The sequence below is a fragment of the Nyctereutes procyonoides genome, unplaced genomic scaffold (assembly GCF_905146905.1).
Source record: "Nyctereutes procyonoides isolate TBG_1078 unplaced genomic scaffold, NYPRO_anot_genome, whole genome shotgun sequence".
NCBI lineage: Eukaryota > Metazoa > Chordata > Mammalia > Carnivora > Canidae > Nyctereutes > Nyctereutes procyonoides.
Genome location: NW_026575122.1, coordinates 20,033,940 through 20,178,118, shown reverse-complemented (window position 1 = coordinate 20,178,118; position 144,179 = coordinate 20,033,940). Strand labels below are relative to the sequence as shown.

The following is a 144,179-nucleotide window of genomic DNA, read 5'->3' as shown; positions in this document are numbered from 1 at the left end:
TCAGGGTCCAAACAGTGAAGTCTAGCCTAAAAATCCATTGGTGGCTGCTCACCCAATGAACCCTCACACTGTTCTGCAGAGGAAGGTGGGTTTAGAAGCTTGGGCAGAGCATGGGCATGGCACTTAAATCAGGGCCAGAGGCATCTCTGGGAGGCCTGTCAGAAATAAAAGGAGTCTATTTGCCCCTCAACCTAAGAACACTTGTTGTTGTACTAGAGCAGGAACCTCTCCTGTCTTGTGTCCCTGTCCACCTTCTCTAAGGCAGGAATAGGGGTCCCTTGGATGTGGCATTCTTCTCCCTCCTGAGCATCACCTCCACCCCTGCTCCTTCTACCTCTTTTTTGTTAATACAGGAAGAAAAAAGTTTGTAAGATGGTATATGGGTCAGAGTTCTCCAGAAAAACAGAACCATTAGGAAATGTGTGTGATGGTACATATTATATATAATATAAAGGAATATTATATACATATATAAGTATTATCTATATAGAGAAAATTATATATGACATATGTATATATGTATGTATATGATATAATGTAATATATATGTGTATATGTGTATGTATGATGTATGTAAGTGATATAATGTATAATATATATATAATATTCCTTATTTCAAGGAGTTGGTTTATATGATGTGGAGGAACTGGCAAATCCAAAGTTTGTAGGGCAGGCCAGCAGGCCAGCAAAAAAAGTCAGGATCTGAGACTGCAGTCTTAAAGCAGAATTTCTAATTTCTCAAAGAAACCTCAGTTTTACTCTTAAGGTCTTTCAACCGATTGCATAAAGCCTACCCAGATTATCAAAGATAATCTGCTTTAATGTCAGTTGATTCAATCACGTCTACAAAATGTCTTCATAGGAACACTTATATTAGTGATCGATTAAATAAGTGGGTACTGTAGCCTTGCCAACTTAACACCTAAAACTGATCATAATGGAAGGTCTCAGGGAGGAATATATATTTAATATATGTATATATAAAATATATATGTATAATTTTCAACTTATATAAGTTGCAAATTGAAAGAGTTAAGTTTATATGATCAAGGGAATATTTGATTATTGAAGAATTTGAAGTGGCATGACTGACTAAAAGGTTTAATTTGTGTCACCCACTTGGATCTTCTTACATTACAGGATTCTGGAATTCTTCAAAGCATCTTCATTTTCTTGGATATTGAATATATTCCTTAAACTTGACTTCAGACTACTCCTCAGTGAACTGTTTCTCAGATTTCAGTATGCCACAAGTATGACCTTGAAAAGATATTAAAATTATAAAGTACAGACTCCATTCCTAGACATTCTGGATCAAGAAATTTGCGAATCTTTATTTTTAAAAAAATCTACCTCAGGTGACTCATCCTTTGAGAAACACCATTCTAGAGTAAGATGCAGATATTCCCCTGAGACTCAACCCAGGGAACACTATCTCAGGTCCCAGCTCTGCTGAGAATCTCCCTGAGGAACTATGATGAGATCAACATAACCCCTCACTCTTCCAAGTGTATCTGGGATTCTGGGAAATGTGAGAAGGACAGGCTTGAAGTTGAGGTAAAAGCTAGATAGATACTCTACTACTTCTTCCAACAGCAATGTTGAGTTTGTTTAGGAGTAGGTGATAGTCTAGATAATGGTTCTTCTTCACTTGCTTCTTCACTTTTAGGCAATGTTTATGGAAAAACAAACTGAAGAATGACTATGGTTACCGTAGGGACATTCCAAACCATCCCTGAAGGTTACATTATGGCACTTGTTCATGCAAAGAATCTAGCAGACACTTGATCGCTATATCTAGGGGGCACAGGAAGCTTTTTGAGAGTATGAACTATGTCTTATTTACTCTTCTGACCCCAGTGCCCAACACAGTGCCAAGGCATAGAATATGAGCCCAAAAAATACCAAAGTCTTTATATGTAGACAAGCAAGACAAATGAAGGAGTATTTACTTTCTGCCAGTGTTAACATCTGGAAGGACACCTAATGCAATAGCACATTATCGATGGCAAGTAGTCATTACATCACACATCATGGCATAAATCAGTAGAAAGAAATTGGCTGGGCACCTTTTTGTTCTTCCTAGAACTACAATAATTTGGGATTAATTATTCCTGATTAATCCCACTATGTTGAACAGCTGTATTTACTCAAACTTTAAAATGTGAGGAGATTTGCCTTGGACAAAAGGTATAAATGTGCATTATTTTCAATTATGTTCATGAAGAATGTGGCCACAGACTTGTAACGCACCATTTACTTTACATGATGCCAGTGTTTCATATGTGAGTCAAAAATACAAAATTTTTTGTGGGAATCTTTATTTCTAACAAATAAAGGGTACAAGGGCTCTAGACATGTATCTTGGCAACATTTCTCCAAGTTGATATTTAAGGGAAGTGAATAACTCTACAGTTGTAAGGAATGGGATGCTTTTATATTTAGTGAAAGAATTGCCTAAGCAAGTTATACAATTTCCATTTTTAGCTAGGAAGGAAAAATCTAATAGAATATCTCTAAGTGCTTTGATAAAAAGGTGATAGGACACATTGAGAATGTTCCCTTGGTAACTAAAGGTCTCCCGGCACGCACAGCTGCTCAAGATAGCATGTGTTTAGGGAACAATGAAAATATTACTATTCTTAAGAAAAAAAAGTTTTGTTTTTTTTCAGATGCCAAGAAATAGTCAAATATTTTGGGCTAATTCCAGGTCCTTTTGGTCAGCCCTGTCTCACACTTTGTGGATGTTCCTTTAGCACAAACAAACAAACAAACAAACAAACAAAAAAACACAATGACAACCAAAACCTACCATGTGGACTAGGAGATACACCCCCCAGGAAGAAGAGAGAAGAGGGAGTGAACATACCAACAGTTCCTTGGTTAGGTGTGGAGGCAGCTGTTGAGCCTCAACTACATAAATAAAGGCAAATTTAAAGATCAAGAACACAGATACTCTGTATCATGTTTCCCCCAACTGCATTTGACATCTTCTATCTTCTTCAACATTATTTTATTGCTTTTTTTCTTAGAATGAGTGTAAAATTTTCTTGATCTTTACATGACTATTCTAGAGCAGGTCCTACTTTCTGTCTTTCAGATTAATGGAGGAAATAATTTTATTCTTTCCCCCATCTTCAAGCATAAAACTTGAGCCCTTCTACATTTCCAGGATTTCCAGGATTGAAAGAATTGTACCTCAAACACCAAAACAAAGTTAGACAAAGTTTACTTTCAATGATCTATAATTATTATATATACATATACACATTTTCTACATATTGACAATGTAGTACTGAGAAAATGTCTTAATAAGTTACCAACAATAATAAAATATGTTTTGAAATAGTAAATAGAAGGATGAATTTTCACAAATGGTGTGATGTTTTCTAGACACCTTAACAGGAAAGAGTATTGTATAAAAGCAGGAGCTTGTGCAATAGCAAGATCCAAGCCAGTCTTTCAGGGATATAATAGCAGTGAAATCCCATGCTTGGCCATGTTACTAAGGGCCTCAGGATGCCTGGAGGATACAGGATCCAACCATACAGTGAGGGAACTGGTGGCCACATACCTGATGTGATGATCTGAAGGATATTGCAAAACTGTCTCATCATTAAGTTGTCAAAATACCTGGAGCTCCACCTTCAGAGCCATGCAATAACTCCAGGAAGACCATGTTAATATGTAAGTATTTTACCTGAAAGAAGTGTTACCTTATAATATTAATCCTACATTTGACAAGTTTGTATTGTATGGTGGAGAAATGGCTCAGTGGGAAAGGAGATTTTGAAGATGAGTAAGAAGCTAATAATGGTCCTGAGTATGGGATCTACTTAAGTTGTGAGAGGAGTAGAGACTGGTGAGCCAAGGGTGTGAGGACCCCCAACCAGGGTAGGTAGAAGTTACAGAAGAAGGGCAAAGTCTCAGGGTCCTATTTACTCTCTGGATCTTTTGATGGTAACTTTTACCAAGTGAGGGTGGAAGATTTTTAGATTTTGGAAACTGGGAAGATATCTCACTGCTTGCTTGGGTGAGGTGGAAATGAAAGGTCCTCTTTAGGGAGCAGAGATGGTGTGCTTTAGGAGAAGGTCAGCTCTGTGGAAGGCATTTCAATTCCATCTGCTTATAAGCTCAAGAATAGTATTTCCCAAATACAATGTGAACAACGGTACAACCAGATGGATATTTTTATTTTAATAATTATATATGTTTGGTATCTATTAGAAAGATGTAAGTAGCTTACCAGATCTGTGGCTTCATGAATATTGCAATTTAGGAAGAAGCTAAAGTAAAAAGAAAGGGAGTTAATGTAATACACAGAAAAAACAATGCGTAGATTAAAAACCCATGAAGGCATATGAATGAATGAAGTGTGGGAAACACAGTTTTAGAAATTGTTTAAGAGTTATGGTATATTTCTGAGTTAATAAATGGGGGTTGGAAATGAGGCTGGATCTTCAAAAGATAGCATTCTGATTTTCACAGCATTTTTTTGGAAAGTGATCAGTAGGTAGGCAGCATTTAGGAGGCAGTATTGCAGGGTGGTTAGGTAGGGTGTGATCTTCGGAGTCAGGGTCTGAATTTGGACTTTACCAATTACTAGGTGTGTGACCTTGGATAAGACCCTGCATTTTTCTGACTGTCAGTTTACAGTCACCTGTGAAATGGAAACAATCTCTCTTTTCAATGATTATTATAAGGATTAAAAGAGATGGTGAATATAAAATGCTTTATATCCCTGAAAAAAGAGTAAGATCTCAAAAATAGTTATTTTAGTATTCTTCTTAGCCCTTTCTTGCTTGGGCTTTTTTTCAATCTTTAAAAAAAAATGCCTTTAACTGACTTTTATCACATCCCTATAGACATGACACTTACTACTACAAACTTTGGTTTCATATGTTCTCTCAGTGTAAAAGATCAAGGAAAAGTAGAGGTCACTTCCAAAGGAACTCCTGATTGCCACCCTGGGTAACTCAACCATGAGTGTTTGGGTTTTGGGCATTTTTAGCTGTTCTGATTCTATTCTTGAGGATCCCACATAATCCATCCCCTACTGCCAAAATTCCAGGAAGGCTTTGTGATGATCCTTTACCCATTTGATACTTTCATAACAGCGAATCAACCTTGTAACTATGTGACACATTCTTTAATTTGTGGGTCATCCACCTCTTTTGGAAAGACATTTGAAATGGAGTCTTATGTTTTTTTATCTAGATATAGTGTGCCGATTGCTGAGGCCACCTAATACCAGTAGAGGGTCAAAAGGAGACATTCCTGAAACAGTTCTTTCTAGTGCCAAATTGACCAGCCTTAGCTTTCTAGAGCTGAATCATAAGTCTCATTTGTCTAATGTACTAGGCTAACCTAACAGTAGCCTAAACCAGCTGATAACTAAAGCAAGGCTATTCTATGCTATTTTGAAACAGCCTTTTAAACTCCCTTTAGTGTTTTTATAATATACTTTCAGTAATGAAGACATATATCATCATCATCATTTAGCTCATCACCACTGTCATCCTGTCAAGCAGAATACTGTCTTTGTTAGGAGCATGGACTTTGCTGTGAAGCCCTGCTCTATTCTTCACTGTATGACCTGTAGCTAGTTTCTCAGTATCCCCAACTGTAAAGTGGGAAACATATGTAAAATGATTAGAAGAACATCTGTGTGTGGCCACCCCCCAGGAGTGGTATGGACTCCAAGGCAAAAATCTGATAGAAGTGTCAAGATTGATGATGCCACACACATGCCAAAGGGATGTGAAAAGGTTTATTGTAAGGAAGATTTTTTGGGGAAAAACATGGCAGGCTTCCCAGGCTGGTCCAAAAAGGTCTTGAGAAAGCAAGGAAAGGAGACTGGCTTAGGGTTCTTATTGTGGGTAGGAGGTGGGGTGGGCTGAGGGCCAGGGCTTTTGTGGTTTGAAGCTCCTACTGATGCCAAAGAAGAGAGCACTAGCTTTCTTATCATCTTGCCCAGATGGGGCATAAGGAGGGGTGAGACTTAAAAGCTGTCAGCCATAAAACATAAAAAAAAAATGCAGATTCTTTAATACAGTATGTAGCAGAACACATGGTCAGTAAGTGATGTCCATGACCGTATTTACCTTCCACCAGTCCCAGAAGCTCTCTAAAGCATGATAGTCTAGGAGTTTTGGCCTAATAATAAGACAAATCATGTAGACTTATTATATTGACTTACCATATAGATTTGCTCTGTATTAAAAAATTCTTTCCCTTAAATCTCACCTACACCACAGATTTTTGGGTCCTGGGTGCCATTTGTTGCCAATTATAGCATCACCCTGAATGTGTTCATGTTGCCCCCAAAAGATCAGATCAATGTATATATCTGAACACTTCATTAACAATAGCATAGACTTAAGAGTAGTCTCTGTGTCTCCCTATCTTTCTATATTTTTATGACTGTGTATGTGTATATATGTTTGATAGTGTGTCTGTGCACACATAATATGTGTGCACACATAATAATAATACACATAAAAATTGATTATACCATGTAATAATTTCATACATTGCTATCAGTGTCTTTAAGATGGTTAAAAATGTATTCAATCTCAGGAATATAGGAATACAAGGTGATCGGTGCGCTATTATTAGCTTTTGGTTTTAAGAATTTAACATCAGGGCAGCCCAGGTGGCTCAACAGTTTAGTGCTGCCTTCAGCCCAGGGCCTGATCCTGGAGACCCAGGATCGAGTCCCACGTTGGGCTCCCTGCATGGAGCCTGCTTCTCCCTCTGCCTCTCTCTCTCTCTCTCTCTCTCTCTCTCTCTCTCTCTCTCTGTGTGTGTCTCTCATGAATAAATAAATAAAATCTTTAAAAAAATAAGAATTTAACATCAAAATACCTGTGACAAGTCAAAAGGCAAGAAGAACTGTAATGTTATTTTTTGTGTGTCAATTATATTGCAGCACGATTTACATAAAACAATGCAATTCTTCAAAGTATACAATATGATAAATTTTAACAAATGTTCACAGTCACGTAATGACTCTAGCAATCATGATACTTCTATCACCCCCAAAAGTTCTCTTATGACACTTTGCAGTCAGTCTCCTACCTGGAATCCCTATGATCAACCACTGATCTGGTTTCTATCATAGTTTTACTTGTTCTAGAATTTCATACAAATGGAATCATACAGTACCCAGTCATTTGTGTCTGGTTTCTTATACTCATTTTCTATTGCTGCTATAACAAAGTACCACAAACAGTGGCTTAAAGCAACACACATTTATTATTTAATAGCTCTGTGGGTCTGAAGTCTAGGTATGGCACAGCCCAACTGACTATTCTGCTTAGAGTTTTAAGGTCAAATCATAAGGCCTCACTGTGGTCCTAACCAGAGGTTCTGGAGAACAATCCAGTTCCCAGCTTATTCAGATTGCTGCAGAATTGCATTCCTTGCAGCTGTAGCACTGAGGTCTTGTCTTTTTTGCTGGCTGTCAGCAGGGGGCCATCCTTAGCTCCTGGAGATCTTTCTCCAATCATGGCAGTACTCCCCTGTATCTTAGGACTAAAAGCAGCACATCAAATCCTTCTTACACTTGGAATCATATGAACTCCCCCTTCTGCTGCATCTCTATGACTCCTGCTGGAGAAAATTCTGTGCCTTTTTTAAAAAAGGTTTTTATTTAAGGGTGTCTGAGTGGTTCAGTCAGTTAAGTATCTGCCTTCAGCTCAAGTCATGGTCCCAGGATCTCAGGATCAAGCTCCACATCAGGCTCCTTGCTCAGTGGGGAGTTTACTTCTCCTTCCGTCCCTCACCCCACTTGTACTCTCTTTCTCTCTCTCTATCTCTTTTAAATAAATAAATAAATAAATAAATAAATAAATAAATAAATAAATAAATAAAAGAGACAAAGATAAAGAGAGAGAGAGCATAAGCAGGGAGAGCAAGCAGTCCAATGCAGGGCTTGATCCCTGGACCCTGGGACCATCACCTGAACCTAGGGCAGATGCTTAACCAACTGAGCCACCCAGGAACCCCAAACTCTGTACTTTTTAAGGAAATTGTGGTCATTATTTTTTTCAAGGATCTTTTCTGTTCCCATCCCTGATCTACCTTTATTTTTTTTTTAAAGCAATTACAAAGATGGTAGGCTGCTTGACCTTGCTCTTCCACTTACTTATACCCTATTCACTTTTTTCTAGTCTTTTTTCTCTGTGTGTTTTATTTATTGTGAGGTCTTCAAGTTCACTATTTTTTTTCTTCTGTAGTATATAATCTTCTGCTAATTTTATCCACTGTTTTTTCATCAGGCATTGTGTATTTTATCTCTAAAAGTTTCATTTGGGTTGTTAAGATGTTTTCCATTTCTCCCTTAATCATATTTATATTTTCCTCTATCTTCTTGAATGTGTATAGTATTTTAATAGATGGTTTAATGTTCTTTTCTGCTAATTCTATCATTAATATTTTTGGTATAATTTTGTATAATAATTTTGTATATAAATTATATTTAACCTAGCTTCATATTTATTTAAATTGGGGAAGTAAAACCGATCCTGGTTTTCCATTGTGTTTAGAAGCTGGATTCTTTAATGTTGATGGGACATATGCTGAAAAGAGTTATTTGTTTTATGTTCTCAGGGTACGGGCAAAAATCAGCCAAATAAGAAAATACTAAAACTTATCAGTGAGTTAATTCCAACTTGGTGAAAGCTGATGTTTGATATAATTGGGCAAAAGTTATGATTATATAATTAGAAAACAGATATTGACTATGTCATGAGAGTTCTAAATTTTTGTATTAAATACAGTAAAACATTTTTATATCACCATTTTCCCCTTTCATTTTACAGACCACCATGGCCACTAAATCTCTACAATGTTGATAGTATTTCCTATGTTTGTACTTCTGCATGCCTCAGAAATATGCCTATATTATTGGGAGAAGTTTTAATGTTAGCTGCTAGGTGTTCAGATCTTCATTTGCAAATGCCTAACATAGTTTCCTTAGTGAAATCCCACAGATAGAGTTTCCTGACTCTGGTTAGTATCTAGTAAATGCTTAACACCTCTGGGCATATCCCCAAATTAGTAAATGAAAAGGGAGTTATAAAAATCTTTCCCCCTTGCACTAAGTCCTATTATTCAACTATTTGACATGAGAATACCTGCTTATTGTTTGCTATATAATAACTTCTTTGGGGAAAAGAGTGTGTCTTATACATCATTATAAATACAGAGACCCTTCTGGGCACATAGTAGAAGGCATATGAATGATTGTTGAATTAAGTGAATTGACTTTTTATATTCAAAGATGACAAGAAGTACCCTGGTTAATTTGCCAAGATCTCTGAGAGTACAGACACCTGTTAATTACTGCATTTGTAGGTGAATATTAAGAAATTGAACGGCAGTAAAAATGACAAAGTACAAACTGAAGTGTTGAAAATTATAGCCAAAATGTTTTGGTCAGGAGCCGATCTGCAGTGGCCTATTAAAGTCTAGAGACAAAAAACTAAAAAGGCTGGGTTGCTAGTTTCAAAGTGAATTCTCAGAGGTAAATTCATACCTTAGAGACAAACTTGGTTATGGTAGCATGTATTTTCATTGTATCATTAATTAAGCCCAACTTAATTGATGTTATATTCCATAATTAAGAGTTTTTCTTATACACTTTCTGAATGTGTATTTCACAATTAAATTTTAAAGAGAAATAGGTAGTAAACATTTTGGCAAAGTCAAAACGTTTGGTGAACTTGGCTTGTCAGCAGCTGGTTGTTGCTGTGTACTTTGTGTCCTTTTAACCAAGCCTGCATTTGAAAGATAATAACAGATGTTCAGTTAATTATTTTTCCGTGTGTGTGTGTGTGTGTGTGTGTGTGTGTGTGTGTGTGGCTGCCTTCCAAAGACATCAAACATAAGCTTTGCTTATTGATGTCATGTTGTTTGCTTCCAATCTAATCAGATGGCAGTAATAAAATGGTTCCTATATGGGCATTTAGAAAATAGTTTACAGCAAAGAATTTCAATACAGTTTTCATCAGGAGCTGGCCCACACCTTGTATTGTGTGCTTTGAGAATCAGCAATGAAGCTATGAACCTATGTAAATTAGTTAACATTAATATGCTAGATAAGTTGGGTGTTTGGCCGATTGGTCTTTGACTTTTGAAAGCTTGGTTCCACTATGTACTCTAGTTTATAGGTGTAAATGAACAGAATGATTTCTGCATTTAATTTATCACAAATTGTTTATAATGTGTATGACTGAGTTTTTTACAGGAAATTTTATAGTTGATAAGGTTGTGTATTATACTTAAGGTATAGCTTTTTTTTTTTTTTAGATTTTATTTATTTATTCATGAGAGACACAGAGAGAGAGAGGGGGCGGGGGGGGGCGGGGCAGAGACACAGGCAGAGGGAGAAGCAGGCCCCATGCAGGGAACCCGATGTGGGACTCGATTCCAGGTCTCAAGGATTGCCCTGGGCCGAAGGCAGGCGCCAAACCGCTGAGCCACCCAGGGATCCCGGGTATATAGATCCTTTATCCCAGCAGATAAGTATCTTTATAAATACTAAGATTATCTATGCAAATTATTCAATGACATTCTTTTTGATGGCATTCACTTAATTAATGCCAGTGTAACATTTATATGTATATATTTTCCTTATTTCAAGTACTGGGTAAAGAAAAAGTCCTTGCCATCAAAATATTTAATTACTTTCTTACAGCTTCAATGAAAACTTAGTTTAAAACCAAAAAAGCAAGGGCACCTGGGTGGCTCAGTGGTTGAGCATCTGCCTTTGGCTCGCTCTCAGTCAAGTCCCACATCAGGCTCCCCATTGGGAGCCTGCTTCTCCCTCTGCCTGTGTCTCTGCCTCTCTCTCTGGGTCTCTCATGAATAAATAAATAAAATCTTAAAAAAAAAAAGCAGTTAAAACTAGTAGTCTATCAACAAACACTGAGGTGCTGCCATTAACAAGCTATGCAATACATCACTTAATTTTTTTAAATGAGAGAAAGAAAGATCAAAGGGAATGACTCTTTGTCCATAGTCACACAGCAGCTCCAACTGGAACTAAAACCAGATATCTTGATACCCAGCCTCTTTCTTGTTGATAGTCATAAATCTGTGAATTGTTCTTATAAGTAACTTTATTTATAAACCCAGATTCTACACTTTAATCAGTTGGAATAAAAATGTAACAAATACTTATTTCTCCTTTTCCAATATTAGAGAATTGCATTAGTAAAAAATCTGGCACATCCAAACATAGATAGTACCTATATAACAGATTTTCTTTTCTTTTTTTTTTTAACTAATTAATTTATTTATTCATGAGAGACACAGGAGAGAGAGGCAGAGACACAGGCAGAGGGAGAAGCAGGCTCCATACAGGGAGCCCAAGGTGGGACTCGATCCTGAGTCCTCAGGATCACACCCCAGGCTGAAGGCGGCGCTAAACCACTAAGCCACTAAGCCACTGGGGCTGCCCTATATAACAGATTTTCAAATTAGTATTCAAAGACAACTAACCAGCTAATAACTCAATGATGCACTTGAAAGAAAGAAGCAACAAGAAGAAAGAAACAAGAGGCTTCAGTGATTCACCCTTGAGCTTTACCCTCCAACAGAGGCAGGATCAAGGCTAAATGAATTGTGATGAGTATGATTATAGTTGAGCTACTGTTTGTCACTTTAAAGTGGGCACCATAAAAGGCTACAGACTTATTTCAATTGATACTGCCATTATTATTTTTTTAAAAGATTTTATTTATTTATTCATGAGAGACACAGGGACAGAGAGAGAGGCAGTGACACAGGCAGAGGGAGAAGCAGGTCCCTCCCCAGAAGGAGGGAGCCTGACTTGGGACTCCATCCCGGGTCTCCAGGATAAGGCCTTGGGCTGAAGGTGGCGCTAAACCACTGAGCTGCCCAGGCTGCCCCCATACTGCCATTTTTGATAAATTTTTGGCACTCCCACTTTGAAGCTCTTTCAAAACTACAAAAAAAAAAAAAAAAAAAGACAGAGAAGCAGAGTGAATATTATTATCCTGCTTTCACCACAAATATAATTACCCAGATTAATCATTTAGGTGTGTATATTTAATGTGTTTGGTTATTTTCCTTAATCATATCCATCCTAAAATTTTGCCACCATTGAGTACATTAGAAAAAATGAGCTTCTATTTGAAAAGTTTGGGCACAGTATAAGTAACCATCTTCTATAGAGAATGCCTCTCCACACACACTCCACTTTGGATATTGATGTTATAGTATCTTTTGAAGTCATATATTGAATACCAGTCAGCAAATATTTATTAACTATGCTACAAAAATAAAATGGCACAGCAAAAAAAATTTGCCCTTTTGGGTCAGATTAATCTACTTTACCACCTATTCTGTTACCTTGATAAATTATTTAACTTTTGGGGTACCTGGATGGTTCAGTTGATTAAATATCTGACTCGATTTCAGCTCAGGTCATGATCTCAGCATTGTGAGATCAAGCCCTCTGTTGGGCTACACACTCAGCAGGGAATCTGCCTGAATATTCTCTCCCTCTCCCTCTGCTCCTTACCCCTCTCAAATAGATAAATCACTGAAAAACATTAACTTTTGAATTTTAATATCTTAAATTATAAAATGGAGGTGATGATGCCCATTTTGCAAAGTTGTCATGAAGATTAATGAAGATTAATTACTCAAGAGCATCTATAGCTCAAAATGTATTATAGGAAAGTTGATTTAAGAAGGTTTATCATTTTAGCCTCAAAACAAACCTTCCTAGGCAAGTACTATTATCTCCATTTTACAGATAAATGAAACTGGGTGCCGGAGAGATTAAGTAACTTGTTCAAGTTTCACAGCCATCAATCAAACAAATGGGTTGCATTTAATCATTACTCCCCACCCTATCTGATGCAGGGTACGTTCACATGCATCACAGAAGTAAAAGACCCTGGTCTTCCTTATGATGCTCAGAATCTTTAAAACACCATTCCTGAAAATACAGAAACTGTATTTATGGCATAAACCAGACTGGTAATCTCATTATTCAAAGCCATATTATTATCTGATTGTCCCTTGATTTTTCCCTTTCCATTTGGACTATTTTTTTCTTTAGTTTTTGATGCTCTTTAGCATCTCTATGTGCTACAGTAGAGATGAAATTTAGTTTTGTTTCTTGTACAAAAAGCTGGGTATAAAAGGAGGAAGATTGCCTGGATGAAATGTACTTAGCTTTTTAAGCAAAAAGATTAAGTCATTGTTATCATGTTGCAATAGATATGACTTCATATTAAAGGAGTCAAGTTAATAAAACTGACTGGAGCAAGTTTCTCTTGCTACATCACTGCATAACTAAAGCCCCTTGAATAGTACACAACATAGACTTAGTGTTTATTGCTTGTATTCTTTTTTTAAAAACCACTTTATTGAGGTATAATTGGTGTTAAGAAACTGCATCCACTTGAAGTGTAATGTTTTGTAAGTTTTTGACAAATGTGTACAGCCGTAGAGCCATTTGCACAGTCAAGATTAATGAACATATCCATCACCATCAAGAGTTTTTTCTTTTTTTTTACTTAAGTTTTTTATTGTAATTCCAGTAGAGTTAACATACAGTGTTATATTAGTTTCAGATGTATAGGATAGTAATTCAACAATTCTACACACAACTCAGTGCTCATCATGGTGTAAGTATACTCTTAATCCCTATCACCATCAAGAAACTTTTAAAAAACAAATTCAATTAGCTGACATAGAGTACATCATTTGTTTCAGATGTAGTGTTCAATAATTCATAGGTTGCGTCTAACACCCAGTGCTCATCCTATCACGTGCCCTCCTTAGTGCTTGTCACCCAATTACCCCATCCTTCCATCTCCCTCCCCTCCAGCTATCCCCAGGTGTTTCCCAGAGTTAAGAGTCTCATGGTTTGTCTCCCTCTCTGATAACTTCCCATCCAGTTTTCCCCCCTCCCCTTATGGTCCTTTGCACTATTTCTTATATTCCACATATGTGTGAAACCATATGACAATTGTCTTTAAATCGATGTAGATGGAACTGGAGGATAATATGCTAAGTGAAATAAGTCAATCAGACAAAGACAATTATCAACAGTTTCTTCTTATGCCTCTTCCTCCCTCCTGGCCCCCCTGCACTGTCCCTTGCCACAAGCAAATACTGATTTTCTTTCTGTCGCTATAGATTAGTTTTCATCTTTTTGAGTTGTATACATATGGAATATGTTTATTGTATATATTCCTTTTGGGGGAGGATGGGGATATATTCATGTGATTGCATGTATTAATAGTGTATCCCTTTTTGTTGCAGAGTAGTATTCCAATGCTCAACTCTACGATGATTTTTTTATCCATTTCCCTTTTGGTGGACATTGTGGTCTTTTCAGTTTTGGGCTATTAAAAATAAGGCCGCTATGAACATTTCTGTACAACTGGTCAGAATGCTTTCATTTCAGAATGTCATCTCACTTTAGAATGGACATATGGTTTCATTCTCTTAGATAAATACTCAGAAGTAGCAGAAGTGAACCATATCGTATGTAGATGTTTCACTTTGTGTTACTTGTAGTTGTACAATTTTACATTCCCACAGAAGTGTATGAGAATTCTAGTTATTCCATATTCCCACCAATAGTTGACATGGCCAAGCTTCTTAGTTTTAGCCATTCTAACAGTTGTAAGACCAATGAGGAGCATCTTTTCATGTATTTATTGTAATTTGGATATCTTTTTTTGGTTAAATGTATCTGCCTTAAATCTGTTCAAAACTTTTGCCTAATTTTTAATTTGGTGGCTTATTTTCTTATCATTGAGTTTAACAGTTCTTTATATATTCTGAATGCAAGTCATTTATTAGCTATGCTACTCTAAATAATGACTCCACAAAGATGTCTATATCCTACCTTGAATGGCAAAAAACACTTTGCAGATCTGATTAAGGTTAAGAACCTTGAGATGAGGAGTTTACCTGGATTATCTGGGAAGATCCTACATGTAATCCTAGGAGTCCTCATCAGAGAGAGGCAAGAGAGTCAGTAGGACAGAAAGTAGGGCTGTGACCATTGCAGCAGAGATTGATGTGGTTCAGGAGAAAGATACTGACGGTCTCTAAAAGCTAGAGGAGGCATGGAACAAATTTTCCCTTGCACCCTCCAGAAGGAACCAGCTCTGTTGAGACCTTAACCTAAGCTCCATAGAAGACCCATTTTGGATTTCTGACCTCCAGAAATGTAAAAGAATAATTTGTGTTGTTTTAAACCAATAAGCTTTGACAATTTGTTATAGCAGCAACAGGAGCTAATGTATCAAATATCTGCTTTGCAAATATTTTTCCCAGTTTGTAACTTGACTTTTCTTTTTTTTATGTATAAATTTATTTTTTATTGGTGTTTAATTGTAACTTGCCTTTTCATTCTAATGGGATCTTTCAAAACTGAAGGAGTGTTTATTTTTTCCCACCTTTACTGAGAAATAATCAACAAATATCCACCATGTAAATTAAAAGTGTACAACATGATGATTTGATTTACATATATTATGAAATGATTACCATGATAGGTGTAGTTAACATCTACCATCTCATAGATACAGTAAAAAGAAAAGGAAAGATTTCTCCTTTTGGTGAGAATTCTCTCTTAACAACTTTCTCACAACACCATATACAGCAATGTCAGCTATAGTCATACTGTTGTACATGACATCCCAGTGCTTATTTATCTTGTAACTGGAAGTTTATGCCTTTGACCACCTTCCTCCAATTCCCCATCCCTCCACCCCCCCCCCAACTCTGGTAACCACAAATGTAATCTTTTTTTCTATGAGTTTGGTGTTTATGTTGTTGTTATTTTTCTTGCTTTAGATTCCATATGTAAGTGAGATCATACAGTATCTGTCTCTCTCTGACTTATTTTACTTAGCATAATGCCTTCAAGGTCTATCGATATTGTCACAGTGGTAAGATTTCCCTGTTTTATTATGGCTTAATATTTTATTGCATGTATATACACCACATTTTTATTCATTCATCCACTTATGGATACTTAGGCTGTTTCCATGTCTTGGCTGCTGTAAATAATGCTGCTATGAGTATGAGGGTGCAGATATCTTTTCAAGTCTTTGTTTCTTTTGGATAAAAATCCCAGAAATGGAATTGCTAGATCATATGGTAGTTATACTTTTAATTTTTTGAGGAACCTCCATACTGTTTTCCACAGTGGCTGAACCAATTCACAGTCCTACCAACAGTGTGCAAGAGATCCACTTCCTCCACATTCATACGAGCATTTGTTGTGTCTTGTCTTTTTCATGATGGTCCTTCTAACAGGCATGAGGTGATACCTTATCATGTTTTTTTTTTCCTTATCATGGTTTTGATTTACATTTTCCTGATGACTGGTGAGGTTGAGCAGCTGTTCATGTACCTGTTGGTCATTCGTGTATCTTCTTTGGAAAAATATCTACTTAGATCCTTTGCCCATTTTTAATTGAATTATTTGGATTTTTTTTTTTTTTTGCTATTGAGTTGTAGGAGTTCTTTATATATTTTGGATATTAAACCCTTATCAGATATATGGTTTACAAATATTTTCCCCTCCCATGGCTGTCTTTTCATTTGTTTGTTTCTTTTGCTGTGCAGAACCTTTTCAGTTTGATGTCTGAATTCTTTATTTTTATTTTTTTGCTGTGCTTTGGGTATGATTTCCAAAAATTCATTATTAAGACCCCTGTCAAGGAGTTTTTTTCTCTTGTTTTCTTTTAGAATTTTGATGGTTTCAGGTCTTATGTTTAAGTCTTTAATCAATTTTGAGTTAATTTGTGAATAGTGTAAGGTAGGGGTCTAGTTTCATTATTTTACATGTGAGTATCCAATGTTTCCAGTGCCATTTACTGAAAAGATTCTCTTTTCTCCAATCAATATTCTTGACTCCCTTATCAAATACTAGTTGACCATATATGGTTGAGTTTATATCTGGGGTCTCAATTCTGTTCTATTTATCTATTCATCAGTTTTTGTGTCCATACCATACTTTTAAAATTACTGTAGTTTTTTAGTGTAGCTTAAAATCAGGAAGTGTGGGGTCTCCCTCTTTGTTCTTTCTCAGGATTTCTTTGGCTCTTCAGGGTCTTTTGTGGTTCCATATAAATTTTGGGAGTATTTTTTTCTACTTCTGTAAAAAATGCCATTGGAATCTTGCACTAATTAATGAATTGCTTCTTTTAAGTGAACCCAATTTATCAATTTTTAGAATAGTGTTTTGGTATCTAAGAAATCTTTATCTAACCAAAGTCATGAACAATTTTTTTCTATATGTTTCTCTGAAGCTTCATAGTTTTATATTTGCCTATTACACTCAATTTTTTTTAATTTGAGTGTAGTTGACATACAATTTTACACTAGCTTCAGGTGTGTAACATAGTGATTCAACAAGTTTATGCATTATGCTATGCTCACCACAAGTGTAACTACCATCTGATGCCATACTATGCTATTACAATATCACTGATTATATTCCTTGGGCTGTACCTTTTATTCCTATGGTTTATTCATTCCATAACTGGCATCCTGTATCTCCTACTGCCCTTCACCTACTTTGCCCATACTCTCCATCCCACCCCAGGAACCATCAATTTGTTCTAATATTTATAGTTATGATTCTGCTTTTTGTTTGTTTATTCATTTGGATTTTTTCAGATTCCACATATGTATGAAGTCATACAGTATTTGTCTTTCTCAGTCTGACTAATTTTACTTGGCATAATACCCTCTAGATCCAGGCACGTTGTTACAAATGGCACATCATTTTTTATGGCTGCATAATATTATACATACCACATTTTCCTTATTCATTCAGCTATTATTGATGGACTTCGGTTGCTTTCGTAACTTGGTTATGGTAAATAATGCTTCAATGAACATAGGGGTACATGTAAAGTCCTAGTAGTTGAATTATTGGGTCATATAGTATTTCTATTTTTAATCTTTTTTGAGGAAACGCCATACTGCTTTCCACAGTGGCTAAGCCAATTTATAATCCCACCAACAATGTATGAGGGTTTCTTTTTCTCCACATCCTTACCAACGTGTGTTATTTCTTGTCAGGTCTGTTATACTTTTGAGCTTATATTTTATATGGTATGAAGTATGGATCAAAGTACATTTTTAGTATATAAGACTTGCATATCTTTTGTCAGATGTAAACCTAAGTATTTCATAATTTTGGATGCTATTGTAAATAGTATTTAAAAAATATTTCAATTGTGAATTGTTCATTGCTGTAGATAAAAATAGAATTGATTTATGATATTGATCTTCAATCTTGCAACCTTGGTAAACTCACTCACTAGTTCTATATAAACAAAGATGTCTTTTCCAAATGAGAGCAGACTGACTTCTCTTGCAATTTGGATGTTCTAAAATGGCCATATTGCACTGGCTAGAGCCTCCAATACATTCTTGAATAAAAATAGCAAGAACAGGTACCCTTGACTTGTTCCTGGTCCTAAAGCAAAAATGTTCAGTCTTTTACCATTAAGAATGATACTAGGGGGTGCCTGAGTGGCTCAGTCCATTAAGCATCCAATGCTTGATTTTGGGTCAGGTCATGATCTCAGGGTGGTGAGATCAAGCCCTGTGTCAGGCTTCACGTTGGGTGTGGAGCCTTCTTAAGATTTTATCTCTTTCCCTGCAACCTCTCCCTCTAGAAAAAAAAAAGAATGATATCAGCTGAAGTTTTTTCATAAATGTTCTTATCAGATTAAGAAAATGCATTTCCATTTCTCGTTTGCTGAGAGTTTTTTTTTTTCAGAGATAGAGGTTGGATTTGTCAAATGTTTATTATGTGTTTATAGAGATGATCATATTTTCTTCTTTCTCTTTAGTTTTTTAATGTGATCAATTAATTTGATTGATTTGTCTAATATTAAACCAACTTGTTTTATTGGGACAAACTTCATTTTGTCATGATGCATTATCCTTTTTATATATTATTGGATTCAGTTTAATAAAATTTTGTTAAGAATTCTTGCAGTTAGGTTCAGGAGAGACATAAGTTTATAATTTTCTTTTCTTGTAAGGTCTTTAGTTTTGATGTCAGGATAAAACTGGCCTTCTAGAAGGAGTTGGAAATTATTCTCTCTCCTTCAATTTCCTGGAAGAGCATGTGTAGAATGAGTATTATTTATCAGTGAGCCTTGGGATTTTCTTTAGTGGGGGGGAGTTAAATGCAAATTCAATTTATTAGTTATAGGTCTGTTTGGATTATTTATATTTTTTTAAAAAAAATCTGTGTTTTCTTAAATGAGCTTCGGTAGTTTGTATCTTTTAAGGAATTTGTCCACTCCTTGGACTTGTCAATTTATTGGTATAACTTTGTTCATAATATTCTCTTATTATCCTTTTAATAGCTGTAGAATCTGAAGTGATATTACTCTCATTCCTGATATTGGTAATTTGTGCTTCCTCTCCACCTGATATGCCTCGGTGTTCTTTTCTTCATGTTTCTTGTGCTTGGGTTTATTTAATTAGATCTGTGGGTTTATAGTTTTCAGTAAATTTGGGAAGTTTTCAGTCATTATTTATTCAAATACTTTTTCTGCCCTTCCTTTTTCAGGAACTCTGATTATACCTTTATTAAGTCATTTGAAGTTGTCCCATAGGTACTGTTGCTGTTGATTTTCTTGTTATTCTTTGTTCTGTTTTATTTTAGATAGTTCCTACTATTTCATTTTAGATAGTTTCTGCTACTATTATCTTCAAGTTCACTGTTCTTTTCTTCTGCAATGTCCAGCGATCCTGTTCAGTGCATTTTTCACTTAAGACATCATAGTGTTCACCACTAGAAGTTCAATTTTTAAAAAAATCTTGCCTCTAGTCCAATTTTTAAACATATGGAATACAGTTATAATAGCTATTTTAATTAATCCTAACATTTATGTCAGTTCTGGATTGGTTTTAACTGGTTAACTTTTCTCCTCATTGCGGGTCATATTTTCCACTTCTTTGCTAGTCTGGTAATTTTTGGTTGAATGCCAGGCAATGTGAGTTTAACCTTGTTGGGTGCTGGATATTTTAAAATTTTCTATAGATATAGTTCATATTTTTCTGGCATGTAGTCACATTAGTTGGAGATAGTTTGTTTTGTAGGGGAGAGGGTCTTGCTTTGAAGATTTGGCAGGCATGTCTAGAGCAGTGTTCAGTCCAGGAGTAATTTATTCCTCACCTCTTAGGTAAGCCGTTTCTGACCTATGAATTATGAAATTTTCCAGTCTGGCTGGTGGGAATAGAAACTTTCCCAGTCCCTTATGACCACTAGGCAATGTTGCCTCTAACCTCCTCAGGTGGTTCTTTTTCTAGCCTTGGATGATTTCGTCATATGTATTCGTGCAGTTTCTGGAGTTTTCTGTCTGTAGTATTCTCTCTTCTCTGGTTCTCTATGAATACTGACCATCTTGATCTATCTGAACTTTCAAATTCCACCTCCTCAACTCAAAGTCTTGGGGGCTCCACATGAGTTGGCCTTCCTGAACTTAAACCCAGAGTTTCTCTCAAATCAGTAAACTGGGGAAATTGCAGGGTCTACCTTTTCATTTCTCATGGTTTTATTTTAAAGATTTTTATTTATTTATTCATGAAAGATGAAAGACATAGAGAGAGAGAGAGAGAGGCAGAGACATAGGCAGAGGGAGAAGCAGGCTCCCCCCCAGGGAGGCTGATGTGGGACCCCAGGATCATGCCCTGAGCCGAAGGCAGATGCTCAACCACTGAGCCACTCAGGTGTCCCCATTTCCCATGTCTTAAGAATCATTTCCAGGGTTCTGAAAATCATTTTTTCATATATTTTGTCTATTTTTGGTTGTTATTTCTAAAGGGAGGTTAAATTTGGCCTCTGTTTCCCCATTTTGGCTGAGAATAGAAATCCATTTTATTGTGTTTTCCTACTGTGAAATAATAAAGTAAATATATACACTGCTGATGCATGCTGTTGTAAAACTGTATCTTTATTTTTTAAGATATTTATTTATTTATTTATTTTATTTATTTATTTATTTTAGAGACAGAGTGTGTGTAAGTAGGACAAGGGGCAGAAGGAAAGAATATCCAAGCAGACTCCTGCTGAACTTGCATCCCAATGGGGGGCTCCATCCATGAGCCATGAGATCAGGATCTGAGCCAAAACCAAGAGTTGGATGCTCAACTGACTGAGCCACCCAAGTGCTCCTTTGTCTGTACCTTAAAACACAAACTGGTATAGTGTTACAGCAGGACTGCAGGTTGCCTCACTAAAGTATATATATTTGCTTTACTATTCTACAACAACAAAGGTGTTTACCTAAAATGGATATGTAAACCCCTGCAGTTATGCCTTATTCACTCCTGAATACTCAAGTATCCATCACATAGCACATAGTAGCTTTTTAATAAATAGCTTTAAAATGAATCATGAGCAAAGTAAAATGCAAAAGATATTGGAGGGACATTAGGTTTAGCTGTTGCCTGACGGACTTGTGGATTCTCTCTCTATGTGTGTATGCTTGGTTTTCAGTCTTCTTTTTATAGCCAGGCTTTCTCCATGGATCAGAGACAACATTTCCAAGCAACTACCTTTTCACATTTTTTTCAGCAATTTGACCCTAGAGATAAGACTCCCTTATTCTCTAGTTCCAAATGGAAAAATTCTAAGGGCTCAAATCAGTCCAGATTGGATCATATGCCCACCTATGAGCACAGGGAGAGAAGGCTACCATGTGATTTTTTAACAAAGCATTTTTCCATTAAAATATATGTAATTTATAAAAATCATGGAAATATTAGACAGTTGATAAAAGAATATAAGTATTTTGCCATCCAAGAGAGCCAGTATTAAACTTTGTGAATAACTTCAGGAATAGCATGTTGTTTAGTGTGTTATTGTAGTTTCTATTCATGAATACTTGGTTTCATTCTTTCTGTGAAAAGTTAGATGGAATTGGAAACCAATTAGACCATATTATTTGCCTGTAAGTGTGATAAGTCTATATTCTACTTAAGCACTGGGAAATAAAAGAAGGATTCTACTTTTTGTCTGTATTGAGAAATACTGCCCCTTTAAGAAATTCAGAAACTATTTTGTTCCCATTGCCAGGCTTGACAACTGTATTAAGAAACACCTGTGTACCTTCAGGGTAGTCTATTTTGAACACTTGTATAAATTAAAATATGTCTTTAGGGTTCCCAAGTTCTGTGTCAAAAGTTACATTAAAGGGGAACATCTTGGAAAATCACCTCTGGTAGTTCTCAGATGGCATAGGCCCTGCAATACAGATTTTAAAAATAAACTATTTCATTTGTATGAACCATTCACCAAAGTTTATTGAATATGTACTTTGGGCATAACACTATACCTGCTGCTTTAGGGAACATAAAGGAAGTAGACACGATTCCTATCCTTAAAAAGCCAAATACCCATCTAGTTAGGGAGGCAGGTAAAATGCATTTATCAGCTTTATCATGAGTGTAGTCTTGGGGGCAGACACCAGGATTTTGAAGCCACAAATCCCAGTTTGACAAACATTCAGTTCAACAGACTTGTCTTTTTACTGCCGATCCCCATGTTATTCACTGCACCTGTCACTGAGGGTTAAAATACGAAGCTGCAGCTAGAACATAAAGTGCCTTTAGACAGAGGAGATGGAAATCTCATCCAAATCCCTCTGAGTGGGGCTTTACAAAAATGTGTCCGTTTTAGACTGAACAATTAGAAAAGAGTGCTGCTTGGTTAGACTAGTTTTAAAAATGTGCCCTTTCTCTTATAGCCGTGGGCTGAGCAGAGAGAGACTGAAATTTGGATTCCATTTGCACCCCAGTGGCACAATCTATAGAAGGAAACTGCAGTTTATTCTCCTTCTTTGCTCCTTACATTTTTAAATAATAAGCTGTCCTACTTCTTTGACATAGGTAAATAAGGGATGCTCTCATAGATGTGAAGCTCTGCTGCCTCAAGTTGTTGCTCTGATTTCTTATTAACTTCTTAGATTTTCTTCAGATTCCTCAGGCCTGGTGCTATGCTCAGTATTTCAATAGATAGATGTATCTCTGTTTCTTTCCATGTATTGTTCGATATGATGGTAGAAGATCTGAAGGCCTTGTCATAAGAAGCCCTGGGCAGCTGGAGTAGTTTTTGCCAATACATGCATTTTAGTGCCATGATTTATGGGCAAAGACACGAGGGTCTGAGTACCTTTGAGCAAATACATGATCCTCCAGTGACCCCTCTGGCAATACATCTGAGGTTCTGCAATATAGCTCTGGGCAACAAATTGAGCCTCTGCTGTGCTCAGCTTTTAAAAATACCTGCACTACAGTGCATGACAACTGGGTTCTGCTAAAGTTCTTTTGATGACTCCCAACTGGGCCTGATTGACATTCAAGGTAGACTGTCCTCAGGAGTGCTTTGGGGAGACCACTGTTGTTTGCAAAACTTTCTTTTGAGTCAGGGTTATCTCAAGGATATAACCAGGGAGGGTGTTCCCATAATTGACTCCAAATAAATGGAAGCTTTATGCTAAGAACCTTCAGCCTTTTTACAAACCTTATTATAGATTACTTGGGATTTGTTGGGACTACCAATTTTACTAAAGTCTGTATCTGGAAAATAAATATTGTTTTGTAGTGTTAGCATCCTTGGTTAAAGCATAATTGGATTTCTAGCCTTCCTTCAGGGCTGGTATCCAACAGCTATTTGGAAAGCATGAGATTTCCCCCTCTTTCTTCTGTACTTGTTTACTTAATCTTCACTAAATAAATAATAATCTTACCAAATGAGTAGGATAACTTAGAGTCCTAGGAAGAGAATTAGGTTGTTTGTTGTCATGGTATTTGTGGGAGGTATTTGTGGGGCAGCAGGAAATGGAGGTAACCTGAAATCTATTGCTGAATGGAGAATGCACTACAAGGAATATTGTGCAGTGGTGAGAAATAGTGACTTAAATGTACATATAGCACAATATTTCTTTCTCTTTTTTTCATATAGCACAATATTTCATGGAAAAAGTAAGAAGCAGAGGTATAGATAGCCCAACAACATTTACATAAATTTAAAAATATGTGTAGATAAGACAACAATACCATAATGTAAAAATACATACAAACAAAAAGGTAAAACACTACATATGTTACAATGCATGGGTGTAATGGTGGGAGAGGAAGGGAAATGGGGTACACATATGAGAGGATAAATACTATGAGTGGGATTTTGCATAGACCAGAGGTTAGCTGGATCTTCTGTTCCTAAGGGTCAACCACAGCGCCATAATGAGATTCCTACTTTTCTCCTCTGGAGAGTTTCAGAAAACATGTTGGGGTTCTGGGGATCTATATTTAACAAGCTTTCTCATTAAGTCTTCTGATCAGAAAAGTCTGAGAGATCTTCCTTCAAAGTCTAGAACAATTATTGGAATTCTTGATGAAAGCCTTTTATGAAAGGTGAAAATGCTGTGGTGGATGGGAGCACAGAAAAAGTAAGATCTGGTTGCTGCCCTCAGTGAGCTAAGACCAACACGCACCCAAACGACACAAAAATATATAGAATGCGTAAGTAGAAAGAAGTTCATACTAACTGTAAGGGCAGTTTGGAGAAGGGAAATAGATACTGATGTGCTCTAGAACCTGTGGGGAAAGCCTCCTTCAAGGGCGGGGAGGTCTAATGGTCTTGATAGGATGGATTATATGAAGAGCTAGAAGGGTGAAATGTTGGCATTCCAGGAAGGAGAATGCTGAGCCAAGTTTCAGAAGTGAGAATTGACACCGTGTGGATAGTACGGACTGAGGCGTTCAATGTGAAGGGTGCATTTTAGACTGACATGAGAAATGCAATTGAATAGAAAGGCAGAGGAAGATTTTGAAGGATTTTGAAACTCAGGGGAGATTTAGACTGAGCTCAGATGAACAAAAGTAGAGATCATATAGAAGAAAGATATGCAAGGAAGGAGTTTGAGGAAGCCTGGCCTGAGATCAGTGGAAAGCCCAACGGAAGAGGTTCTAAGAAGGCAGCTCAACTCATTGGAATAGCTGAAGTGTTATGAGGGAGGAGGACTAAAAGGTCTCTATCAAGGCCAAGAGCATGAAGGTCACTGGGGGCCTTGGTAAGAGCATTTGTGGTGAGGCAGTGAAGACAAGCCAGGGTAGAGGTTAATGAGGCTTTGTGCTCAGCAGGACTCTGGGGAAATCTTCCAGTGCAGAACCACTATCCAAATGGGACACTTTCTTTGAAGCATCCACTGGTTTGAAAGTCCATCCTCAAGAAATGAATTGAGGCAGAGCTTCAGGGATGGGGCAGAAGAGAGCACAGAGGACAGGTGATGACAGCAGCATGGCTACTGAGCCTTGTGGCCACCAAGGAGGTAGGAGCAGAGGCTGGGCCACTAGGGAGGAACATGTCTTCAATAGGTCTTGTGGCAGAGACTACTAGTTATGCTGTTAAAAATCCATCCCATCCTTACTTCCTGGACATACAACCAAACTACATGTCTCGGCCTCTTTGAGTTCGTTGTGGTTATGTGACAAAGCTCTTGTTAATGTGAATGGGAGCCCTCTGGGCCACTTTTGCACCATTTACTTAGAAGAAAACTCCTGGCCCAGGATATCCACTTTAATGCCCCTCATACTTCCTGAAAGGGCAATGATTAGATTAAGTTTAGAAGCCAGATATCAAAGACGACAGAGCCAGTGTCAGCCCGGGCCTCTGAATAATTGGGTGGAACAAAGATGCCCATGTGCTCTAATAGTTCACCTTGAAACTGATACATAGAAGAGAAATAAACTTCTTTGTTCTTTAAGACACATTGTGGAATCTCTTGTTATAGCCTGTTATCCTAACAAAAATTGGTACCTTGAGTATGGTGAATGTTGTGCCACTAAAACAAAACAAAACAAAACAAAAACAAAACTCAACTAAAAATATGTTGCATTGGCTTAGCAGTAAGGTTGCAAGTGATGAGATCATAGATATTGTAGTCTAGAAAGTTGGTGACCTCTTTCATACCACAGTAAAACATCTAGTAGAATTTTCCTGCAGTAGCATGGAAGGCAGTGTGCCCCCAGAGTTAAAAAGCTCTAGGGGCAGAGAATTTTTTTTTAATTTATGAATTTTATTTAAATCCAATTCGCTAACATACAGTGTAACACCCAGGGCTCATATCATCATGTGACCTCCTTAATGCGTGTCACTCAGCTACCCCATCCCGCCTCCCACCTTCCCTTCTGCAACCCTTTGTTTGTCTCCCAGAGTTAGGAGTATCTCATGGTTTGTCTTCCCCCCTTCCCTTATGGTCCCTTTTACTATTTCTTATATTCCACATATGAGTGAAACCATATGATAATTGTCTTTCTCTGATTGACTTACTTCACTCAGCATAATAACCTCCAGTTCTACCCACGTTGATATAAATGGAGGGTATTTGTCCTTTCTAATGGCTGAGTAATATTCCATTGTATATACAGACCACATCTACTTTATCCCTTCATCTGTCGAAGGACATCTCAGTTCCTTCCAGTTTGGCTATTGTGGACATTGCTGCTGTAAACATTGGGGTGCAGGTGTCCCAGCATTTCAGTGCATCTGTATCTTTGGGGTAAATCCCCAGCAGTGCAATTGCTGGGTCATAGGGCGAATCTATTTTTCACTCTTTGAGGAACCACCACACAGTTTTCCAGAGAGGCTGCACCAGTTCACGTTCCCACCAACAGTGCCGGAGGGTTCCCCTTTCTCCACATCCTCGCCAACATTTGTTGTTTCCTGTCTTGTTAATTTTCACCATTCTCACTGGTGTGAGGTGGTATCTCATTCTGGTTTTGATTTGTATTTCCCTGTTGGCAAGCGATGTGAAGCATTTTCTCATGTGCTTGTTGGCCATGTATAGGTCTTCTTTGGAGAAATGTCTGTTCATGTCTTCTGCCCATTTCTTAATGGGATTGCTTGTTTTTTTCAGTGTTGAGTTTGAAAAGTTCTTTAGAGATCTTGGACACTAGCCCTTTATCTGATATGTCATTTGCAAATATCAGAAGAGGAATTTCTATTGGCTGCTTCTCAGAGGTGGATTTAGCCTATGAAGTTTCAGTGTCCCTTACTGGCATGTGCCCCTTGCAAGGACTTGGAAACAATGTGTTCCCATAGGCAAATGTTTTTGTAAATGTTTCAAAATGAAGATATTTTATCTGTCATCAGTTAAAACCATTTTCTCTTTCTATTCCAACTTCCCCTATATCACGTGTCCCGTGTCTTTAGGTGATGATGGAGTATCTGCCTTTTAGGATCTGGGAAAGGAAAGTTGAATTGGTGATACCTTCGTTTTGGGTGGAGTGAGACATATTTCTATGGTTTGTTGTTACTTTCATGTATGGGCAGGTTATGACCAGTTATCCCAGTGTAAGAATGTCTCCCGGAAATTTTGTTACTGTCTGGTGGGTCCTTTCACTGAGAATCATGACAGAAGACTTGGCAATACTTTCTGAATAAATTCCTCCAAAGACACTCAACATTATTTGCATTAGATATTGGAGAAGAAGCAATGTATGAAATGTGTAAAACCAGAAGCTAATCTGTGAAAAATTCTTTCAATCATAGCTATGTTTTGTATGGAAAATTTAGTACACTTAAAATATGTGCATTAATCTGTATATACATTTTCTGTATTTTAAAGTTTAAATATTTTAACCAGGAGATTTGATTCTTATCAATGCTGAGACAAAACCGAAGTTCCCTTCTATTAGGGATACACTTACCAATATAATTTATACAACTTAAAATGGACCTGACGGTATTTTTTTCACTTGGAATCTATTATGTTGGCCATGAAAATATGCTATTCAGATCATCTGCTGCAGAAATCATAACTGACTAACAGTCCCAATTGCTGTTCCACTGAATCTATTGCTGCATTCACCAACCAATGGATGAGCATGGCAGGAGTACTCAGGGCTACTAAGGCAGCCCATTCTGGAAAAGCAGGACTCTTCCAATTGGTCACCATGGCTTGAAGACTCCTATCAGCCTGGAAACCCCTTCACTGGAAGTGCACTGCAGCCTGACACCCCTTCCCTTCTCTTCCACCCCTTCAGCTACTTTTCTTTCCTTCTTCCTCCCTTTCCTTCCCTTCTTATCTTCCCCTCCCTCCCCCACCACCTCCTTCCTACCCTCTTTCCTTCCATAAATGTCAGCCCTGCAACAGGAATTGAAGGCTCTCCTTGCCTTCTCTTCCTCCCTCTCCCAATAAATCTCGTGTATATCTAGTCTTATTTTAGCATCTGCTTCTCCAGGAACCTGAACTATGGAAACTGATCGTGAAACTGTTCCAAAGAATAGACAGTCAGATGGAGATCTGGGACTGGTTTACTTACTGCCCCAGCAGGCAAAGAAGACGTTCTGAATGAGAGATGGGGTATTCTGGCCCAAGGTGGCAGCTTGTTGTTAAAGATTTTAGTGGTGATGACCTGAGAAAAGGTCCCAGGGGAGGGAAACAAACTTGCAACAGTTCAGACAGGCATGGAATCCAATGGAACATAGCATACAACCAAGAAGCCCTGTCATGCTGAAAGAGGTGTGAGAGTGGCCCATGGCCAAAAGACCCACCAGTCTCTGCATACCATCACCCAGAACCAGCCAGCCTCAAGAATACTGGAATAATGTGGTTAAAGTACAACTTCAATGCCAGTTCTGAGACAGTATGCTGGAAGGATTAGGTACCATGCTCCAGGATGTAACACATACATTTAATCAGAGAGCAATGCTGTGTCTCCACTAGGAAGAAAACATGGTCCTAGGAATCATAGGGTGGAAGTATAATCACCCCCACTTACCACTATTCCCAATGACCCACTTAAGATTATGTCTTCTCATCCCCACAACTCTGTGTTCTGCAAGGTTAGAGGTCCCAAAAGGGCCTGCTTTTGGTGTCCCATGCTTGTAGGAGACACAGCAAGTATCCTATTGAACAACAAACTAGCTTGACTACTCTCAGTGCACTTTGGATTCCTTGTGATTAGGAATTGGAGGTGATAAGTCAACACCATGGCAGGGGTAATTGACCATGGTCAAGAGGAAGAAGGCTGCTCTCACATAGTGGAACATGAAGGAACCCATGTGGGCTTCAGGTATTATGCCTCCTGCTATAATACCTTACTCTTTTGTGAGGGTAACTGTGATCAGATACAGGCAGCAACCCCAGTCTGGAAATGTATGATGGCCAAGAACTCAGACACCTCAGGAATGCAGGTTTGGATGCCACCATCAGGTAAGCCACAAATGTCTGCTGAGGTGATAGTGGGGAGTGAGGAGAACTGGGAAGGAAGAGTAGAGGAGGTTTAGGGACGAGCCTAGGTATAGCCCTGTGTCCCACTGCATTGATGGAGGCTAAAGTTCATCTCACAAATCTATTACTTCTGCATCTACCCCAGGAAGAGAGGTCCATGGAAACCAAGGAGGAGTCCCTTTCTGAACCTGCATGGAGAAGTAGATGTGTGGCACAAAGGTGGCTGTGGCAGCCATGAGAATTTTGCTACAAGAAGCTGCAAGAGCCCAGCTCCTGTCCCTCTGGACTCAGCACTGTATTTGTGCTGAGGCTACACTTACTGCAGGTCATCATACCTGGGACAGAATGAAGTGGGCCCCAAAGCTGGCCCATTCTAGTGAGATGAGAGACTCTTGCAGTTGGTGACTTGGCTTAAGGACCCCCCTTAGCCTGGCTGAACACCCTCAGAATTGTGCTGGAGTCTGAGAATCTTTTGATCTTCCTTCCTTCTCTTCTTCTAAATCTACTTCACAATCGAAGGCCTTCCTCACCTTCTCCTGCCCTCCCTGAAAAAATCTCTTCCATGTCTACCTGGCATCAATTTTTCAATGGACCTAAACTACACACAGTGAAATAAAATTTATCAGAATTCCTGTATTTGTAAACAATACTACAAGCTGACTGTGAAGTGTGTATTTTATGCATCCCTCTGTAGTTTTCCTAACACATCTTGTCCTGTGACAGATGGGGAAGCTACAGATAAAAACTGCCATAACTATAGTCACATGGGGGACACCTGGGTGGCTCAGCAGTTTAGCACCACCTTTAGCGCAGGGTAGGATCTTGGAGACCCGGGGACGAATCCCACATCGGGCTCCCTGCATGGAGCCTGCTTCTCTCTCTGCGTGTGTCTCTGCCTCTCTCTCTCTCCTCTCTGTGTTTCTCATGAATAAATAAATAATAAAAAAAAAAAGACTATAGTCACATGGGCTGAAGGTGCAAGTGTTGCAATGACAAAACACCTTCCCATATTCTTAGTAGCTCAATATATATACATATATTGTAAAGGTAATTTGACTGTGAAATTTTAGATAACTTTTAAAAAGATTTTTTAATTTATTTATGAGAGACACATAAAGGCAAAGACACAGAGGGAGAAGCAGGCTCCCTGAGGGGAGCCTGATATGGGACTCAAACCCAGGATCCTGGGATCATGGCCTGCGCCAAAGGCAGATACTCAACCACTGAGTCACCCAGGCGTCCCTTAGATCAATTTTTAAATGCTCTTATTTATGCCTTAATTTCTGATTTTTACACTTTTCAGAATTATTGATCATACCAAAATGTGAATTTTTTTAAAAGATTTTATTTATTTTAGAGGGGGAGAGACAGCACAGGGAGGAGCAGAGGGGGAGGGAGAAAGAGTCTTCAGCAGACTCCGTGCTGAGCACAGAACCTAATATGAGGTTCAATCCCATGCCCCGAGATCATGACTTGAGCCAAAACCAAGAGTTGGACACAACCAACTGAGCCACCCAGGTGCCCTGCAAATTTTATTTTGATGAAAACTGTGACGAGAATCTTTCATTATGCTGATATGGTAAGGAATAATTTCATTCATTATTGATTGAGATAATTGTTTGTTTTGTTTTGTTTTCAAAATCAAGATCCCAGTAGTATTTACAGACAATCAAGTAGAACATACAGTGGACGAAAGGGGTGCTATCTCAGCAAATATTGAAAAATTTTAGAAGTGGTAAAACTTTTATGAGGTCCTGGCTTACTATGAGACTACAAGTTTCATATTTTGTTTTGTTTGCAAACTTTTTTCAATGAGATGAATGTATTTATATCAGACATATTTTCTGACTGAATGTTATACTGAGAACTGCCTCAAAAGTCATTTGGCTCCCATAGAACAAAAGAAAGCAAGTTTACCTGAATTACACATAAATCAAATAAAGATGCACTGGACAGATGAGTAGACCAGGAAAAATGTCTAGTTTGATTTTAAAGTAAAAAGGGTAATCATGGTTATTTAATTTTAAGTGAAAGAAGTTTGCCTTTCAGAAATCACAATGTAATGTGCTGCACTTTAAGCAATCAAAATTTCACGAACAATATGCTGAACCTGATTCTTTTTTCCCTACAGATACAGGGAAATATGTCAAAATAAAGAATTCAGTGTGACTTATTTATCTAAAATAATTTATGAAAGATTAATAAAATAATGCAAAAATATGCATACAGTGAAACAGCAAATTCAGTAAATTAACTGGACAGTAGATGCTATTCTGTTCTTGTCCATGCTACACCAAATGTAACAAGTACTAATCAAATGGTAATTACTGTGTGACACAGGAAATCCTAAGAGCTATTTTTAAAAATTTTTTTCCAACCAAAAATTCTCTTTCATCTTTCTGTTATTTTATTCAGCAAAATGAAGTTCTGGATGGTTATAATCTGTCATCGAATAGCAGCTGTGGTCAATCTTAAGACAATGCTCCTGTGTGATTGTGAGGACAAAAAGGTGCAAGCATGACTGAAAATATTAGTAAGTTTGCACATGTGCTGTATGAGGGCCACTCCTTTTAAATCATCCAAATTTTGTAAAGTTATGTGTCTTTCCAGTTTGCCCATTGATGGGCTGTTTTAAATATATAGACTGTTGTGGGCTGCATTGTGGACCTCCAAAATTCATGTGTTGAAGTCCTAACCCCCAGTACTTCAAAATGGGACTGTATTTGGAGATTGGGCCTTAAAAGAGGCAATGGAGTTAAAATGAGGCTCTTAGGATGGGCCTTAATCCATACAAGAAGATATTTGCACATAAAAAGGAGGGTATGTACAGGTGAGAGATCCTGGGAGGACACAGAGAGAAGGCAGTCATCTGCAACCCAAGGAGAGACGCCTCAGGAGAAACCAACCTGCTAACATCTTAATGTGGACACCAGAACTGTGAGAAAATAAATTTCTGTTGGGTAAGCTACTGGTCTGTGGTATTTCATGATGGCAGCCCCGGCAAACTGACACATTGTCTAACTTGGGTTTTTCTTTAAAGAAACTAAGTGTATTCGGATGGCCCACCCTGCATAAGTATGTTCAATCTTGTGTTTTAAGGATGACCTGTGTTTTCAAAGATTTGAAAGGAGAACCCAAATCCAAATCCATTTTCATTACTGAAAAATGTTTATTCAGAAAACCAATACAGCAAATTATGCCATTTTAACTGTAATTTTTAAAAAGGATTTTATTTATTTTATTCATGAGACACACAGAGAGAGGCAGAGACAGAGGCAGAGGGAGAAGCAGGCTCCCTGCGGGGAGCCCGATATGGGACTTGATCCCAGGACCCCGGGGTCACTCCCTGAGCCAAGGGCAGACACTCAACCGCCAAGCCAGTCAGGCATTCCTTAACTGCAATTTGTCCAGATGTTTGGAACATTTACGATGCCCACTCTGAACGTATGTAAAGTGTATTTTCTTTTGTCATCTTTAACGTTAAATATTCAACAACAGAAGTAAAACTCAATTAAAATTACTAGAATGTGAACGTAATAATGATGATTAATGAAATAAATAGGAATTATTTTAACATAAAGCAAACTGTAACAAAAAAGAATCTTGCAGGTCCTACCAAAAACCATAAATCATTAAGAAAAATAGATCCATTTCAAACAGAAATAATGAATAGTTTCAATTGTTCAGTAGCGTTATGAATGGAGAGAGTGGTGCGTTCAAAGACATAGGAAAAATATAAATTCCTTGCTGATTTGACAAAATTTTGATATCATCCAAGATAAAAATTCATAATGTATTGCTAAGCAAATACATCAGTCTTCCATGACAAACTATTCATGGAGTGTTACTAGTTCAAAGACCATTTAAAATTAGTCCTACAGGGATTCCTGGGTGGCGCAGCGGTTTGGCGCCTGCCTTTGGCCCAGGGCGCGATCCTGGAGACCCGGGATGGAATCCCACGTCAGGCTCCCGGTGCATGGAGCCTGCTTCTCCCTCTGCCTGTGTCTCTGCCTCTCTCTCTCTCTGTATGACTATCGTAAATAAATTAAAAAAAAATTTTTTTTCAATAAAATTAGTCCTACACTAGAAAATCTGAAGAGTCTTGAAATCTTATAAAAGAAACTGGGTTGAGGTTTTCCTAAATTAGATAACAATCCTAAAAATGTGAAACAGCATCAATAATGAAAAAAATCTACATACATTTGTAAATTAAAAATAGACTACTAAATCATGGTTCCAAAATCACATTTTAAAATACTGAGAAATTGGCGTACGTGGGTGGCTTCTTTTGTTAAGCGTCTGACTCTTGATTTCAGCTCAGGTCATGATCTCAGGGTCATGAGATCAAGTCCATCAGGCTCTGAGCTGGGTGTGGAACCTGCTTAGGATTCTCTGGCTCTGTCTCTCCCTCCAGGCATATCTTCTCTCTCTCAAAAAAATTAGAAACAGTGACAAATGAATGAAACTTGAACATATCAAGACTTGTGGAATGAGTTATAAATGGCACTTTGAGGGAATGTTGTAGAAAAGAATAGGGATTGAAAATTAATGTGTTAAATATCCAACCAAAGTTAGAAAAACAAACAAACACAGTGTAATCCTGTGGGAAAGAAAGAATAAGATAAGAGCAAAACTTAACAAATTAGAAAGCCAATTACAAAAGAGAAAAGCAATGAGACCAAAGCTGGTTCTTGAAAATACTTAACAAAAAGGCAATCTCTTTCTCAGAAGGTTCATCAAGGAAGAGAGAGGGAGTGCAAGTGATCAATCCTAGAATTGAAAAGCGAGGTATACTCTCTATTGTATCCATGGTTATAATATAGAGAGAACTATGGACAAGCTTACATCAATATAAAGTTGAAAATAAAGACAGGATGCACAAATTCTTAGAAAAATATATCCCAAAACTGACTCAAAAGAAATATGTATCTATTGTGTATATGTAATAGGCAAATTTTACCAGCCTTTATGAGATGAATAATTTGTCTCACACAAACTTACACAGAAATGTAAAAAGAGGAAAAACTCAGGAATGCATTTTCTGAGCCATCTTAGCTTTAATTCTAAAACTAGAAAAGAATGGTACAGAAAAGAAAATTTAGACCAATCTGATTTAGGAATATAATGTAAAGATTTTTTTTAAAGATTTTATTTACTTATTCATGAAAGAGAGAGAGAGGCAGACACACAGGCAGAGGGAGAAGCAGGCTCCATGGAGGGAGCCCGATGTGGGACTCCATACCGGGGCTCCAGGATCACGCCCTGGGTGGAAGGCAGGTGCTAAACCACTGAGCCACCCAGGGATCCCTATAATGTAAAGATTTAAATAAAATATTAGCAAACTGAATCTAGCATGTACAGAAAAACAAAATATACCATAACTAAGTTGTGTTTATCCCAAGAATGTAAGAGTGGTTTGATATTAGAAAATCCATATATGTCAGTTACTACATAAATATATTAAAGGAGAAAAACCACAGAATCATTGCAACAGATGTAGAATTAGAATCACATAAATATATCAATAAGTTTTGATAAAAGAAATCCCTATAAATTAGAAACAGAAGAGAATTCTCATCTGGATAAAGGATAACTACCAAACACCTATTTATTTAAACTATCATTTTAGATAGAGACATTGAAAATATTCCTTTTCAAATCAGGAACAATGTCAAAAGTTCTGCTGCTGTTGAACATTGTGTGAGATGCCCTTTGCCAGTGCAGTAAGTCTGGGGAACAAGATAAAAGTTACAAGGGATGGGGAAGAAGGGAGAAAAAACAGCCATTTCCTACAGATGATATACAAAGATTACTGCAATTTGTTAGGGTGGTTGACCAAAATATCAATACAACAAAAATCAGTTGCTTTTATATGTATCAGCTACAAAGAGCAAATAAACTCTAAAATTTTCATTTGCAATAGCAACAACAACCAAAAGGTACTTAGGCACAAATTTCACCAAAAAAATGTACAAGACCCTTATGCATAAACTGTAAAATGCTATTGAAAGACATTAAAGAACTAGATAAATAAGATCCCATATTCATGAATAGGAACACTTGATACTCTAAATATGTTAATAGTCCCCAAGCTGATCTACAGTTGTAGTGCAGCACAATTACAATCCCTACATTGCTTTTGGTGGAATCTGATGAAATTATTCTAAAATATGTGTGTGCTGGAAATTACCAATACTCCTGGTGAAGAGAAATAAGGTGAATGTACTTGCTCGTCAGCTATTAAAATAGTTTAAAACTCAGTAATTAAGACAATATTGTCTTGGTGCAAGAATAGACAAGTTGGCAAGTGGAATAGGATAGAGGGCTCAGAAGGAAGACACATTGTATGGCAGAGGCTATACTGCAGCTCTGTGGGGGAAAGATTAAGACCCTCAGTAAATAAGTCAGCATAACTGAGTATCTTCTACTGGATTTGTCTGCTATGCCTGCCCTAACAAAATGCCACAAACTAGGTGGCTTAAGCAACAGAGGTTTCTCTTCGTCACAGTTCTGAAAGTTCAAGATCAAGGTGTTGGCAGAATGGGTTTCTGATGAGACCACCTTCCTTGCCTTGCAGATGGTGACTTCTCCTTGGGATCTCACGTGGCCTTTCCTCTGTGTATGCACACTTTCCTGTGTCCCTTTCTCTTCTAAAAGGACATTTATCCTACTGGAGTAGGGCCCCACCTTATGACTTCATTTAACCTTAATTACCCCCTTCAAGGCTCTAAGTATAGTCACATTGGGGGATTAGGGCTTTCACATATGAATTTGAAGGAGACACGAGTTGTACAGAATGCCCACTATATACCATTATAATGAAAAATCTATTCCAGATTGATCAAGGTTGTAAATGCAAAGGACAAAACTTTAAAACTTACAAGAAGTGAACATAAGACATGGAGCAACAGTTTTCAAACATTGGACATCAGAAGCCCAGGACAGCAATCGCTGAGAGAATGGAAATAAAAAATAGAAAGATTGCTACAAAGAGAGGAAAGACCCACATAAAGACATGTCTAGAAATTTGCAGATTTCCCCTTGAATCTTCCGCTGATTATTGATTAGCTCATGCATGTACTGAGAGCCAGGGAAAGAACCACCAAAAAGGAGCAGTTGGAATAATCCCCAGAGATCACACAAGTCTAATGCAGCCAAGGTGGAAAAACCTCATAGTACACAGAGAAACAGAGTACTCCGAAAGGTATTGCTTCAGGAATGGGGCCAAATTAGCCCTAAACTAAAGGCTGCTCTGGTCCCACCTAAACAAGCTTTGAAAAGCCCAAACTGGGACGCCTGGGAGCTCAGCGGTTTAGTGCCTGCCTTCAGCCCAGGGCGTGACAGGTGCAGTTGAGAGGCAGTGAGATGGTAGTACAAGAAAGGAGCAGCATGTTAAAAGACAGCAGCAGAGGTGCCTGGGTGGCTCAGCCGAGTGTATTTGACTCGGTTTCAGCTGGGGTCATGCTCTCAGGGATGTGAGATGGAGCTCAGAGAGGAGGGACAGAGAGAGTCTACTTGGTAGTCTCCCTCTGCCCTTCTCTCCTCAGCCTCTCCCCCAACCCCTCCTCCTGCTTGCCTTCTCTCTCTCTCTCTCTCTCTCTCTCTCAAATAAATCTTTTTTTTTTTTTTTTTAAGATTTGGCAGTAGAATTCGTGGAAGAGGCAATTGAGAGGACTCAAAGTGTAGGGAAGAGGGAAAGGAGCGATATGTTCCCTGGTAGACTAGAAAGTGGCCACTGGTACCATTAAGTATGGAAATAAGGAAGTTAAAAAGAGAATAGGTTTTAAGGTGATATGACTTCATGCTCTGACATGTTAATCTTGAGGTAAAATTGTATAAGACCATTGGAACTGACAAGAAAAAAGTAATTTGAAATTTTCAAGAACAGTGTCAGTGGGTTTTTGGAGACACCCAGTTTTAGGAGGAAAGACCAAATGATGATGAAAAGGAGGCATTGAATCTAGACTACTTATCTGAAATAGTTGCTGGGACAAAAAGCAGTTTTAGCAAGTGATTGGGGACGTGTGCTCTGGAGGTGGAATGCTTGGGTTGGCTTCTTTCATATTGTATATCTTAGGCAAATTACTTGACCTCACATGGGGCTAACCATAGCATTTACCATGTAAAGTTTCATAAGGATTAAGGAGGATGCTACAACTCAAGTATTTATCAGGGAGCAGGTATACGGTTGGCACTCACTAATAAACATTAGTTGTTATTATTACTCATCAAGTTACATTTCTATATATTATATTATAAAATATAAATGTAGTAACCTTGGGCCTCTGAGAATTCAATTAATATGCACAGTCTACTCCTGAGTATGTATGCTAATGGTAATATAGCATGAATATACAAATTCATCACTAGTAAGTGTTTATTGAAACCACGATGCCTACACATGTGCCAGGGGTAAGGAGATGAATGAGATATTATCTTTTCCTTAACTGCTGATTTTGGCAAACAACATTTTAAAAGATACACAGCAATGCAGGTCAGTATATGCTGTGTTCTAAATATGTGATCCAGACCAAAGTGGTTCTAGAGTCTGAAGATTAAGGGAATCACTGAGAACAGAAATGAGTAGGAATGGACAAATTCTCTGAGGGCGCAGATATTGGAGAAAGAACAGAAATCCCAGATAAATGCACTGAGTCAGAAAGAGGAACGAGATTAGCTAGTGTGTAAAAAATGAGAATGGCTGGAGTTGGAAAAGGAGAATGGTTAACAGTGTCAAAGAGACAAGTCTAGCAACACCTGGCCCGGAGGGGGCGCAGTCAGGGTCACAGCGTGGTGTGCCAGGACCCAATTCCCTCAAAAACAAAAGCATAACACAAGAAGTTTATAGGTTTAGCAACTTTTCTGAAGGTGTTAAAATATTAAACTTTCAAGAGCAGTTTTCTAACGAAAAGTGGGACGTATGGAGATTATATTTTTGTATTTATTCTGCCATATAATTGGAAAGTTTTCAGTTTTTAAGATCATAAGCCTGTATTTCTTTTATTTTTTTTAAGACTTTATTTATTTATTCATGAGAGACACAGAGAGAGGGGCAGAGACACAGGCAGAGGGTGAAGCAGGCTCCATGCAGGGACCCCAATGTGGGACTCCATCCCGGGACTCCAGGATCACTCCCTGGGCGGAAGGCAGGCTCTAAACCGCTGAGCCACCCAGGGATCCATGTATTTCTTTTATAATTAAAAATATTTATAATTTTTAACAATCTGTGCCAAGGTCACAATTTTAAACAATCTGTCCCTAAGGAATAGAAAAAAAAAAAAAAAAAGAAGCATCTCTCACTTGTCACTCTATTTGTTTATACTTTGGAATTTCTTATTGTGCATAAACTTTTTCATTTTAAAGAATTTAAGTCTTCCAAAATATCACAAGGAGGAAAAACAAATATTTGGTGTAGTATTCTATAGTGTTCAAAGTTTAGTACTGAGCACCAGGACACAAAGTCCCCGCCCTTGGAGAGTAAAGGGATAGGACATAATGCAAAATAACTTCTAAGTCCTAAGTCCCAATCTATGTTTTGGGGATAAAGAATAGTCCAGTTTGATGGGAATATAAGATCTGGTTGAGGAGCAGTGAGAGAAGGGCTTAGCCGTCATGCTCAGTGCACAATCGGGGGCCCTAGGACCCTTTCAATAACCATAGTCCTAGAAGAAGACGTTCTTTTTTTTTTAATTTTTATTTATTTTATGATAGTCACAGAGAGAGAGAGAGAGAGGCAGAGACACAGGCAGAGGGAGAAGCAGGCTCCATGCACCGGGAGCCCGACGTGGGATTCGATCCGGGGTCTCCAGGATCGCGCCCTGGGCCAAAGGCAGGCGCCAAACCGCTGCGCCACCCAGGGATCCCAAGAAGACGTTCTTTATAAAAAGTTAGTGTTGTAATGAGGTGCCCCATCTGCTGTGTGGCCCAGAACACTCCCTTGGAAGACATTGCTTCATCATAACGAATGATTTAAAAGATCCTCCAAGTTATGAAATTTTTTTTAATTTTTATTTATTTATGATAGTCACACACACAGAGAGAGAGAGAGGCAGAGACACAGGCAGAGGGAGAAGCAGGCTCCATGCACCGGGAGCCTGACGTGGGATTCGATCCCGGGTCTCCAGGATCGCACCCTGGGCCAAAGGCAGGCGCCAAACCGCTGCGCCACCCAGGGATCCCCAAGTTATGAAAATTTAAGTCACAGTGTGATGGTTTGAGTGTAAAATGCACATGTTTTGGGCGCCTGGGTGCCTCAGTGGTTGAGTGTCTGCCTTCAGCTCAGCTTGTGATCCCAGAATCCTGGGATCAAATCCCACATCAGGCTCCCTGGGGAGCCTGCTTCTCTCTCTCTCTCTCTCTCTCTCTCTCTCTCTCTCTCTTTTTCTCTCTCTCCCTCTGCCTATGTCTCTGCCTCTCTCTGTGTCTCTCACGAATAAGTAGATACAATCTTAAAAAAATAAAATGCACATGTTTTGGTTGTTTAACACCATCTGTCTTTCCTTTTTATGTGCAACAGGGAGGTCCCTTGTTGGGATGTGCTGATGTGGTGCCATGGTAAGGAAAGATGCCACAGCAGACTGAACAAGGCTTCTCCGGGAAGACCTTTCCAGTCTGACAGGAGGCAGAGGCTGAGTTCTCCGCTATGGCCCACCTGGCCCTGTGCAGAGCATTAGGGCGAACCGGCTGGCATGTGAATGTGATCTAAAAGACATGTGGCAGGGATCCTTGGGTGGCTCAACAGTTTGGTGCCTGCCTTCAGCCCAGGGTGTGATCCTGGAGTCCTGGGATCGAGTCCCACATTGGGCTCCCAGAATGGAGCCTGCTTTTCCCCGTGCCTGTGTCTCTGCCTCTGTGTGTGTGTGTCTTTCATGAATAAATAAAATCTTTAAAATAAAATAAAAATAAAAGACACGTGGCCTCAGAGCTCAGGCAGGAGACACAACTGGGTGATGGGAAGAAAAGAGTTGAATCAATAGGCATATTGTAGCAACCATGAACAAGTTTCCTGACATGGAAATGTGCAGTACCCCCCTGTGACCTCATGTGGCGGAGACCCAAGCCATGGTCTTAGTAGACTGGTTACACTTCCCAATTTTCTGCTTTCTGGCTTTTTGCAGCAGGTTCCAACTCCTTTGAACTGAGTGAGACCCTAGTGTTTCTGCCCCAGGAGGGTGGTTGGGGAACACCTTGGGAAATACATGAACTTCCTCTCACCAAGGGCAGATGGGTGCTCAAGCAATAAATTGAATCAATAAAAGTGAGGCAGTTGTGTCTATACTCCAAGACAGTAAAAGGATCATTCCAAATACACTATTTGACATGGATTTCTGCAAAATGAGTCATTTCCCTCATGGTCTTTCTTAAAATTTCTTAAATGTATTCCCATAACACTGCAGTTAAGCCTAATGTTTCTGGGAATATAAGAAGCAAAGCATGCAGCCTATCTACGAGAAAAAATGGACCCACAGGGTAATGGTGAGAGCTTTGAGAACAGGAATTCTGCATGTGCTAGTCTGGTTCTTTATGCCTCTTCTTACATACTAGCATGCTGCCTACCTGAAGCCACCGCACAGGACATCTGCAAGATCTACTAGGATGACCGCTCCATGAAACCAAGAAGAGCTCTGTGCTGCTTATTGACCTGCAAGAGGGCCCAGTAGATGCTCAGGAAATAATCTGTGAACTAGTAAGCCGACAGGCATGAAAATATCCAAACACTACAATTTAGGGTTGAAGATTGATGAGGGTTAATTTTTGTCCATTGAAAACATTAGTAAGAAGGGAGACATTTTCTGGGAGAGGTTTGGAGAGGGGAAGGAACACATTAACACAAACACACAGGGGAGAAAGCTTGTGTGGTGGAGGGCTTCAGCCTAAGTTCCTTTAAGCCACACTGAGCCAAAGAACACATGCTTTCTGAACAGTGTCCCTACTTCAAGGAAATAGCTTCAGGGAAGGGGAAGTAAGTCTTGATTTTTCTGGGCCTGATGCCAGATATTCTAGCGCATTCAAGATGACAGACAAAGGCGACAACACCTTAAGATCTATTCCAAATTGTGTATTTCCTTCCCTCTGCGGGTGAGCCAGCATTGAGTAATATGTGTCCGGGAAGTAATAGAGGATGTGTGGGGAAAGAAGTTCCTTTTTCTATAATTTAAGGAGCCCCACTGTCAGGGAGGCTTGAGGTCTAAGGTGGACTGCAATGTCCAGACTAAGGGAGAAGAACTGAGAAGATGAGAAGACATATCTTATCCAAGACTTCTTGTGGCTGAGCATGTACTCATAATAGTGGATTTCCCCAAAGAGTAGCTGAAAGGGTCTGGAGAACCTTTACTTCTCAGGAAAGAAGAATATTTTATCCTTGATAAAAATTTAGTTATGCTGTCTGAAAACACCATTGCTGCAGTTTTTCAGGGACTTTTTGTACAATATATTTTTCTTTACGCTAATACTGAGAATGACCTAGCAAATCAACTGTATCTTGCTGCTTTTGGTGTGGGAAGAGTTTTTGAGAGGTAGAATCTTGCAAAGGCACGGGATCCCTCTGGCCTGAAAAGTTTATACCTCATTCAGACCTAATGGGAAGGCTTCTTTCTGCAAAATTAGGAACGTCAAAGCATAAGGGTTTGAAAGACTGGAACAATAGCTGGCTTCAGAAAGCTTGAGCAGGGAAAACAAACACATTTAGGGCTTAGGCAGGCCTGGATTCTCACTACTGTGAAAGGAGAGGTAAACTTAGCAGGCAGTAACATTTTATAATTTATACACATTTTCTGGTTAGGGAAAGCACCGCTTAAATGTGTGAAGGCAATTTTGCCAAAAGAATAAGCTGGTGGTGAGATTGTTCTGCACCATTAGCATTATTGACATTTAAAAAAACCTATGTAGAATAAAGTCAATTGAATTCTATCATGTATTTGTCATACTTTTCTGTTTTGATTCAGTGTACTTTTTCTATTAATAAATATCTCACCATAAACAGTGTATACTGGTCGCTTAACAACAGAGACTTAAATAGAACCTACTCACTGAGTCTTCTATTCGAATTGAAATGAACACCTGGGAAGTTAATTCATTTACAAATATGTAGTGAGCACCTATTATGTGGCAGATCCCAAGCTAGGTGTTTTGAACACATGGCTAAGTGAGACCCAGGCACTTGCCCTTAAGCAGCTCAAAATCTAGTGAGGAGGTGCACATATAAAGATAATTCATGGGGTGTCTGGGGTGGCTCAATTAGTTAAGCCACCTACTCTTGATTTCAGCTCAGCTCACCATCTCAAGGTCATGGGATGGAGCTTCACACTCAGCGTGAGTCTGCCTGGGATTCTTCTCTCCCTGTCCCTCTGCCCCTCCCCCCACTCACCTGTGCTGTCTCTCTCTCAAAATAAATAAATAAAATATTTAAATAAAAAGAATTTAAAGATAATTCACAAAAATAGATAACACAGAGCTCTTACCAAGCGCCAGCCAGCACTATACACAATTCTTACACAATCTTCCAATCTAGGGCCCATTAATCTATTTTATAGATGAAGTGAAGACCATAAGTTTCTTGCCCAAATTCACCTACATCTATGGGTCCAGAGCCCTGGACACACTCTCCTTATATATGACATATGCAATGATGGCCATCGATGCTTTATTATAAAAATACACAAGTAGGGCTTTTGACTGGGTTGGAAATAACAATGAGGGAAATCTTCTTAGAGGAAGTCATGCCAGAATTGAGCCTGGAAAGATGAGGGTGTGTTCAGTTGATGTTTGAGACTGAGGCAGGCTTGAGCCAATCATGGACAGCCCTGTGTGCCTTTCCATGGAGCTTGGTCTTTTCCTGTATTCAGCAAGATGCTACTGAAAGGTTTTAAATGGGAAACAGCATGGCCAGATTTGAATTTTAGACAAATGTCTCTGATGGTTTTTCAGGGCAGGGGGTTTCAAATGTTATCAGTATTACCCTAAGGGGTTTTAAGACAGATTTCTGGGTCCCACTCCCCATAGGCTTGGTATAAGGCCTGAGGATTTGCATTCCTAGCAGCTTCCAGGTGATCTTCTGTGGCTGCAGGGACCACATTTTGAGAATCACTATTGTGAACAATGTTCTGGAAGGAGGCTAGGCTGGAGATTACTTCAGAGGCTATATCACCAATTTAGGAAAGAGAAAAGGAACATTTAATGTAAAATCTAGAACTAAAATATATACTCCGTGAGAGCAGGGATTTTTTTTCTGTTTTGTTTAATTTTGTAACCTAGATTAGTGCCTAACGTGATAGTGCTCAATAAACACTCACTGAGTAAACAAATGAGTAATAGATTCAAGAAATATTCAGGAAAGAAAACCAACACTATCTGATGATATGGGAGATGAGATAGAAAACACAAGACTTATGTCCAGGTTTCTAGTTTGGAAGACTGTGAGTGATGCCATCGACAGTGGCATATACTCCAGAGTAAAGGGTGCATTTCGGGTGAGGATGATCAGTTTGAGATATGTTGCACTTAAAGGATGTGTGAGATTTCCAGGAGAATATAATCATTAGATGATTGGATGTGAGAATTAGAAAATCTGAGAGCAAGAGCTCTGGGCCAGAGATCCCAGGTTGGAAACCCTCTGGTACATGGACAGGCAGAGTCAGAGCCATGAGATTTCTGCATAAAATTGCTCTAGGTGGGTAGGTAGGGTGAGAAGGGCAATGAGCTAAAAATGAAACACCAAATATTATGGGACAGGCAAAGAAGGAGCACAAGGAAGGAAGAAAAAGGAAAGGGTCAGAGAGATAAAAGAGAATGAGTGAGGAGGGCAGTGCTTCGGGAGCCAAGGGATTTTATTTATTTGCTTTGCTTTTTATTATATAAAATTTAAAACACAAAGAGTAGAAAGAATAGTATAATAGTTTCCCCTAGAGCCATCAGCAATGGTCAACTCATGGCTAGTATTATTTTACTTTTTTGTCCCAATCTTACCTTACTTGGATCTCTACCCACTGCCTTCTGCCTACTAAATTGTATTATTTTTGAAACAAAGTAAGTGTCATATTGATTCATTAGCAAATATTTCAGTAGACATCTCTAAAAGATAAGAGCTCTTTTGAAAAAATATCATAACAATATCATTATCTCAACAAAAAAGTTAACAATTCCATAATATCATTAAATGTTTAGTTAATACTAAACCAAATTTATAGGAACTCAAGTCATCATGAAAAGGTAACTTGCCTCAGCCCAATCTTTGTCTTCTTGAAGCTTATAGTAAAGAAGTGTTCATCTTTATTATAGCATTCTCCCCTCTTTGGTCCATCACCATCACTAACTCCTAGTTCAAGCTATAGTTTTCTCTTGTGATGACTGTAGCAGCTACCTACCTGGCCTGATTTCACTTTTGATTCTTCTGTTGTTCCCACTTTTCTACAGAGAAGCTGGGAAATTGTAATCCCAATCCTGTCTCTTTCTTGCTTAAAACTATTCAATGACTTCCTGTCTCACTTTGAATAAAATCCGAAGTCCTTATGAGGGGCTACAAGTGATGTATAACTTCTACAGCTTCTTTCTTGTTGTCCACATCTCAGCTCAAAGTTCTCCAAACAGGTAGGCCCTCTCAGCTACCCTATCTAAAATAGAACCCTGCCCACTCTCTGAAGTCACTGTCACAGTATCCTGTTCTATGTCCTTGCAGCTTAAATAATCATATCTTAACTTACCCAGTCTTCCCCTATTCATTGTCTGTCTCCCCAGTTAAAATATGTGTGAACCAGAAATAAAAGCTACTGGTCGCCAGAGTAATCCTGGTGCTTTTAACTGTACTGCCACATAGCAGGCACTCAATAATTAATACTGTCTTTTAATCAAGTAATTAATGTATTAATATTGAATTAATATTGTTCTTTCACTTTTGCCAGGACTCTCTATAATAATCTTCCCATCTTTTACCTATTATTTTCTCTCCTTTGGTTTTACATGAGGCATTTTAATTTAGCAGTTATAGCTTTGGGTGTCAATACAACTGTAAAAACTTTGAAATGGATAAAATCTGAGTTTGAACTTCTTAAACACAAAATGCAAACTTTAGGGGACATTATTCAGGCAAAGTATTGTATTCATGGGTTAACTGGAAAAAATAAAACAAATACCACCTTGTCTCAGGTGGAAAAGGGCAACACTAGGCTTTCTTTAGAAGGATGAGCTAACTGGGTGTATGCAGAGTAGAAGATACAGAGTGAAAGAATCCTCCAGGAAACTAGAAAAAGAGCATTCTTCTATGGAAGGGAATGACCTTTTTGATGCACAGCTGTGCAAGTGAATTGCAGTCCGTTGGCTGCTCCACTATGTTAATGCCTGAGACTTTCTAATTTGGAGGTGGAATATTAGCAAGGCAATTTGGCCACAGATCTATGGCTAAATGTTGCAATACACTTTATAATTAATAAAGATCATATTTTGAGTTCCATCTGTCTGACTTCTGGGTTTGGTTCTGGTTTGTCTCCACATTCAGGACAGGAAGCAGGTGTTATTTATTGACCATCCACCAAAAAAATCCTGGACAGAGCTCAAATGCGGTTGGTTTAGTTGGATAGCCAAGCCTTCTAGATTGATCACTATTGATCAGTGTTTTTATTTTCAAATAAGGACCTTTATCACTACTCCTACAGTTGGATAACATTAGCTACGGTAAATCCTACCAAGCAAGATTTTGAAAAGAAAAATCTTTTAAGGAAACAAAAAGCCCTTACTATCTTTATTATATAATGGACTTTAAAGGTGACAAAACAACACTAAAAATTCCTGTCCTAAAGGGTAATATCCAAAGAAATAAAAACTGAAAGGAAAGTTTAATGCAAAATTTCAAAGGCTTCTTCTTTTCCATTTATCACAATAATAGAAAAGGAAACTTCGAAGATACATTTTGCAACTGTATTTCACGTGTGACTTTGTTTCTGGTGCTCATTTCTAAATAGTCTAAATTCTATTTTAGAGGCAAGACCCCTAGTGTGGGGTCATCTTCACAAGCCCTTGAGATTGATTTTCTTCTCGTTTTTTTGGCTCAGTTCCTGAAATCATTCTTCTCATTTCCTTCCTTCAAATCAAAGGGAAGGCATTCTTTGTTCCTATCAGTGTTGTGTTTTTAAGTACCTGTTTGTGTTCCAAAGAAAAGCAAAAAAGACCTACCTAGGGAGTCTCCTCCTTAAGAATGACAAACTATTGATTCCTCCTCATAACCAGCAGGAGAAAATGTTCCACTTTACTCTTTTCCCAGGAATAAATTTTGGACGAGGTAATTATTTTAAAGGATTTTTTTTATACCTCAGTGAAGTTATACTTTAACTTAGAAAAGCTGCTCTGTCTTAGGCAGGGCCTGATACAATTGCTTCAAATACAGAGAGGCTGTTTCTGCACGTATTTCTGCACAACTTCCCAGAATGGACTATTTTTTACACAAAACCTCTTCAGGTTCCTGAATAGACATTTAGAATATTTTCATGACATCCCTGACTTACTACCAAAGAACAAATTGTACATTGTCTGAGGAAATGTCAAGACACAATATAAATGCACATGCTTAACACTTTTATGAAATAAAGACAGGGTGATTGTTAGCATACCAGCAACTTCAAAAGATTGCCTGCCCAAGTGTTCACAGGTCTTAGTCATTCTAGTTGGAAATAAATGATAAATATAATAAGGCAAAATAAAAAATTTTCTGGGACTCTTGGCCACCTATCCAATACTCAGTGGTATGTTGGTAAATGACAACTGGCTTTATTTATTTATTTATTTATTTATTTATTTATTTATTTATTTATTTATTTCGTTAGTTAGTTAGTTATTTTAAAGGCCTTAATTGATGGTGTTTGCCAATTTTTGTGGTGTAAAGACTCCCACTATGACCAATTTCAGGCTACCGAGGTGTTTAACAACTAGGTTGTAAAAAACTTGAAAATTTAACCATCGGCTCTCAGAAGCCACTACAAACCATTTGGAGCCCATGTTTGCATTCATCCTTTCCTTCTTCATCACTAGCAGAAATATTATCTATTGTGGCAATTTTTTAGAATTAAAAACAAAAAATGATATTTCCCAGCCATCTTTGCAAATACAGGAGGCCATAGGATAGTATTTACTAACGGAGTGGGCTGATATCATTTGGTGGAATGGCCTACCCCAGCCGGTGGTGGTAGTGTGTGCTCCTTACAGGGCCTTTGAACTCAGTTTACCCCTTCTGTACTTGTCCTTTTCACTTTCCAGTCTGGAATGCAGACACAATGACGAGAGCTGCAGCAGCCATTTAATAATAAACAATGGGAGAGGACAAGGAAATCACAGTGATCTTGGCCCTAACATTTTTCAGTTGCCTCACCTCCCCTGGAATTTCTATTTCTGATCTTCTTTTTTACAAGAGATAAAGTCAATTTCTTTATTGCTTAAGCCACTGCCATTCTGCTTTTGTGTTAAAGGAAGCCAAGGCTAGTCTTTCAACTTGGGCAAACTTCCAGTGGATGTAGGCTTAGTGAAGAGAAATTGCAGAAAGCAAATTTCCAGAAGCAAAACTATTTAAGAGTTTTTCTTCTGAAATTGGGTAGTTGTTAAAACTTAAAAACTGACCAGTCCACTAAATATTTTGTCAGTGTGAGTGTGAGTCTACCTCAAACACTTGACTTTGGAAGCAGAAATTGTGCCCAGCACACAGTAGGCACTATGAATATTCAGTGAAAAGAAAACTGACTACCTTTATTGACCTGACTACCGTATACCAGATACCATGTTAAGCACTTTAGATGCATCAGCATACATGCTGTGGGACCTTGGGCAAGTCACTTCACATGTTGGTGCTTCATTTTCTTCATCCATAAAATGGAGATAACATAATAACTATATCATCAGGTTGTTTTGAAGGATAAAGGAGTTAATGACATATAGGGAAGGTGCTCAAAACAATGCCTGGAAAATTGTAAACACTGACTAAGTATTGGCTATTACCATTATCAGTATTGTTCCCCACAAACCCTATGCAGTAGGCCCTGATTCCACCAGCAGATGAGGATAGTGGCATCTATCTCATAGGGAGGTCCTCAGACTACAAAGACGATGCTTCTCAGATGTTCACATTGTGCCAGGTAAATGCCCAGTAAACTCTAGCTATTATGAGTTTGATGTAGAAGCACTCAAATGCGGCCCTTTCCAGATTTGCGTTTAAATATTGTGTCAGGGAAGAGAAAAAAAAACTAGCTTTTTGTGGGAGAAAAGGCTAGTCATTATTCATCCATCTCTACAATGTACTCATGGGGCCTCCTGATATGTAGTTAATCGGTCAAAGGATGAGTATTATGTGATGTGCAACACACAGCAACCAAGTGAACAGGGCACAGCACAAGGAAGGGAGCAGAGAATGCCTAGGGATAAAGCTTTCATATGGAGAAGAGATTGCTCTGGAGTAGGAGGCCCAGAATTGGACCTGATTCTGCCATTTACCAGGTTTTTGACCTTGTGCACATTACTGAACTTTTTTTTAAAATAAATTTATTTTTTATTGGTGTTCAATTTACCAACATACAGAATAACACCCAGTGCTCATCCCCTCAAGTGCCCCCTCAGTGCCCGTCACCCATTCGCCCCCATCCCCCACCCTCCTCCCCTTCCACCACCCCTAGTTCGTTTCCCAGAGTTAGAGTCTTTATGTTCTGTCTCCCTTTCTGACATTTCCCACACATTTCTTCTCCCTTCCCTTATATTTACTTTCACTATTTTTTATATTCCCCAAATGAATGAGAACATATAATGTTTGTCCTTCTCCAATCGACTTACTTCACTCAGCATAATACCCTCCAGTTCCATCCACGTTGAAGCAAATGGTGGGTATTTGTCGTTTCTAATGGCTGAGTAATATTCCATTGTATACATAAACCACATCTTCTTTATCCATTCATCTTTCGATGGACACCGGGGCTCCTTCCACAGTTTGGCTATTGTGGACATTGCTGCTAGAAACATCGGGGTGCAGGTGTCCCGGTGTTTCATTGCATCTGTATCTTTGGGGTAAATCCCCAGCAGTGCAATTGCTGGGTCGTAGGGCAGGTCTATTTTTAACTCTTTGAGGAACCTCCACACAGTTTTCCAGAGTGGCTGCACCAGTTCACATTCCCACCAACAGTGTAAGAGGGTTCCCTTTTCTCCGCATCCTCTCCAACATTTGTGGTTTCCTGCCTTGTTAATTTTCCCCATTCTCACTGGTGTGAGGTGGTATCTCATTGTGGTTTTGATTTGTATTTCCCTGATGGCAAGTGATGCAGAGCATTTTCTCATGTGCATGTTGGCCATGTCTATGTCTTCCTCTGTGAGATTTCTCTTCATGTCTTTTGCCCATTTCATGATTGGATTGTTTATTTCTTTGGTGTTGAGTTTAATAAGTTCTTTATAGATCTTGGAAACTAGCCCTTTATCTGATAGGTCATTTGCAAATATCTTCTCCCATTCTGTAGGTTGTCTTTTAGTTTTGTTGACTGTATCCTTTGCTGTGCAAAAGCTTCTTATCTTGATGAAGTCCCAATAGTTCATTTTTGCTTTTGTTTCTTTTGCCTTCGTGGATGTATCTTGCAAGAAGTTACTGTGGCTGAGTTCAAAAAGGGTGTTGCCTGTGTTCTCCTCTAGGATTTTGATGGAATCTTGTCTCACATTTAGATCTTTCATCCATTTTGAGTTTATCTTTGTGTATGGTGAAAGAGAGTGGTCTAGTTTCATTCTTCTGCATGTGGATGTCCAATTTTCCCAGCACCATTTATTGAAGAGACTGTCTTTCTTCCAGTGGATCGTCTTTCCTCCTTTATCGAATATTAGTTGACCATAAAGTTCAGGGTCCACTTCTGGGTTCTCTATTCTGTTCCATTGATCTATGTGTCTGTTTTTGTGCCAGTACCACACTGTCTTGATGACCACAGCTTTGTAGTACAACCTGAAATCTGGCATTGTGATGCCCCCAGATATGGTTTTCTTTTTTAAAATTCCCCTGGCTATTCGGGGTCTTTTCTGATTCCACACAAATCTTAAAATAATTTGTTCTAACTCTCTGAAGAAAGTCCATGGTATTTTGATAGGGATTGCATTAAACGTGTAAGTTGCCCTGGGTAACATTGACATTTTCACAATATTAATTCTGCCAATCCATGAGCATGGAATATTTTTCCATCTCTTTGTGTCTTCCTCAATTTCTTTCAGAAGTGTTCTATAGTTTTTAGGGTATAGATCCTTTACCTCTTTGGTTAGGTTTATTCCTAGGTATCTTATGCTTTTGGGTGCAATTGTAAATGGGATTGACTCCTTAATTTCTCTTTCTTCAGTCTCATTGTTAGTGTATAGAAATGCCACTGATTTCTGGGCATTGATTTTGTATCCTGCCACGCTACCAAATTGCTGTATGAGTTCTAGCAATCTTGGGGTGGAGGCTTTTGGGTTTTCTATGTAGAGTATCATGTCATCGGCGAAGAGGGAGAGTTTGACTTCTTCTTTGCCAATTTGAATGCCTTTAATGTCTTTTTGTTGTCTGATTGCTGAGGCTAGGACTTCCAGTACTATGTTGAATAGCAGTGGTGAGAGTGGACATCCCTGTCTTGTTCCTGATCTTAGGGGAAAGGCTCCCAGTGCTTCCCCATTGAGAATGATATTTGCTGTGGGCTTTTCGTAGATGGCTTTTAAGATGTTGAGGAATGTTCCCTCTATCCCTACACTCTGAAGAGTTTTGATCAGGAATGGATGCTGTATTTTGTCAAATGCTTTCTCTGCATCTAATGAGAGGATCATATGGTTCTTGGTTTTTCTCTTGCTGATATGATGAATCACAGTGATTGTTTTACGAGTGTTGAACCATCCTTGTGTCCCGGGGATAAATCCTACTTGGTCATGGTGAATAATTTTCTTAATGTGTTGTTGGATCCTATTGGCTAGTATCTTGTTGAGAATTTTTGCATCCATGTTCATCAGGGATATTGGTCTGTAATTCTCCTTTTTGGTGGGGTCTTTGTCTGGTTTTGGAATTAAGGTGATGCTGGCCTCATAGAACGAATTTGGAAGTACTCCATCTCTTTCTATCTTTCAGAGCAGCTTTAGTAGAATAGGTATGGTTTCTTCTTTAAATGTTTGATAGAATTCCCCTGAGAAGCCATCTGGCCCTGGACTTTTGTGTCTTGGGAGGTTTTTGATGACTGCTTCAATTTCCTCCCTGGTTATTGGCCTGTTCAGGTTTTCTATTTCTTCCTGTTCCAGTTTTGGTAGTTTGTGGCTTTCCAGTAATGCGTCCATTTCTTCTAGATTGCCTAATTTATTGGCGTATAGCTGTTCATAATATGTTTTTAAAATTGTTTGTATTTCCTTGGTGTTGGTAGTGATCTCTCCTTTCTCATTCATGATTTTTTATTGAGTCTTCTCTCTCTTCTTTTTAATAAGGCTGGCTAATGGTTTATCTATCTTATTAATTCTTTCAAAGAACCAACTCCTGGTTCTGTTGATCTGTTCCACAGTTCTTCTGGTCTCGATTTCGTTGAGTTCTGCTTGAATCTTTAATTAACTCTCTTCTTCTGCTGGGTGTAGGATCTATCTGCTGTTTTTTCTCTAGCTCCTTTATGTGTAAGGTTAGCTTTTGTATTTGAGTTCTTTCCAGTTTTTGGATGGATGCTTGTATTGCGATGTATTTCCCCCTCAGGACTGCTTTTGCTGCATCCCAAAGATTTTGAACAGTTGTATCTTCATTCTCATTAGTTTCCATGAATCTTTTTAATTCTTCCTTAATTTCCTGGTTGACCCTTTCATCTTTTAGCAGGATGGTCCTTAACCTCCACGTGTTTGAGGTCCTTCCAAACTTCTTGTTGTGATTTAGTTCTAATTTCAAGGCATTATGGTCTGAGAATATGCAGGGGACGATCCCAATCTTTTGGTATCGGTTCAGACCCGATTTGTGACCCAGTATGTGGTCTATTCTGGAGAAAGTTCCATGTGCACTTGAGAAGAATGTGTATTCAGTTGCGTTTGGATGTAAAGTTCTGTAGATATCTGTGAAATCCATCTGGTCCAGTGTATCATTTAAAGCTCTCGTTTCTTTGGAGATGTTGTGCTTAGAAGACCTATCGAGTATAGAAAGAGCTAGATTGAAGTCACCGAGTATAAGTGTATTATTATCTAAGTATTTCTTCACTTTGGTTATTAATTGATTTTATATTTGGCAGCTCCCACATTCGGGGCATGTATATTGAGGATTGTTAAGTCCTCTTGTTGGATAGATCCTTTAAGTATGATATAGTGTCCCTCTTCATCTCTCACTACTAGTCTTCAGGGTAAATTTTAGTTTATCTGATATAAGGATGGCTACCCCTGCTTTCTTTTGAGGACCATTTGAATGGTAAATGGTTCTCCAACCTTTTATTTTCAGGTTGTAGGTGTCCTTCTGTCTAAAATGAGTCTCTTGTAGACAGCAAATAGATGGGTCCTGCTTTTTTATCCAGTCTGAAACCCTGCGCCTTTTGATGGGGTCATTAAGCCCGTTCACGTTCAGAGTTACTATTGAGAGATATGAGTTTAGTGTCATCATGATATCTATTCAGTCCTTGTTTTTGTGGATTGTTCCACTGAACTTCTTCTTAAAGGGGAATTTTAAGAGTCCCCCTTAAAATTTCTTGCAGAGCTGGTTTGGAGGTCACATATTCTTTCAGTTCCTGCCTGTCTTGGAAGCTCTTTATCTCTCCTTCCATTTTGAATGAGAGCCTTGCTGGATAAAGTATTCTTGGTTGCATGTTCTTCTCATTTAGGACCCTGAATATATCCTGCCAGCCCTTTCTGGCCTGCCAGGTCTCTGTGGAGAGGTCTGCTGTTACCCTAATATTCCTCCCCATAAAAGTCAGGGATTTCTTGTCTCTTGCTGCTTTAAGGATCTTCTCTTTATCTTTGGAATTTGCAAGCTTCACTATTAAATGTCGAGGTGTTGAACGGTTTTTATTGATTTTAGGGGGGGATCTCTCTATTTCCTGGATCTGAATGCCTGTTTCCCTTCCCAGATTAGGAAAGTTTTCAGCTAGGATTTGTTCAAATACATATTCTGGCCCTCTGGCCCTTTCGGCACCCTCGGGAACCCCAATTAAATGTAGGTTTTTCTTCCTCAGGCTGTCGTTTATTTCCCTTAATCTGTCTTCATGGTCTTTTAATTGTTTGTCTCTTTTTTCCTCAGTTTCCCTCTTTGCCATCAACTTGTCTTCTATGTCACTCACTCGTTCTTCCACCTCGTTAACCCTCGTCGTTAGGACTTCTAGTTTGGATTGCATCTCATTCAATTGATTTTTCATTTCTGCCTGATTGGATCTAAATTCTGCAGTCATGAAGTCTCTTGAGTCCTTTATGCTTTTTTCTAGAGCCACCAGTAGCTGTATAATAGTGCTTCAGAATTGGCTTTCTGACATTGAATTGTAATCCAGATTTTGTAACTCTGTGGGAGAGAGGACTGTTTCTGATTCTTTCTTTTGAGGTGAGGTTTTCCTTCTAGTCATTTTGCTCAGTGCAGAGTGGCCAAAAACAAGTTGTATTGGGAAAAGGAGAAAAAGAGAGATAGAAAGAAGGAAAGAAAATAGAAAAAGAAAAAAGGAAGAAAAAAAGAAAAAAAGAGAAGAAAAAGAGAAAGAAAAAGAAAGAAAGGAAAAAAAAAGGTGGGGGAAGCAATCAGAAATCGGAAAACAAAAAAAAAACAAACAAACAAAAAACACGGGGGAGTATCTTCTGTTTCTGTATACTTTAAGTCCCTGACTTCCCTTGGAACTTGTCCGTCTAGCTGGTCTTCTGGTGGAGGGGCCTGTTGTGCTGATTTTCAGGTGTTAGCACTTGGGGGAGCTGCTCTGCCCCTGCCTGGTGCAGGGCTCAGCGGGGGTTGTTTACCCCGTGAGGTCCCAGGAGGAACAACCCCAGTGGCTGAGGCAGCTCTGCAGCCTGGATTCAGCCCCGCAGTAACTCCGGAGCTCTCCGTCTGCAGGGCCTGGATGCTCCAGGGCGGGGCCGCTGATCTGCTCAGCTCCGGGCAGGAGCGTCCTCGCTGTCCTGGGCCCTCCCGGCCTCTGCCTGTCCCGGGGGAGGCCGGATCCTGGGCTGTGTCCCGGCGCCCTGTGCTCCGGGCCTGCGCTGTGGGATTCGCGCTGCCCGCCGCCGCAGCCCCCTCCGCTGGAGCCGCCCGCCCGAGCCCCTCTCGAGCTGCTCCGGCCCCGCCGTGCGCGCTGCAGCCCTTAGGGAGCTCGGCGCACTCTCCCGGGGCGCAGGTGTCTGTTAGTGTCCCAGGGAGCCCGAGGGCATCCCCGCCCTCCTGGGTCCTGCTCCAACTCCCTGCGAGCCCCTTTCGCCGCCCGGGAAGGTTGGTGCAGCTCCTGCTTCTCCGGGACGGGGCTCTCCTGTCCTGGGGACACTCGCCCCGGCCTCAGCCCGGCTCCTCGCGGGGCCCCTCCCCCTCGGAGGCCTTTTGTTTCTTTATTTCTTTTTCCCCGTCTTCCTACCTTGATAGAAGCGCGAACTCTTCTCACTGTAGCGTTCCAGCTGGTCTCTCTTTAAATCTCAGGCCGAATTCGTAGATTTTCAGGATAATTTGAAGGTTATCTGGGTAATTTGGTGGGGACAGGTGATTTGGGGACCCTACTCTTCCGTCATCTTGCCCCTCCCTGATATTACTGAACTCTTGACTTCACTTCCCTCATTTGTAAAAATGAAGATTTTGAGCTCAACCAACCCATCCCTCCCAGCTTTCAGAAGGATCTTTGTTTGTTTAATGGCTAGGAGATGATGTTAGCTCTTAAGGAACAGGTAGAAATTTGAAAACTAGAGATGCTGGGATCACATAGAACTATGGAGAAAAATAATCATATTTAAGTGCTTTGGAGGAATACCACTGCAAATTTGCTGGTGTTTGTGCAGGAGAATGAAGGAAACCAGGCAGGGTACTTCAAGGGACCTTGAGTACCAGGCCTCAGAGTTGGAAGTCGATTGGGAGGCACTGCTGACCCACTAAACTGTTTGGTCAGTGGAATGACGTGGACAAACAACTCCTTTTGGGAGATAATTCAGCAATTTGAATGATGTAAGGGTCACTGGAGGCATGGAGGAGAGTTGGACACCATAGATATCTAAGCATCGGATCAAAGTACCTGGGGGCAATGGGAAAGGAGGGACGTGAGAGAGTTTGAAGAAAGATGTGAACATCTTAGGAAAGGAATGAACCTGTGGAAACCACTCCCCATATGATTTAACTGGCAGGGAGTTGATGTGCCAAGTCAGCAGTTTGGGGGGGGCGCACAAACTTGGGTCCAAACATTTATTAGGTGAATTTAGGAACAACAATTTGAACAACACTCAAAAAATTAGGAAGTCAGTCTTTTTACTAACAGTCAATTTTTTTTAAAGATTTTATTTATTTATTCATGAGAGACACAGAATAAGAGGCAAAGACACAGGCAGAGGGAGAAGCAGGCTCCCTGCAGGGAGCCAGATGCAGGACTCGATCCCAGGACCCCGGGATCACACCCCGAGCCAGAGGCAGGGGCGCAACCACTGAGCCACCCAGGTGCCCCAATAATGGTTCAATTAATCGAGGTCAGGTAAGCAGAAAATGCTGTCGCTATATTATCTTTTAGGACTTCAGTAGCATTGATATTCAATGTGAGGTTTTGGGGAATAACAGCATTGAAGTTCTGTGTTGCAGGCAAGTGGAGGAAGAAATAGTCTTCACAGGCCTGTGTCTAGATGCCATATACTGTACTGTCTGATGCCACCTGGAAATGGGGTCACCGTGAACAATTCTGCTAAGCAAAGATTATAGAATGCTCCACAAACTTCAGGAACTGTGGGAATTCCTACAAAATTTTGTCATGATGATAATTACTGTAAAATGTTCACACAAAACCTGTTGTGCACAGACTGTTATGAAACTCAGAGAAGGGGTAATAATTTTTTGCAAATTCCTCACATTTATAATTAGACATTAGAAGTTTAAATAAATTGAAATAAAAAGTAAGTGAGAAATTCAGATTTGAGAGTGAAGGGATTCATGAGAAAGAACCATTACTGCAAAGTATGCTCTATTTTAAGAAAAACACCAATTGGAATTTTCACAGCAGTTCAGTTAGATATTTAATTCCTTCAGCAAATATTTGAGTGTCTCCTGTTATAGGTCTGTGTAAACTTTGGGCATGCAGTGGGGAAACACTTGACAAGGTTCCCATCCTCATATTACTTAGAAGGCAGGTAGGGTCTTCCCACTGATATTCAAAACAGCGTGCCTAAACACATTCCTAACTATAAGCAGCCAAAAGTTTTCTGGAGGAAAAGGTGTGATGAGAGAATAGAAGAATTTCAACATAAAAAATTCATAATTTGCACTTTTTCCTCAACAATAGTTATCATTGGAACATTCCTTTTTAGTGTGGAATACCAACCACACCAGTGATCCTTGGCCAGCTCATTCCAGGGGAATTGATTCATTTAAATTCACTTAAGGGGTTGCTACACAAACCCTACATGACATTTATTTTTCTATTGAGTAGAACTATCTCTTAACATAAATTTGGGGGGGGGTGTTCATATTTTGCACATTTAGTATTTGCAGCCAATTTTAAGGGCTCACCTTATTGATAAGTGATTAGTAGTTGTGTTTTGGTTTTGTTTTCATTTTTTAAGCAGGCTAGCTCAATAAGAGAATTAGTTTGCCTTTGGTGACTTGATACCTCTTTTTCTCTGAGGAGACTGTCCTCTTCCCTGCCTTACCCACCTACTTTCTCTGGCCACACCACTAGATATTGGCATCACCCCAAACTGCCCCAGCTCCATAATTTCAAGCATCCCATTCCCAGACTGTTCCTATTATTTGGGAGTGAGTCTCAACTCTGGCAATTCTTGGACTCCATTAGGACCTTCAATCCATTGATCTTATCACCTTTCCTTTGTCTTCTGCTCCTTTATATCCTCACCTCCCTCGCTCCCACAGCCCACCCCAGCCTCTCCCCTGCCCACATTCTCTGCTCTCTGACCCTCTTTCCCTCCATCACACTTACCTGCAAAACCCTAGTGCTGTCCCCTCAGGCTGACAAGGCTGGAGAAAAGTCCACAGCCCTGCTGAGTGTTCTTGCTTTGCATTCATGACCATTAACCTCAAATCGGCACTTACTGGCACTGCCTGGCAATCCTACCGTATTTGCGTAGTTCATTTGCTCTGAAACTCTCCTAGAAGATAACTCTTTCATATCTGCTTCTCTTTTCCAACCTCCATAATCTCTCCCACCCTAACCATTCTCAGGAAGTAGGGCTCTTCACTAAGATAGAGAAGTAGTAGAAGAGAAGTTCCCTGTGTTCCCACCTGGGCAGCTACCAGCACAGGTGCACCTGGTCCACACACTGTCTTCCCTCCTGTGTCTAGCTTCTCCCTGCATCACTGCACTGGCCTCCTGGCTCATCCGCGATTGGATGAAGTAGACTCAGGTTCAGGGACTTTGCACTTGTTCTTCACTCTGCTTGGGAGTTTGGTGACCCTCCTCCTAGATCAGTGGCATGCTCCCTGTCTTCCTTCAAGACTTCTTTGTTAGGGAGCTTTGCCCTACCTCTATAGACATAGGACCCACCCCTGCTCCCAATCCCTCCTACCTTGCTTCTTCCTTCCCATGTACCACCCACCACCTAGAATATTTGTGTATTTATTCATTATTTATCTTCTTTGATGAGAGCAGGGATTTTTTATCTGTGTAGTTTGTAACTATATGCCTTGTAATTAGAACAGTGCCTCACACATTTGTTTGTTCGTTCATTCATTCAGCAGGTGTTTAATAAGCTCCTTCTGGGTGCCAGATACTGTTCTAGGCTCTGAGAGAATAGCAATGAACTGAACAGACCAAAAGTCCTGTTCTTTCAGCTAAGTAGTTAGGTAGTGATAGGGAAAGAGGATTACAAAACATGTGTGTTTGGGAGGGGTAGGTAAAAGTTTAGATAGAGCGGCCAGGCTGGGTCTCATTGAGAGGGGAACAGTTGGATGAAGACCTGAGAGAGGTGAGGGAAGGCCCACAGCCATGTGGGAAGAGCTTTCCAGAGAGGAGACAGCTACTGTGGAGGGCCTGAGATGGGATTGGACTCAGGTTGCTCCAGGACTTGTGAGGAGGCCAGGTTGACTTGAGGAAGTAAGCAAGGGAGAGAGTAGGAGATCAGGTAGGAGTTGGGAGCACAGATCAGGGAGGGCTTTGTACACATGGTGAGAACTCTTACTTGAATGAAATGGGGAGCCAAGGGAAGGTTTTTCTGATAGTGATATCAATACACAAGCCATATTCAAGCTTTGACAGTTGTCCAAATAATGTCCTTTTTTGAGAAAAGTATCCAATTTTGTATTGCCATTTAAAGAAATAACTTGCACAAAGGGTAAAATCAAATTGCATAGCATATGCAGTGTTAATAATTGTCATTTGTGGCGACCAGAACTGCACTAAGCAAGGTCATGTGTAGGTTAAAACGTAATAATTTTATAATTTTTATAAAATAAAAAGTGAGTTTTATTGTCATTGCATAGCTTCTCCCATAATCCTGGGTCCAATTAAGGATCACACACTGCATTTAGTTGCTGTATCTTTTTAAAACAGCTTTATTGAAACAAAATTCACGCGCCGTCTAATCTACCCATTTAAAGTGCACGATTCAATGGCTTTTAATATATCCACAGAGTTGTGTAACTACCATCACAGACTAATTTTGTAACATTTTTTACACGCCCCCCCCCCCCGCAAGAAACACGATAACCTTTAGCTATCGCTCTTCCTCGATCTCCCTATCCTCCCAAACATAGGCAACCACCATTCTACTTCCTGTCTCTACAGATGGGCCAATTCTGGGTATTTCAATATGAATCAAATATGTGGGCTTTGTATCTGGCCTCTTTTATGTGATACAATATTTTCCAGGTTCATTCATGCAGCATGTGTCAGTATCTCATTCTTGTTAATGACTGAATAATGTTCCATTGTGTATACAGCACATTCTATATATCAGGGAAGGGTTTTGAGCAGAGGAGTGACCTGATCTGAGTGGCATTTCACAAGGCTCAGGCCAGCTGTTGTTTCAAGGAGCAGAGAATGATGAACTGTGTCAAATGCTGCTTTTAGGGAAAATAAGATGAGGCCCAAGACTTGACCAGTAAGTGCTCAAATAGCTTAACAAAGAGATGAACTGAAATATTCCGATCTATAATTTACAAAGTGTTGTATGTCTTATGGGGCTTGTTGCATTTCTTTTGAATAATTAAACATGGAATGCAGAAATAGATTAAGAAATATGAATTTAAAATAGAATGTGGACATGTGAAGGTGCATGAACAATTGGAGAGTACCATTAACTTACTTCGGTCTTTGATATTTTCTTTATATTGGTGGTAATGGTTCTTTGAGTTCGTGAGAAATCTATTCCTCAGAGTAATTATTCCTCTCTAAACATAACTCAACATTATGGTAATTATCCAAGATTTCATGCCAGCTTCCAGAGAGCTAGCCAAGGGAAAAATTAATTCTTACAAAAGATGTGTTCGGTGTCTGTGCAGATCAGGTTAGATGAGAGCCAGTCTGTTTTTATTTTAGGGGGTTGGTGTCATATAAAAGATCATAGAAATTGGATCAAAAGTTGAGTTCCACTGTGGCATGTGCCATCACTTAGAACAACTACGTTACCCACTCAAGTCATCACATACTGAACCGGCCCAAAACACAAAACATTGATACGGGTGTAAGCACATGCAGTAGCACTAGGCTATCCAATCTGGGTACGTGCAACTTCTGGGGCATGCAGAAGTGAGGGGCAGTGGAAACCAGACCTGAGAAGAAGAGGTCTGAAAGAGAAGGGTCAAAACTGCGCTCCGCGGGCGCGCTGGTAGCGTTCGGAGGGCGCGGTAGACGGGCGGGGGGGGGGGGGGTCAGAAAATAAAAAAAGACTAAACATCGAACTTCACGTGAGGATAACGCACCGAGTCCGCTCCGCCGGGACGCCAGGAAGCAGGGGAAAGAAGGCTGGTTTTTTCTCCTTGGAGTAAACGGGGCGTGGGGCCGGGGGCGGGCTGGGGGAGGCGGGAGCAGGGAGGTGGCCGGCCCCGCGGCCCCGCGGCCCCGCGCTCGCGCTAAGCGGCCGGGAATTTGGAGAGGATCCCTGGTCGCGCGGCGGCGGCGGCGGCGGCGGCGGCGGCGGCGGCGCGCGGGTGCGCGTGTGAGCAGGCGAGCGAGCGAGCGAGCGTGCGGGCGGGCGGGCGAGTGCGCCGGCTGTTGGCAGCCGCGGAGTGGAGGCTGGGCGGCTCCGACTCCCTGACGCCAGCGCGACCAGATCAATCCAGGCTCCGGGAGCGAGCGAGCGGGCGGGCGGGCGGGCGGGCGGGCGGAGGAAGCAGAGGCCGAGCGGCCGAGCCCGGGCCGAGGCGCGGGGACGCACCCTGCGAGCGCAGCGCCCCGCCGGCCGGACCGGGGCCGCGGGACCCCGCTCGTCCGGCCCCTCGTGCGCCCGCGCGGACGGGCGCGCCGCCAACCCGGTAAAACGAAACAGACCCGAACCCAACTTTCTCCTTGGCCGCGTCCCCGCCCTCCTTCGGCGCCCAGCGCTTTCCAGCGCCGCCGCCGCCGCCTCCCGTGGGGTGGGCGCGGGCCCGCGGGCTGCCGCGGCTACGCGGGGCCGGTGACGCGGGCCGCGGCGGGCAGGGGGCTCTTCCCCGCGTGGGGCGGGCCGGCCCCCCCCATGATGGCGCCTCCCGGCCGCCCCGAGGAGCGGACCTGCCACCGCCTCCTGCCGTGGCGCCCAGCCGGCCAGGCGGGGCTCGGCGCCGTTCTCCTCGCGTCTTTGTTGGCTCTGCGGTGGGGGAGCCGCGCTCCTCCGCCCGAGCCGCTCCCCGGCGCCGGCCGCCGCGGGACCTCCCCTCCCGCCCTCTCCCCTGCGCCGGCTCCCGGATCTCTCTCCCTTTCCGCAGCCGGGCCGAGGCCCGTGCGCGCCGCCCGCGGCCCCATTGTGTCCCGCCGGCCCGGGCGACCCTTGCGGGAGCTGGGGGGACGGCCCGGGGGACGGCCCGGGGGACGGCCCGGGGGACGGCCGCGGGGCGCTGCGCTCTGCGCGGTGGGCGCGCGGCCGAGCGGGGCCGGCTGCAGGGGCCCCCGGTGCCCCGCGCGCCGCCGCATCCCGCACGGGGGCCTTTCCCTGCCCCAGCGCGCCTCTTGGGGGTCGAGGTCAAGGAAAGTTCGCACCGAAATTCCCTCTAATTTATTCAAAGGCTTGGCGGCGGCGCGTATTTTTTTTTTTTTTTTTCCTCTTCCGCCTACACCCCGCGCGCCTCCAAGTGTCGTCTCATTCCTTTCCCTTTACCGGATTCGATTGCCTCACGGCGTGTGTATTTGTGAGTTCGCTGCTGAACAACTGTTCATTTACTCCGCTCGCCGCCTTTGTTGGCGTTTCTCGGGCTGGTTGCTGGAGGAAGGTGGGGGGAGTGGGTGTGAGCGAGACCGACGTGGGCTTGTTTTTCTAGTTGCTTTACACGCACGAAGGCTTAAAGGGAGAACGTTTCCTTGATGCACTTTAGGAAGGGAGGAGGAACAAGCGCCTGCCGGATCCCACGACTACGGTAGCTGCGGCTTTTGTTTATTTTGAGGCTCGTACGATTCTTCCCTCCACTGTGCAAGATAGCCCGCGAGCCGCTTCCCTTCTGAAAATCGAGGCACGTCTCAGAACCATCTTCTTGAGAAAGCATCGTTTTCGTGAGTGCTGTGGCAACCGGCCTTCCCTCCCCCTCCTCCCTTCCTGTTCTCTTCTTTTCCATTGTATCCGAAGTTTCAAGGCATGTGGAATGATACAGAAGTTGCATGATGTCACTCTGTCATCCTGTTGCTGCAACTCTGAGCACCTAAATCACAGAATGCCTTCGTTTCGGAGCATTTCTTGCTCCCCTTGCCCGTGGTGATAACATGCTTACGTTCAGTAACACGATAAGAAAACTGTTCTCGGCCCGTATTGACTTTTCATGTTGCTTATAGTTACCACTTTACGTTTTATTGGAAGTATGTGAGCTGTATTGGAAACACTGTTTCAAAAAAAAAAAAAATAGTGACAGGACCCATGTTCAGGGACCCAGCATTTTCAAGTAGTATAAATATTTTGCATCAGTGTTCTTCTGATGTAGGTGCCAGGCCTACCTATGCTGAAATGATTAAGGTGATTGTCGTACTCCCTCTCTCTTTCCCATTTGCAGTTACTTGATATTTCTCTGCAGGTGGTGTACATTTGTGTGATACTGCAATTCTTAGGAAACTGTAACCAGGGTCGTGAGAGATGATTTTCTAGAAGTGGGTGATGCCAGAGCCTCTGGAGGATCCAGGCAAGATCGGGTTTCTTCTGAGTGTAGGGATTTGTCCTTGATTTAGTTTTGACCCCTCCAACCATAGGTATGTAACCAAATACATTTTTCCTTTTTGCAGTATCCGTTGGTTTTATACCCTTGAAGAGTGGATGACCTTTGCATTTTAGAGAAATGACCATTTTATAGGTATTTGAAAATGTTAACCTCTTATATTCTTGGAATTTAAGTAAATTTTTCCCTACGAAATTCATTGAAGCATATGTCAGTCTCATTCCCCCCCCCCCACCCCCATACATTTGTTAGTTAAAAACTAAATTTCAGTTTGCGATTCTGATTTATAGTAATTCTGGGTTAAAGATAAAATTTAATGACTTGGTTAGATAAGAAAAAGAAGAAACCGGGGTGTAATTAGATGACTATGTTTAAGCTGTAGTCACCTACATAATCAAGGCCAAGTTGTGTGTGTATAAAAGATCTCATTTGTGTAGTCTTACAAGGCTAATGGAGGCATCATTGAGGCTTTATAAATAATGTAAGTTGTGTATAATGTAGAGTCTCCAGAGACAGCAGAGAAAGCATCATTACCAGCCTTTTCAACCTGCTTGAGATCTTAAATTGATTTACAGCACTGAACTGGTGCAAAATGATACATCAGGATGACATGGGGTCAGCCTGTAAAAGTCTATGATGTCAGCCTATTAGTTCAGTCATCATAATTAAACCATATTACAGGGGCAGCTAAGCAGGAGTCTGGCGTTATACTTCAGATATGGGTGGTACATGGATTTTGTTTATAGTGGAAAGGCTGAGCTGACCAGGAACCCAAGTGTTTCTGAAAGAGGGAAAGGCTTACAGAACTCTGAATTTCTGAAGAAATTTACAATAAATGTAAGGATGTTCAATCTGCATTGTCTAAGTAGCTTTCCGTTTGGCAGTGGAGAAACAGATGCATTGGGGGTTCTGATAAGAACTTTTGCAGCTCTTATACTGAACCAGGCTTCATATGAGCTTGAATTTAACGTGGCCTTAGGGACCTTCTAAAATATCAGAGGACCACATGCTTCTTATCTCTGGTCCTGTCATTAGCACTGAGTTGCACTGTATTGATGTATCAGTTGGCATGTTTTTTCTTAACTAGCCACAGTTACCAGGTCTCCACTGAAAGCAAAGATATTTGAATTGAACATGGGAACAATTTAGGAAAAGAAGACTCTTGTTTTTTGTTGAAATTTCTGGCAATCTTTATTCAGTTTATGGGTCATCTGGGGAGGTACTATCCAATAAAACAGCTATAGCTACATATCAGTATTTAAATGTTAGTAAAATTAAAATTTATTTTCTCAGTAGAACTAGCCACATGTGGCTTGGGGCTATCATATTGGACAATGTATGTGGAACATTTCCGTTATCACAGAAGGGTCTGCTGGACAGGGCTGCTCTAGGACTTTTACTTCTTTTCCTTTTTACTCTTTCAGCTACTTCTCTGCTTACTACTACTAATGAGCTTGTGGGGTCAGGAAAAGGAGATGTATCATTAATTTTTCCACCTACTAGTTGCTCTTGTTAAAATAAAAAACAATTTGGAGGGGATCCCTGGGTGGCTCAGCGGTTTAGCGCCTGCCTTTGGCCCAGGGCGCGATCCTGGAGTCCTGGGATCGAGTCCCACGTCGGGCTCCCGGCATGGAGTCTACTTCTCCCTCCTCCTGTGTCTCTGCCTCTTTCTCTCTATGTCTATCATAAATAAATAAATGAATCTTTAAAAAAAGAAAGTTTGGAAATGGTAATTGAAGTACGGGATGAAATGAGGTTGATTTTTCTCTGGATCATATTTATCATAATGGTTAGGTACACAAAAGTCGATACCATGCTCATACCTTTTTTAAGCCCCAAAACTTACCTAAGTACTGTTATCACATTTTACAGGCAAAGAAATTTGAGTTCAGAATGATTCAGTGTCTTGCCTCAGGCCATATAACTAGTGAGTGATTATGATTTATAATCAGCTGGGATATGACAGACAATTTGACTCTAGAACCTCACTTTTAACTATGTATGTATATATATATTTTTAAATGTATATTTATATGTATATTCTGTCTAGAATATTCCAATATTCATTGTTCTGGACTTTACCATTCCAGTATAGACGTTTTTTAGGTTTTTAGACAAATCTGCCCTCTGTTGTGCTTTTCTAGGCTGTCTTCTTGTGTTGTCTTATTTTGCGTGCTTAAGAAAAAACATAATGTTTACATTATACAGTATCTAAGCAGAACATAATTAGAAGAATAAATCTGACAAAAAAGTAATGCATTTCAAAGCTGAATTATATTCATCTCTGCTTTTCTGAATAATTCTGCCACTTTCCCTTGTGTGTTTCTTGTGATATTACAAGCTGATGGTAGTGAAAAGTTCTAGTAGTACAGTTTATCTCATCAAAATTAGTCTTCTCTTAGCTGCTGAACACTGTACTTTGAGATGAAAACAGTTCATGGCAAATCATGGAAATTTTTTTCCACATTTAATCTCTACTTTTGTGAGGTCTTGCAGTTATTCTTTTTTTTTTTTTTTTGGTCAGGCTGTTTAAGAATCTGATGAAACCATGGATCCAATATCTGGTCATTCCCATCCTCCAATCCAAAGATGTTTATATTCCCTGGTGAGCTTGTATACACAAGTACCCAAGTTGCATGATATTTCAGGTGAAGGACATCCATGGGGCAGCCTTGCCAAGTGCATTCATAAACATTGAGAGTGTAATTTCCTTTGTAGAGAATAGAGATATTTAGTGTTAAAAGCTGCTTTGAAGATTTCCTAATCCCGTTAGTTCATATCAAGTTGAGCAATCTGAGGCCCAGAGAAGATTGCTGACTGGCCTAGAGTCACCCACCTAACTAACTAGAAGAGAGAAAGCCAGAACCTGGATCACTCTTATTGTTGTTGAGTTCTCATTTGTTTAACCTTTCCTGTTATACTCACTCTGTTCCTAAAGCTTTGGTCTGAGCATATCCAGCGTAATTTGGGGAGGGGAGGAAAGAATTTTTGGCATGGTATTGACTTCTGTGTACCTAACCATTTAGGTGAATAGGAATCAAGTCTGACCACCTCCAAGAGATGTTTTTTACAGATTAAAATTGACTTTTTTTTTTCATTTTATAGGTGGAAAAGAAAATTTCTGTGTCTCATGTAATCAGTGGGACCTTTCTAGAAAATGGGAGATCCAAGATTGTACAAAGATCAAATTAAATCAGGCAGTTCTGCTATATGAATTTTCTCTCTTGACTCTCAAAAAGAAATCCCATTCTTAACCAAAAGCTAAAGTTTGGGGTATTTAACGAAGGAGCCAGTAGATACTAGGGAGAGAATTGGAAAGGTCTGAGGAGAAGGATAATTTACATACAGAGGGTAGAGGAATTTGATGTTAAATCATAAGATGAGACTGATGAAGTGTCCTCTGTAATGGTACTTTTAAGTGTGGTTTTACTGTTCTTTTTTCTTTCTCTCTTTCTCCCTTTCTCTAGCAGATTACTGGTTTATTATAAAGGATTCAACTCAGGAATAGCCAGATGGAAGAAGTGCACAGGGCAAGATACAGAGGAAGGGACAAAGAGCTTCCATGTCCTCTCCAGGCATGCCACTCTCCCAGCACTTTGTTGTGTTCAACAACTGGGGAGCTCTGGTTTTACTTTTTGTACTGAGATTAGCAGGGGATGCTTTGATAACAAATAGGGGCATCACCTTTTTCCTCCAAACTTAAACCTCTTGGCTCTTTATATTCCTTTTCTGCTATTACCTGGTAGTGCAGATAGTGGTGATTTGTCACCTGAAATATTTTTTACACTCCGGAGGAACTTCTTTAAAAAAAAAAAAAAAGGCAAAGCGAAGTAGCATGAATGTAGCTTAAAATCTAAATTAAAATTCTCATTTTGGTATGCATTATTAAGGTGGAGTCAATTTTAGAGATGTACAACAAGTCCTATCAGTTGAAAAAGTAACATTTACAGCTAACTGCTGGCTGATTAGCAGAAATGAACAGGTTCTGTAGAACATTCGTTTATGTAAGAGAGGCTATTTTTTAGACAGAAAATGTCAAGACTTTCATAAATAGTTCAACTCCAGTGATCACATCAGAGTTCTAGGAAGGTGCTGGGAACTGCAGTATTTGAGCAATTTTACATCTTTACAGTTTTTGTTAGAAGCTCAAATCAGAACTCCTGTCAAGACTCCCTCTTGAAAATAAAGCACCCAACTTTTGAAGGTTTGAGGGAGTCCTTACCTGGCCATTTCCCCTGAATGCCTGCTCAGTTCTAGTATTCAGATCAGGAGCTTTGTTCCCTTGTTAAGATCCCAGGTCCATGGTGTGGTGGATTGGTTTCTTAACTAATTTTCTTTAGACAATAATCCTGAATTTAAAGAAAGAACACATATGTACAGCAGTTAATTCTGTATCTATATGCTGTCGAGCTCAGAATATAAATAAGTATTTCTATGTCATATTTACAAAAAGGAGGATAGAGGGGTCTAGCTATTGATTCAAAAATATATTTATATACATAATTTTTAAATGCTTTATTTGTAGTTTCTCCTTAATTTTAGGGTAGCTGTACTGTATTTTTTTCCTATAATCTCAGATAGTTAGGGTATAGTTACTTAAACTGTTCAATCATTTTCCTTTCCTTGTCTATCTTTTGTGGTTTCTTTGTGGTGTACTTACGCAAAGTGGAAGTATTTCAGACCTTTAAGGTTTTTTTCTTTTGGTTTCAAACACCACAAGCAAAAAAAAGGGGGGGGGAACTAATTATCTTTTAAGTATTATAATTAGGAATTAAGTAGTTTAGTTAGCTAAATGCATGATATTTGCTTAGATTGAAAGAAAACATCTTTTTTGATGGAAGGAGGGGTATTACATATACCATTAATTTGATAATTTTGATGCAGTATTATAGTGAGTATACACTTCATTTATTCCCTTGAATATTAGTTCTGAGTGGCTCAATAATTAGAAGACACACAAAAATGAAAAATTGAATAAAACAACATTGTAAGAGTTGTTACAAGATAATGTAGGAGGAAGTTGTACAAACAACTCACACGAGGCCATTGTGGTATAGAAGGACATGTAGATTGGCATAGGTAGGAGGGAGAAACATCCTAGGTAGCGCAGTGATACGGGAGACCAGGGAGGCTAAGCATGAGTGTTGAGGATCTCTACAGCAGGACTGTCCCAGCAGAACTTTCTGCAGTGATGGAGATGTTTGCTATCTACACTGTCCAGTATAATAGCTGCTAGCCATAGTGGCACTTAAAATGTGGCCAGTGCAACTGAAGGGAGTTGCATTTTTTAATTTTTATTATGTTATGTTTAAACATAACAAACTGTTTATCCTGTGGCTATCCTGTTGGACAGCACAGATCTAGTGGCTAGTGAGCAGCCCTGCCTCACCCGATGGGGCTCAGTATGCTGAGGTGGAAGACACATTCAGAAAGGTTAAGTTGGGGTGAGAATTTGAGTACAGGGCCAGAATAAGAAAGCATTGGGAAGTCACTGAAGGGGAACGTGCAGTGAGGATTGGAGAAGGTAGGGCCTGGATGCCAGGAGAATAATAGGAAAGCTATTTAGTTACCTATGTGGTATGAGATGGGTTTTGTGAGCAAAAAACAGTTGGTGATTATTTGACTATAGAGTAATGGGAGAGAGGTATCAGAGAGTATTCTTGTTTCCAATCAGAGTGACTAGAAAATTAATGTTAAGTCTTTTTTTTAACTGAGCCTCCCAGGTGCCCTAATAAAGTCTTCATAAGAATAAGGAAGAACTGGTTGTGGAAGGAATAGAGATTGAATGTCAAATTAAGGTGGGATATCTAAGTACAAACATCCTGTCTCCCAGTTGGAGATCTATAACCAAAGCTTCGGGAAGGGCTTAGAGCTTCACTTCACATGTAGATTCTTAGGTGTCCTCTCCTGGAAATGATGGTTAAACCACTAAGAATGGATACATATTCTGAGGACACCATGGAAAAGAAAGAGCTGGTGGGTTGAGTCTTAAGTCCACAATTGGGAATTAGTAGAAGGAAGAGGCATGTTTGAAGTGGTTGGAAGAAGAAACTGGAAGAAAGATGTGGGGTCAGAGGAGCAGCGAACCCAAAAAGTCTAGAGAAGAGAGATTCCAGAAGGAGGTATAGAGTGGGAAAATGTCGTATGGTTTATGGCAAAGGAGAAAAGGTCAGGGAAATGAAGTGAATGGAGGTATGAAGAGATGCAGAACATATTAACAAGTGAGAAGTAGATTCTCAAAAGCCCTTGCATGCGTGACTTATATTTCAGAATAGATGCCATTGTGTTGATTCCGAAGTTGAAGCAAAGAAGTTAATGGACAGAGAGCAATTAAAGATGATGGAATTAGTGATCTGAAGCACAGGTGACAAAATATTAACCACGGTAAGGAGGGAGAGTTGTCTGAGAAAGAAGCAGAACGGAGTCTAAGTTAGAAGAAGGGAGATGGTGGAGTGTGTGCCAGCTTGCCCTGACTTTCCTAGTGGTGTGGGAAGCGAGCCCCTTCACCGGTATGGTGAGGTAGACGACTTAGCAAATGGTACTGGAAGAATAATGCAGAAGTTTCGAAAGAACCGTTGGAGGTAGTGTGCCAGGGAATCTGGAAAATTCAAAGTCTAAGCAGCAAGGGCAAAGTGTGGTGGGAAGTTTGATGTGGCTGTGGACTAGGTTATTGTTACTTTCTGGGGTAACTTGATGGCCTGATAGTTAAATAGGAGAGAAATGTTGGCAAAAGGATTCTGGCCTAGCCATAGAAATCAGTTAAGAGACGAGGCTCTAGAGTCAGATTGGCTGGATTTCAGTTTAAGCCTGAAGACTTACTTGCTTTTTATAGCTTTGGGGGAAGCTATCATTCGCTTTGGTACCTCGCTTGTCCTCATCTGAAAAATAGAGATATAATAGTATCAGCCTCAGGATTGATAGGAAGATGAAATGAGTTATACTTTCATATTTCATCTAATCTAAGATGCTAATTATTTCATTGCACTATTTCATGTACTACTTGAGGGGGAAAAAAACCTGTCAATTAGATATGACTTAGCCATCAACTGTATAGTTCCTGGTTTCAGAGGTGATAAAAAGGGAGAGAGGGGAGGTGCATTTATGTCAGTATAGGATTTGGTGTATTATAAGCATTCAGAAAATGTTAGCTGTTTTTTTTTTTTTTAAGGTTTTATTTATTTAATCGAGAGAGAGAGACAGAGACAGAAGCAGAGACACAGGCAGAGGGAGAAGCAGGCTCCATGCAGGGAGCCTGACGTGGGACTTGATCCCGGGTCTCCAGGATCACGCCCTGGGCTGTAGGCAGCGCTAAACCACTGAGCCACCCGGGCTGCCCAACGTTAGCTGTTTGTAAAAATTAATGTGACTTTAGAATCTAGAATGTTAATGAGAGCCGTATTGAATCCAATCTAGATTAAGGGTCACAGGTTATAAGGAGTCTAATGGACTTAAATGAATTGAGAAGAGTTAAGCAATGGGAATCCTGGTAATGAAATTTGAAATATCAAGTTTGGGAATTTGTAGATGGAGCATTTCCCTGATAATTGTAGATAAAGGTTTTTGAGAAAAATATAGTAATTGAACTAAGAAAAGAATGCTGCTTAATGATTTAAAGAAGTTACTTAAATTGCCCAGAGCTTTTAAAGATAAGTATTCAAATTTATCTGTGGTTTTTTTTTTTTTTATAGCATTCATTAGTGTTACTTTTTTTTTTTTTTCCTAGTGGAGTAATACACTGTGCTCAGTGTAGAACGATTCTGGCATGGATTCTTATCATCGTGTCAGAAGGAAAGAGGGAGATTGATTCATGCCATTTTATCAAGAGACAGGAGAGGGTAATTAATAGCCAGCTATAGAGCCCTTTTAAATGTGGAAGGCAGAAACAATAAAGGAAAATTTTATAGATTTGACAGCAACTTTGTGGCCAAATACACACAAACAACCAAACATGGACTCACAACTTTTTTTAGGTGACATATTTGCAGCAAGTTTCTGTTCTATTTAAGAAACTTCTAAAAATCAATAGAAAAACACCACCCCTAAAAAATGAAATTGGTAAAGGACATGAACAAATAATTTAAAACATACATGAAATGCTAATAACTACTATTAAAAAAAGGTTCTCCTGTGTCCTGGTCAGATTCTTCACTGGAGTAAGGATGATATCTCTTTTACTTTATTGAGTTATTCTTTGTGTGCCAGGAAGTATCGGCCTGGGAAAACTGTTTTTTTTTTTTCACTGAAGCCCAAATTTCCCAGCTGCCAAAGCAAAATTACTAGGAGGTACACCATATATGTGAGCCAGAGTTATAAGAGACAGGCCTTCTCCCTCTTATTCCTTAATAATACACTGCTCCTTTCCATATATGATTTTGGGGTCAGAGTCTTGGCATAATGTGAGGTGTTCCCAGCCCATTAGGGGTTATCAGTTATATGCAGTTTTTTAATCAACTGACATGATCGATGCACCTTGGAGACACCAGTGCTTTGTAGAACACATTTCAGGGCCTCTTTCTCTCCTACCTGAGTTGCAGCATTAGGTTCTATTTATAGTGGCATTTTCTTATTCACAGGAGACATGTAGTGGTCTTGGAATATGGTTTTGATTGTTGAAATGAATTAGTTTATAAGGTGGTATCAAAATGAGAAAAGTCCTCTCATGTAGTAGAAGTTCTTATAAAATGAAAAGAATTTAAAGAGTTAGGCATTGGCATTTAATTTCCCAGATTTTCTCTGAAGTGTAACAATGATCATAAGTGTATATAAAAGGCTTTTGATATGTTGCCTGTAAGGAAAACATCTGCTGCTTGTGGGTGAGATCCATTCCTGACTGAAGTATACTTAGTCTTACCTCAGCATTAATTGAGTTCTTACCTAGCTGTTAGAGTAGAATTATTCATCAGCATTTTCTGCCTCACCATCTCCTTTCTTTTAGATTTTTTTTTTTAAAGCAATCTCTGTACCTAGTGTAGGGCTTGAACTCATGATCTCAAGATCAAGAGTTGCATGTTCTACCAAATGAGCCATCCAGGTACCCCTTAGATGATCTATGAATATTTTAAAGTTGGGAGAGGGGAGGGAAACACCTTTAAATCTCATTTACAAGCTTATGACTTGGGCCCATACCCACCTCCTCCGTTTTCTTTTTCTCTTCTCTTCTCTTCTCTTCTCTTCTCTTCTCTTCTCTTCTCTCTCTTCTCTTTCTTTTCTTTCTCTCTTTTTTTCCCTCCGTTTTCTAAGTGAAAGACTGAGTAGGAACCCTGAACTGATATGCCTTGGTCAGTCTCAGACTCTTTATTTTTTTTTTTTTAATCTTTTTTTTTTTTTTTTTTTATTTATGATAGTCACAGAGAGAGAGAGAGAGGCAGAGACACAGGCAGAGGGAGAAGAGCAGGCTCCATGCACCGGGAGCCCGACGTGGGACTCGATCCCGGGTCTCCAGGATCGCGCCCTGGGCCAAAGGCAGGCGCCAAACCGCTGCGCCACCCAGGGATCCCCTCAGACTCTTTAAAAGCTGAACCGGAGAGGTTGGATGAACGCCTGAAAATGGGTCTTAATTTTATCAGACACTGTAGCTTTTCATGAAAGGGAATAAAATGCAGTGCATGTTGCGTTAGCACTTAGTCTCTGTTGGAACCCAGGATAGCAGATTGTATATGGCTTGCCATCTCATCTGTTATAGCTTCCTGTTTTGCTTTTTGCCCATTGCAGGCTTTACAGTCTGGCATGATTAATAACACCCTCTTTATTTTCCTTGTGTTGGTGTTTGTGTGCTCAGGATTTCCATTTAGTTTGTTCAAGCTTGGGGGAATGTTTGATTGGTTTTAAATGTTTTTCCTGTTAACTGTGAACAAAATTAACTTGATTAACATTCAGATGATTGGCACACAAACTGTATTTATAGCATTTATTTGCATTTAAACATTGAAGAGTTTTGTCAAATTGTGCAGGCTGTGATGTTGATTTGTATTCCAGGAAAGGCTCCTTTAAGAAGGTGCATCCTCACTCTGGGGTCCTGCCTTTTGTTAAGCCCACATCAATCGATTCAGCAAGTAATTTGTATGCTCCTGCTCCTGTTGTGTGTCTGCTAGGTGTAGGGGCAGGGATAGAGAAATGTATGTCAGTTTCTGCCTGGAAGAAACAGTCTCAGTAAGAAGAGACTACAATAATAAGAAAGTTAAGTAACAAGCCATCATTATTAATGTTACATATTCTTAGTTTGAAGATATTTCTCCTATAATTGGGATAGCCTTTCAAAATCAAGGAATTGAGAAAGAAAGCTAATGCAATTGGTAGAGCTCTTGCTTCCTGACCTTCAGGAGTTTTTAAGCGTCCATATTAACACTTCATAGGTAGGTCCTATACCATTGATAAAGTTGGAATCAGTGGTTATAAATGTTAGACTTATACTAAAACTCTTGTAACTTTGAGGAACAGAACAAACTAGCTTGTCTAGTCTAGCTTTTGTTTTAATAGCTTTTATTATGACCGAATTACTTGGGGGGTACACAGGCAGTGTCTTATGATCTGTGTGGTAGCACGATTATTCTCACCTTGTCTGCACATCAGAATCACTTGAACAACCAACACAGAAATCCATGGATCTGCCTCTGGGGGATTCTACTCAAGGGTTATGGTGGAGTGCTCTTATAAAAGTATTATAGGTAAGTTTAATGTACATCAGCATTAAGAACTTTTGGCTTAGCACACAATAGGTACTTGATGAGTGAATTTTTTTCATTTTGATTAAAGTTCATTGTGGGTATGAACTGTGTCTTTTATACCTAGAGGCACTTGGCCCTGTGTGATACCTGTTGTAGGTGCTCAAGCCATACCAGTTAATTCTGAGGATTGATTGTTTTGTTCCTGCTTTTTTTTTTTTTTGAAAGAATTATTTATATTAGCACGTGTGTGCGCAAGAGGGAGAACAGGCAGAGACAGAGGGAGGGAGGGAGAGAATCTCAAGCAGACTCCCTGATGAGCGTGGAGCTGATGTGGAGCTCAATCCCAGGACTCTGAGATCACAATTTGGGTTAAAATCAAAATCTAAAACCAGTCGAGCCACCTGGACTTCCCTGTTCTTGCTTTTTTTTGTTCAAGGAGAAAAAGAGATAGGAAGAAAGGATATGTATGTTTGACATCTTTCTCTTTTCCATTCTTGAAGAGATCAGCAGTGAATTCCTTATGTCTTAGTGTCTAGAAGTGGAGCTATATAAAGGTACTGAAGCCTGAGGCACTTAGATTACAAGGAGAAAAGGAGAGAAAAAGTGTAGAGGAGTAGAGCCATGGTTCATCTGCCAGTGTCTGGAGAAATTTTGAGTTGTCACAAGTTGGGGAGGCAGGGTGAGAGTGATTGTACCAGCATCTAGTAGGTAGAAGGCAGGGATGCATGCTGCTTGACATCCCATGATGCTAAGATTGAGAAATCTCACAAGAGCCTGAAAAGGGGGATTAGAAGGAGGATTAGAACTGAAGTGGTAGTGCCACCAGCCAATGTTTCTGCCATACCAGTACACAGTTTGCTTTGTCTTCCTCTCTGCTCTTCATTCCCTCACCCAAATTCTCCAGAGTTCAGAGTATTATTTTTTGCCACTAGGTATAGATAGCATTGTGACTGTCAGCTGTGTGTTAGCCATTAAAATAAATATTTTAATATTTTTCCTATGGTTAAATTTTCTCCATCCCTACATTTGCATGAGTAGAAAAGTATTACCTTAAAAAAAAAAAAATGAGCCAGTAGTTTCGTTTTGATTCGTTTTATGTTTTCAGTGAAGAAACCTAAGAATAATTATTTGGAATGTAAAGTAAATGTATTTCTTAAAAGGAGCTTAATTTTAATGTCCCACACTTATAAGAAAAGATAATTACGAATTGAACAAACACATGGTCTGTTGATGTAAAGCCATGGTGCATTTCCTTATGTCTTGTTGAGTTAACAGCTTATGACCTCTGATCCCCTATTTTAGGCTCTATATTAAAATGAACTTAATTTTGTCATTGCTGCCCTGATAAAACTCTTGGTTTCCCGTGTTCTAGGAAAGTGGGAAGTTATCAAGAAGGAAAGAACAACAAAAGCAAAAATAAGTTGGCAAAGGAAGGAATTGGGGGGACTAAAACAAAACTTCAAGTAAATCCTTGCTTAGTAGTTCTGTTTTATGCATGAGACACAGGAGGAGGTTATGTAGGAGGAGCAGCAGCATGGTAGAGTGGTTTCCTTGGCAAGCTCCTTAACCTCTGTTTCATCATCTCTAAAATAATCCTTTTTTTTTTTTTTAATTTATTTGAGAGAGAGAGAGAGCACTAGAGAGAGAGGAAGACAGCAAGCATGAGAAAGGATGGAGAGGGAGAAGCAGACTCCCCACTAAGCAGGGAGCCCAATGAGGGGCTCCAGCCTGAGACCCCACGATCATGACCTGAGCTGAAGGCAGATGCTAAACCAGCTAAGCCACCCACGTACCCCTAAAGTAGTCCTAATAGGATTCTTTTAAGGATTAGGAGAGTTAATAGGTATAAAGTGTCAGAATGGTGCTTGGTGCTTCATTGTGAGTGGTGGTGGTGGTGGTAGTGATAGGAGGATGATTTTTTATTCTTTTTGAATTCTAGAGCTGTGTTGAAAATTAATGGAGACCATGGATGCACTCATATGATGTCACCCACTGAACCATGTGCATCATAACTCCTTCCCTTTGAAGTTGGTAGTGATGGTGATGAGAGTTTGAGGAGTATTCAAATTGGTGTGTTTCTGATGTTCTATTAAGGCTGTTTATTGCCTATAGTAGGAATTTCAAGATGAGAGATTTACATGATAAGATATGTTTGCCTTTATACATTTTTATAATATAATAAAACCATTCTGGTTAACTGCATCATCCACTTAGAGATTTTTCCACAGCAATATTTGAATCTTGAATAGGCATTTCGCTAGAATTTGCTGTGTTCTCAGGGTATATAGCATAAACAATATTAGTATATAATATTAGTGTAAACAAAATGTGATAAGGAATTAAAATCTTTATTTTTTTATTTTTGTTTATTTATTCATGAGAGACACACAGAGAGAGAGGCAGAGACATAGAGAAGCAGGCTCAGTGCAGGATGCCTGATGTGGGACTTGATCCTGGGTCCAGGATCACACCTTGGGCCGAAGGCAGACGGCCAACCGCTGAGCCACCCAGGCGTCCCAGGAATTGAAATCTTTAATAGCATAATATACTCCAAAAATAATGGTTAATTTAAAAAATTCATTGTGGTATAATTGATGTACACTATTATTAGCTTCAGGTATACAACATACTGATTCGACATTTGTATGTATACCTTATGAAATGGTCACCACAATAAGTCTAGTTACCATCTGTCGCCTTACAAAGTTAATACAATATTGACTGTATCTGTCATGCTGTGTATTACATCCTCATGATTTATTTGTTTTATAAGTGGAAGTTTGTACTTCTTAATGCCTTCCACTTATTTTGCCCTTTCCCCCAACCTTCATCCCTTTTGGCAACTACCAGTCTATTCTCTTTGTGAGTCTGGGTTTTGTTTTGTTTCTTAGATTCAACACGTAAGTGACATCTTGTGGTATTTGTCTTTCTCCATCGGGCTTAATTCACTTAGGATAATACCCTCAAGTTCTATCCACGTTGTCACAAATGGCAAGGTTTCGTTCTTTTCTTATTTCTGTGTGTGTATGTGTGTACCACATCTTCCATATCCATTCATCCATAGTTGGACACAGGTTGCAGTGTACATAGGGGTGCATATATCTTTTTGAATTAGTATTTTCATTTTCTTCAGGTAGATAATCCTTAGTAGAATTGCTGGATCACATGATATTTTTATTTTTAATTTTTTAAGGAACCTCTCTACTCTTTTCCACAGTGGCTACACCAATTTGCATTCCCACCAACAGGGGTTCCTTTTTCTCCATATCCTCACCAACATTTGTTATTTCTTGTCTTTTTGACAATTTTTTGATAAAAGCCATTCTAACTGGTGTTAGGTGTCTCTTTGTGGTTTGATTTTCATTTCCCTGATGCGTAGTGATGTCGAGCATGTTTTCATGTGCCTGTTGGCCATCTGTATGTCTGGCACAGAAGGTCTGGACTTATGGTACAGTTCTCATCTAATTCTGTAGGTTATGCTTGCCTTTATCCAAAGCATTTTTCCTCTAACCCAGTGGGAGATGTTGCATTTGCTTGTTTTAACTCTTAACTGGTGGGAGCTGGTCCTATTCTGGAAGAGGGCTGCTATTGTTTTGTTAGGTTCTTTTTCTCTTAGGTTGCCAAGCAAACCTATGTAAGTCCAGTCAAGTTTTTGGCAGATTGAAAACAGGCTGTTACTGATTGTCATGCAGAAGAGAGTGAAATATGGCTAATGTCAATGTTTGTTTCAATGGTTGTGTAAACTTCGATTTTTAGAAATTATTTCAATCTTTCAAGTAACAGATTTATACACTGGAAAAGTGACAGGACCAAATTGTTTTTGAAGATATTTTAGTGAACTTTTTTTTAGTAAGAAATTCATGCATTAAAAAGTTTGAAGGATATTTGAATTGTTAGTGGAAAGGGGACTAAGGGACTACAGTAGGAAGAAAAACAATTTTTTGTTATAAGATGTGTTCTGTAAAATTGAACTTTTTGATCATGTGGCTGAATTGCTTAATAAAAAAGTGCATTCCCATCCATATCCTATTCACCTGGAATTTAAGTCATATATTCCAACTCTGTATACAGGAATACATTTCTCTTAAAAATCCCAGCACAGTGATACTTTCACTCTGTGCAGAAACACTTTCAATTATTTTCTTCCTTATAAAAAGATAAATCTTGCCACCTCTTGGTCATAATACTGTCTTACAGAGCAATGTAGAATAAATGTTATCCTTCTTGATTTTTCTTTATTTTTATTTTTGGAGTTTTAAATTGAAAACAGTAATTGGTTATAAGTAAAAATGTTCTGCACTCACCTCTTTCCAACTTACTCCTAGAGGGAACTGCTTACTTGGTTTCCTACATTTCCTTCTAGGCCTTTAAAAATGCACCTATATTATACCTGTGCATCTGTGCATTTTTTGTTTCTGTTTGTATTTTTGAAATGGAACCATACTGTATATATTGTTCTACAGGGTTTTTTTGTAACTGAACAGTTAACAGTATCATTTTCTTTCCCTGTTAGACATGAAAGTCTGTTTTTTCTTTTTTAACAGTTACATCAAAAAAAAAAAAGTTACATCATTGTCAGATGTACCATAATTTATTTAATCATTCCATTATTGTTAAACATCTGGGTTATTTAGAACATGAATATGTTTGTGTATATTCATCTGAGGATGTCACTTCCCTTGCAGCTGTCTCAAGGCGTGGCTGTTCTCTCTCATAGCCCTCATATCATGCTGCCTGGAAGTGAGGGTCCAGTTCATTGCCACCACCACACCATTCTTCCACCATCCTCCATAGAAACACCCAGCTTTGACTATCATGTCAGATTATACCTCTCACTTTCCTTCCTTGTTAGTGATTTATCACCCCAGTCCCCATCATTCACCCTCATTCCTAAGAAATTTTAACTTCCAATCGTTATCCCCCTCTACTGTTTCTGTGATAATTCTCAGACTGCTTCTCCAGTGACTTGTGACCCCACCTCAGACACTCAGCCTCACAGTTCCATAATATAGGATTTTGCATGTCTAAAAATGAAACTGATTTCTCCAACTTTATGGTTAATTATCTTCTTTATTTCCTTCAGTAATAAAGTATATTTGTTCATGGCCATACCTTCAGAATATATCCAAGATCTGATTGTTCTGGCACACTGATCCAAACCTTTGACCCTCTCAAACCATAATTGCCCTAGCTTCCTAATTGGTCTACCTAGTTCTTTCTCCTGCCCCTACCACTATATCACCACTCCAGCTACTTCCTACTTCCATTCCTTAGCGGGCCAACCCGTGATTATCCTGCCAGACTCTGCTCACATCTCCCCAGTGGTTCCCAACTCAGTTTATTTTTTTAATTAATTAATTTTATTTTATTTTTTCTTAAGATTTTATTTATTTATTCATGAGAGAAACAGAGAGAGAGACAGAGACAGGCAGAGGGAGAAGCAGGCTCCATGCAGGGAGCCCGACCTGGGACTGGATCCTGGGTCTCCAGGATCATGCCCTGGGCTGAAGGTGGCGCTAAACTGCTGAGCCACCTGGGCTGCCCCCAGCTCAATTTAGAGTGAGGGTTGTGATGTCCCTGGGGGTTGGCTCCCTGTGTGTCCGCTTGTTACTTGTCCCACCTCAGTTCTCACTCCCTGCACTGTGTCTTGTGGTTTTTGCACTTGGTTTTCCCACTGCTCCCGGTGTGCTGCTCCACTTACCCCACACAGCACAGCCCATCCATCACCTTCCTAGGCTCTATTCCAATGTCACCTTCTTAGTGAGGCCTTCTCTGACCACTGTAATGTAGGCCTCATGAAGGCATAGACTTAAAAATATGCTTTTTGTCTTTTTGTTAAGTGCCGTGTCCCTAGTGCCTCTCCCTTCCCCCCTCTTTCTCTTTCTTTTCTTTTTTCTTTTCTTTTCTTTCTTTTCTTTTCTCCTTTCCTTTTCTTTCTTTCTTTCTTTCTTTCTTTCTTTCTTTCTTTCTTTCTTTCTTTCTTTCTTTCTTATAAAGTTAGAACTTTACAGAACAGGCGAAACTAGGATGGAAACTTTGTTTTTTTGTGTGTACAAAGTATTAAAATTAAGTTCCTTATTTGTGAAACTGTTGTGTTAATAAAATGTTTTATATTCTCTGGCATGTTGTTAATTTCAAATCAGTTTTATATGTTTATATTTAAGCCTCGTAACAACCCAGCAGGATTGGTGGTGGAATTAAACTTTTGTGGAAAAGCAAATTGGAGCTCAGAGAGGTGTTTTGTTCAGAGTACAAGCTTCTAAGTGGAAGCAACTATTTCAACATACCTCTTTTTCACTCTCAAGTGAAGGGCTCTTGTTTTCTCATTTAGAAACATCTTATGATGACAGAAAAATTGTAGGGGTTTTATTTGAAAATGTGGGACATGTGCCCTGATTTCTTATTTTGGACTTATCCTGCCTTTTGTTTCTATTTTGAAAGTACATGGAATAAATAGTTAACTTTAAAATTCCTGACAATGACAGATCAACAAGTTTTATTTCTCTCACCTGTGGAGGAAGTGGCCTCCACCCAGTTTTACTGAATTAGGAGGGAAGTGATTTTTTCAAGTGATAAAAAGGAATAAAATTCCATGTTCTTCCCAGAGGAGGAGTTCAACAATTGGGAGAATGGCGTGAGACCATATGTTGGTTTGTAAAAGGATATAACTTGTAAAGATGTTTCCTTTGATGCCTGTGATGAATATGGATGTGTTTCCCTTCTAGAGGGTCCTGATTAAATTATTCAATTAAAACCTGAGCAGAAGGATCTAAATATAGGGAGAGGGTTCAAGCTGTCCTGCCTTGTGTATGTCAGCTCACCCCTACAGATGTGTTTGTTGTCATAAACAGCACCTGTGAGATCAGTGGGGAAGGAGAAATATGTTCCAAAAAATGAAATACAGCAGGACTTTTTTTTTTAGTAGAGCAGTTTTTTTCCTCCTCTAGCCTACTCCATTTTCATCTGTGAATTTGGCATTTGAATTACTTTTTTAAAAATTTGATTAATGGACTGTAGCACCTGTTCTGTGTAGTTATCTGTTTTAAATGTAGATCTACCACTTAGATAGTCTTAAGAAAGTTACTTGACCTCTAATTCTCAGGTTTATTAGTAAAATTGAGGTAATGATACAGGCCATGAAGGATTGCTATAGGAGTCAGTGAGATAATGTTTGTAAAAACTAATATAGAGCTTACATAAGGTAATAATACAATTAGAATAATTTTGTTTGGGATACATGGATGGCTCAGCGGTTGAGGGGGTCTGCCTTTGGCTCAGGGTGTGATCCCGGGATTTGGGATTGAGCCCCACCCACTTTGGGCTCCTCTCAGGAAGCCTGCTTCTCCCTCTGCCTGTGTCTCTGCCTCTCTCTCTCTCTGCATCTCATGAATGAATAAATAAAATCTTAAAAAAAAGAATAATTTTTTTCATTTCATTTGTTAGTGATGAATCATAACTGACCACTTGTGGGAATTTACCACTTTTAGCATTCTTTGCAATCTGTGAAATTGCTGTTCTACTTTAACAGTGACTCAGAGTATTTTTCTTTTTTCTAAGAGATAACTGTGGTAGAGTTTTTCTTGATGTCTCTGGTCATCAATCTCCTGTGTTTAAGGAGTGAGCACTTGGAGGTCAAATGATTGTCCAGTGTTTGAGTTGAGGTGAATACAGATGAAATTTATCAGAGTGAGGTAATTAGGGCCTGCATATCTTGAAGGCTACCCTGAGCTGAACAACAGTCTTCCATTGCAAGCATGAATTTGAGAGCAGCGATTCAATGGGATTAAAGAATGCCATACTACTTTTATGGAAAGTTGCAAGGAGATGTACAAATAAGCCAAATTTCTTTATTGAAGTTGAGGACAGTGAGAAAACTTCTAAGTGCCTTCAATCTATTCAACAAGTAATCATCTAATGAAATGAAACAGAGCCGACACTTGCTATCCTCCAGGGAGTCTCTGTGACTAAGAAAAGTTGAGCAGTTCTATAAGCCTCCTAGGTTTGTCAGGATGGAAGAAATTGTGTATGCAGAACAGAACCAGAGAGCATTCTTGTCTTCAGGAATTTCCTGACACAGTGGAGAGGTACTGAAGAGTATACCTGGCACACCTAAATATGTAAACTAGAGTCCTGTACTCTTTAGAGTCTTGTGTCATTGTGACATCCATAAGTTCCTCGCTTCATTTTCATCAAAGGGACGCTACTTTTGACATGATCTGGCCGAAATGGCACAGCTTGCAATGAACTTAAACGCGGTAAGTGGTGAGCTGCTATTCAAAGTCTACGTATTACTCCTTTCCTTTGATTCCAGTTTCCACTCAGTTAACCCTGTTGAGAGAGCACCTCGCAGCTCTTGCTAGCATGTCTCCTAAGTCACATCCAAGAGCCTGGGAAACTGGCTGTTAGCCCACGTGTTAAGGTAGTAGTACCTGCATCATTGCCTTGCTACTAAAAATAAGCTTTCAAGAGTTTATCTTCCCTCCCAACTTCACTCCCTCCCCCTATTGCCCCAGATCTGGAAAATTAATCTCTGAAAAAAACGGCAAATTATTCTATGTCATTAGTTACACGTTTAGAAAGTTGGGAAGTATTTGGAAAGAACAATAACAAGGCATAATAATAAGAGACCTCAGTAAGGTGAAATTTGACTTCTGGGTGTTTGTAATGGCAGGAGTCTGCTGCTGCTTTGATCTAAGACCAGTAGAATTCTTCTGTGATCTCCAGTGGATTTTCATAGCACTTTCTTGCGTAGGAATTTGTTTAAATACATTTTCTTTTTCTGAGGACTCAGTCGAGGTAGAGTTCCTTTTAGCTAAGCTTCCCAGCAGCAAAGTAGGTAGTTTAAAAAGTGCTTTCAGGTCTGTAAAAGTTGGAGAGATTTTATTCATCCTCATTTTTTTAATCATTTTCTTCTACAATTCTCCCCCCTTATTCAGAGTATTTTAACTTTGGGGTATTTGAGACCAAAATAGTTGGGAAAATCTGTCTCTGTTTTGATATTCGTTGTAATGGCATTATACTTGTATAGCAGATTTAAACTTTATTTTTTCCTAAGAGTGGATAAAGATGTATTATTTTCTTTAAGGAGCTGTATAATAAATAATCTCGTGTGCTTTTGTTTGGAACTATTTATTTTTTTTAAATGATTTTATTTATTTGAGAGAGCGCAGGAGCATGAGCAGCAGGGAGCAGCAGAGGGAGAGAAGCAGATTTCTTACTGAGCAGGGAGCTCGGCTTGGCTCAAAAGGCTTGATCCCAGGACCTCAAGATCATGGCCTGAGCTGAGCCCAAGGCAGAAGCTTAACCAACTGAGTCACCCAGGTGTCATGTTAAGGACTGTTTAGAGTTGATACTGCTTATGGTTGTATTTTACTTGTTCCAGAGTACTGTCTCCACCTGTGTTCATTACTATTTTTCACAGGTATTGTTCATTGGATGGTTTTTCCACATCAAAATGTGAGTGTATGTGCTGCTTCTACTTCAGCACTCCTAAGACAGTATGTGGATTGTCTCCTGTTCCTCTTTTAAGTAATATGTAATTTAGTTCTATCAAAAGTTTGAGAAGATACCTACTCTTCAGGACTTTTGAGTCCATAGCCTAATTTTACTTAGGTCTAATGAATCTGGTTATAATCCCCACCCCCCACCCCCACCTTCTCCTGCCATTTTGTGAATTCTCCATCTTACTCTTAACCAACAAAGCTCATTGTAATTCTTGGCTTTATGATGGATTGCTCTTTATGTTTTAAAATATTTACTGGCATTGAATCTCTGGAATGTTTTTCTTTGCAGCCTTCATCTTTTTAAGCATTTTTAACCCTAATATGTAGTGTCTACTCATCTGTGATTCTGTCGTTTCTGTGTCATGAATTTTTAGGTTATCGTTGTTTTATTCTTCTTGAGAATCATGATCTGTTTTGGCAATTCTCCCTTTGGTAAAAGTATACAGTTGACTTGGGTACGCAAATGAAAACAAGTAGGCTAAAAAGATGAAGTAATGAAAAGTTACGTTACAGATCCCCTAGTATGTTCACTTTTTGGCCCTTTTTGATGTTTTAATTTAGACGAGCATCTCAGAGGAAGCAAGAGTTCTTATCAAGCCTTGAATCCTATTTAAAATTGAAAGTTAGGATAGATGATACATACCTTTCCATAGTACTAACATTGCCACCAATTATTTATACAACACATCTCTGAGGTATTTTACATCTCCATGGCATTTTAGTTTGGTATATGTTGAAACATTTTAGATAAAAAACTATCACACTACAGAAATCATACAGTTGGCTTAGGATTTCTCTGAATCCCCAGTGTAGCTCTGTCTTTGGGAGTTCAAGTCTTTTCCCGCTTATTCACAAGATTATCTGTTTAAGAAAAAAACTAGTGGTTTAAGTCAGGAAATATGCAGTTTATTTCCTCATTGGAAATGCTTGCTTCCTAAAAAATGGTTCAAACATTTTTATAGATAGACTAATTTTTGTAAAGTCTTTTTTTCTGAAATAACTTATCCAACTGTTAAACAGTTCCAAAGTGAAGTTAATCAATACCTTGTGCTTTTAGTTCCTCGATTCTTTTGATCTTTGTGCCATGCTGTTTTACCATTAGAGTTAAGACAGAGTAATGAGCCAAAGAACAAGAAATGGGAAGAGAAAACGTGAGTTGCTTGCTTCATTGACAATAGACCATTTATCTTCTGTCAGTTACTTTTTTTTAAGGTACTAGGAGTCTTTGATTTTTTTTTTTTTTTTTTTTGCCAGTCACGTTTTGGAGCCTATGTTTTATCCTTATTTTATTGAATTGTTTAATTATTCCGTCAATATTTAGTGGAGTCCTTTATTTTGTCTACTGCATTGAATTCCATGCCAGTACAAGAATTATAAACCATACTAGTCTGAAGCTACGGAGGGCATTTAATTTGGTCCTGACCTGTCTCCTGTCTCTCTCATCCGTTTATAAAGGTACTTGGTTTGCACCACTTGGCAGCTATCATCTCTCTGCCCTTTTTTAAAAAATGTATTTTCAGATACAAATTAGAATAATTCTTTTAAAACTTGTATGGGAATCTGAGATCTGAACGATATTGAACACCAGATAGTGTATTTTGTTTTTATTCACACAGTTGGATAATTATTGGTTTCTTTACTAGATGAGGCCAGGATGAAGAAAATGTCCATTGTTGTACAATTGGCTAATTAGGTTTCCTTTAAATGTAAAGCAAGTTACATAGTAGTTTAAGGTATTTTAAAATTTTTTGCTTTTTTCCTTTTAACATTAAGGAATGACACGTAGGTTGAAAAATTAAATAGCCAAGTCAAAAGGAGTATTATAAGAGTATTTTTCTTGTTTGACCTCCGACAGTGCTAATAGAAACCCTTCCCATAGGAAGGACTCCATAGGGAAACACTCCCTATATAGAGCCTGTTTTAAACTGTATTTTTATTTCTACGTCAGATCATATTATACATCCAACCTGATGTTAGAAATAGAGGTTGTATGTGGCTTGACCTCATGAAGTTGATTTTTGGTTTCTGCAATTTGCAATATTTGCATCTAGAAGCTATTTTAAAATTTGAAAGTTAAAGTTTTTCTTTAAATGTTTGAAAAGTTTAGAAAAGTAGGAGAGAGAAATTATCACCTTCCAAACTCAGCCACTGTTAATATTTTGGTATATTTACATAACTGTTTATGCTGTATATACCATTTTATGTTGTGCTTAAGGTTTTTTTCTAAGTTGTTACATACCTCTTATGGACATAATTTTTTAAGGGCTACATGAGTGGATTGTACCACAGCTTACTGAACTGTTTTCCAGTTATTGGATATTATTACTCTTTTCCCCCTAAAATAGATAATGCTTTGATGAAAATATTTATGTAAGACCTTTTTATCTTTCTAGTTCAGAATCTTTCCTTTGAATAAGCTTGTAAAAGTAAAGTTGTTGGAACAAAAGATAGTATTTTTAAGGCTTCTGGTGAATTCTTTACTAGATGTATGCCGTGTGTGTGTGTGTGTGTGTGGTGTGTGTGTGTGTGTCAGTGTCCGCGTGAAATGTTTGTATTTGGAGAAGAGGGAAGGAAATCTCTGTTTGCTGACTCATGTTTTTATTTTGCACTTTAAACTGATAAGGCCACTTAGCTTTTGACATAAACTAAAGCAGGAAGTACAAAAAGCGGCAGAAAAAAATGAGTTGTCTTGCCAAGGCCATGCTATCATGGACTCATTTGAGTTCCTGATGGGGAGGTTAGTGGCTTGTTTGACCTGTATACAAAAAAAAAAAAAAGCTTAATTCAAGTAGGCAGAAATTAGTCATCGGTCCGCATTTTGTTTCATTTATGCACATTTATACATAAAGGTTTGTGATCTTGCCACTTTAATTTGTGTGGGTGGCATCAGGACGTGCACCCTCCAGCTGGCTCCTGCAGTGTTTAGAGGCAGTAGTCTGTTTTTTGTTCTCTGTTTGGAGAAGCCTTCCTGTATTGAGATCACCTTGGCTGTCTTTCTTGAACGTAGAGCTAATCGCAGCAGTGATCTGACACAAAACCTTCCACTTGTCTGCAGGATAAGATGCGTCATAGTCCCTTCACAGTCTTGCTCTGCCCTTCTTAGTAGCCTTGTGTCATCGCCAGCCACCTTGAACTCCAGCATTTCTACTTTGTGTCTGTGAGAGCTAGCAAATTAAACAAGCAGTTAAAAAATTGACGCTCTAGAGCCAAATAGCATGGATTCAAACCCTGAGTCTGGCATGCGGATGTGTGTGTAAACTTTAGACAGGTTATTTAACTTTTCCATATTTCACTTTCCTTACCTGTAAAATGGGGGAAATGATACTGTTTACTCAATTTGTTGTGAAGGCTAAACTAGTTAGGAGATATAAAGTGCTAGGAACAGTATCTGTTGTGGAGTGATAGTTCAAAATGTTAGCTCCGTTTCATAAAATTCTGCTCAGCTTTTAAGACGTGTCTGATATTTCCTTTTTGGGAAAACTTCCTGAAATCCCTGGAAGTAATTGTTCTCCTCTTCTTTTATATATTGTTTATACTTGTTTTAGAGCTTTTATCATGCAGTGCTATAGTTAGTTCACGGTGGGCAAATGCACGGCACCTGGGCCTCCCCTTCTATTCCTGCACGCGTGGTCTACCTTGGTACAGCCACACACTCCTTGCAATGAGGCCCTGGAGATGGACTAACACTTCTCAGCCCCATCCCTTATCATTAGCAAGCAGGGACACCAGCTTACCCCTGTGAGTGTTAGTTGTTTACTCACTGGCTCTTCTCCTAGCCTGTGAGCCCCTTCAGGATGTAGACATTTTTACCCCTGGCCTCTGTGTCTAGACAGTGCCAAACACTTAGCAGGCACTCAGTATAGCTTTGTTGAATGATTGTCAATTTGAATAGTAGAAACAAGGGTCTGAAATGGTGGTTCTTAATCTCATGCCCGCCTCAACATACATGCCTTGTATAACCCATCACTAACAGAGTTTGAAATAGCCCCAGGTGACTTTTTCTATAAACCTACTCCCTTCTATTTGAAAATCATTGGCTAAAATATAAAAAAGCAGTTATTGGAATAGAAGGGGCCATTTAGAATAAGAAGAAATATATTCCCTTTGTAATTTGTTACTAGAGGACTAGAAAGAAGTCGTCCTGTTCTTTTGCAAAGCTAACCTAAAAGTAAATGATTATTTTAGTAGGTACACTCTCACCAGTTGTGACTTTTGATAGTGGCATGGTTTTGTTTTCTCTTTCCCTTTCTGTTGAAAGAAAATAATGCCAGCTTCAAAAGGACTAGTACATTTGGGTACGTTCTTTACTTTAAGAAAAGAGACAATGAGGGATCCCTGGGTGGCGCAGCGGTTTAGCACCTGCCTTTGGCCCAGGGCGCGATCCTGGAGACCCGGGATCGAATCCCACGTCGGGCTCCCGGTGCATGGAGCCTGCTTCTCCCTCTGCCTATGTCTCTGCCTCTCTCTCTCTCTCTCTCTCTCTCTCTCTCTCCCCTCTCTCTCTGTGTGTGACTATCATAAATAAATAAAAAAAAATTAAAAAAAAAAGAAAAGAGACAATGAGAAACGACAAATACCCACCATTTGCTTCAACGTGGATGGAACTGGAGGGTATTATGCTGAGTGAAGAAAGTCAATCGGAGAAGGACAAACAGTGTATGTTCTCATTCATTTGGGGAATATAAATAATAGTGAAAGGGAATATAAGGGAAGGGAGAAGAAATGTGTGGGAAATATCAGAAAGGGAGACAGAACATAAAGACTCCTAACTCTGGGAAATGAACTAGGGGTGGTGGAAGGGGAGGAGGGCGGAGGGTGGGGGTGAATGGGTGACGGGCACTGAGTGGGGCACTTGACGGGATGAGCACTGGGTGTTATTCTGTATGTTGGTAAATTGAACACCAATAAAAATTAATTTATTAAAAAGAAAGAAAGAAAGAAAGAAAGAAAGAAAGAAAGAAAGAAAGAAAGAAAGAAAGAAAGAAAGAAAGGGAGACAGAACATAAAGACTCCTAACTCTGGGAAACGAACTAGGGGTGGTGGAAGGGGAGGAGGGTGGGGAGTGGGGGTGAATGGGTGACGGGCACTGAGGGGGGCACTTGAGGGGATGAGCACTGGGTGTTATTCTGTATGTTGGTAAACTGAACACCAATAAAAATTAATTTATTAATAAATAAATAAATAAAAATAAATAAAAAGAAAAATAATAAAAAAAAGAGACAATGGGCTCCTTACAGCCCATTGTATAATATGTATATTTAGTAATATTTATTCATATTTCTTGAATAAAGTTGAAGTTCCACATTTGGCCTTCTGATTTCTTCAGGGAGCTAAATTATTCATTAAACATTTGAGAGTCTGCTGTGTGCCCGGTACAGTGCTGGGTTCTAAAGATAGGGGATAAATAAGATGGAATTCCTCAATCACTTTCCTGTAGTAGTGAATACAACATGTAACTACCACAGAGTAGGTGCAGATGGGCACCATTTGCCGTAACACCTGTTTGTAATCCTTATCTTTTGAACTTCTGAGGATCCGTGATAATTTTCCCCTTTTATTCCTCTTGTTGGTAATTTGTGCCTACTCCTTTATTGACCAGTCTTGCTAAAGTTTCCAATTTTATTAGTGTTTTCAGAGCAGCAACTTTGATTTTGTAGATTTTCTGTTAGAATTCCTCCCTTGTCCCCCTGCCCCCGTTTTTGCTCTCATTTCTTTCTGCTTTCTTTGGGTTTAATTTAATGTTCTTTTTTGTGTGTATGTGGTAGATACATAGAACATTAGTTTTCATTTTTTTTTGTCTTTTCTAATATGTGCATTTAAGAGTATAAATTTCCCTATAAGTGTGGCTTGAGTCACATACTGCAAGTTTTGATGTGTTGTATTTTTGTAATCATTAAGTTAAAAATATTTTTAATATTTTCACTGTAGTTTCTTCTTTGACCCATGAATTACTTAAGTGCATTTATTTCTAAGAACAATATTTTTGTTGCGGATTTCTTGTACTATGATCAAAGGACATATTCTGTATGGTCAATTTGGGTAAGTATTCTATGTGCACTTGAAAGTATTATGTATTCTTACAGTCATTGAGTGTAGTGATCTATGTACATGAATTGGATCAAGTTTTTAAAAAATATCTATTGATTCTTGTTGACTTGTTTTATCAGTTACTATTTTCATCTCCCACTAAGACTGTGGGCTTGTCTGTTATTTTACTTATCAGCTTCTGCTTTATATATTTTGACATTGTTACATGAAAATTTGGGATTATACTATATTCATGGTAGATCAATTTTTAACATTATGAAATGCTCCTTTTTAAAAATCTGGTGATGCTTTTTATTTTAAAGTCTGTTTTGTCTGATTAGGTAGTTACAGCAGCTTTTTTGGTTAGAATATGTGTAGTTTATCTTTTACTATCCTTTTTCTTTCAACCTTTTTCTGTCCTTTGTATTTAATATGTGTCTCTTGTTAGTACAGTATGGTTAAATGGTGCTCACCATCCATCCCTATCCATCTTTTACTTGCATATTTAAGCTGTTTATATCTAAATAATTAATGATACTTTTGGGATTAGATCTAAATCTTACCATTTTCTTTTTTTTTTCTTTTTTAAATCTTACCATTTTCTGTCCTGTTTGCTCTTTTTTTTTTTCTCTCTTCTTACATTCTTTGGATTAATCATATTTTTTAAAATAATTCCATATTTTTTAACTTCTCTATTTTTGTTATTTTTTAAGGATTTATTTATTGTGGAGAGAGTGTATGCATGCAAGTGGGTAGAGGGGCAGAGGGAGAGGAAGAGAGCGAGAAGCATGCTCCTCACTAAGCACAGAGCCTGACCTGCAGCTTGATCTCACTACTCTGAGATCATGACCTGAGCCAAAATCAAGAGTCAGACACTTAACCAACTGAGCCACCCAGGTGCTCCTCTCTCAGTAGTTTTTTTATTAAGAGAAGACTGTATCAATAATAATTCAGTGCTTTATCACAGCCTGGGTAATACAGGATCCTAGAACACTAATTTCATTTACCCCTTTCTACTTTTTTTTTTTGTTATGCATTTTAGTTCTTTTTAAGATTTTATTTACTAAAAAAAGATTTTATTCATTTATGAGAGACACAGAGAGAGAGACAGAGACAGAGACACAGGCAGAGAGAGAAGCAGGCTCCATGCAGGGAACCCAACGTGGGACTCTATCCCGGGTCTCCAGGGTCACTCCCTTGGCCGAAGGCGGTGCTAAACCGCTGAGCCACCCGGGCTGCCCTAGTTCTATTTTTTAAATACCATAAGATTCCTATTCCTGTTTTGTAAAGTCAGTATTCATTTAGACTTACCTTTGTTTACCCTTCTGGAGCTCTTCATTTGTTCCTGCCATTCCTTGCTTCTTCCTGGGATCGTTTTCCTTCTGTCTCACAAATTCCTCCTGGATGTCATTTGTCTCAGATTTTGTATGTTGGAAAACACATTTATTTTACAATCACCTTTGCATGATTTTTCCAGTAACTATAGATTACTAAGTTACTAGTTATTTGTTTACATTTGTCACACACAGAATTGTCTTATTTCCATTGTTTCTGTTGGAATATCAGCTGTCAGCCTTATTGTACTTGAGAGTAATGTCTTTTTAAAGATTTTTGTCACAGGTTTTCAGCAATTTAACTGGATATGACACATCAGAAATATGGATTTCTTTGTATTTATCCATCTTGGGATTTGTAGAGTTTCATGTATCTCTGTCTAGATATCTGTTGACAGTTTTGGAAAATCCTTCACCAGTATTTACAAATAGTGCCTCTGCAACAGTTTTTTCTCCTCTTCTCCCATCACCTTGATCAAGTCTAATATTGAGATGATTTAAAAAAAAAGATTTCAGACTGTGTTTTAGTATAAAAGCTGGTCCATTTCATTTTTGCCCTTACATGAGCATATACCTCTTGAGGGTCTCAACTGAAAGTCTAGTATATTCACCAGGACCTCCTTCTCTGCATGCCCTCCACTGTAGTTTTTTGTTTTGTTTTTTGTCTCCTCCACTACATGAGGCCACTGAAATCTCTGCTTTGTTCTTGAGTTTCCTTCAGCTTGGCTACCCAGCTTTCTTGCTGTTTATAGCACAGGCGTTGGTAAGTGCCTTGAGAAGAAGAGCAGGAAAAAAGGTTCAGCTCACTTCATTGCTTTTTCCCTTCACAGCATCTTGGCCTCTCTAGTCCTGAGGACCTTGGCTGCTCTCTGATGTCTTTAAAATTAAAGTGGGACTTTTTTGTTTGTTTATATTTTATTAGCTGTATTAGTGATTTTGGGAGGTTGATGTGTTACATGCTCTACTGCATCGTAGCTGGACTTGGTGTAAAGTTATCCTCTTGAAGGTTCCTTACCTTTTCTGTTTTCATCTGGGGAGGAGTAATTAGGAGGTTTAAATGAGACAGCTGGACTAAGGAATTTGGTAGAGTATATGTTCATGTGCTTCATTCCTTTCATATCAGTAAAAACCAAATAAATTTCCTACCTTACTTACCCTATAGCCCATAGGCACAGGCTTGTTGACTGAATAAATACCCTAAAATATTGTAATGTTTACATAGTATAACTATAACTACTTTTTCTTCTAGCATAAGAGAGATACTTGAGGAACACACCAAAAACAAATGTTAAGACTACTGTATTTTTTCTTCCTGTTGCTTTCAGTTTTTGTTGAGGTGTTTTTGAAATACATGTTTAGAGCCTGTTAGAGCCTATAAATGAATCTAAATATAAAGCATTACAATATCTGTTAAGAACTTGGGCTTCTGTGCACTAAGATGTCTACTGCTTCTATCTCAGAACAGTAACTTACTACTTTTTTTAAACCGTCTCAGTTCTTCTGTAGAAGGGCAACAATTGTATAACCTCTCTGAAAAGACTGTTTAAGAAAAACTACTGAGTGTGTGAGTGTGCTTGGGCCACCACAACAGAATACCTCAGACTGGGTGGCTTAAAACAACAGGAATTTATTCTCACAGTTTTGGAGGCTAGAAGGCCAAGATCAAGGTTCCAGACCGTTTGGTTTCTGGGGAGCACTGTCCCAGGCTTGTAGACGGCTGTCTTTCTCTCTGTGTTCTCACCTAGCCTTTCCTCGTTGCATGTGCAAGGAGGGGGTCCCTTCCTCTTAACCACACCACCGCTCTTACCAGATTATGGCCCCAATCTTGTCACCACGTATAACCTTAGCTACTTCTTTTGAGGCTCCATCTGCAAATATAGTCACATTGGGGATTATGCTTCAGCGTGAATTTTAGGGGGGACATAATTCAGTCTGTAGCATATTGTAATACAGAAAATTACTTAAAACAGCAACAATAGCAGTTGCTTAATGAACTTTTGGGGTAGTGATTATTTTAAAATTTTTTTTTCCTTTTTTCCTTTCTAGGTGCTGGCTTTGGATTATTTTTTAAGACACCAGGAATGGTGATTTCTGCCTTTCGGAACCTCAAAACCGAGCAGCTAAAGAGAATCCTATGTAAATAAAGTGAAATCTCTTCCCTTGTCCTTTTGCATTTGGAGACTTCTTTATTTTGCCCTACCCAAGGAGTCTATAACTAGTGCAGTCATTATGAATGTGACAAGTTTATTTTCCTTCACAAGTCCTGCTGTGAAGAGACTCCTTGGGTGGAAACAGGGTGATGAAGAAGAAAAATGGGCAGAGAAAGCTGTTGATGCTTTGGTGAAAAAACTGAAGAAAAAGAAGGGTGCCATGGAGGAACTGGAAAAAGCCTTGAGCTGCCCAGGGCAACCAAGTAACTGTGTCACCATTCCCCGCTCCCTGGATGGCAGGCTGCAAGTTTCCCACCGGAAGGGACTGCCTCATGTCATTTATTGCCGTGTGTGGCGCTGGCCCGATCTTCAGAGCCACCATGAACTAAAACCACTGGAATGCTGTGAGTTTCCTTTTGGTTCCAAGCAGAAGGAGGTATGCATCAATCCCTACCACTATAAGCGCGTAGAAAGCCCTGGTAAGTGAATCCTTTTATATTGACACATTTAGCTGATTCATATTGTTTAAAATAGGAAAATAATCCCTTTTCGTGTTTTCAGTTATGATTTTTAAATATTAAGGGAAAATATGTCAGCCCTTAAGGGCTTCATACATTCTAAGAACTTAGTCCTCTCTAGTTAATTTTATTTCTCAGGAACGGGGCAAATTGTTATAGCAGCACTAACACCTCTGTCAATCAATCAATCATTTTCTAAGTTTATTTTTTATGTTTGTCATTGGTTCTGTGAATTTCTCTAGATAATCTTAGCTGTGATTTTATTGCAAGGAAAGAAATTCAGAAAGGAAAGAAACATGGGGTCTATATTACTTGAGGGAGATACATTTTTGCAGTTGCTGATGTTGTGTACCACTTTATTTTTAAGGAGAGCATCTTTTATCATCTCTGGTGGAATTTTGTCGCCAGGGATATGAAGGAATTATGTTTTGCTGTGGAATCATCAGATGCTATTACTTTATAGGATATTCATAGTGTTTTATAACTATGACCTTTTTGTTGGGGGGGGGGCGTATAGTAAAGGATGTACCTTAAAATGTTTATGGTTCTGCTTCCTCAGATTAGAATCCACATTCTAGACAGTTGGATCAATTGGAAAGTAATTAGGCAATCTTAAGCACTTAAATATATCTCTTGTCATGTTGGAACCCATTTTGTTGATGGATTAGTTATTAATAGCTTATGGTTACCAGGGGTTCCCAAATGAGGCTGTGCATTAGAATCACATGGCTCCCCTCCCAGAAATTCTGATTCGGGCATAGTCTGATAGCCCATGTTTCTAACAAATACTTCATATGGTGTTGAGTAGCTGTTGAACTGATGTTAGTAACTACTATGCTAGATCATGTGCTAATGTGGTTCTCAAATAAAAGGCATTCTGTTTTGGGTATTTTTTAATGAAATATTTAAGACCTACAAAAAGTTTAAAGACTAGGGAATAATATAATAAACATCTTTGCATACACTCAGTTTAAGAAATAAAAGATTACAAATAAAACTGAAACTCTAGGCCTCTTTGCTCGTTTTTTCCCTTTCAGTAACTATTCTGAATTTTTTGGTTAGAGTTGTCATTCCCATGCATGTTTTTAATACTGTTGTTACATACGTATACATACATACTTGTATGAATCCATGACAACATGTAATATTATATGTTTAGATATATTATTAATGATACTGGAACAGCCTTCCACAAGTTTTTTGTTTGTTTTTTGTTTTTGTTTTTGTTTTTGTTTTTGTTTTTGTTTTCAAGAGGGAAAAGGATTTATTAGCCCATTTCCAGGGCAGAGAGCCAGGAGCAGTGGCAGGGTTCAGTGTTCTCAGATTCAGAGGGAAGAAAAGGCAGCAGTGAAACCCACCTGACTACCTTCACTCATTCTGATCTACACAGCTCTGTGCTCACAAAACCCATCTTTCCTCTTGCAGGGAGGACACAGAGCCCAAGATGCTGACCTCGGAGGTTGGGAATGGCTCGGTTTTACTCTTGGCCTTTACAGTCAGGGCTTGGGCTGGCAACCCAGGACATCAGTCATAGTGCCTTCCACAAGTTCTATTCATTCAACATTATGTTTTTGTGATTTCCATATTATATTCATTAGGATTACCTTATCAAATTTTATGAAAAATCCTCTGGAAATTTTTTTTGGAATTTCATTGGTTTCATGTGGGAAGGATTGACTTAATTATGCTTTTTCTAAATTTATTTAGGTCTTTTTCTTTAAGTGTCCTTCATAAAGTTCTTGTAGGCCTTTTCTTAGATTTATGTCTAGATAGTAGGTTGGTTTTTATTGTAAAAGTAACATTTTGTTAGAGTTGATCTTGGCTAGGACTGCATTTGCTTTTTTCCAGCAACTTTGCTGAATTCTCTTTATTCTAATAGAGATATTCTTTTCTGCCTGTTATACGTGCTGTGATATAAATTAAAAAGCAAAAACTCAGTGCAGAGATACATGGTCTTTTAGCCAGAAGTTGAGATGGAGTTAAGAGTTTTGGAGAAGAAAAAAAGTACTGTATAAGTAATATATACAAACAAGATTATTTAGGTGTGTGATTTTTTTTTTTTTTATCAGCATAGTAACCTTAAGAGAGATACACAGGGAAGATTCTAATCCTACTTCATTAGTGATGAAACTGAGGTCCCTATGAGTTAAGTGACCTGTGTGTCAGACAACTAAGACTCCTTATATTTCCTCCGTGTACCCTCCTGCCACTCCACTCCATCCTTGTAGTATTGCGTCTTGTGTCCCTAATCTGTCACACCCATCAGGCCAATATCTGCACTATAGAGAGAGTTTTTTTTAAGATGCATGTTATGATCATGTTATTTTCATGCTTCCTATTGCTTGTATGCAGGGCTCTGCAGGTTCTGGTCCTGCCTACCTTTCCAGCTGCTTTTCCCACTTTTCCATGTTTCATGTGTTTGAGTTGTGTGGGAACACTCAGTGTTCTTGTCCTCCATCTCTAATTCATTCCCTCTCACTTTGCCTAGCTCACTCTTATTTATCCTTTAGCTCTAAGCTTGGTGGAGGTCAGCTTTGCTGAGGACCCCCTCTTTATACATCCTTTCCGTATCTGAATTTCTTCGTAATGTTCTTCACATTTACAGTTATTCTTTCTGTTAGTCTTTTTTGCAAAATAGTAAGTAAAGCTCCATGAGGGCAGGGACCATATATATTATTAGCATTTTCACTTTAGCAATTAGCATGGTTCAATCAATTTTTGCTGTTAAATGAAAATACTGGTTTTAATTTCTCTGTATGGACATTTTTTTGGAGATGAATTTTCAGCTTACCTGTACCCTTTACACCATCTTCCTTTGTTTATTTCATTTATTCATTTATTTTACTGCTAATGGTGAAATAACACCTAACATTACTAGTAACATCTCTGACACACGTTAAAGGTTTTTAGTTAAAAAATGAGATGATTGTGTTATTCTTAATAACTTATGTAAAATGTTTGATAGGGGTGTGGTGGAAAACCAGCTAAAATAAGACATTTGTGACTGCACAAATGTCATTTCATTCCGCCTGTTAGCCAAGAATCTTGTCAGGAAACATAGAACAGTTCTAGAAAATTTTGAGGCTGAGGCCAAGGTTTGTTGTATTTGAACATACCAGGATTTTACTTAAAGTTCTTCATATTGTAAAATGGCTGATGTGGGGATAAGAACAGATGGACTTTTCCCAGAGATCACTCTGAAGCTGCCCCTGCACCTTTTGGGGAGAAGTCTTACCAGAAGTACAAGGGAGCCTAATCCCCTTACTCTCCCAGAGTTCAGTAGGCATTTTGGAGCACACCTGGTTATCGTTTCTGTGAACTAGGGTAAAAGGGCTCTGGAATTCTAAGCTGCAGATAAACAGCTCAACACTGAATTAGTTTGAACTACATAAATTACCTCAAAGAGCAATTGAGCAGTTTAAGCATAAGATAGTTAGGTCTCCCAAACTTGGTGTTTTGTGCAGAAATCCCTGTTGAGAGCTCTAGAGAAAAATTCAACAAAAATTGGGTGTCTGTAGGTTTAGAGTAGTGGTTTTCAAAGTGTATGCTCCTCAGACCAGCAGCATCAGCATCACCTGGGATCATCTTTTGAGGAGTGCAAAATTTTAGACCTTTCCACAGACCTATTGGATTGAACTCTGGGGATAGAGCCAGCAATCAGTGTTTTGACAAGCTCTTTGGGTGATTCTGACACAGGCTACAGTTTGAGAACTGCTGGTTTAAGGTATCCAGGCAAGTCATAAAGTCCAATTGGTTATATGAAGTTGTCTCTTATTGAAAAGAGATGCTAAAAGGTTTTCTCTTTGAAAGGCATTCAGCATTTTTAAACTTTGCATGTTTTATTACAGGTATAAAATTGACCTGCTCTTTCCAGAATTTTCCTTCTTTCTGATATTCATTAAGATCGGCACTCTGGGGATCCCTGGGTGGCGCAGTGGTTTGGCGCCTGCCTTTGGCCCAGGGCGTGATCCTGGAGGCCCGGGATCGAATCCCACGTCGGGCTTCCGGTGCATGGAGCCTGCTTCTCCCTCTGCCTGTGTCTCTGCCTCTCTCTCTCTGTGACTATCATAACTAAATAAAAAAATTAAAAAAAAAAAAGATCGGCACTCTGATAAAATAGCATATGGTGTCTTTAAGGGGGTGGAAGAGTCAGAGAGAAAGGAATGCTTTGTTATTTGGCCCAGTGCAGATTTTGTAATTGTTCTTTTGGCTACCTGATACTGTTTGTTCAACCAAAAGTACTTTTATGGATTTAAGGAATTGTGGTTTTTTCCTTTAACCTATGTCATTTATTTTGTTAAAAATAAAAAGTTCTAAAAATTGTAGTGGGAGGGACTGGAAGTTACGGAAGCACTTTGCAGCAACTTGTATTCATCATAGTTGTTAACTATGTGGTAAAGAGGGTGAAAGGGGAACAACCTTCCTTTTGGTGAAAGGTACCACCTTGACCATTACCGAAAATGTATCTTTGGGAAAGTAAACGTTAAGGATTTCTTTTCTACAAATGTGACAGTTACAGGAAAGAAAGTTCGTGCATGCTTCTCACTGTGACCCTGTTGATGATGTAACAGGTGACTGTTTACTTGGACTTTTGGTAGCCTTTAGAATCAAGGCTGCTTATTAGTGGTTGAGTTAAATATAGGTTTTCTTTTTCTTTACCAAAGTAAATGCTGATAGTGGTAAAGTCAGTCATCTAACTGTGGTGTTAAGAAGACCATTCAGTTGCTAGCTGTTGATACTAACATGCCTTTATGGAGACTTCCTGTCATTTTGCCTTATTTTTTATGTTTTTCACATGGCTTTTGGAAACTGTCTTCTCTACTTTAATCAACTTGAAAGCCCATACTAAACCTGAGCTTGGAATCTGAGATTTTAATTTTAATCTTTAAAGTAACACTCTGGAGCTCGCTTTGGGTGCTTTTATTTTCAGCGTAATGGCTCCCAGCTGTTAAAATTCAGATACATCTAAAATACTCTTCATCTGTTGGCTGAATGCAAGTTTTGACTCTTTGGCTACCTTAGTCACCATGTAATTCCTGCCTTGGAAAATTTTACCTTAGAAAGTCTTAAAATTCTAGAAATGGAGAACGAATTTAGTGCTTTCAAAGAGCTGAGAAGGGGAGTGGGTGTCCCTATAAAAGCGCAAAAACATGAGGGGATCCTTGGGTTGATGGAAATTTCCTGTGTCTTGACTGTATCAATGTTGATATTCTGATTGTGATGTTCTCTAGTTTTGTAGGATGTCACCATTGGAGGAAATTGGGTAAAGGACTGACAGGATTTCTCTGTATTATTTCTTACAACTGCATGTGAATAGTTACCTCAATTTTAAAAACCGTGATCTGTGCAAAAGCCCTTAAGTTCAGCTCATGACTCAATCATGCTAGTGGTTTTCCTCAAAACCATCGTACTTTGGTAAATACAGCAGAGATGCTCTGTGCGCACTTGTTATTTCCCACACAGGTTATTAAAAAGATACATACTTAGGGATTGAGATTTAATAAAATTAATATTTTGTTATTTCATTTTAAAATATTTTATTTATTTTCTGACAGCACAAACAAAAAGAACAGGAAAGGGAAAAGCAGGCTCCCCACTGAGCAGGGAGGGGCTTGATCCCAAGGACCCTGGGATCATGACTTGAGCCAAAGGCAGATGCTAAACTGACTGAGCCAGCCAGGCACACTTAAGATTAATATTTTTAAAAACCAAAATGAAAGTCTTTTAAAAAAAAGTTTCTTCATATTGCGAATCTGTTTTCACTTGAGCAGTGATAACAGAAATTTACATCCAAGTAAAGTTGTTGGTTTTTATTTTTCTTAGGTTTGTGTTAGTATATTCATTTGGAGGATGGGAGTGGAGGGGAAGTATTGGCTTTTTCTTAAGTTTATCTGAGTGGTGATTAATTAGATTCTGATAATGGAAATTGTAAGCCAGATATCAAGATATAATCATTGTGAGTGTTCTGAAGATTTGGGATTAATTAGCCAACAATATTAACTATAAAAATTAAAGTATTATGACTTGTGTATTAGGGTTCTCTAGAGAAACAACCAATAGGATATATAGAGACATATATATATGAAGAGATTTATTATAAGAATTGACTCACACAAATATAGAGGCCAGAAATCCCTGTGATCTGTTGTCTACAGTCTGGAGAACCAGGAAGCTCGTGGTATAAGTCCCAGTCCTAGGCCAAAGGCCTGAGAACTGAGAGCACCCACCTCTGAGGGCAAAGATGGTTGTCCCAGATCAACAGGGGTGGGGGTGGGTGCACGTTTGCCCCTCCCCTGCCTCTGTGTTTTTCAGGCACTGAACAGATTGGATGATGCCCACTTTGCATTTGTGAGAGCAATCATCTTTACTCCATCTACTGATTGAAATGCTAATCTCCTCTGGGGACACCCTCTACAGACACAGCCAGAAGAAAAAATGTTTTACCAGCTATATGGGCATTCTGGAACCCAGGCAAGTTGACACATAAAATTAACCATCACACCTTATAATTATATCTAAATTTCTATTTAAACATTTATGGCACATATACAACTCCTCAGGAACTGTGTCCACCCAAGCAGGGCTTAGTATACAATTATAGCACAAGGTTGCTAAGTCAAATCGTAGAAATCCGGACAGGGGTTGCAGCTAACTCTTAAAGCCTTGAGAGTGGCTACAGAAAAGCTCACTTGGGCAGCCCGGGTGGCTCAGCGGTTTAGTGCCACCTTCAGCCCAGGGCCTGATCCTGGGGACCCGGGATCGAGTCCCGCGTCAGGCTACCTGCCCGGAGCCTGCTTCTCCCTCTGCCTGTGTCTTTGCCTCTCTCTCTCTCTCTCTCTCTCTCTCATAAATAAATAAATAAATAAATATAAAATCTTTAAAAAAAAAGAAAAAAAAAGTCACTCAACTCTAACACATCTGGAATTGTGTTCCAGTCTGTGTGGTGGTACAGATCTGTAGGTTTATGTATATTTCATTGTACACAGACTTTAAATTCATTTATAAGGAGATATATGGGAAAGTAGAAAGTATTACTAATAAAGTAGACCAGGGAAAACAAATTAAAATGGAAGGTCAAAACCATGAGGAAAATTAACACATAATGCATTCCATAAGAGTTACTATGATAGATACATACCTGTATGTAGTTACAGTATGTTCCTATCAGAGTCTGGGTGGTTCTCTAATACTTCCAGTGTGGAAGAGAAATGTGTACAATATTTAGATGAAGGAAGAATGTTTTGAAAGCTGTTAAGAAGTGTTTCAAGGAATTTGTACCTGTGAAGGGTGGGTAGTTGGAAGAGACCTTGAGACCCTCTGCAGAGGCTGACTGCAGTTGGGATACTCAGGGCACGAATGTCCCTGCCTTTGTAGTTGCTCTTCAATCCTCTCAGACTCCATTCTGTTTCATCACTGATCCTGCTTCTATAAAAGCTCAACACACAACCAAATGGACATGGAGTTTAGATAGTGGATTTTTCTCCATGCCATTATCATTGGCCTTTGGCTTGTGTTTGACAATTTCATCATTATCATCTACCATATTACTAGAAACAGATGAATGAGTATAATCATGAGTAGGATTTTTATACTCAAGTCTTTTAGCAGATTGCATATTCTTAAAGGCAAAATCTGAAGTTTATTCTGATTATTTTTTTTCCTGAGCAACTGTTTTTAGTGCTTTATTTGGGGCATTGGTTTTGTGTTAATGTATTAATTGATGAACATATGAAAAGTTACAAAAGTTACTATATGTTACATTTACAAAAATTGCATAAGTACATATATTGAGGTCCAGATATCTGGACAATTATGTGATTTATTTCTGTATGGAATTTTTCTGTTGGCAGATATACTCCAATTTGAAATATTAAGAATATACAGATTATACAAGGTATCTTTGTCATCTTTTTGCTTTCCTAACAATTATCTTATATTTCATTCTTTTTCTACCTCTGCAACATTAGGTGGGCAGGAGAAGGTATTTTCACATCTTTCTGATTCATTCAAAATTCAACATTCTTCCATCCACCACTGGTAGTGTATTAGGGCCGAAGGAATACTCACCAGCTAGCAGTTGTTAAAAACAAAACACAAAAAACTATGGCTTAAGAAAAACAATTTCAAAAATCATAAAAAGTTCATCATAATAAATGAAAGAAGTAATGTATATAATGATTGCAATTGTGTGAAAATAATTTAAATTAAAAGGGAAAGCTTATCTTCTAAGACTAACTGGGTAAAATAATGAGGCTTATGAGTTGGCTTTTTGACTTACTGTCCCTACATGTGGAACATCCACAAATAGTGATTTTTTTTTTTTGTAGGTTTGGGATCTTTTATGTGGTTGGAGTAGGGGAGTGATAGCTTATTTGCCCCATATGGGAGTGTCCTGTGCTCTTGATGGATACTTGCAAAAGTGGGAGAAACAGAAGGGAAAGTTGGATAGAACGCTCTTAGGTTGAGTATCTCAATGTTAACTTCCAGCCTCTTTGGTACTAGGTAACAAAAGGCTCAAAGAAGACTGGAGATTTCTTTTCCGCAAAATGTGTGTCCCGTTCCTTTGTCTTTTTCTACTTCAAAATGCAAATGTTCTGAAAAACTCAGCACCCTGCCTGATAGTCTTGAATTAGCCAAATTATCAGACCTTGGTCCTGATATTTGGAAAAATGATATTTCTTTGGGGAAGAGATAGGGAAGGAAAGAGAGGATGTTTATTTTAAAGAGAGCTGGGGTACTTTGGGCAGCCGTAAGGGGCCACGAGCCCTATGTTAAACATCTCAGAGGGCCTGAAGAATAGGAAAGCTTAAAAAAAAAAAAAAAAGGCAAAAAAAAAAAAAAAAACAACCAGTTTTGTTAATTTGCCAGCTTGGCTGGGAATTAGTGTAGTTTTTAGATATTGGTGTTAGGACCGGTTTGAAAAGCTGCATACTTTTGTTTCCCCGGAGTTTAGTCTGGCCTGGGCTCCCTCTGTGTCAACAGCAGTGCTTCCCCGTGTGTGGGAGGTGGGCAGATAAACACTTCACTTGCCGCTCACTCTTTTACTTTCCTAATTGTCAGTCCCCTCCACAGGATTTCTCCATTCCTATGACCTTAGCACCAAAGCCTGTAATACTCTGTTGTGGGTCCACTCTTCATAAAACTGCTGTGAGTGACAGGGGTTATATAACGGAAGTAACTGCAGCTTTCCTGAAAACAGGTCTAGAGTCTAGAAACAGGGGCCATGTTTAAATAAAAAGATTGAGGGCAACAAAGGACTGTTTGGCAGATTTTCCTCCAGTTCTTTGTATCATCAGTTTTATGCTCTGGAATCTTAGCAGACCTTATGATGGAAGATGAGGTTTTCATTCTACACCACTGCCTCAGTTCTAACACTGCTCCCCAAGACAGGCTGCTGTTCTTAGGTCTTAACCTTCTCACAGGAGGAGTCGCATATCACCTTCCCTTGACCACCTACCTGCTTGCCTGTCTGGGATCTTCAGTTATGTCTAACTGGTTTCTATAAGTGGTTTTGGGCAGCTTTTTGTAAAGTAAAGGAAAACATATGTAAGACAACAGAGTGGATTTGCCTTGGATATTTTTTCCTTCATGTTTCCCTATCATTTCCCTTACGGTTATGTCTAGCTAGCTCTTTAGCAGATTTAGCAGTATTTTTTTTCTGTGACTGTATCCTTCCTTGAGTGTCTAAACTGTTTATCTAGGGTATAGTGGTGTGCCAGGCAGATATTTAAGTATAATGGCCAAGGTAGGAAACAGTTTGGGGTAAATGCTTTTGAAACAATATAACCTACAACTTTTAAATAGGAAAAGGGAGAGCTAGTTTTAAAATGAGCTATGTAGAGAAAAGAAAATTGATGGGAGCATGTCAGAAGGACATAGGGATCAGCCTGCAGGGGGCTGCCCATAGCTTAATCAGAGACAATTTGATCAACAAAATAATTATGGACAGAAAATAATTATCAACTGTTTAGGGCTAGAAACAGGAATCCTATGATGGAGGGAAAGGAGAGAGCTCTTATTCACGGTACAATGCCAGCTGCTGACTGGTAAATGTGGAGTGGAGTTCTTTAGGATATTCAGAACAAATAAGGCTATTTAAAGCACTTGCTTATTTCTCTTTAGTTGTAAGGTTAAAATAAGTTGGGAGGAGTCTCGGATCTGAAGGCCTGGACTAAAATTTGGGCACTTGATATCCTCAACCTTGGGCCAGCTACTTGTCCTTTTTGAATTTGTGCCTGCTAACCTATGAGATAGAGTCTACTCTCCAGGGTTATGACAAGGATTGAATTAAATAATGCCTGTGAAAAGGCTCTATATGCATTCTTGAAATGTAACATGACTAAAATAAGGAACACAACTTCTGTGTACATCTGCAGACTAAAAAATGAAATTCATAATGTAAGTAAACTTTCACTAAACAAATCATTGGAAAACTAATGACAATAGTTACAATAATAATAAGAGTAACCATGAAAATTAAAACAGTTACTTTTTATGCTTGCTGTGTGCCAGGCACTGTGCTTGTCACATCCCATGTATTCTCATTTAACACTGACCACAACTGTAAGAGGTAGAGGTACCAACGGGCCACAGAGATGCACTTAAACTAGTTGTCACACTACTGTAACGGGCCAGCTGGGGCTCAGATTGAAGTCACTCCAGAATCTGTGGTGCTCACCACCACACTGTGCTGCTTTCCCAGAGAAGTAGCTCCTCCCTCCCCTCCCACCCCCCCCCCCCCGCCCCCATCAGTTTTCTCTCTTTAGTGAAGGAGAAAGGCACTACATTTTTAGTAGCAGAGCCTGTGATCTGAACTATATACCAGCGGCTGGAAGTCAGAGTGCATAGCAGTATAGTGAGGGGCCCCTGTGCTTCAGGTGTCTCTGGAGGCTTTCTGTGTGTTTATTTCCCATTGGTCAGTAATCTTCATCATTAGATAACAAGTATCTGTTTCATGGAATATATTTAATAGAATCAAATTTGAACTCTGAATGAGAACTAATTACATTCAGCTGCAATTACAAATTAAGCCACACTGCCTGGTTTGACCCCTGGGGATGGTCATTTACATATCAGCAGTGTTTAATAGATGATTAAGCACACAAGGCCTGCTAGCCAGCCACTGCTTGTGGAACAGTAACTGCCCCTCACTGAGTGCCTTTGTGACCCGTGAACTGACCTGTGTGACATAGGAGGACACCTTCACTCAGTGGTTAGGAGCCTAGATTCTGAAGCCACATTTGAATCTTGTCTCCACTGGTTACTGGTTATATTGTCATAGGCAAGTTAATTTCTGTACCCCAGTGTCCATTTTTTTAAAGTGGAGGTAATGACAGTGCCTGGGTCAGAGTTAAGAGAACGAAAGGAGTTATTTGTACAGCACTTGTCCTATGTAAGCACTATGTAAGGGTTAAATTAAAAAATCTGAGAGAAGTACTGTTATTCCCATTTTACTTCTAAGAAAGTGAGGTTCTGATAATTGGCTAGCAAGAAATTGAGCAGGAATTCCAGTTTTGGAATATAAAGCTAAAATCGGCCTCTAATTGTTGTTCTGCTGTGTATACACCTTATAAAGGATTTTTCCCCCTGGTATTTTTAGCTTACACTCTGAAGTTCTTCTTCCTCTAACAGACTCTGAAGCTCTAATAACATAGCACCTTCCTTCTGTGGTAGTTAAGCAAATAAACATTCGGCAAAGAAAAGGAATCTGGGGGAAGAGTAGGAGGAGAAGAGACAGGGAGGGAGCCAGCGTCTAGTCTAGAGCCTGCCCTGTGCCGCAGCCATGGAGCTTCACAGAGCCATTGCGGAGCTTGTTTCGTTATCCCGTTATCCTGACAAAAACAGGTAAGAACTTATACTGCCTAGCTCATATAGCTGGCACTCTTGGTGGTCTTGATCCCAAACCAGCACTTCTTTCATGTTACCATGCCACCTGACCAAGAATGTTCCATGTTTCACAGCTGCTTAGAGACATAGGGTAAGAAACCCAGTCCTGCATTGCTGGTGCCTACAGTAACCCCTCACTGTCCTGCACCCAGACTCCCGGACAGTCTGACTCAGCATACTTGGGATGAGGCAAAAGAATCTGCCTTTTTAAACAATTATCTTGCTAATTCAGATGCAGGTAGTATGAGAACTTTGAGAAAGATTGGTCTATATTAATCAGCTTATAACAGTAAGTATAGTAGTTTCCCAAAGAAGTTTGGGAATGGTAATATAATTCACAAACATTCACTAATTGAAAAAAAATATTAAGAATCTACTCTGTGCTGTGCACTGAATGATACAGAAGGGAAAAAACCCAAAACTCAGTTCTACCCTCTAGGGGCTTAGGGTCTGGGTGAGGTAGAGTCAAATTAGCAATAAAAATGTTACAGATGCTATGAATGGAGGTCTCTTTAGGCAATAGTGGGGCACAAAGAACAGAAGAATTCATTTTTACTGGGTGTAGAAAAACAAAGAAGGGCACCATAAAGGAAATGACATTTAGAATTAAGACTTGGAAACATGATCAAGTGAGCAAAGGTATGGAAGCATGAAACTAGCAGATGGAAATTGCAAGAAGCTCAGGATGGCTGAGTGAAGAGAGGGCGATTGGAACGGGAGTCTGGGCTAGGTCATAGAATCACAGAAGATGTACTGTGGGCATATAATCTCACAGATATGATGTCTTTCAAGGAAAGCACTGTAGTATACAGAAAGAATCACTGGCCTGGAACTATCTAGGAAATTGAATTCTCAAAGTTGAGTTGGATACAGGCTACTTTTAAGTAAATTTAACATTTGGTTTTTTCTTTTAAGCCTGAAGGTATTGTTATTGAGTGCAGTTCATGTCTTTGCTTATATCAAACTGTGTTCACATATTTGTTTTCTATTAATGTGTTTGTACTTAAGAGTAATTGATAGATTCCTAGAAAATAGATATTAAGAAATTACTCCCTTTAGGCAAAAACGGTCGTAACTTTAAAAAAGATGTTCCCCCCCCAAAAAAACTAAACAGAAGAATGGAAAGAGCATTTTTAGCAAAAACTTCCTGAATCTCCTTCCAGTTTTTCAGGGCTGTATGGTGGTGATGCGCAGGCCTTGATTCAAAGCCTGGCCCTCAGTGCTGCAGCTGTGGTGACCTTGGACATATGACTGAGCTTGGCCAAGCCTGCTTCCTTGTCAGTTGTGAAGACTTGGTGAGCTGTTAGGGCCTCCACGGAGGCTGGGACGGTGGCTTCTGCATCCAGAGTGCCATGTGCAGGCCCTTGCCCTTTGTTGGTATTCAGAGGGCATACATGCAGTGCTCAGTGAACACTAATATTTCAAAACCCTCCTTACTGGTGCCTCACCACCACTAAGCAAACAAAAAGATAAAATGCCAGCACTCAGGGATTTGGGGCTATATTTTTTTTCTCTTCAAACTTAACCTTGATTAAAGGTTCTGAGAATCTTTTCTTCCTGATACATCCTGAGGTGAGGAATTTTATTTCATAAATGCATATACTGTTAACTTTCCAGTGGTCTTCCCCTCTCCATCACTGTCTGCTTGAAATGTTTCTGTTTAGAAGGTCACGGAACACACACTGTATCTAGGGACATCTGTCTAGTACAGATATTATACTGGGCACAGCTGCTCTGGCAGCTTTGCCGTCCCTTGTTTTCACATGGGAACTGCAGCCACTGGAGTGGCTCTTGGGCCATTCTTTGATTAGCCCTGGGCCACCTTGAGGTGACCTGAGGTGTCCTGAGACCCAACAGAGATGGGGTCTGGCGCTGAATTTTATACATGTGAAGGTCCAGATGTACATAAAACAGCACTGTCCTTAGTCAGAAGACTTGCAGAATTCAGGGCAGGAAGGTCCCTTGGAATTCGGGTCTTTTTTTTTTTTTTTTTGAGTCAGGAAATTGAGACTGAAAGTTAAGTGATTTGTTCAAAGTCAGAAAAGTAGTTATTATCCTAGCCAACGCTCAACTTGTATGTCCTGTTACCTAAATGCCTTTTCCAAGCCTTCAGAACTCAAAAGCATTTATGTACCAGGGGATAGCATCTAGCTTGTTAGCCACCATGTGTATGTGGACAAATGTAGGCAAGGGCCTGACCACTTTGTTATCAGAACTCTCATGTGTTTAAAAAACAAAACAAAACTTGTTCACCAGCATTTGATGCGTCACAAGTTAGGTAGGGATTTGTCAGCCTTAGTCTCATTACTAGGCTACCACTGACTTGGTGATAGAATTTCAAGCAGTATTTCAAAATCTTGAAAAAGCTCACAACCCTACAGGGTGTGCATGAATGCTTTCCAGAGCTCAGCTCCTCTTTCCAATTTTAGCTGTTTCTTTTTCATGCCTTTTCCTTGTGTCTTGGCAACACAGAAAAGCAGAGTCCAGTAGCAGAATCGTGAATGTCTCCTGAAATTCGCTTCCTGAAACTTTCTTAGTTTGGTTTCCCTGTCAACTGAGAAGGGGTTTTTATTTATTTTTTTAACTAAAAGAGACCTCTAAAAACTTTGAAAAGCAGCATACATCTCTAAGATGTATTCTCTGAGAAAAGGCAGCCATCTGACCTTCCTCCCCCTTGATTAGTCAGGAAAAGAAAGGAAGAGAGCTTCCTCCTCTTAAAGACTTAACAGCAATCAGGGATTTTCAAGTGGGTGGAAGGAGGCATTGTGAAATTGCCTGAGTCTTCTCCCTGCCCCCATCCACCCCAAATACACCTGAGGAGGTGGTGTGAAGCCAGTCAGAGTCTTACCAGGGTTAGGACTCTTAGAATATAGTAATGACACAACACAGTCTGATTTTTAAGTGCTTGAAATCAAAAAGAAATTGTGTGTATAAAGAAAGGTGTTTTACCATTGGGCTTCTCTTTCCAAAGAGATTCTTAAAATTCAAATTAACCAGGAGCAGCCCTGGAAGAGAAGCCACAAATTTGAGTCACTGTTTGAAATTGCCAAGTAGGAGTAACCTTTTTGGTACACCAAAGAAAACGTTGGTTCCCCAGAAGAGTCTGTGCTTCCATAAAAAAGAAATAGCCTGAAACACAGAAAGAAATATTAAAGACATTTTTCATCCTCTTCCCCTTCATATTCCTGACTGGAGTCAGGCCCAGAGTTTGCCAGTCCTGTTTCTTTTCAGCTAGTTCATCAACAACCTCTTGCCTAAGAAATAAGAATTGTACATGGAAGTTGCATTTTAACATGGGTATTCATCTGGATGTTTATTCTTTCCTTTTCCCCCAATAGAAAACAGATCTCTTAATCTTCCCTGAATGAAGGGACCAGGGTCTGGGGGGTGGCAGGGTGAAGAGACATCTGGGAGGGGGCAGTAGCATTGTTCTTTAGGGCCTGCACAAGTGAGTGGGGCCTGGAGCCCGTCATTTCAGAGCAGCGTGTGCGCGTAGGCACAACCCTGCACCACTAGCCTCTATGTGTCTCTTCCACATTAACTCTTTTCTCTAGGACTAGCAGCTCTTTCACATCCCAGACCCAGCCCTTTCCTTTCTTGAATTCAAATAGGAGTTTGACAATATCAATTATTGTTGATAGTTTGGATGCCCATATATATATTCGTTGTCCAAACTAGGACACTTTTGAGAGGGAAGTGGGTCACCTCTTAATAATTTCCCTGGACAGCACATACAAACTGGAACTGTGCCAGGCAAGCTGGGACATAGAGACATCCTGTTTCTAGGTCTTCACAAAAATCAGATTTGATAATTATTTATTATGTATCATCAGAGAGTTAGAAGTACCTCATAACCGAACTTGTTAAATTAGACTACAGCTTTTCCTTTAAATTAGCTGATCTTAACTTTAATTTGTCAAGAAACACTTCTGGAATTTACCTACCCATCCCTTAAACAGTATAGAACATAATTGAACATTCTTGGAGACTTAGAGTCATTGAGGCAGTAGAACATCATGGTTGAAGAGTGCTCCATGCCTTCGTAATGTTGATACTTCTTGTGTGACCTTAGTTAAGTTACCCTGTAAGCCCTCTTCTTAAGTAATAGAACATGCTCAGCAGGGGTCCAGGTTTAGAACAAATATTTGTGGTGATAGTAGTATATTAATGAAATTTCGTGGAATACAGTGATCAATTAGATAAGTGTCTCCTTGCTTATATGTAAATGCTCTTAGTTCTAGAGTCTATTCTGCATATTATTTGTCTCCCTTCTTGCTGTTACTGGTCACTTCTTTGCTGTAGTTTTCCGAGAAATAAATAACTTAAGAATTGTGACACTGAGAGGCACCTGGGTGGCACAGTCAATTAAGCAGCCAACCCTTGGTTTTGGCTCAGGTCATGATCTCAGAGTCCTGGGATTGATTGAGCCCCATGTCAGGCTCCAAGCTCATTGGGGAGTCTGCTTAAGATTCTCTCTCTCCCTCTCCTTTTGGCCCTCCTGTTCATGCTGTCTATCTGTCTCTCTCAAATAAATTAATTAAATTAAAAAGAATTGTGACACTTAGTAAATAGAAAACCCATACATTCAGAGTCTAGGGTACTACCACCCATCCCAACGAAGTGTGGCATTTTGAGTACTCAGAGCCATAGGTAACAGGGTACATCTTCTCGCAGTATCAGTTTTCCTTGATGGCAAGTTACTTAAAATATCACCTTTGTGTTTGGTAAGTAATAAGAAGTAGGGCATAAAGTGTGTATGAATTTGGTAAGGCAAAGAACAATTTCAGTGTAATTTCACAATTCTAGTGGAGCTGCTGGGATCCCAGATGAGTTCACTTTCTGTCACTGGTGTTTACTTTGGTAAAAAATGTTGAAGAATACTGCAAAAATGTCTCTCAAAGATCTAAAGAAGATCTAAAACACTCTTAAATGTTATCTCCACTTTAACATGGAGCTTTCTTGCAGCTCTTTACTTTTGATCTCTTCAGTTGGTTTTCACTGCAAGAGCTGGTGTGTCTGTGATAACCAACTGGAATTCCTCTCCTGGATGGGGATTCTGCATTGGGAGATACACATTATATGGTGCCAGAAGTAGAGACAGTAGGACAAAGCTGCTTTAGTTGGCTATTAATATACTATTGAAGAGCTCAGAGTAATGCTTCTAAAACTTTGAAGATAGGATTGGAAAAGGGAATTGATAATAGAGTATCTTAGCCATGTTTAAAACTTGGTAGAAGACAATTTTAAATTGCCTCTTCACATTTATTTTTTGAACAGTTTTATTAAGAAACAATGACAGAATAAATTGTACATGTTTAAAATGTACAACGTGATTAGTTTTGACATAGTCCTGTGAAAATATCACCACAATGAAGACTTACATACACATCACCTCTAAAAGTTTACTCCTGCATCTTTGCAATTTCTCCCTCCAGCTCTTACCATCATCCCCAGGCTGCTACTGCTCTGCATTCTGTCACCATACATTGGTTTGCATAATCTAGATTTTATATGCATCGAATTACACAGTATACACTCTTTCTTTTTTAAATATTTTATTTATTTGAGAGAGAGCTCGCACAAGTGAGCATGAACAGGGAGAAGGGCAGAGGGAGAGGGAAAGAAGCAGGCTCCCTACTGAGCAGGAAGCCTATTGTGGGGCTCAACCCCAGGATCCTGGGACCATGAATCTGAGCCAAAGGCAGCCGCTTAATTGAGCCACCCAGGCGCCCCTACCTTCTTTTACTGTCTGCTTTCTTCAGCACTTTTGAGATTCATCTATGTTGTATGAATCAGTATGTCATACCATTTTGTTGCTGAATAGTAGTCTGCTGTATTGATATACCATAATTTATTCATTTGTTTGTCACTGGACATTTGTTTCCAGTTTTTGGCTATCACAGATAAAACACACATCTGTATGGATATGTGTTTCATTTTGCTTGGGTAAATACTTACAATGGTTGGCTCATATGGTAGGTATGTTTAATTTTATGAGAAATTGCCAAGATGTTATCCAAAGCGATTATACCACTTTACAGCCAGCAATATAATAATAATTTTTAAAAATCTATTGTGGTAAAATATATATAACATAGTACTTATTACTTTAACCATTTGTAAATGTATAATTCCATGGCATTAAATAAACTCACAATGTTGTATAATTATTACCGCTATCCATACCCAAAACTTTATTAGCAACCCAGCAAAAATTCTGTATTCATTAAACAATAACTCCTTTTTTATTCTTTATCCCGGCCCCTGGTAACCTATATTCTACTTTTTGTATCTATGAATTTGCCTATTTTAAGTCCTTTGTATAAATAGAATCAAAATCTTTGTCCTTTTGTGTAGGCCTATTTCATTAAGCATGATGATTCTATGGTCCATCTTCTTTTCACATCTTCTGCTTAATTTTTAATTGGATTGTTTGTTGTTTTTTTCTTTTTTAATGAGTTTTAAAGTTCTTTATTCAGGATACAATCCTTTATCATCTATGTGATTTGCAAATATTTTCTTTGAGGCTTGAACATCAATGTAAGACAACATTTCATAATAAATATCCTCAAGCATTTGGAGGAAAAATCAAAGATTCAGAAACTAAGTATAGATATATGGACAAAAATTAGAAGAAAATCAGTAAAAGTGATAGAACTCAGGAAATAAATTTTAAGACAAAACCACTTCATAAATAAAGAATAAGTTGCAGTGTGCCAAAGGGAGACAAGATTTTTACTAAAATGGAAAGATTTACTGAAGAAGGCAGGAAAACAACGAATTGGAGATATGAAAAGAAGTCTATAAGGGTCTTAGTGAAAGCATTTGGAATGGACAACAAAGAAGATCTAACATATGTATAATTGGAGCTCCTACATTCTTAAAGACCAAGGAACAGAAGTTAGAGAAAACCTAAACTTCCATATCGAAAGGACCTACCAACTACTTGGGAAAACATCTAGAATAATGAACTTTGAGACAAACCCTAGTAAAACTGTATTAGACTTTCAAGACAAAGAAAAGTCCTCAGGGCCTCCAGGCAAGAAGAGCATATAGCTTGTAAAGGCAAGAATGTGCTGAAACTAGACTTCTCAAAAACATCGCACAGAAATTGGCATCCGTGCAAAAGCATTTCAGAAAAATAAGATTGGTGATATAGTTGGAAAAATAATATGTAAATCTAAGATGTTCTGACAAAGTAGTAAAGTGCAAATTTAAAAATGGAATGGAAGAATAGAAAAGGAGAAAAGCAAAATAAGACTATTGATTGTATAGATAACAGATGAGAGTCAAAAGAGCATGTAAAACTGACCAACTGGAAAATAATGATCACAAAACACCTGCATATCAGAATCTATGGGATACATTTAAGCCAGTGATCAGAAGAAAATTTATAGCCTTGAATACCTATGTCAGTAAAAATGAAAGAATAAAAACAATAGATTAATTTTAAACTTCCAGTCAGAAAAGCTAGGAAAAGAACAACAAAGTAAATCAAAGTATGAGGAAAGAGAGAGTAGAGATGAAAGCAAAAACTAATGAGAGAACAAAGAAAAAGACCAAATGAACAAATCCAAATCCTGGTTTCAAAAAAAGACCAAGGATCAGGTAATTAAGAAAAAAAGATCAGATGGGGAGAAAGCATAAATATATTGTATATATAAGATAGGAAACAGTTATTGATACAGAAGATATAAAACTTAATTGTAGGATTATTCTGCATACCTTTATGCAAGTAAATTTGAAAACCTAGATAGAATGGATAATTTCCCAGGAAACATACAATTTACCAGAATTAGCCTCAGTAATCGTAGAAAGTTTAAATTTATTTCTATGGAACAAAGAATTGAGAAAGTTATTAAGGAACTACTCCACAAGAAAGCACTAAGCCCAAATAATTGAACAGGGGAAGTCTGCCTAACATTTAGAGGCTGGTTAGCAACATAAACTCTTTCTGAGCACAGAAACATTTATTTATTTATATTTAAAGATTTTATTAGAGCATGAGAGAGAACGCACGCACAAGCAGGGGGTAGGGGTAGAAGGAGAAGCAGACTCCCTGCTGAACAGGGAGCCCGACATGGGACTCGAACCCAGGACCCTGAGATCACGACCTGAGCTAAAGGCAGACGCTTAACTGAGCCACTCAGGGGCCCCCACAGAAACATTTATGAAGCAAATACAACGTGGATATCAAAACCTGATAAAAGGGGTGCCTGAGTGGCTCAGTTGGTTAAGCATCTGCATCCCAAGCTCTTGAGATCAAGTCCTGCATTGGGCTCCTTTCCAAGTGGGGAGCCCACTTCTCCCTCTGCCTGCTGTTCCCCATTGCTTATTCTCTCTCTCTCTCTCTTTCTGACCAAAAAAGCTTTTTTTTTTTAACCTGGTAAAGATCACAGACACACAAACGAATCAGTATCCCTTATGAATATTGACATAAAATTTCTAAATATTAATTGTTAGACTCTAACAGCCTACATTAAGAAAATAATACTTCATGACCCAAGCAGGTTTTATGCCAGGAATGCAAGAATAATTAATCCTATTAATTAGATCTAAAAAGAAAAATCATAATACTATCTCCAGAAATGCTGAAAAATTCTCTGACAAAAATTTAACGCCTGGGGGTGCCTGCGTGACTCATTTGGTTAAGTGTCTGACTCTTGAATTCATCTCAGGGTTATGAGATCGAGACTTAAGTCAGGCTCCCCGCTCAGTGGGGAGTTTGCTGGAGATGGTCTCTCCTTCTTTTGCCCCTTCCCCCCTCACATGCACTGCTTCTCTCTCTCTCTCAAAATAAATCTTTTAAAAAACTAATGCCTGTTCCTAATAACAACACTGAACTATAGCAGTGGATGGCTACTTCCTTAACATAATTAACGTATATACCAAATTCCCAAAGTCAGCATCTTAAGGGGACATACTAGAGGCATTCCCACCAAGGTCCAGAATACTTCAAGAAAGTTCACGGTCTCTGGTACTTTTTAACATTATATTGGCACTATTAGCCAATGCGACTAGACAAGAGAAAACAATTGGGAAGGGAAAAGGAAAACTCTGTCAGTGATATGATCATTTACCTGGAGAATTCTGTAAGGAATCAGTAATAAAACTAAGACAACAAAAGAATTCAACAAGGTGGCAGTATATAAAAGCATGGAAATATCAATAACGTTCATATATAAAAGTTGTTACCAGTTAGAAGATATGATGGAAGAGAAAACTCCATTTAGAGTAGCAACAGAAAAAATAGAGGAGTAAATGTAATAAATGAAATGTATAAAACTTAATGTAGTTTTCTAGATTGAATTGTTCATCCTCCCCCACCAATTTATATTTCGAAGCCATAATCATAAGTCCCTCAGAATTTGACTGTATTTGGAGATAGGGCCTTTAAAAAGATAAGTGAACTCTACATCTGAAACTAATGTTGTAATATATATTGGCTAATTGAATTTAAATTAAAAAAAAAAAGTTAAAGTGAGGCCATTAGAGTGAGTCCTTATCCAGTCTGACTGGTGTCCTAATAAGTGGAGATTGGGACATACAGGGAGACACCAGGGAAATAAGCTGTGTGAGGACACACAAAAAGAAAATAGCCATCTGCTAGCCAAGAAGAGAGGCTTTGGGAGAAACCAACCTGCCAACACCTCGAGCTCAGATTTTCAACCACAAGGACTTTGACTAAATAAATGTTTATTATTTAAGCCACCCAGTCTGTGATATTTTGTTACAGCAGCCTGAGCAGACGAATATAGTTAGCATGGAACATTCCTAAAAGATGCAGAAGTAGACTTGAAGAAACCTTCCTAGGTTTTGAATAGGACATCTGAACATCAAGGTATTCTTACTAAGTTAATTTGTAAGTATATTGTGACCCCTGTAAAAGCACCAAAATCTCTTTTTTTTGGAGGTAGACAGGGTGATAACTAAAGTTGATGTGGAGTAAGCATGTAAGCAGAACATTGAAAAAGAACTGTGAAAGGGGATTAGCCCTATCAGATATTAGAACTTAAAGCCTCTATAATTAACACAGTGGTAGTGGGGCACTGACTAGAATAGAATGGAATGGAATGTCTAAACATAGACCCTAACATATATGGAACTTTATGAAAAAAGTGGTATATCCAGTCGTTGGAGCAAAGATGGGCTTTTTAATAAATGGTGTTGGGGCAACTGGCCAACCATTTGGAAAAAGATAAAATTAGATCTATTCCTCATGTATAAATAAAACTGAGCAAATAAAACTGAGCTACAGATGGATCAGAGATCTAAGTAAAATCGGAAACTCTGTATGCACTAGAAGAATGTATGGTTGAATTCCTCCTGACAGTCTGGGTGTAGGAGAAGCCTTTTTATGACTCAGAGTCCATCTGCAAAGGAAAATATTGATAAATTTGATTATAAAAAATAAGCTTTTTCACATAAGCAAAAAGACAAATGACAGATTGTGATAAAATATTGTAACATATAAAATAGCACAGGCTAATATCTCTAATACATATTTTTTAATGAAAAATGAAAAGACTAAAAAATGAGCAAAAGGCTCAAGTAGACTAGTTGCAAAAAAATATATTAAAATGTCCCCTGAAATACATGGAAAAGGATCAACTTTCACCATAAGAGAAATGCAAATTAAAATTGCACCAAAATACCATTTCTCACTCATATTTGTGCAAAAAATAAAAATCATAGGGTACTTGGGTTGCTCAGTCAGGGTCGTGGGGTCGAGCCCCGCATTGGGCTCCATGCTCAGCATGAGTCTGCTAGAGATTCTCTGTCTCCCTCTGCGCCTCCCCACCACATGCACTGTACTCTCTCTCCTTAAATAAATAAAATCTTAGAAGATGAAGGAAATTCCTTTTAAAAAAATCTTGACAAAATAAGTCTTGTCTTAGGGGCTGTGAGGGGAAAGTCACGCTCATATGTGGCCGGTGGCAATGTGAAATGGCACAACCCCTGGAAAGGGGTACTTAACAGAGTTATATGTTCATTTTCACCTAGTATGGCCACTTCTAGGGATTTACCCTGAAGGTACTCCTTTAACAATACTGCAATATATGTGCACAGAGTTATTCATTACAGGGTTATGGTAATGGTAATATACCATAAACTGCCAAGACGTGGGAGATTGGTTGAAGAAAGTATGGTGCTACATTACCTGTAAAAACAAATATGGAAGATCCCTCTAAACTAGAAGGTTAATTTAGGATATAAGTGAATAAAGCAGTGCAAAATAATATGTAGAGTAGGCTACTTTTCTTTTTAGTAGTAAAGACAAAATAGGAAAGTACGCATTTGGGACGCCCGGGTGGCTCAGTGGTTGAGCGTCTGCCTTTGGCTCAGGGCGTGATCCTGGTCCGGGGATCGAGTCCCACATCAGGCTCCCTGATAGGAGCCTGCTTCTCCCTCTATCTCTCTGCCTCTCTCTCTGTGTCTCCCATGAATGAATGAATGAATGAATGAGCGAACAAATAAAATCTTTTAAAAAGTACATATTTATCAGGTTAACTTTTTCAAGAAGAAATACAGGAAGGATAAACCAGGGGGTAAAAAGAAATTGATTAGCCTCTGAGGAGGTTAGACAAGGGCACTGAGTAAACAAATTGTAATATATATATATATATATAAAATAAGATGCTATATAAAACATTGGTTGAATCCTATAGACATAGTATTGAACCAAAGATACCAGACACAGGAGTATATATTCCATATATGTGAATACTTGTGCATCTTACTATATATCCGTGCATCTTACTATATATTCACCTCAATACATTTTTTGTAAAGATTTTATTTATTCATGAGAGACACAGAGAAAGAGGCAGAGATAGAGGCAGAGAGAGAAGCAGACTCCCTGCAGGGACCCTGATGTGGGACTCAATCCTAAGATCCCGGGATCGTACCCTGAGCCAAAGGCAGACCAACAGTGGCTCAACCACTGAGCCACCCAGGTGCCCCTTGATACGGCCTTTTTTTTTTTTTTTTTTTGATACGTTTTTTTAAAGTTTATTAAAAGATACTTGTCTTGGGATGCCTGGCTGGCTCGGTCCATAGAACTGACCACCACAGCACAGAACAGAGTTACTATAGGAACACAGGTACTAGACATGAACTTCAGGTGTACATTGCCTCCTGCTGCCACTGTCATTTGTGGGCAATGAGAAGAAGCAAATTCCTGGTTCTAAAATTATAGGCAATAGCAGTTGCTGAAACAGTGGCTCCAGCAGGTAGAATGTATGTGGGGGCCGGGGGGGTCCTCTGAAGAGTCACGATAGAGGATGGATTCAGGGTGTTGTCTGGTGCTGCATTTGGGGGTAGGGTTTAGAGGCCAGTTTTTACCCTACTTTAAAGGCACTAATCAGAATTCAGATGGCCATGAAAGGCAAGTTGGAAAGTAGTAACTCAAGCTGCAGTGTTGCATAGGTAATTCAAAGGTATTGTGCCATTTCAGAGCCTTTGTTTACTTTGGAATGTAGATTTCTGTTGACCCAGGGGGGCCTTTATGACAATTAGGAATTTGTTTTTTCAACAAAATAGCTTATATTTCAGGTGACTGTTGAAATGTAGGAGTAATTATGCTTTTGGTCACTTAATTTGGGTTAGATTCCATCAACTGTACAGAAAAGGAAATACATTTATTCTACTAAAAAGATTTGTTTTTAAGGAGTCAGTGGGGAATTTATTTTTACCGATTAGCAATTTAAGATAGAGTTATGAGACCATTTAAGACCTTCAAAAACCTATTTTTAAAAGAAAAACAATGTTCAGCTCATGAATAAGTGATAATCCAAGTGTTTGGGGCACATTTTCCTGCAGAAATGGTATAAGTTATAGATAGATTCCCTGGAAAGCCCTCAAAAATCTACTTAATTCCTCCTAATGCCACGACATAATTGTTTTTTTGAGAGAATATATTGTTTTTTTTAATAATAAATTTATTTTTTATTGGTGTTCAGTTTACCAACATACAGAATAACACCCAGTGCTCATCCCGTCAAGTGCCCCCCTCAGTGCCCGTCACCCATTCCTCCTCACCCCCCGCCCTCCTCCCCTTCCATCACCCCTAGTTCGTTTCCCAGAGTTAGGAGTCTTCATGTTCTGTCTCCCTTTCTGATATTTCCCACACATTTCTTCTCCCTTCCCTTATATTCCCTTTCACTATTATTGATATTCCCCAAAGGAATGAGAACATACACTGTTTGTCCTTCTCCGATTGACTTACTTCACTCAGCATAATACCTTCCAGTTCCATCCGTGTTGAAGCAAATGGTGGGTATTTGTCGTTTCTAATGGCTGAGTAATATTCCATTTATACATAAACCACATCTTCTTTGTCCATTCATCTTTCGATGGACACCGAGGCTCCTTCCACAGTTTGGCTATTGTGGCCATTGCTGCTATAAACATCGGGGTGCAGGTATCCGGCGTTTCATTGCATCTGAATCTTTGGGGTAAATCCCCAGTGGTGCAATTGCTGGGTCGTAGGGCAGGTCTATTTTTAACTCTTTGAGGAACCTCCACACAGTTTTCCAGAGTGGCTGCGCCAGTTCACATTCCCACCAACAGTGTAAGAGGGTTCCCTTTTCTCCGCATCCTCTCGAGAGAATATATTCTAACTCCCAACAACAATAGCAGATTTTAAATCTCCTCCTTTTTCCTCATGCAGATTTCCAAATGGGTGGTTTTTCTAGCCAAGGCCATGAGAGTAGTAGGGATTCTGAGCCCGTTTGGAGACTGTAGTGGGGAGTTGAGGATCTAACCCAGTTAGGGCTTCTTAGCCAGGCCTTCACTTTAATAAGCATCATAACTTATAGTGGCTTTGCCTCTAGAGGTTTCTGGAGGTTTCAAACCATGCTAATTATTAACTCCTTAGGTTCCTAACATACAGAGCTTTTTAGGAGTGACTTGAGCTGCTTTCTTTCATTCTCCAGTGGTGTGGATGTTTTTGACCTTTATACCTTGAGTATCCAGTTAGCAAAATGTGAATTGTATGACCTGTTTCTTCCTTTCCCTGTCAGGTAGTTCTGAGGGTTACTGAGAAGTGGGTTAAATGCATTAATATCCTCAGAGAAAAAAATTTTTGTGAAGTATGACTACTTGGGCACAACATAAAGTCTGTCCCCAGGATGTTGTATTTTGTCTAACTACCTTTATTGGCATTTGGATTTTTTGCTGCTGGCTGTATTTATCCTCTCTTTGTTAATATACTGGGCCTCCTTTTGTTGTAAAGTGAGTTAAATGTGTCAATTCAAAACGTTTGTGATGAATAATTCATACCATTCAATAAATATTAACTTTTTAAATGTAACGTCTTATCAACGGGGGCTGTAAACGTGGTACTGTCGATGGTAGCATATGTTAATTGTGCTTTGGTTTTCAGTGAATGAAAAAATTCAGAAGCGGGAAACCTTAACATTTTGAACATAACAAGTGTCCTGCGCTTTTCTTGGGCAGTTTGTTAGTGCTACAGATCTCGAGCACAAGTCACAGCAATTCTAAAGAGACTATTTGTTACCGCATTTATTCCTGAGTAGAAAATGGCTTTGCATCTGAATGATGCTTTTGAACTGGCAGCAGGGCAGGGTTCAGATAATTTATTGTTACTTACAGATTATGTTTCTGCTCTCCTGTGACGTTATTACAGATTTTCATCATTTTCATGTTTGTCTTTCTCTTTTCTTTCCCTTTTTCCAGTTCTTCCTCCAGTGCTGGTTCCAAGACACAGCGAATATAATCCTCAGCACAGCCTGTTAGCTCAGTTCCGTAACTTAGGACAAAACGAGCCTCACATGCCGCTCAACGCCACTTTTCCAGATTCTTTCCAGCAACCCAACAGCCATCCATTCCCTCACTCCCCTAGTAGCAGCTACCCCAACTCTCCTGGAAGCAGCAGTGGTACCTACCCGCACTCGCCCACCAGCTCAGACCCAGGAAGCCCTTTCCAGATGCCAGGTAGGTTGAAATGTTCAGTGATTTTCCAGTCAGGTAGATGGTGCCGCTGCCGCTGCAAGCATCAGGGGGAGCTGGGTACACCTGCCTACCCGAGAGCTCTTCAGCTCTAGTACCTGGTGCTCTGCTCTTGGTTGCAAGATACTGCTGTGGCTGAAGGGAGACCTCGTAGTCAAGGAAGCAAATGTCCTGTTTTATTTGCCAGGCATAGATGCTTGAATATATTTTATTTTTTATTTTGAAGGGTTTTGAAACAGCTGCATCCTTCTGGAGTGGCATAATTGTTACAGTCTTTGCTCTTGATAAAAGAAAGAGAAAAATAATGTGTTGCACACATTTGCCGAAAATGGAAAAAGCCCTGTTGTAAGTGCAATCTCAGAAAAGATACTTCCTGAGGGATCACACCCCCCCCACACTTAATCAAATTCATTTAAGTGGTGATGTAATCCCAAGAAACATATACTTTAGCAACAAAGGAAATGCAGCAGAAGTACTGGAGACCATCTGCTTGTTTAACTTAGCAAAGACAAAAACAATTATCTTCCCTTTTTAGACTTAACTGATGGTGTAATGTTTATCAAAATAAATGATTAATTAGGGCATTATATTTTTCAAATTATAGGTTAGTAAACTAGCATCTCACAAAAAAAATAATTAGTGCCAAATTTCTTGCTAGTAGACCTCAAGGAGCATACTCTACACAAAGATGTACTTAACACTGATTAACATTTCAAGAAGGGAAATGGGCGGGCAAGCCTGTTTATTAGGCCACTTGAGATGTTTTTAAGTAAATGTGAATTTGACAACAGTGCTGGGTATGTCCTAAAAAATTGAAAAGTGGTACATACTTGATAGTGCTATCTTTTATTTATTTATTTATTTATTTATTTATTTATTTATTTATTTATTTATTTATTTATTTATTTTTTCTTTTTGAGCCTTTTATTCTGCAGCATTTTGTTTTTCCATCCAAAACTGTTTAGGATGAGGCAGGGCATTGAGAATACAGACTAGTTTAAAAATCAAACTAAATATCATCTGATGATTCCTTATTCATACCACTGTCTCCCAAACCCATCGGGTTTGGTGAACCAGGTTAGTGATGAAGAGACAGTTCCAGAAGCTTTTCAGCAGTGGGAAACCCAGGGTAGGCCCAAAAATGAAAAACTGGAAGATTTTTGCTTGAGTTTACACTCTGTCCCTGGCTGTGAAGGAATAAGGCACAAGCCAAATAAAGGAAATGTGGAAGAGAGAAAGCTGCCAGGGGTGGGAAAAGGCACTTGTGGGAAAAGTAGAGTATCACCCATAGCTATGCAGTAGTGTTGTTGCCATAGGGTGCTGGTGATATTCTCACCAGCTCATTTGCAGAAATTTACTGGATTCCGTCTCGCAAGATGCTCTTTGTCTTCATTCCTGGCTGCAAGTAAAGCAGAGTCAGTGTTACAGCTGCAGGGAAGAAGCTGGAGACAGGGTGACAGAAGCATCCAGATAAGATCCCCTTAGTCCTGTCTTTGTGCTGTGAGCCCTCACTTGTTAGCAGCTGGACAGTGGAAGTTACTGGGTTGTGACTCAGCTGGAGAGTCAGTCTTGGAAATCTCTAAAAAACTGTAAAGGAGCAGCAGTATCAGCCGTTTTTGTATTCCCCAGTTGCCCTTAGGGATCTAGGCTACTTATCCAAGTTATTCATGGTTCCCCAAGGTAAAGCTTTGTTCCCTGCTCTGTCACGTGTGCTAGATGTGCTCACAATAGCCAGTGAAGCACTTGCTTTTTGATCACAAAGGATTATTTGTGGGCAACCCATACCCCTTATTTAACTTAAGAAAACACAAGACCTATATTAGTGTTCTTTGTTTCAGAAGTCATGCTGTTTGCCTCTTACTGCCAGCTGGCTGTGAGCTTTCTTAGAAGAAACATATGTAAAATCTGAATTAGAACATAGCTGTGATAAACTGATTATTATTCAGCTCCTAGAGGTTTTAAAACTAATGATTATTATTAAGTAGGTACTCTTAACAGATTGTTTAAAGTCATGAGAAATTAACAGTTTAAATCAGTAAATTGTAATGAAACTCGGTAAATTCCTGGGAGCCAATGTGTTTAATGTAAGAGACCCTGAAGCTTTTTTTTTTTTTTTTTTTTAAAGAAATCCTATGTTGGGGATCCCAGGGTGGCTCAGCGGTTTAGCACCGCTTTCAGCCTAGGGCGTGATCCTGGAGTCCCAGGATCAAGTCCCGATCCTTGCATGGAGCCTGCTTCTCCTGTATGTGTCTCTGCCTCTTTCTTTCTCTGTGTGTCTCTCGTGAATAAATAAAATCTTTAAAAAAAAAAAAAAGAAGAAGAAGAAGAAATCCTATGTAGCTTTCAAAGGTTTCCCATCCACCAGTGAAACTGAAATGCACAGGTCTCTCAAAGTGGCTTGTGTGAAAGTGTGTTTAAGTGTTCTTCTGATTATTTTAAAACAGCCTGAACCTAGTAGGCAGACAGCTTCTGTTACTGGCATACAGTGCTTTTCATACCACTTAATGTTCACTATGGTTGTACCAGATGATGAGATGTTAGTCACTTTCAGAAAGTATACACCCAGTTCAGTGTCTGTAGCAGCTATTTTCTGATAGGGAGGTTGAAATGGGCAATTTAAATCTCAAGAATTTCACAGAATATATGTTTTTAAGTGTGTGTGTTTATTTATGGAGAAAAAAATCATTTTCTTTAACTCTTGTAGCTGATACGCCCCCACCTGCTTACCTTCCTCCTGAAGACCCCATGACCCAAGATGGCTCTCAGCCAATGGACACAAATATGATGGCACCTTCCCTGCCCTCAGAAATCAACAGAGGAGGTAAAATAGATTGCTGTTTATTCCTCTTTTACTGTCTAAAGTTTATCTGTCCAAATGTTACTTTCCCTCCCAAATGTTTATTCTGTAAAAAAGATAGCTATAGGAGAAAGAACACAGCAAGAGAAGCTAGATAGAATTTTTTGGATTACAAATCTTTTTCATATGAAGAACAAACACACTGATTTAACTAATGAAGGCCTAAGTATAATTGTCCAGTCCTCTCTTGAGAACACAGTACTTAATAATTTTGAATTGGTGGTAAAAGAATATTTTGAAGCGGAAGGACAAAGGGTTATTAAGAAACAGTAATATTGCCGAAGTGGAGTTGTCACTGGTGATTTCCAAAATTAGAAGTTCATATAACACGGCCTTCCAAAGGTTCTTTTGTTGTTAGGATAGATATTCATAAGTATCATTATTTTCTAGCTCTCATCCATATATAGCTGCAGCTGGAACCAACTAATAACATTTGTTTCTTTCTCGCTGTATTTGTTTCTAAATAAAATTGTGTTACAAAAATGTATCAAGGTGTATGTTTTTCCTGTTCTTACCTGGAAGAACATATAAGCAGAACCTCTAAGCAGAATGGAGCATTTCTTTGCCTTTCTGGGAGAGGGTGGTGCGTATGTTTCCAGCCCTGTGTGACCACCGGCAGCAGCTGAGGGGAGAATGCCGTCATTCTGTGCTGGCAAGTGGGGTGGGCCTAGACAAGTAGAGAACTTGGGTCAGTGAACTTCTGGAGGATCCCTGAGCACAGGGGTAGGAGATTATGACCAGAAAACCGTTCCCAAACAGCCTCTCACAGAAGAAAGTGTTTGGCTGGTGCCATGTAGCATGTAGCATGGATCATTTCAATATGCAGCATTTTATGCAAATTGAAGCTACAGTGGGATCTAATTACAAGGCATTGGTCTCATTTCATTCTTACTATTTTTTTTTTTAATTAAAATGGCAGATACCTCAGACTTTGTCAGGGTTGCTTACGTTTTTTAAGTTCTTAAAATCTGACCATAAACTCAACCTTTCTTAGATGTGCAGTATAATAAATTGGAATGTATACCTTTTTAATCTGTAAAATATTTTTCCATCTATTTTATTGGCTCTGTATTTGTCGTAATGTCTAGAACAAGCTCCCAAACATAATTATGGACCAAAAAATAAAGATTCTGGTTGAGGAAAAAAAAAAAATCCTGTCTTACACATCTCTGGAATTTGTATTTCAAAAACAGGATAGCAGGAGAGAATGGGCACGGCACAACTGTGTGATTAGGAGAGTGTGGGCCCTATTAGCTATTGCGGTTAAGCCTAAAATGTCTGATTTCAGGAAATAGACCTCTAAATTGCTTTAAGGTTTTTCCTTTAAATAGCTTTAAAAAATTTCCCCATTAGAATAAGTTTACAGTTAATATCTGCCTAAGGAAGGAATGTTGGCCTATCTGTTACTCTTTTACCTTTGGTGGTTTTCCTAAAGCAGGAGTCAGCACACTACAGTCCACAGACCAACTCAGCCTGCTGCCTGTTTTTGTAAATAAAACTTTATGGGAGCACAGCTATGTCCAGTACATATTATCTGTGGCAGCTTTAGCGCTACTAGGGCACAGTTGAATAGTTACAGTGGATACCATATGGCCCACAAAATATTTTTGGTCTTTTACAGAAAAAAATGTGTCGTCCTCTGACCTAAATGGATAGTATCTTTTTTTTTTTTTTTAGATTTTCTTTTATTTATTCATGAGAGACACACACAGAGGCAGAGACACAGGCAGAGGGAGAAGCAGGCTCCATGCAGGGAGCCCGATGTGGGACTCACTCCCGGGTCTCCAGGATCAGGCCCTGGGCTGAAGGCGGCGCTAAACCACTGAGCCACCCGGGCTGCCCTAAATGGATAGTATCTTAAACAATCCTGATAACTTATAAAAAGCCTTCTCTAATGATGTTACAGCCTTCCTTTCAGTTTTAGCACTAGCTAAATCAGTAAAATTTTGCTCTTTGAAATACAGCAACTTGACCTGGGATAATTGTTCAGTAGAGAAATAGTGTATGCCTGTTTTTGGCTCACCTAAGTGTGTAGAGCAGCTACCATATGCATGGATTTTTTTTTTTAAATGATCTTTATCTTTGTTTTCTTTACCAAATTCTAAAATTAAGTATGTTGTGATATCTGTGGAGGTTGATGTTAACGCAGAAGTAAACAGTTCTAGCTTAAGCTTCTAATTTGGATATTCTTTCTCTTTTTACAATTGTACACTCAGGACCTCGTAAACCTTAGGTCATTACGTATGGGCATACTGGGCATACATGGTTTGTATTCCTGGAATCTCTAAAGCAGTGGTATAAGAGGTTTTACTACAGAAGGAACTTATCTTTAGAACCTTTTAGTTGCAAATGTTTAGAAGCATGTTCTGTTTGGAGATTTGTTAGTCTTAAGAGATTTGAGTTAACAAGCTGCATCCTGTCAGTAAAGTTGGGTAATTTCCATTGTTGGCCCATTCTGGGAATGGAGAGACAAAACACACCTGCTCTGCATGACTTAAAGCAAATATAAGGAAGTTAGCATGAAATCTGGATGAGAGAGATATGATTCATTCTGTAAAAATGGCCAGCTGGCAAGATTTCTTCCTACATTTGAGGACCGGAGCAGAGCCATGGCCGTGATGGTTATTGGCAGCTGAATGTGAAGTAAAGGAACTTCTTATCAATAATTAGAAACTGATTTTCATTGCTTTGAAAAAGCATAGGCCTATGAAGGCTTTGTTGAAAGTCACCCTTTTTCTGCCAGCACCTTTGGCACATTTCCTGTCCTCTATTGTGCTCTTCCCATTTGTTTTTCACTTGCCACTTGTATTTCTTTAGATGGGGAGCCAGCATCTGTGGTGGGGGTGACTTCCATTTTGGCATATGACGGAGCAAGTAGCATATTGTGAGTGTTCAGCAAATGCTTTGGTATGCTTGCTTAGCTGGTATTCTGGGGATCTGATAGTAATTGGAGAAGATTATTTTCCAATTAAAGAGGAATGTCACACATAGTAAGGAGTACCTGTTTTAGATCTCATCGAGAAATCGTATACATTGTAATAGCATTTGCTTTTCCATATCTTCATTCCATGATCCGGAGCCAATTTTACAATACAGTTTCAGTTTTTGAGAGCCCAAGGCACTTACCGAGGTTGACTGTAAGCTTTTCTTTCTTATAGACGTTCAGGCGGTTGCTTATGAGGAACCTAAACATTGGTGCTCTATTGTCTACTATGAGCTCAATAATCGTGTGGGTGAAGCGTTCCATGCCTCCTCCACAAGTGTGTTGGTGGATGGTTTCACCGATCCTTCCAACAATAAGAACCGTTTCTGCCTTGGGCTGCTCTCCAACGTTAATCGGAATTCCACTATTGAAAACACTAGGCGGCACATTGGAAAAGGTGAGTTTGCACTTGAACCTCTTTTAGATGTTTGTCTGCTGTGTCCCTGTTCCCCTAGAACTGACCTAGTCATTCCTAGAGCAGATTCGTATAGCAAACACCAGGTAATAAACACTGGCTCCAGTATGCAAATATTGGAAGTTACTTGCTTTCCAATCAGCAGTTACTGTGGTCTGCCACCCCAAAGGAGTTGATACTAATTAGCTGAAATAGTGATTGGAGGAAGGGCAGGGGGCACTAGTCTATCTTAGATTTTGCTGAAGAATAAAAACAGCTGTTAGAAAGTGACTTACAACCTAAAACTAAATAATAAGTTAAAAACGAGTAAAACCTAATGTGTTTCAAATGCGCCCCATAACTTGGGAGGAAAAAAGAAAGCACTAATCCGGAATAACCTATGAATGTCATGTTTGGCTATATTATCTTCAGTCTGGGCCAAGTAGGGTAGAGTGCTTGCAAACAAATCCAGAACTCTTTTTTGTTAGTAGACTTGATTATCTTGTAACAGTATGAATGAAACAGTTATGAAACTTATAGAGAGAAGGTTAAGCAAATGACTGAATGTATGGTTGCTGCTGAGAACCTGGCTTTTCACTGTGGAGTAAGAAAAATACAGTGTAGAGGAGGGCAAAAATAAACCCCATGGTGGTATCAGAGTGAAATCATGATTTAAGAATATGTGTACATATGCATATGCATGTTTATGTTCTCATGGATGTGTGTATGTGTGTGTGTGTGCACTTAGATAGGTGGGTTCAGACATGCATATGGTTTCTGATCTGTCTGCTGAAAGGGCTAACAGGCAAAGATGCCCAGGAGCAATAAGCACATCTGCTGCTCGGCTTTTCATCTCTTAACACCAGTTTCCACTGGGAGGATCCAGGGTTTCTCAGGAAAAGCGCCAATTCCAAGGCCAGAACAGATAGACAAAGATGACCCTGGAACATTTTGTTATATCAGAAAGCGAGGAAATGTTTAGATGGAGCATGTCACAGGAGCCAACTTGGAGAGGCTTCCCCTGGCCAATTCTGGGACAGTTTGAACACCGAAATAATTAGTACAGCTATGGATTTTATTTATTTATTTATTTTAAGATTTTATTTATTTACTCATGAAAGACACAGAGGAGAGAGAAAGGCAGAGACACAGGTAGAGGGAGAAGCAGGCTCCCTGCGTGGAGCCTGATGTGGGACTCGATCCCGGGACTCCAGGATCACGCCCTGGACCAAAGGCAGGTGCTAAACCACAGAGCCACCCAGGGATTACCCAGCTATGGATTTTAAACCACTGAAAAACAATAGTAATTTGTAAGTCCATGCCAATAATAAGTAGAAAAAGAATGAATGGGGAAGGCTGGTTGGTAAACGTAGAGTGAATGCTAGAGTTGGAAAGTCATCATTTTGCAGCCGTCAGGAATCTTCAGTGTATTCCTGAATTTGCAGAGAAATTTTTTGCAAGAATTGGGGTATTTGCAAGGTCTTACAGTGTCTCCACACAGACTGCCTGTTAGGTACAACAGAGAATAAAAATCAGTAACTATACAGTGGAAACATTGGACAGCATCTTGACTGGGAGATCAAAATTATCATTACCAATGAGAGACAGATAGATCTCATATGCCACCAGATGTGATGCCCTGAGAAGGAAGTAACGTCACCTATGCAGAATTCCAATTGAGAATGCAAATCTGAGCCTCATCATGGGGAAACTTCAGACAAAGCCAAAATTCTTTTAGAAAGAGTGAGGCAGGGATGCCGGAGTGGCTCAGTGGTTGAGCATTTGCCTTTGGCTCAGGTCATGATCCCAGGGTCCTGGGATCGAGTCCCACATCAGGCTCACTGCAGGGAGCCTGCTTCTCCTCCCTCTGCCTGTGTCTCTGCCTCTGTTTCTCCATGTGTCTCTGAATAAATAAGTAAGATCTTTAAAAAGGAGGGGGGGGGTGAGGAGGAACTGTATTCTTCCAAAATATCAATGTCAAAAGACAAAGGTATAAAGATGTTCCACATTAAGAGAGATTAAAAAGATATGACAGCTGTGTAATAAGTTGACCCTGAACGTGATCTATACCAGAAAAGGGGGAAAAGACCACAGAGGACCTTACTGGGGTCTGCAGACAGAGTTAGAACATGAGTGGTAGATTAGATAAGAGTATTATATCAATGTTACATGCACTAGCATTGCTAACTGTACTGTGGCTATATAAGAGAACATCCCTATTCTTAAGAAATACATACATAAATGTGTGTGTATATGATTATATATCCATCTAAAACAAATCCTATGTCAGAATATATATATATATAGATAAATGCATATACATGTATCTATGTGTGGATATATATATATATACACATATAACTATACGTATATATGTGGATATGTATATATACATCTATCTATCTATCTATCTATCTATCTATCTATATATAGAATGTACATGAGGGTGTGTATGAAAGCAGAGAGGGGAAGGAGGTCCAAATGGTAAAACATATGGAATAAATTGTCACCATAGATGAATCAGGACAGTGGTTATATGCATGTTCTTTGTTCTGGTTTTTTTTTTTTTTTTTTTTGGCTGTTCTATTTCTAAAAGTTTGAAATTATTTCCAGAGTAAACATTTAAAAAAAATTACCTACCATAAAATTTAGGACAGTGGACCAGATCAAGTGGTTATTTAATAAATGCTTAAAAGGCATTGGATATAAAGTTCAACACTTGATCCTTAAACCAAAAAACCTCCTAAAACAGGAATCAATAGATAGTTCCTTTATATGATTGGGGGGGGGGGGGACAAACCCTAAACTCTACATTTGATGATGAAATGCTAAAACCTAAGTTCATAACATATAGATACCCTACTATGATCTCTAAACCCTGAAAATTGTATACAAACACAATTTTACGTATATTCAGGATGGAGGGTTATATTTTTAATTAAGTTCTAAAGTTGACCATTACCCCAAAGTACTAAAAAGTCATTGCACTCTGGAACATTTCTATTAAAAATTAGGAAGAGGGGCACCTGGGGGACTCAGTGGATTAAGAATCTGACTATTGATCTCAGCTCAGGTCTTGATCTCAGGGCCTTGAGTTCAAGCCCCACATTGGGCCCCATGCCAAGCATGGAGCCTACTTAAAAAAAAAACACAGGAAGAAAATAAGGATTCTGGGAATGCTGTTATTTAAAATTGTTTCAGATGCCTTGACTGGAGTATTCAAATGTAGAATTATCAATAATGGAAATAAGCCAAAATTACCATTATTGCAGATGATATTAACTAATTGATAATATTCTTGGGATGGATTCTTGAAGTGAAATTAGTAGGTCAAAAGCTTTTGATGTTATGCCAAATTACTTCCGAAACGCTTTTATTAATTTCTACTCGTACCATAAGTCTGTGTATGAATGGCTTTCCTCCTTCACCCATGTCAGTATTACTTATGTTAGTAATATGTAGTTAGTATGGTGATACTTATGGTCATTGTGTTTATTCAGAAGTTATGGTTGTTTATCTAGAAACTTCTAAAGAATTTTTTTTTAAGATTTACTTATTTATTTATTCATGACAGACATAGAGAGAGAGAGAGGCAGAGACACAGGCAGAGGTAGAAGCAGGCTCCACACCAGGAGCCTGACGCAGGACTCGATCCCGGGACTCCAGGATCGCGCCCTGGGCCAAAGGCAGGCGGCAAACCGCTGAGCCACCCAGGGATCCCCAAGAATTTATTTTTAGAAACTATGTGCCAGTTTTCTTTAATCCGGCAATAACCAGTTAGAAAATATAGTCGAGGAGAAAATCACATTTCCTGTACCAATAGAAAACATAACTTTTTGGAAATAGTCTGAATCAGCAATATATGAGAATTATGTAAAGAAAACTAAATTTTACTGAGAGAAAATTTAGATAAATAAGCAGTCAGTGTTCCTTAAAGAGAAGACTTAATATCGTGAGACTATTTTAAAGATGTCTGTTCTTCCTATTTCAGTGTATGGTTTAAAACAATCCATGCCAGAATCATAATGTGTTATTTTTTGAAAGTTGGCAAATATTTTCTGATATTACCTGGGAGAACAAACGAGTGAAAATAGCTTCATTTTTTAATGGAGAAGTAAAGGAAAAACTCTTGATGTTAGGCTAATTAAATATTATAAAACTACAGTTAAATCAGGGTGTAGACAAATGGCAAAATAAATTAAACTGAAACTATATTGTATTTCAAAATGAATGTATATTAAGTGAAGCATAACAAACCAGCAGTCTCCTAGTGGTCCTGCAGGAACGACATTAGCTTCTAAGTGAAGCTGTCGGGAGAAACCCTGACCTCAGTATCATATATGCAAATAGATTAATGAACTGAGGTTTTTTTTAATGGCAAGTTATTAAGAAACTAGAAGAAAATACATCTGATCATAGAAGTAGAAATTTTTAAGCATAAAAAGCAATAGGAAAGATCATGAGATTTGACTACTGAAAGCTTTCAAACTTCTATAGATTAAAAAAAATACAAAGGACTAATGGGGAAACAAATAGGAAATAAATTATTTATATCTTACACGCAGCTCATAAAAAAGTAATAAAAATACTAGAACCCCAGTGGGATAAATAGGTAAGAAATATGAACAGTAAGTTTGTAAGAGAAACACAGATGGCTAATAAAAATATGAGAGCATATCCAGTCTCACATGCAAATTAAAACAATACTGTTTTTCAGCTATAATTTATTTTAATTTATTTGTTTTTGTCTTAAGCTCACTCAGTCCTGGCATAGGCAAAATGAGAAAGGCATTCATACACTGCTTGTAGGGTGTAAATTGATACAAGCATTCTGGAAAGTTGTTTGGCAAAGTGAATCAAGAGCCTTCGATCCAGTGATTTAACTTCCAGGAATCTCTCCTAAGGATATTATCAAAAATTATCCAGAGATATTTATCCTGGCATTGGTATAACAGCAGAAAATGGGTATCAACACTATGATCCAATAATAGCAGAATGGCTAACGTAAATTGTTGTGTCCTTATAATCCCATCGATACTTTGAATGTTGGCAGAGAAAGTTTAGTAACACTCAAAACCTGTAATCTAGTGCATCCAACACTTACAGTTACTACCTCTACATTACTAAACAAGGGATGGTATTTGCTGCTTCATATTTTGTTTTACTTTCTAAATGTTCAAAAATGCAAATTCCTCATTTTTATTATCAGGGAAAAGAGTTACACACACACACACACACTCTCTCTCTCTCTCTTAAATTGCTTTCTCTACATCAGGCAGGAAAATGGGCTTCTGCTCTAGCAGCTATTTAATCATTACGGAAGTCTTAGCCATTGTGTGTACATGTAAACACAACACATAATTTTTTAGATTGGATTGGAGACCATAGTTTTCGCATTGGCTGAGCCATGCTAGAGTTACCTGCAAGATAGATTGTTTAAAGCCACATGGGATGTGACTGTGTTCACTGCGTGGCCTATAATAATCTGCCATTAATGGTGTAGGACTTTGTCAGAATGCCCCCCCACCCCACCGCCCCCACTTTCCTTTTTTTAAAGGCTGGGTAGGATCAATTTCCTACACTCCTGGCACTCTAAGATGTCACAGGAAGAAGTTTGGAGCAGATGGTAGTTCGGGGAGATCAGATTCCACATAGTATGAATTATTTTTATAATTTTCTTTTCCCCTCGACCTTACATCTTACAGCTCTTAGCACTACTTCCTCCACCTGTGGTTTTCTAGTTCTTTTACTTTTCTTGATCCTCCTTTCTTTGTTATATTATTTCCTAGAAACCTCTTAAATATACAAAATAACAAAGGGACATTGTATGAACTAATACAATTAACTAAGATTTTATCAGTTGTGCAAGATTTGGAGAATGTCTAGTTAGCCAAATTTTAGATCCATGCAGATTCATATATTGAAGTTATTACACAGATGCTTTTCAGCTGTGAAAAATGATAATGAAGACATTGCATGCATTGTCTTCCTACAGGAGTACATCTTTACTATGTTGGAGGGGAGGTGTATGCCGAATGCCTCAGTGACAGCAGTATCTTTGTGCAAAGTCGGAACTGCAACTACCATCATGGATTTCACCCCACTACTGTTTGCAAGATCCCCAGTGGGTGTAGTTTGAAAATTTTTAATAACCAAGAATTTGCTCAGTTATTGGCACAGTCTGTGAACCATGGCTTCGAGACAGTCTATGAGCTCACTAAAATGTGCACTATCCGCATGAGCTTTGTAAAGGTAAGTGAATTCTGATTTCTCTGGTCAGGGTTTGACACACTTGCTGCGCCTTCTCTTAGTGTATATAAATCTGTATCTTCTTGGTATGTGCCCATAGAAGCCAACTTATTACCTAGACGTTTTTAAACTTTAGTGAGGATGTCAGTTACCAGGAGAATATAATTAGAATATAGGAGAGTTTGTATTACATGTTAGCAGCATAGGCGGCTTGGCTAACTGTCCTATTTGAATAAGCACTATTTTAGTCATTGTAGTACCATAAAAGAATGTCTTGTTATACATTTAACTTGTATAATTTAAATGCGTGGTTTTCTTAAGAGATCAATTCAGTAAACACACCCCCCTTCCTTTTCTTTTTATTCTGTGTTCTTAATACCTTTATGATGGCAATGCTTGTTGCTTTAGTTTTGACAATGAACAAGTAATCTTTTTGTAAATAAAAATTCGTAACATTGGGGTTTATTTTTGATTGGTCAGACTTTTTTTAATGGTTGCGGCAAAAACTCACGATTTTCTTATAATTCAAAAATTAATAAGACCTTTGCCCACAAATGCCTTAGTTCTAAGATTATTGTTAGGGTTGAGGATGGGGAAGGTTAAAGTAAAGACATTGTTCACGGTTAAGTGATCTCTTTTATGCATTTGCCTCTGAAAAATAAAAAGTTTTAAGATGTCATTGAAATGTAAAAACATTAAATATCTGGTTAGATTTTATGGGTTATAACTTATTCTAATGACTGACTTGTCTCTGAATTCTCAAAGATAAATTTTCATCCTCTGTTACCTTGAGAAACAGAACTAATTATATATTTGGGTGAGGCAATCACCTTTTATGTCCTCTCTTTAGAAGCTCACCTAACTTGTTGTTAAACCTGTTTGTAATGTATGTGTTACAGAGGGTAATTTTGGAAACTTACTTTGTTAATCATCCTTTAGATCAAAGATACCTTTCCCTGAGTATCATTGTTTTCTTACTTCTTTGAATCATAGTAGCAGATTTTGACTGTGTTCTCTGAATGTTGGCTTTCTCGAAACATAATTCAGTAGTTCTTTGTGGCTGAGTCTGGTGCCTTTTTAGTATTAAAGGAGGGTTTTTACCTTTTAAAGGGATTTACCAATATGCTATATGTACCTATGGGACTATAAAGATCTTTCTCAGCCACAGTTAACATTCACTGTTTCGTTTTTGACTTTGCGTTTTAGCTAAAATGAATTTTAAAATGAGGACAGTCACTTGCCAGCAGTGCTTTTTTGTCTGTTGTTTACTGGTATGGAGGGAAGAATACCTGTTGAGAGTCAAGAGACCCAGGTTCTAGTTTTATCTGCCATTTTAACTGTGCGGTTAAGGCACAGGGATCCTTTGCTGATCCTCATGATTGTCATCTTTAAGACCGGTAGGTGGAGTTTGGGAACTGTGGTAATCATTACAGAGGTCCCTTGGTGAGTCTACTACTCTTGAAGAACCACTCAAGAGGAAATTAATGACTCTACTGCTCCAACTGGCTTTCTCCTCATGCTCATTTCATATTGATTGCCTAATTTTAATGGTTTTACTTTTATACATTTTAAAATATTTTTATACAAGTACAAACTTTACACTAATAAAAAGTGTGTATGATATAAAGATATGCATTAACAATGTATTAGATTTCATTCATTAAGCAAATATTTTTAGCACCATTCCAGAGAATTAACGCAAAGATGTAAAAGCACCTAACGTCTCTAGGTTCACAATGCTAGTAGCCTATTACATGTTTAACTATAAAATAATGAGATGGAATGGAAGGTTATGGACATATAATAAATCATATATAATAAAGATATAATGGACATAGTTGGGAAGCTGGATTTGGAGAGTTATGGGTAAACAAATTTCGTTTTAAAACTCCTGACATGATAAAGGGCAGCTGCTTATACATTTGCAACAACAACAACAAAATTCAATAGTGTTTGTGCAGTATTGTTGTTTATTATGATAAGGATTGCATACCTTGCCCTGTCACTTAGCATCTTAGAGAAATGATAACAGCACATTTTACTAATATTAATAGCCAATCTTGTGCTATTTTGAAGACCATCATTTTGGACTTTAAAGCATTCATTTTATAAATTATTTGCACAATGGACTCCCCATATATATCTGAAAAGTCTAAGTCAGTTCTGCTGAACAGGTATTTCTTAGGGCTTCTGCTTTGTGCCAGTCACTGTGCTAGGTGTTTGAGATCAAAGATAAATAAGATCTGGTCTTCCCTGTCTTCAAAGAACTTACTATCTAATGTAGGAAACATGCACACAAACCTTTAAATTTAGCAATGTATTGATAGAAGTACAAATGCATAGATGTATATCGGTATGCAGTTCATATATCACAACTTTTTCTTGAAGGTTCTGATGTTCATATGTATTTCTTGAAATTCCTGGAGTAGGTAGGTGTCAGAGATAAATAGAACCCAACCTTCTCTAATATCCCTCACGAAACAAGTATTTATCAGAGCTTTATTTTCCATTGCCCACACCAGTGAGTTTTTGATCTTTGCAATTGCAAAATTACCTTTCTCTTTTGCAATTTTAGTGTACCAATTCAGTAATGCTGAAGATGTCTGGATGTATAATGGATGTATAGATCTATTATATACATATACATCCGTGTATACAATATGTAATGGAATCTATTGATTCAGAGCAATGATTAGGTGTCAATTATAGCTTTTTGGGTATGTATGTGCTTCTGCCAGTTTGCTTGGAGATTGAAAGATCAAAAGCTCTTGTGTTGATAGGAGGACCACCAGTGAGTGAGTAGGCAAGAAGCAGAATGTCTGTTTGCCTAACAGTAACTTCTGTCTTATTTTCTTGATGGTAAAATGAGAATTTAATATGTTACAGTACCATCAGTAAGGTACTGGGCAATGAAAATGAAAGTTAGAAAGTGCCTTCATTAAAACAGCCTTATAATGTGTTTTGAAACTTCCATTCCCCAAGACCAGTACTCTTGACCTGGAATCTATGTAAGGACTTCAGGGAGCCTTGAACACACCCATCCCCTGAAATTGCCTGCCTCTTAGTGTGTTTGTGTGCACAAGCACCTGTCATGGAAAGCATCCATGTCTTTAATCAGCATGTCTGATTATGAGAACTCTTCTTCTAAGTTTAATCACGGAGTTAAGCAAGTGAAATGACCTCCAATGTGTCTTCTAGGGTTGGGGAGCCGAATACCACCGCCAGGATGTTACTAGCACCCCCTGCTGGATTGAGATCCACCTGCATGGCCCCCTCCAGTGGCTGGATAAAGTTCTTACTCAGATGGGTTCACCTCACAATCCTATTTCATCTGTGTCTTAAATGGCCTCAGGCTTCTGCCTCTTGAAAACTATTGAGCCTTGCATGTACTTGAAGGATGGAATCAGACACGATTGAGAACTGACAAAGGAGCCTTGATAATACTTGACCTCTGTGACCAACTGTTGGATTCAGAAATAAAAAAGCCTTGGTAACATACTGTCGATATCAAGAACCTGTTTAGTTTACATTGTAACGTTCTATGGTAAAATCAACTAAAATGCATACTTTCAGCAGGACTTCGTATATAGTTAAAGGAGAGATGGCCAAGCCAGGGACAAATTATCTATTGGAGAAATGGTCCTAAGAGATTCTTTTGTGTTTGGCACTTTAAGGTCATCATTTGGCAAAAGTTTAGCATTAATAGTCTCTCTGAAGTGTGTTTTTATCAGGTTTAGGACCCATGTTGAATCTTCTTTTCATGGGTTTTCATAATATTTTAAAACTGTTTAGTAATGGTTTTTGTTTGTTTTTTAAGTAAAGTTTAATCTTGATGATATACATAGTAATCTTTCTAAAATTGTATGCTGACCATACTGCTGTCAGAATAATGTTAGGCATATGCTCTTTGCTAATTATATATGTACAGAATATTTGGAAGTTAAGAATTGATTAGACTAGTGCGTTTAGGAGTATTTGAGGGGGGTGGGGGAGAGGGAAATGACAACTGCAAATGTAGAATATACGGTAAAGAGTCAGTTTGGTGCTTTCAAGAAACAAACTGATGTCTGAATTTTGCTGTGTTTCAGTTTTTTAGAGATTTTATCCTACTTTTTTTTCCTGTGTCTTCTCTTCCTTCTTCTCCAAAAAGCAGTTATGCAGCTGGTTAATTCATATAACTGTGAGAGCAAATGAGTAATTCCTGCTACTCTGAAATCGACTGCCTACATGTTTCAGTACCAATTGTATGGAGTGCTTGAATGTAATAAGCAGTTTTTATGGAGTTTACAGATATAGGCTTTAATTTTCAAGTGAATTGTTTGCCAAACCTAGTAACTGTTAAATATTTGGAGGATTTAAAGAACATCCCTGTTTAAATCCATTTCAAACTTTTTAAATTTTTTTGTACTATGTTTGGTTTTATTTTTCTTCTGCTAACCTTTTATATTCACTTATGCTCTCGTACATTGAGTACTTTTATTCCAAAACTAGTGGGTTTTCTCTACTGGAATTTTAAATAAACCTGTCATTATTGCTTACTTTGATTAAAAATTTGTTGTTTCCTTCCTGAATTCACACACTAGATTTTAGGAATAGGAATATTTACTACTCTCTCGAGAGATTTTTCTGAAGTATTCCTTGCCACACGTAACTAAATTACTAGCATGGACACAGGGAAACTGAATTGTGAAGAGAGCAGAGGCCTCTTCAATTCAGAACAGACATGTGGAACTTAAGAAATTAAGAAAAAACTTGCAAAATTTGGAATTTTAGATGTAAAAGTATATACTTGTTTATGTGAGGAATTATAGCACCAGCAATTATTGATGGACCTCACTCAGTCAACCAGAAGTTCCAATATCTAAACTTCACACGAGAATGCAAGTGTGATATTGGGAAGGAATGAGAACTAACAGTGCAACCGGACAGGGCTCACTTGCCCATCCTCTTACCGGGGGAATGAGCTGCCTCTCTCCCACCCCCCACCCTGGCCCCACACAGACCTGAGAAGATTTAGATTCTTCCCTGGCCAAGATGATGCCACTCTTTCTCCTATGTATTTTCATACCATTTTCCCCACAGTTGTTTACCAGCTCCACTTATTCCCCAAACTATGGTCACACAGAAATTTCTCCTGCATCTTGCTGCCTCCAAAAGCATCATGGTACACGTGGAAACAGCCCTGGATAGAATACCTATATTAGAATACATGTTTATGCATGTCTGCTGGGTCACTTAACTTTTACGAACCTCTGTTTCCTTACCTGTAAAAAAGGAGCTGATGTTGTTTCCTTATCACAAAGTTGAGGTAAAGATATATTGGAAGAAAAAAGTGTGAAAATAGGTTGGAAACCTAATCGCCATTTGTAATTATAGGTGTCACTGTTTTCTTAAGCTTTCCCCTGTACTCCCAATTTCCCATTTCCCTGCTAAATCGTTCCTTGCACGAGTGACCTGGATTGATGATGGCAATTTGTGCCATATAATAAGAGAAGATGAATAAATTAAAGCTATTGAGCTTCCACAATGAAGCATCGCTGAAAATTTTCTCCTAGTAAAGGACGCAGGTCAGGATTTCTCACCCTCATCCTAACGGAAAGCTATTTTTCTGTTTTCCCCCACATCCCACAGCTGCCTGTTGGTACAGTTATGCAAATTGTGAACTGGGTGTAGCACATTGTGGGCAGCCTGGAGACTTACCAGGTCAAACTCCAATATAATCCAGGAGATTGAAACTTATTGGAATTGGAGATCCTAGGAATTTGCAGCATGGCCCATAAATCAGCCCTTCATGCTTAAGTGCAATTATTTGTTATTTTTGGTAAAATCTTGGTGACGGTCATTATCGTAAGCCATAGGAAGCTAATGAGTCACCTAGAAGTTTCTAATTAAAGGAATGAGAACATCAGAGCAACTATTTGTTTGGATTACTCTAAACTAGTTCAAACAAGAAGAAAGCAATGTGAACTGTTTCATACAAGACATATTTTCTGCCCCTAAGGAACCACTAACGGGGATGATTGGAAGTGAAAGCCCTGGAGCTACTGCCTTACTTCATCACTTAATGGTTTTTGAGCTCCAGCAAGTTTCTTAACTTTCCTGCACCTGTTTCATCATCTATAAAATAAAGGCCACAAAGCCTATCTCATGGAGTTATCATGGAAATTAAGTCAATAAATGCAAAGCATTTAGAACTTATCTAGAGATATTAATATGACCAATTAACTGGCTGGGAAGATAATAAGGGGAGTTCAACAAACATTTAATGAAGACTATTTACCTTTAAAATATTTAATAAGCACAGTGGGAAATCCTGACTGACCTCAAGGAGTTTGTAATCTAGTGAGAGAAATCCAAAGGAAGAATACTAGCATTTTGGAAGTTCCTTCCATGCCAGGCACTGCACAGGGTGTTTCCATACATTGTCTGTATCATCCTCATAAAAATGTAAGAGAATACTGCATCGTCAACTCATGTCTAGTTTCTTATACGTGAGGAAACTATCTCAGCTAGCTTGTTAGCATTCAGGTCTGACTTAAAATGTAGACTTAATCTCTTTTTTAAAAAAGACAAATATGTTCATACTGTATTATTGCATGAACTACATATTCTTGCAGGCTGACAAAAACTCAAGCTACATGAACAAAAGGGGATTATCCACAAAGATTCTCCTGGATTTATATCCTTTTCTCTTGTTAGTTTGCAGACATAGAAACAGTATAAAATAAGAAGAATGAAGAGCACAGTGGAGAACAAAAGAAAAAGATATAGTTCAGACGTGGATGAGTAGAGATCAATAAAGGTTTTATGGAGGAAGTGGTATTTAAGGTTGAGCTTCGAAGAATGGGAAGCATTTTGATAATTGGAGAAGCTTTTGGGCAAGAGAACAGTCTGAGTGAAAGTATGTGTGGCAGATGCCTGTTGCTTGGTAGACCCCAGACCCCAGCGTCTGCCTGCCGGTAGGAACACATGCCTCCAACCCACAGGGTTTCTGTGGGATTTATTATATCGTCCCTCTGGTCACTGTTAGGAGATCTAGGTAGGGACCTGTTCTTTGGGAGTTCTGGGACTGGAAGTGAGGAAGGGTTTTCTTGTGCCTGGCTGAAGCTATAGTAAACCTTGGGATTGTTCCTGTATGGATTGTATGGCTACATGGGCTGAAGATGAGATGGTAAGAGGGAGTTCTAAGGGCATCCAGATTGTGGAGTGTAGGACTTACCAAGCGCTTCCACATTCCTGCTCCTGATTTTCCTGGGACACCAGAATCTATGGATAATCCCCTCTTTTGCTTCGTGTAGTTTGATTTACTATCAGCCTGCAAGAGTATGTGGTTTAAGCAATACAGTACGAATGTATGTGACTTTTGTAAAGATAGATCATTTCTGGGGCGTGTGGGTGACTCAGTCGGTTAAGTGTCTGCCTTTCAGCTCAGGTTATGATTCCAGGGTCCTGGAATAGAGCCACGCGTCGGCCTCCCTGCTCAGCGGGGAGCCTGCTTCTCCCTCTGCTCACCCGCTTGTGCTTGCTCACTCTCTCTAGTGCTCTCTCTCTCAAATAAATAAAATCTTTTAAAAAAACATTTCTGTAGATAATTTTCTCTTAGCCGAAACAATAGACATTTTAAAAGTCTAAAAAAAAAAAGAAACTAAAAGTCACCTGTACCAACCGTTGGTAATTAAATTAGTTTATCCTTGAACCAGGTGGTTATGACAGGCTGGCATGGAGATATTCAACACGCTATAGGAAATTCAGGTCTAAAGGTTAGTCCTATTAGCACAGAGACGATGATTGGCTCCATTTGTTAAACAGTTACTGGCAGCAACCCTGTGCCAACCATTGTGCTGAGTGATAAAAGAGAATAAATCCTCAGCCCCGCCTAAGGAGCCTGCAACCCTGAGGAGGAGGGGAGACAAGCGAACAGACAAGTCAGCAAAGGACACAAAAGGGAACATAAACTGGACCAGAAGAGTCAGGGAAGACTTCTCAGAGAGGATGGTGCCAAATGCCTTGCAAATTATTGTACCAGATTTAGATCTCATAACTCAGGTTTCACCCAACACAGAAGATGAGCTGTTGGCCTCAATGTTCATTGATTTCTTTGTTACAGATACATTTCTTATTGTTCTGGGGGAATTGGGATTGCAGGCAGTTTTACTGAAAAAGCTCTTTTTTTAAATTGAGTCTGTTGAGTGTGTAATTTTATAATTCTTGTAATTCTTAAGTGGTTTTTAAGGCAGTGGTCCCCACGGATGGTGCTGTAGGGAATTCTCAGGCCTGCAGTTTCCGAGCAGTGGAACTGAAAACCTCTTCGCAGCAGATCTGGAAGCTTAGGGCTAGCAGCTGAGAAGCCATTCTACATTCTCGTCAGGATGCAATATGCATCCAATATTTAAAAGGCCAGGGCCCTGTTATATTTAAAAGGTTGGAAATGACTGCTTTAAGGAAGACTTTGTGAAAACCTGACAATTTGTAAATATGCCTCCCTTGATCCGAAAAACAAGTATATATCAAAGTAACACAACACTCTTCGTCCCTAAACACAGTAACTTTGAAAAAGGTTAAAAAAAAAAAAAAAAAGAGGGGCACCTGGGTGGCTCAGCGGCTGAGTACCTGCCTTTGGCTCAGGTCGTGATCCCAGGGTTCTGGGGTCGAGTCCTGCATCAGGCTTCCCACAGGGAGCCTGCTTCTCCTTATGTCTCTTCCTTTCTCTTAGTCTCTCATGAATAAATAAAAGAAAAAAGAAAGAAAAGGACACTAGAGTGGCTCCATCAATTAGGTGTCCAACTCTTGGTTTCAGCTCAGGGTCATGAGATGAGCTCTCTACCCGGCAGGGAGTCTGCTGCAGATTCTTCCTCTGCCTGTCTCCTCCCCTTCTCTTTTAGGGAAAAAAAAAAAAAAATGAAATTGAGCTGCCATTATTCTTTAGGACTAGATACCTTGTGAGAACATGAGAGAAATACTTCTTTCTTCTGCTGGTCTTGGATCAGATGGAGGACAAAGGACAGATTCACCTCCACCATATTTCCAGCCCGTGGATTTACAGTTGTGTTGCAGATATGATAGTTAAAGAGCCTGGACACATGAGTTATTATAGACTTATTTTTTAATGCTGACTCTGTCACTTCCCAGCTGTGTCATCTCAGGGAAGTGAATTAATGTATGAGCTTCAGTCTCATTATCTGTAAATGGAAAAATAATAGTCACACTCTCATAGGTTGTGTGATGGTGTGATGTGTACTAAATACTTGGCACAGAGCCAGGCACACAGTAAGCACTTAATAGTGGCTCGGGTACAGGGGTGGTGATGACCTAGAGGGCTTCATAAATACAGGCCTAATGAACTCTTGAGCATTCTCAGTATTTTTTGGATATGGTAGAGGATTTGAAACCCAGTAAAAATTGTTAAATCCCCACAACAATAATAAGCATTAGAGTAAAGGGGGGAGAAAAAAGCAATGCCCGGTGTATCGCGCTGCTGATGTTAATGAGACATAAACCTTATCCATCTTCCCCCTGCTGCTTCCCACAAGAATCCTACTTATGGATTCTTGACTGTGACAATATTGCCAGTTTTTTTCTATTTACTAAATAACTGTGTTTTCAGAGTACTTATAAATATTGATTTACATTATTCCCAATACCACCCCTAATTTATAGACTAGCTGCTCATTAGGTCACTTCTTACACTTGTGTTTTCCAATATTAAAATAATTTCTTAATCCCCGGTTGCATCCTGGGGTATTCTATGTTGAATATTTGCCAAACCTGATCACAGAGCCAAACTTGCCCCATCGGTCTCAGAGTGTCCCCCACCCTGAAGGAGTCAAGCTTCCCTTCAGTCCTTACCCAGAGTCTGCTCGGTCTGCTGAAAGGCGACCCCACTGGAAATTCCCATGCTGCAGATGCCTTTCCCACAACCTTAGCCATTTTTTTTTTCTGTGTGGTTCCAACATTCCAAGTTCTTGTTTATCCCTTTGTAGGCAAGGATTTACTTAGTAGTATAATTGTGTCTCCTCTGGTCAGGACATGGAAGGCTCCTACTCGACTTCTGGAAGTGTGTGATTCCTAACTGGGTGAACGGGTGGCCACCCGGTCCTGGGGGTCTGCCCAAATACACAGCAGATTCTACTGGTCACCAGTCATCATACATTCATAACTCACTCGTATCTAGTAAAATCCGTTAACTCATGTGCCTACCAACTTTCCTACTCCACCACCTCACTTGCCTAAATATATTTTGAAATCTGAATTAGCATAGGGCCTTTTGAGAGGTAGGAGACAAGATAAACCAATTTAACCTTTACAGGATCTGTAATTCTACTTAAGCATAAGGCATTAAACTGTAACACCAGTAAGAAATGGCTCTAAAACTAATCCCCATGTGACAGTAAAACGCTTTAAAATTTGAATCCTTGAGATGCCAATCCCCATGGGTTGTGACACTGACTTACCTTTAAAATGGGAGATCATTATATACATTCCAGACTGGAGCTTCTGTCTTCCAGGAGACTGGGGGCGGGAGGAAGAGAGAGAGAAAAGGTCTGAGTCAGAGACCTGTATCCAAACCCTGGCTGCTGGTGACCTCTGGTGATCTCTGTGAAGATCCTCAATTCCTTGAGCCTGGATTTCTCTCTGTAAAATGGAGGGGATACCCTTCAGGAATGTTGTGACGAAGAGGGATAGTGATGTAAAGTCTGCTTGTCCTATGTTACCTGACTCTGTGCCCAGTAAACAAGAGATGCCATCGTTGTGTGGTTAGGCTGCCAGGGTGATTTATTCTTCAACCTATATATAGGTCTATTTGAAAGTTCACCGTAACTGCCTTCAAATTCAAAAACATTAAAGTTCTGTGGTATGGAAGTTATATCTTAATAAAGCTTGTGAAAAAGAGATTTTTTTTATTTTTTTAACTTTTTAAAAGATTTTTTTATTATTTATTCATGAGAGACACAGAGAAAGGCAGAGACATAGGCAGAGGGAGAAGCAGGCTCTCTGTGGAGAGTCCAATGTGGGACTCAATCCTGGGGTCCCGGGAGCTAAGGGCAGACAGATGTTCAACCACTGAGCCACCCAGGTGCCCCAAAGAAAGATTTCTTAAATTTAGAAAATAGAATCTATCAAATTCCCTTAGAAAATATAAAAGTGATTTTTAAGCTGAAAAATCTCAGTGCCTATTCTGTAGGGGACCAATAAATATTGATTAATAGACTTCATCTATAGTTTTCATGAGGACACAAGCCCAAGTTCTCCCTCATGTAGATTGCCCTTGATCCAAACATTAATTAGTACTTTTGTATCATAAGGTTGTTAGGATAGTCATACTCTATGCATTGGGAAATAATTTGAAATTCATGAAGAAGTCCATCTTGATGCTTTGATAAATGAGTATAATTAGTTCCAAAATTTTTGTTCATAAGCCAAAACTAGTGTCATTAATCATTAAATATTCCCATTAAAATTAGTGTAAAAACTTCAGTGTTTCTTTTAATGGAATAATTAATAGAGTAGAGGCCTCATTTAATGCTGTTGAGGGCCTTAAGACTATCCTGGCTGTCCTTCTCTCCTTCATACACTCACTCTCCCAGGGTGACCTCCTCTACTCTCCAATCCCATGGCTTGGGTTCTATAGACCATTGACTTGCAGATGTGTCTCCAGCCAGGGCATCCCTTGTGAACTCAGACATCTAACTACCTGCTTGACATCTCCCCATGGTGTCAAACATGGCCAAAACTGAACTTATGATCCCACGCCACTACCTCATGTGCTCTTCTCCTTCTTGGTAAAGACCACTATCATTTATCCAGTTGCTAAAGCCAAAAATATTTTCTCATCCCACATCCATCAGTCAATCCCATTGACTCTACCCTCAAAGCACACCTTTATCCATTTCTTTCCACCTCTGCTCCTTCGATCTTTGCCTAAAGCACCATTATTTCTTGTCTGGACTACAACCATCCC

The 144,179-nt window shown here is 39.1% G+C and overlaps 2 protein-coding genes across 8 annotated transcripts; one reads left to right on the top strand and one right to left on the bottom strand.

Moving 5' to 3' along the window:
* Positions 1-60,251: 60,251 nt before the first annotated feature.
* Positions 60,252-62,094, bottom strand: LOC129516893 (basic proline-rich protein-like). The gene is made up of 2 exons (XM_055336447.1): positions 61,853-62,094; positions 60,252-61,494 (listed from the first exon to the last, which is right to left on the bottom strand). Exons 1-2 carry the CDS (start codon positions 62,092-62,094, stop codon positions 60,252-60,254), a joined length of 1,485 nt encoding a protein of 494 aa, XP_055192422.1.
* Positions 60,701-136,752, top strand: SMAD1 (SMAD family member 1). 7 transcript variants are annotated; one of them, XM_055336380.1, is made up of 8 exons: positions 60,701-60,822; positions 61,858-62,032; positions 92,257-92,839; positions 119,465-119,722; positions 122,442-122,558; positions 125,753-125,974; positions 131,967-132,223; positions 135,419-136,752. In XM_055336380.1, exons 3-8 carry the CDS (start codon positions 92,440-92,442, stop codon positions 135,560-135,562), a joined length of 1,398 nt encoding a protein of 465 aa, XP_055192355.1. In that variant the 5' UTR covers positions 60,701-60,822; positions 61,858-62,032; positions 92,257-92,439; the 3' UTR covers positions 135,563-136,752. The 7 variants fall into 7 exon arrangements, with proteins under 7 accessions (XP_055192355.1, XP_055192354.1, XP_055192356.1 ...); XM_055336381.1 differs by lacking the exon at positions 60,701-60,822 and adding an exon at positions 61,586-61,674; XM_055336378.1 differs by lacking the exon at positions 60,701-60,822 and adding an exon at positions 62,545-62,716 and having other exon boundaries at positions 61,700-62,032.
* Positions 136,753-144,179: the final 7,427 nt, after the last annotated feature.

Coding starts and splice junctions, on each gene's coding strand:
- LOC129516893 (XM_055336447.1), bottom strand. CDS start 62,094: ATGGAAAAGAAGAGAACAGGAAGGGAGGAGGGGGAGGGAAGGCCGGTT. Junction 61,495..61,852: donor GTTCCTCCTCCCTTCCTAAA/GTGCATCAAGGA, acceptor TCGACCCCCAAG/AGGCGCGCTGGGGCAGGGAA.
- SMAD1 (XM_055336379.1), top strand. CDS start 92,440: ATGAATGTGACAAGTTTATTTTCCTTCACAAGTCCTGCTGTGAAGAGA. Junction 119,723..122,441: donor AAGCCCTTTCCAGATGCCAG/GTAGGTTGAAAT, acceptor TAACTCTTGTAG/CTGATACGCCCCCACCTGCT. Junction 132,224..135,418: donor TCCGCATGAGCTTTGTAAAG/GTAAGTGAATTC, acceptor TGTGTCTTCTAG/GGTTGGGGAGCCGAATACCA.